At 33.2% G+C, this 144,179-nt stretch overlaps 1 protein-coding gene across 1 annotated transcript; it reads right to left on the bottom strand.

Moving 5' to 3' along the window:
* Positions 1–69,125: 69,125 nt before the first annotated feature.
* LOC118185165 (transducin beta-like protein 2) lies at positions 69,126–128,212 on the bottom strand. Its single transcript, XM_035354976.2, has 10 exons — positions 128,025–128,212; positions 105,752–105,952; positions 104,083–104,134; positions 98,327–98,598; positions 97,824–97,910; positions 91,447–91,582; positions 90,831–90,880; positions 87,924–88,112; positions 77,603–77,789; positions 69,126–70,250 (listed from the first exon to the last, which is right to left on the bottom strand). Exons 1-10 carry the CDS (start codon positions 128,152–128,154, stop codon positions 70,220–70,222), a joined length of 1,335 nt encoding a protein of 444 aa, XP_035210867.1. The 5' UTR covers positions 128,155–128,212; the 3' UTR covers positions 69,126–70,219.
* Positions 128,213–144,179: the final 15,967 nt, after the last annotated feature.

Genomic DNA, 144,179 nt, shown 5'->3' with positions numbered 1-144,179 from the left:
GTTGTGGTTCAAATTATCTAAACAATTTTAAACTGTTTCTTTTAAACAGATAAGTAGATACATGCAATATAAATTTAGGTATGATACAGTAAAGCCGGGGATTTTTTTTTTCTTATCATAATTTGTTGAATAATAAACACAAATAAATAATAAAAAAATACAAGCGCAGAGACCGCACCTGCTATAGGTTTTTAAGCGAATGCAGACGTTAGAAATAGATTACATTTCTGTGATAGATTAAGAAATGATAAAGTTGTCATATTATTTAATGGGAGGGATGCATATATTGCTTTAATATAAAAGTTTAAGTTTCTGTTTGAATTTTATTGAATAAGTGATTTACTTTACCCTTTAGCCGTTGTGTAAAAATGTGCGTCACTTGCGCGAAGCCCCATATGATAGCCATCAGGTTCGGCTTCAAGCACAGCTAGCACAGAAGCTGGTTTTCGGAAGGCGCTATCCAAAAGTGACGGTGTTCCGGTGAGGCGACAGATGTAAAATTCTAAAATGCTAAATTTTGCCATAAGGATGTAAATCAGTAAAGCAATTTTTGATCATCGTTCATCCGAATTCTTAAAGCAAATCCTCCAGGTTTTTAAAAATGTCGAAAACTTCTTGACTTTTTATAGAAATAGTGGATTTTAAAACTTTATTTTTAACACTCCAGATTCAAGAGAGGAGTTAAAGCATTCCTATATCCAAAGCCATTAGAATTCGAAGGAAGAAATGAATGCTCGATCATGAACATTTCGACAAATCTTAAAGAAACGCAGAAAAGCATTTTTTTTAAAAAAATCAGTAGGGTTCACATAGATGAAACACTTCAGTGTGAAGAAGTGATTTGAGCAGCATAATATGAGGAGCGTACATTAATTTATAATCGTGTTTGTAACTAGCTTCGTGCAAACATTTACATACAGTTAATAAATAACAGTTTGCATATGCAGTTATCAGCCATCACTCTAATATTAATACTAAAGAGATGACCGTACAACTAATTGCGTATCTTACAGCATCTCATTTCTGCAATGGCAGAAACATTAAAAGAAGTTGCTTCCTTCGTTAGAACGTTATAGAATTCTCCTCTATTAGTATCATATTCTGACTTACATCTCAGGGATATTATTGCGCTACATGGAACATTATCAAATTAAACTTCAAAAGATAGGCTTGAAATTAATGTCAAATTCAAGGACTCTTGTCATCAGCGAATTCGAAAGAAAACGTCATGTACGCGTCCACCATGTTATTATCTTCGTAGCTACACTTTCAGAAAATAAGAGAAGCTATCGAAAGTTTTGCCCAGGAAGAATATTCTATCAAATAGTCAGACCGGGGTGGGAGACAAAATGGTCCTAAAATTGCTACTAGACGACTCTCTTAATAGAGAAGGAATTATACCATCAACCGTGCCCATGAAAGTCAACATTCTTGTAAAAGAAGGACAAACAGACATATGGACAAAGCTAGACTTTGGAGAAAAAATAGTTTTAACAATTCATAAATGAAAAGGAGAATCTACCTCATTTCCTACTCCATCACACAAATTTTCTTTTGAGAAAGAAAATTTCTAGCCAAGCCGTGGAGTCGATGAACATTGGTAGATCGACATGTGTTCGTTTCCAAACGAATGGGTTGGTTGTATGGGCGTTTTCGTGGTTTATTTCCTGTGTAAAGTGGCTACAAGCCAGTTCCTTAAGAAAGCTCTCCACGAAGGTATGCCTTCTCTTAGGCAGATAGCCACGCGTACTTTGCCATAACCAAATAAAACAAATCAAATCTTTTGAGATAGAGACGCCCAGATAAACGTACGTAACAGAAGTGTGACGATGAATGCTTTAATTAGAAACAGAAATTGTGCCAAAAAACCAGGACGTCTAGCAACTCTACACATTTCTGAGCATATAAATCGACCTGCCAATTTTTGTTATTATTGTTTTTAATTCCATTATTATTAACTGCACCGGAAAGGAGTTTTCCTAAGTTTCAATCTCTGAAAACTTTAAGCTTACGATTAAGTCAAGAAAAGTCCTAATTCCTCTGCATTTCTGTTCACGGAAAATCACATTTCGTAAGAATGACAATATGATAGCGTAACGGACGGCCAAGTCTTGAAAAAAGGGTGTAGATTTATGGTAAACTGCGTTTATAATAGACTGCAAATGTTACAAATGTTATGTATTTAATTAACTAAAGGTATACTACGGTTTGAAATATGTTTAATTTATACATGTTTCCAAACAAATTGATCGCCTAGAGCGCCGAAAATATTAATAACTATCAATCCTGAAATAATACTCTTCAAAACGATCTAAATATTTTACTATTTTTAGAACAGAAGGGAGAAATCACCAAATTAATTTAGCGACTATTATAAATAACAGCTAAAATTTTGCCTTATATAATCAGATCTATAAGAGAGAAAAACTAGTTTTAACATCAGTTTGAACGAAGTTGTCATCAACGCACAGATGGAAAATTTCAAAAACTCACAATGAAATGAGAATTAGTCTTCCTGATATTCACCATTTAAGGAAATCGAATCACTGACATTCACCATTTGAGGAACTATTTCAAAATACGTTCCTAAGACACAATTTTGTTTTTTAGAAATAGTCTTTAATATATTGCCACCCAATGCATTTGTCATTCCTTTTAATAACTTAATTATTCTACCCTATCATAATGTTCCATCCCAATTTAGCCAGATGATACGCTACTACTCTCTGATGACAAGACTTATTTTCCTTCGTTGCTTCTCAAGCGACACCCTCTCTCGACTAACCTTGGAACAATGCAACAACTGTCTCGCAACAAGGACAACTGAAATGCTTGTGTCGGTGGTGTTACGTACATTATTATTCGCCGACGGGAGCTTTAAAGCGATGCTCGCACTCGAAAGCGCGAAATGCGAAACTAAATGACGTCACACCATAACTTGGCCCGCAAGTTAATAATAAGTGGCTTTGTCGCAAGATCCGGCCCTTCTGCAGCGCGCTCCGCTTCCAAAAAACAATGGTCTTAAAGAGAGCTGCTAAGCTAATGGCAATAGCACCACTTGAGAGGGTCACCAACGGCTTTGATTCCGAGCTCCGAAGAGGTTTCCATTTCCGATGATATGATGACAAGCTTTTGTATGGTTTATGATTTCCATGGTTTTATTTTCCCTCTTTTCTCTTAAATAAAGAGAAAATATGACATTAATTCTTTTTCTTGGCTTTTTTTTTTTTTCTTTTTTCCCAGCCCTCTTAATTTTTTGCTTTTTTTTAATAGAATGATATAGAACAGTCCAAGTTTAAATTATAGAATTTTAGTCTTTATCGCATTCCATTTGGTATTGTATTTAGGTAAAATTCAGTATGAGAGAATTGCACACTGAAAAATCGTTTAACCACAAATTATTTGAGAATTAATTTGCTAATGTAAAAAGGTAACATTGTAAAGTATTTTCTTTCTCTTTACCGCGTGCATTGGTGCTGTAATTAAGCTGTAAGGTTCAGCTATCAAAATAAATAAATAAATAAAATAAATAAAATAAAATAAAATAAAATAAAATAAAATAAAATAAAAAATAAAAAAATAATAAAAATATATAAATAAATGAATAAATAAATAAAAATCAGGAGCTTTGGAGTTTGAATCCAGGCGAAGACATTCCTCATTTTTCACATTCCTTTCTCCGTATAATACCTAATGCCTCTAATAACATAATGAGGCATGCATAGCATACAGAATACAAGAATAGAAAACTCGACTTTCTGTTATGATATTAAATTGTAGGACAAGGATATCTAGACTTTATGACAGAAGGAACTGCAGTTAAAATTCAGGAAAGTTCAAAAGCCAACATTTTATATTTACACCTTTTTAGCGAAACAATTTTTGACTGGAAAAAAAAAAAAAAAAAGGTTTGAAGTAAATTATTGAGAATTTTGCAGTATTCTTGTAATTAATGTGGTGACGTACAAACAAATACTTGTTGCTGTTTATGCTCTCTATTCAGAAACGTTTATTCTTATGATATGCGAATTTGAAATAAATATACGATCCAACTTAAAATATTTTTTGTTTTCCCAAAACGAAAACAAAGCTTTATCTCTTCTTTCCTCCACACTTCTTCTGCTTATATGTGTTGACTGGTTTTAAAGAAGCAAACTAAAATTAAAAGATTTACTGTCTTATAATGCAAGTACAATATTTCACTTGTGTGAGAAATAAAGGCCAAATTAAAAAAATACAGTCAGCAATACCTTCATATTCAACATATACGCATTTTTCTGGAAATAGTGAAATATGTGATATGAGAGAGTGTTGGGGAGAAGCTGCTATTTGAGAAATAAAAATTGTTTTAAAATAAACTTAGGTAATTTTCGAAGGTTTTCTGTAAAAGATAACTATCTTTTTTTTTTTTTTTTTTTTTTTCCCCAGAATTAGCTTGAGGGTCAACATACTGAGATCAAACTCAGCCTCAAATAACTGAATTACTTCATCAGAAAGGAATTAGATTATCAGCTACATTTTGTTTTATCTTGTACGGTTAAGCCTAATTAATTATTAAACTATTCCTATTTAAAGATCCTGAGCTAAATTCTGATATTCGTACTTAGATAAAAGATTATACAGACAAAAGATGAAAGTTAAAGACACAGATAAAAAGACGCAGACAAAAGATAAAAGTTAATCGAAAGGATTTATTCCAACAGGTCTAATAAACGTAACTAAAGTTTAACAAACGAAACTTAAATTAACCACCGCTATTTGCGAGATCTTAGAAATACAAATATTTAAATATCTACACTACAACAAATAACTTCCATGCCTAAACAACCTGGCTCGACCTACTCCAGCTAACTCTGTATGTTACCAAATTCAAAAAAATTACTCACTAAACTTGATCGGCACACTGATGAATGTTTCAGAAAGTAAACTGATTTGTGAGCATTTCCACAGCTCTCTCTAAACTCTAAATTCGCTCGCTATGGTAAACTCAATTTTATTTACATTCTGGTGATGGTTGATGGAAGAAAAAGATGATACGGGAAGTAATTAACATAAAAAAGAACTAAGAGATAAAACAAACATTTTAATCTAAAAGGATTAAACGTTCGAAGCTTAATTTTTTTTAATAACTTTTGAAATTCCAAAACTCGAATTTTAGAATATTATTCGAAAGTTTTGAACCCTAGTCTAAAAAATGGTTAAATATTTCAACTAAAATCTGCGGAAACAATAGTTGACCACCAACAAAAGCGGTCATTTAAAAAACATTGTTGTAATTTTGGTAGTACTTGAATAATTATTATCACATCACAATGACACTGAATGCTATATTATTTCAGTATGGCATCCAGCGAAATCTGCGGAATTTTAAAGTAATCGATGCCTTATTTCATATGTACTTGCTCGAAATTTTTTAAAATAACTCTTGAATCACCTTGCTAATTCTAAGGTTATCTTTGACCAAAATTATTCCTACTATGTCTAACTGCTTCTAGCAAATCAAGCCATGTTATATATACACTGCGTCGTTCGTATGATTCCCTTTGCTTATTAACTGAACTATCGAGCCACCGTCATTGCATTTTGAACAACTAATTGAAATCCAAATTGCTACTCAAATATTTTTGTCGAATTATGCTGAGAAACTGATTTCAGAATTCAAGACTTTGAATTATGTATTTCATTTATTACACGTTAGTTGTATTTTTTTAACAAATATAGTTGTATTTAAAAAAATGTATTCGTAAATTAGTTTTTCATTAAACTCATATTTTCTACTTTGCTTTCTGTTGTTTGGTTTTTGGTGCTATTGAGAGATCTTGCCCACGGGTGCTTTCCTTGAGCTTTACAAAACAGATGAACAGGGTATGTCAGCCTATGACAGGTGAAAAAAACACACAATGGATAACAAGGTGAACGCTAGTATAAATTCGACAATGATAACTGCTGCATTATATCACTAGAGACTACTTTGTGGCTGCAATTCCATTCAATACTTCATAGTAAATGATGTCCGGGACATTCTATCAAATTTCTATCCCTGTTCTAGTCTTCGACAGCAACATTCCATGCCAAGGTTCCATGCATCCGCCAGGCTGGAGAAAATCACGGCTATATCTGCAGCTATATCTGTAAGTCTAAACAGTATAATATTTCCCAATTTCATAATAGTAATCTTTCTTTGTTCCGTGCAACAGTGTGTATTACTATATGATAAATAGCGAGTGTGTCTATCCCTCATATTGTGCAAGCTCATGATTTTAATGACTAAAATAATTGCATATACAATATTAATTAAAATAAAAGATCTTAATATATATATATATATATATTAAATCTTGCAGTGTCTCCCAAATGAATTTTCGCCATTCTGTGAGGAATAATGCTTGATTGCTATCGAAGACGGCAGAAGAAAAGCCTCAGACCCGCCCTTCTGATTAGTATTGTTAGAATGAGAAAATAAAATGTTAAACATTATTAAATTCATCCTGCATTGTTCAGTGGCGTGCAATTTTCTGCCTAATACCGTTGCTAAGTGGATCTCTAGTTCCTGAACAGTACACTGGTGAATTTGTTTTATTTAAAACACTTTAAGTGTATACTACATATACTATATAATTATATACTACGCTATGTCAAAGAGCTATCATTTTCTAGAAATTTGAAATCCCTTTATATAAAAAGATTATAGACAAAAAAGAGAATCAAACATTAATACGAAAACACACACACACACACACACACACAAATTCTATAGAAAAGGAAATTAGGAAGTGCCTGTGGGAACAAAACTGCGCAATGAAATGGAATTGAAATTCACTTTTTTTTTCCCTTCCATTAATCTACAAGTATTGCTTTGGAATACATTATTCATAACATAACAAGACTATTAATTCTTAAAATTCATATCATTTTGAATAGTTACCAACCATAAAACGTAACAAATATGACGAAAAAGAAAATACGTCAACACTGAATCTTAGGAAAATGATAAAACATCCAGGAAGTTAGTATTATATGAGAAAATAATGATAGTGATTAGAACTCGGTGAATATATAAATGAATCTATTTTGAATAATTTACGCAACATCAAACATACTTATTTTAGGAAATTAAGAATCTGAAAATCATCCGATTAAATAAATATATTTGTGCGCTGAAGAATCATCCAAAAATTTCATTCAACGATTTCTGAGTGATGCTTCTTGGAAAATAAATTATCTTTGCTCAGATAACTCTTTACAAATGGAAACTTCTAAGCACGACATTCGAAACTTTCTATTCTTTCCTTTCTCAACATGTTTATGGCGATTGAATTTTGGGGAATTAGGTGGTATTCTTTCGGTAAATATTCCTGTTTTTCTAAAATTTTCATCAGTAAAAAATTAACGAGCATTTTGTGGCATTCAAAACGTCTAGTGCATAAACTTTCCATCTTTCGCGTCAAGTTAACAAACGCTAATAAAGAATTAATGATTTCCGCAACTTAAATTAACAATTCCGTGAGCAGTTGTTTCCTACCCACATGGTATAAGAAATTTAATTTATTTTCAAAATTTTATAACTGTACATTATTCATCAGAGTCATAAATTTAAATATGGTCATGAACTATTATATATATAACAGTTTACAAACAGTCAACATATCTGCAGCATAATGTTTTCAATATTACGCTAGTGAACAATGTACTGTTTTACTTAGTAATTTTAATGCTTATTTTATTTATTGGTAATAATATAGCTGACTTTGATGTACGCGGTTTGAAGAGGTAAAATTAAATGATATGAAGACTATTTTTTCAATAAATGTATTGCAAAATTCTTGAAAATTTATTGTAATGAGAAAAACTCATTGACAAATTATGTAACCAAGAAAATCTTTATATAATTGTAAAATAAGTATATAAATCAAATTTATAACCTTAATTTGCAAATCTCAAGCCTCCGTTTTAATTTGGAAAATTTCCTTTTCTGTCCTAAAAATAGTAATTGTTTATAATAAATTTCTCAACAGCGCCATTTCTAAATTAATCCACGTCATATGGTTTTTACATAACTCTACTTATATAAACGCTTCAACCAATAATTTTAGAAAGTTAAAACCAGCCAATCAAAATAAAGCTAAACCAGAACTAAATCACTCCGAATCTATTTTTCATGTTGGACATATAGCAATCTTTCTCTCGCTTAGCTCCTGCCGGCCTTCTAACACATTTCTTGCTTCGCAGTCAGCTATTTTGGAGCACATTTCAGTTCTAATGTGGTTTAAGGACAGGCGCACTTACTGCGTTAATTTATTTGCGTTTACATAAAAAAGGTTTGATCAAGAATATAAAGTGCTCTATCTTATCACGACTGCATTAAGTTCTTAATAAATCGGCTATCATCGTCAACAACTACGCCACCAAAAACCGAAATTATTTCATCAAATAATTTGGATATCATCACATAAAACTGTATGTATGTCAAATACACTTTAATCTTTTTTTGTAACAGCTCCTTAAGCTTCCTTTTTAATTTGATTGTTTTCCCATTTTATCCTCAAAGTAGCAGCATGGTTTTAATAAGTTTCTCTGAATTGCATCTTTCCAAAATAAATTCCCCATTACAGTGTTCTTACATAGCGCTCATGACACACGCACTGTCAAGATGCAAAAGGCCTTTCGCTGATAATAATATTACATTTTACAAAACTAAATGTTAATTAATAACAACAAAATAGAACTGCAATTTCGCTGACATCCACATTGAAATATATAAATGGCTTCTCAACTACTTGGTTCTGTTAGCAAAGTGATCCTCTCTTCTCTTTCTTACTTCAAACATATTATAATAAAATTTAATAGAAAGAAAAATCTGAAAGTTTACAGATTTTATATTATCCTCAAATGGATCTTTTTTCCCCCCATTTAAAGACACATACAAGTTTCGAGAGCATTTGGGCTAAAAGTATTTAAAAGCAACATATCTTTAGAATTTTCTCGCGTTCTCGAGATAAAAGTTCTATAGTGTCGTTTTGAAATTGTTGAGTTTTTTAATCAAAAATTCTTAAAGTTTCACAAAATATGAAAAATAGAATAAAACAAATTTCAAATTCGGGGTTCTAGGTGCCCATGTTCAGGTGGATGACTACATTATTCAAAATTTGATGACTCTAGGTACAGTTGTTTTTTCGCAATGCAATAACATACATACATTCATGTAAAGTCTTCATTATTTAGTTTCTTGAAATATAATACAGGCCGATAATATATGATGGCAACAATGCGAAAAGCGATTCGACGCAAAATGCCTTTTCGAGACTAATAACCTTTCTGGTCTAATAAATTAAAAATGATAAAATACGATAAATGAATATAGTATAAGAGTAATAATAATTAAATAAAGTTAGATATGTGTTAACGTATAAAATGAACATATATTAATTAATCATTTGCTGTATAATCTAAAACTAAATATATAAACTTTTATAAAAATTCCAAAAATTTGCCGAACCTATTCAAATATTTGCAGACTTATGTGGCACCACTGGTATTGAGAGAAATGTGAAACTTTGTGAAGGTGAATCGTATCGGCATGATATGAATTTCAGCACATACTGTACAGTTCTAGTACAGATTTATTTATTTATTTACCATCAGAAGAGCAGCTGCACCGCCCTGAGGACTATTCGGCTGTTATGCTCAACCGATGGAATCATCTACAATCTGCTACGCCAAGCCTCGGGACTGGCCTGGTGATCAGCGGCCTTTATTTAAACAATTTTACGGTTGCAGAAATTTTATAAATTTATACTGTAGAGACATTAGATATATTTTTCGTGAAGCCGGAGAGATGAAAAATTAGCAAACGCGGAATCGAACTGCGGACCTCTGGAATACCAGCCCAATGTGCAGAACCACTACACTACGAAGGCACGCTAGGAAAGCGGGAGAAATACTTTATATACTCCCTTTTTAAGGGAAGACTAGGGTTTTAGGGGACCTAGTCGACAAATCCAGGGTGTGGAGAATCATCATCCACAACCCTTTCAGTTCGGGCGCCACTGTAGGGACATTAGGTATATTTTTGGAAGCTGGAGAGATGAAAAATTAGCAAACGCCTTCGCAGGGAATCGAATCGCGGACGTCTGGAATACCGGCCCAGTGTGCAGAACCACTATACCACGAAGGCACGCTAGGAAAGTGGGAGAAGTACCTTATAATACACAATAATTATCCATATTACATTAGTAATGTTAATTGTGTGTTAGATAAGAAGATACTATAAAAGAATATTATTTGCCATATATAAAATAATATAAAATATTGTTACAAATTGAAATACACTCATGTCCATAAATTAAGGATAATGCAAAATCAGGCAAAGGAAGAGTTAGAAGCAAAACAAATTTGACTTATTTGTAAAGCTTATTTATTAAACAAAAGGTAAAGAGCAAAACAAGATGCTATATGTTTGATATTATTAAAAAAATTAGCAATTTTTTCTCCCTGGAGCAAATTACCAAAAAAAAAAAAAAAAAAAAAAAAAAAAAAAAAACCTATTTACAAAAAACCAATATTACATGGTTGGTATGATTGTTAATACATTGTATGTCTCCCAGACGATGCAATACAGTCCGTACAACGCCTAGGCATGCTGAGTATCAAATTATCGATCTGATCTTGCGGGATATTACACCACTCAAAAAGCAATGCTCTCCGAAGTTCCGGTAGACATGTAGGAGGAGGTTGACGGGCTGCAACTCGTTAACTTAAGTTGAGTATGGTATACACTAAAAGTTATATTATAGAGGGTACGAATGAATTACAATATTGAGGCTATAAATAGAAGTCTTTGCAAAAGGTTTATAGTAAAAGTCTAGTATAGTTGAAGATGAATATAAGTTTTCTTGTAATTCTTGAATTTTTTAAAATTTCATATAAATTAAATTTTTTGAGTAATCTTGGATAAAAGGTTAGTCTTGCAAAAATTTCGTTGGTAAATATGAATTTCAGAATGATCTAGGAAGAATTGAGGATGTTCTTGAAAGATTTGAGGATAAGTTTGTGTAAAGATCTATGCGGATGAAAGTCTAGAGAAGAATTGTTGATTAGGAGTCTTGGCTAAAAATCTTGACTGGATGTCTTGGCGAAAAGATTTGAGTGAAAGTCTTTTATGTAAGCCTGAATTTGAGGATGAATTGATGAAGTTTCGCTAAACTTTTAGGATTTTCTTGAATTTTTAGGAATTTCGGTGAATTATTAGGATTCTCTTGAATTTATTAATATTATTGTACTTTAAATGATTTTAAATGCCCTTTATTTAGGAAGATAATTTTTGAAGAAAATCTGAACTAAAAATGAAATTAAAGATGAACTTAAAAGAATTTGGAGATGTTCATGAACAAGAATGATCTTGAGTAGAAGATGGTGATGTATTATTTCACAGAAGTAAAGGTAATTAATATAAGGAAGCAATGCAGGATGGAGTAAAATAGCAATGTAGTATAATGAAGTAAATAATACGTTTTCATGTTGCTTTAAGATAATCTTGATTCCAGGAGATATAATCTATTATATTTTGAAGCTGATTTCTAAGAATATTGTTTTTTAATAATTGCTTAAACCATGGTGGTGCGAAAATTGAAGTACATGCTTTAATATGATCTTTGATGAGATTGCAATTAAAGAGATAGTGGTCTATTGTACCTTCATTACCACAGATGCAGAGATTTGTATGATGTAGTCGAAATCTATGGAAGTATTCTGCAAATGGTCCATGCGCTGTTAAGAAAATGGCAATTGAGCGGTTGGTGGATATTCTTTTATTGCAATGAGTTCTGCCTGGAAGATTGAATTTTTATGGTTGAGACGAATAGTCCAATTCTGAACGTTTGAATTATTGCGGAATGCACAGTAAGCACTGCCTACACCTGATTCTGATTTTGATCCATCACTGTAGATGGTAAATTCATATTTATTTATTTATTTGAGAGTTTGCCAACAGGGATTTTGTATAAAAGTTTGTAGTACGAAGTTCGAGGTTATATTTTAATTGTTCAAATTTATATGCTTTTGTAAGACAGAGGAGAAAATGATCTTTTAAAAATAAAGTATATGCTTTTGTGCTTGAGAATTTAAAGTTGAATCCCAGGCAGAAGCTCGGTATAAAAGTTTTTTTTATGACTGCTGTATACCATATTTTCTGGAATTTTCGACATATGCCCCAGGTGCTGCCTGTTGAAAAGTGGAGAGAAATATGGAGAATTAAACTTTTATTTTTGAGATATTTAAAAAATAGTGCTAGGATTACCGAGAGTCTGTTACTATTCCTAAATATGTGCTGATGTTATGGATTTTAATTTTCTTGTGAGATTCTGATTATTGGCTTTCTTAGGTTATTAATTGAAGTTCTTCTTTTTGGAATGTATAATGCTTTGCATTTTGTGATTAAGAACTTGAGATAGAATTTGTCTGACCAATTACGAAAAGATTTCTAAGGATTGATTGGAGTTGTTTGCTATTGATTTTCGGCTGCATGCATTCACAATAAAGTCATCAGCGTAGGCTTGAATATGGATGTGGTTAATATTGTCGCGTAGTTTTAGAACTTCATTAGCAATGAGGTTCCAGAATGTTGGGCTTAATCCTTGTGGATACCCTTTTGTTAAGTTATAATATACCAGAGTAAGATATTGATTCTAATATTTTATAGTGTAATTCCAGCAGATAGAATCAAAAGCAGATTTTATATCTATGGATATTATTATTGAATGTAGATTATTTGGCTCATTAGTCTTTAAAACTTCTTGCATTTTTTAAAACATAATCCGCTGATATATTCAGGGTAAATCCATATTGATTTTCATGCATGATTCTGTGTTTATTTAAATGGAATGCAAGTCTTGAGAAGATCAGTTTTCCAAGAAGTTTGCCCAACGTAGGAAGAAGGCATATTGGTTTGTTTGATAAAGGTTTCCAGGTGGCTTATTTTTCTTGAGGAGTAATAATATTTCGGCATTTTTTAATATATCATGAAATGTTAAGTTAGCCCAGTATGCATTTATGAAAGATTTAATAATATATTGATTGTTATAAAAAAAAATAAGCTTTAAGATGATGTTGTCAATTGCATCGTGACCTGGGGCTTTTTTGTTGTTTAGTATTTTGGATGATATACTCCATTTCGTCGGTGCTTGGAGGGATAAGGAAGATTTATAGGAGAGCTGTTTGATGCTTCCGTACACGTGGTTTGGTTGAATTCATTTTCGTCTTGAGGGAACAGTTTTGATAAAATTTCTAATGCAGCTTGTGAAGAAGAATTTGATCCAAAAAAGCTGTATATTGATAAAGAAGGAGGAGTGAAAATTTTGTAAGTGCTATTTTGAAGACAGAATCATAGATTTTGGAGCTAGAAGTGCAAAATTTTCTTCAGCTATTAATTTTGCATATTTTAGTATTTCTTTTGTATTGCGCTCTTGCTTTTTGAAATGCTTTTTTGTAATGAGATCTTTTGTCGTCTTCTATACAAGCTTTATATTTTCTTTTGAGAGACCTGACGTTTTACCTTTCTATTGTGAGATTTTGGTTCCAGCATGGAATTTTTAATGTTTTAGTAGATGAGCGTTGTTTATACGAAGAGCTGCAAATCTCTGTTATTTTGTTCAAGAGGCGTGAAACAGAGATGTTAACTTCCGCTTTTAAAGAAACTGTTTCCAATGAGTTAATAATATTGACAGAATTATTTTGCAGTTTAGATATGAATTTATTATGGCCTCCGTATTGGGTTTTGTAGCGATGTTTTGTTTTAAAAGTGAAATCAAACTGTATTTCAAAGGGTATGAAATGGTGGTCGCTTAAGGATTCTTGCACAGATACTGTTCAATTTAAAATTAGTGGTGCTATATTAGGTGCTGCAAGAATTAAATACAGCCAACCTTATGCTGATAATGTGAGGAATCTGAGTCGGCTTTCTGCGTTATTTAAAATTGCCAGGCGTTTTTTTTAATGTATTCTAAGAGTAGGCCACCTCTAGAGTTTTCAGTCCGCACTCCTCATACAACGTTGTGTGCATTGAAGTCGCCTACGATAATACTCGTATGATGCGAATGTGCAAGCAGTTGAATTGAGTCTAGTTCTATAAGTATGTATCCTTTGTAGATCTATTGATGGAAGAGTATATACTGATGCACAAAATAAAGAATGGATAAGACATTAAGATATACTACTTTGATAGTAATTGTATGTAGAGGTGTTTGAACTATTATTGGAGTTAGAGGACCAATGTAAATAATAGTAGATTTTAGCGAATGAGAAAGTTGAGAAAATAGGCCCGATGGAATTTCTAATTTTCTTAAAGAAGAAATATAGGATCCTTAACCAAAAATTATATTTACTTTTTCCTCTTTTGAAAATTGTAGTGCATTCTGTAACGTGGCACGAGCTGTTTGTAAATTTACTTGAAGTATTTTTATTTGTTAATGGGCGTCCATTAATAATATATTCTTGATTTGATTTTGGAAACTTCTAATAAGTACGAAGGACAATGCACATCATTGGCAGCATGGTATATATGGAAGTTAGTGTTGAAATGGTTATTGTTAACTATGCAGTTAATGCAGGTTGGGGTGGAAGCTTGACATTGAGAGACGTGATGATTATCGCCGCAGTAAAGACAGTTGTTAAGGTATGTACAAAATTTGCTGGAATGCGAAAAGTCCTGACAGTTGTTGCAGCGTCGAATTCTGTAATGTTCGGTGATGCGAATGATTTTTCATCCTATAGCTATTGTTTTTAAAATGAGAATTTCAAAATCAGAAGGAGAACTTTCAACTACCCATTTAACTGTTGATTCTGAGCATTCTGATAGTTTAAAAAGTAGGGAGAAAGAATAGCTTAATGTATCTATTATGTATCCCCCCCCATGAAATCCCTTTTCAAAAAATATGTATTCAGTAAAATTTTTCTTCTACTAATAGTACACCAACCACGTACCATTCAACAAATCATCATACTTATTTCGAATCTAACTGTTGTAAAGCTCTCGACTCGCTCAATATCGGGATTATAATCCTTGCTTTTAAGAATCGAAACTGTTGCCCTTACGTGCTAATGTTTCGAAATTAAATGTGGCCATAATATGCATATTGCGTTTTAATCGAGAAATTAAAGGAGTCTGACGCAGAATCTCAAATCTGTATTTTTACCAAAATAAGGCGGAAATTAATAAGGCGGAAATGACTTTATCTGTATAGTGAGCTGTCACGTTGCATAAGTTTCCTCTTGGAAGCCTTGGAAGTGAAATTCTTAATGAAACATTGCCTACTGGGCTATTTATTACAGTTTCTTTGAGGAGTTTGACATCATTATGATTTTCACTGACTACTATGCCTTCTCTTCTAAGTTTTGTTATTTTTGTAATTTTCGCTTTTAAATTAGTGGTAAATAATGATCAAGATCATTCAGGATATTTTTATTGTATTGTTATCTTTTGGGAAAATAATTAATGCTGGTGATTTCTTGCTTGACTTATTTTCATTCGCAGAAGAATAATTATTTGGTTGAATTTTATTTGGAGCTGAATGGGGATGACAGTTTGGTTTTAAGAGCATTGGATTTTGAATTGATAAATCATGATGAGAATTATCAGTTTAGGTTTCGTTTAGATGATAGTTAGTAATTATTTGAGCTGATTTATTTTGCATGCTGACCCTTTCTGTTTGAATTTCAGGAAATTGAATAGTGGGAGTAACAAGATAACAGATTTATCTTGCATAATAATCTTCGCATTATATATTTCTAGGGGATGAATAGCAGGTGTAACTTGTCCAGATTTATCTGAGTAATTCTTATTATCTGTTGATTTCAATGCGGTGTTTCTTACATTAGCCAGAATTTGTTTCATTTTTCTTGAAATATTATGAGAATTTCTTCATTTTAAAAGTTTAAATCCTTTATTGTAGTAAAGTTCGATGGCTTCCGTTTGATTAACGATAAGTTGTTGAGATTCTTCCGGTATATCCATTGTAGATTCCAAATCTATTTTTGAGTTCGTGTCCGAGAGTGTGTTTATAGTACTAATTGAGATTATGAAGCAGCAGAGGTTTAGAAAAGTAATATAGAATAAGATAAAGTTAATCCGAGGGAAATGCACACGTGTATTATATTGAAATTGTAAACAAGAAGATAAATTTATTTCATTTTAACACTTGAATATTATTTAAAATTTTAGTGTTGCCAAATTCAAAATGAATATATTATTTAATAAACAGTGCTTAAGATGATACTTTTTATGATATTAATATAAATATTAAATTTAGTTTACTTAAAGACTGTATTTTTGCACGAGTTTTGTTAAATTTTAGACATGTGCATTGTCGGCATCCATTTCCAAAGATTCAAAAATTAAAACTAAATACCGAATATTAAGAAAAATATGATAATTTTTTAAATATTAAGTATTTAAAAATTAATGATCTATGAAAAAGTAGAGAAAAATATGCTTAATATTTCCAATATAAAATTATTATGATCTTAAAAATGCTAAAGTAAAAAATTAAAGATTGGGTATTTATTTTGCAGTTGGAACTGTTACAACAATGTACTTTTCTATTATGGTATTAACTTCACAGTGATCAACTTTTGCTAATACTGCGGGATGCCCAGATGCTGCTAGTATTGACTTAAAATGACGATTTGTCATACGCCAAGTCCATAAATACATGGCTAACTGTGTATAGCTGCTTTTATTTTTAACTTATTTAATGCTTTTAGAATTTATCTCCTGAATAGTAGATACGATAATGATATTCGAACAGCTGTGTTATGGTAAACTGTGGTACTTAACAGAATTTCAAAAACTTCCAATTTTTAAAATGAATATATCAACCTTTCCTGCCTTAGAATACGCATTTTTCTTTTATGCAAAACTGTTTTAAAAAAAAGTGCTTCTTTTTTTTTTTTTTTTTTTACACGCCATATACGAAATGTGTTACTTATCACTTTTATGAGCGTTTGTATGTTTAATGTAAAAGATGTTTTTAAAGCCGTATGCGTCATTACGGTTGTGACGTTTAATATTATTTGCTAGCATAAACTGTTATCAGACTTACTTGAAAGTACACTTAGTGAATTCTCGCTGAGACTAGAAGATGAATACCGTAGGGAAATGGTGTAAAAGACCCTTTCATTGAAATCAACTATTTACAGACGGCATAGTCGTTGTGTTTACAAATCCACCATCCACTCGTGGCAATAAAATTACAGATAATGGTAAACTGAACTAAATTTAAAGATAAGCTAGTATTTCAAGATTAAACAAATTAATTTAACCCAGCATGTTCACTCAAAAACCTACAGCGGCGTGATATTAACTTCGGCTGCAAGAATGCGAAGCTGAGATTCAGAATTCAAACAGCTGGTACAAATAACAACTTGCGCGCTCAGTAGCGAAACAAGCTGTGATTAACCTTTTCTCTAGTTCAGTTTAAATACATTCACTCACGTTCACTCAAACTCATTTACATCCTGGCGAGAAAACGCGAGAGAAACAAAACAAAAAAAAAAAAAAAAAAAAAAAAAAAAAAGGCTAACAAATTAAAATAACTATTAGTAAAAATAATATAAAACCTACATGATTACATAATAATAATTCACAAATCACTTAGGTAAAGGGTTTGCGAATGTTTTTCAATTTTGAATTGCTTTTCTTAGAAATTCTTTTACTTATTAAAAATATTATAGAAATTCCTTTATTTCTTAAAAATATTAAAAATTTCTTTTATTTAAAATACATTTTTTAATCTTCAGAAATTGACTGATCGCACGCGAAAAAAAAAAAAAAAAAAAAAGTATCCGGTCTCAAATACGAAAGGCAGAAAATTAATAAAAATTTACACATGGCATTGGACAGAACATCGGATACGAGAGAAAGAGGAGGGGGGAAGACTACTAGCAATTATTTCAGACGAAACCGATTTTAAGGGTATTCATTAGATTTTTAGAGGTTGCGTCAGTTACATCTTACAACTGTAGCGCATAAACGAAGCTAACTGTGAGGGGGCGCTTCGCGTGCGCTCTGAACGAAAAAATAAGGTAAAGGGCCTCATATACACACCCACCAACTTTTATCAAGTTAATAAGCCCGTTTGTCCGTTGCTTGGCACAGAACCGGGTCAGACCATGAACTGGGTGTGTCGGCTTTCTGCAAAATTCCTCGAATAAGGGACGTAGGGCCCCCTCCGTTAAAGAAGGTTCTTCGGACTGGTTCTCTTTCTAGCCGAAACGCGAAGACACTGATAAATGTGTTGTAAATCTTAGTAACATGTATTTTGGTCAAGGAAAAAATATATATTTGACAAATTTGTTTTTGACACTGCAATGAATCACAAGATGATAATCCAGGATATAGAGGGATGAACGTCTAGATCACGGGTGAGGAACCGTTTTAAGTTCGGGAGACAAGAGCAAGACAAATTTGTAATTAACTAAAATATGTTTAGGCGTTGAAAAAAATCGCTTTTAAAATGAAAGGGGCAATACTGGGTGGTCATAAATTACTAAGCGCATTGCAGTAGTGAGTTGTGAATGATAAAGAAAGGCTATATCCGCTTATAATTATAGGAAATTATATTGGAAACAAACATTTGTTTGGATCAACGTGGTAAATTTTAAAGCGATACCGGCTCGTTCAGTGGTATTAAATCATTTCAGTCGACATACCATCTCTCACGATAGGTTCCTCAACATTTCGGGCGTTATTGTTTTCACGACTTCCACACAGTACGTAAACTGCGCCCGGGAACTTGGCTCTAACACTTCTCAGTTCTTAAAGATAAATCATAATTCTAGTCGGAAGGCACCGCCGAGCTAAATAAGATGAGCTCCGGCATTTCTGTTTATGAAACAGAACAATATTTTCAGAAGAAAGTTCTTGAAAGAATTTTTCAGAAGAAAACAATATTTTCAGAAGAAACAATATTTTCAGAAGAAAGTTGATCTTGTAACATTTTATTGCTCCAATAAGTAATCGAGGTTAATTTCTCAATGCGTACCTTTTTCTCCTTGAGAAAGAAACCCATGGATGGAGGTTGATGCGTTCTAGGAAAGAAATCCTCTACCCATATGTCAAAATCTTATTCAGAAAATGCAATAAATTTACAACAGCTTGTTTGCGAACGGGTAAATTTCTTGAGGCCACTCTGGTCGTATCATCGTTATGTTCTAATTCGATACTGGCAGTTTCACTCTCCATAATTTATAGCAGGACGAAGAAGGAGGAACTATCATTTACATTCCTAAATGCCAAGTGACTACGGGCTTATTATAACTAAATGCTAAAGAAAAGTCTCAAGCACGTCCATCACTAATGACTTCCCATGAAAGATCACCTACAGACTTTTCGGACCAGTGTAACAAATATGGAGTGAAATGGTCACTTACAAAGTTCTCATATCAACCCTTGGATAATTATATCAACAGGGGGTTGCGGTTAGAGAGTGTTTAATTCTTATTTGTTACTCGTACCTACATTTCTCCTTTAAAAATTTCTCCCATATTCTAATACGGTTTCTAATAGTCTCTATCCCTTAAAATTTTATGTTCTCTATCTCCTACTTTTGTTCTACTATCTTTTGAAACAGTGCATTTATAGTGGGCTGAAATTAAGATATTCTATAAGATGGGATACGATGTTTTATATTACTTTTTAACTATTTGTTAGTAAAATTATTTTAGCTCCTTAATTTTTACTATCTTTTAAAAGTTTACTAGTTTTAATTATTGATTATTTTATTTATTTATTTTTTATCTTTCCTGATGGCTTGCCATTGGGCTCCTACACTTCTAATTTTAGGAATTAAATCCTGATTTCACAATAAATTCAATATTATTGGATAATTTGCTTCTTAAATATGGCCTTTTGCTAATTCCCCACTTTAAAAAGGGGTGAAAACTTGGGAGTACTATTTACGTGGGACGATTTCTCGATCAGCTCAGTTTCCTGATCCAGTGCTTCCAGATTTTGTTTCATTGGGTTTGGTAAAGATCATGTTTCCACAATGAAAATAATGACACTGTTGAACTTATAAGATATTTCTCCCGCCTTCCTAGCGTGCCTTCGTGGTGTAGTGGTTCTGCACACCGGGACGGTATTCCAGAGGTCAGTGGTTCGATTCCCGGCGAAAGCGATTGCTCATTTTTCATCTTGTCTGCTTCCAAAAAATTCCTAATGTCTCTACAAACTTAAGTAACGAATCACGGAAGTCATTAGAACGATAATGCTGAAAAGATTAGGCTTGGTTTGGTGTATTTGATTATGGCAAAGCACTCGAATTTTATCTGCCTAAGGGAAAGGATGCCTTAGTGGAGGAGTTTTTAAGAAAACTGGCTCATACATACGTTGCACATTGAGAAAAAACCGCAGAAGCGCAGCCCATTCGCCACGATTCGATTTCCGGACCGAACAACCAGTGTTCAGCGAATTTGCCGCTGGTGGGCTTCCCAAAAGGTTGCGAAACACGTGACAAGAATTTGAAAATAACTGGGATGATGAATTGAAATGTTTTAAAAATTTAACATAATTTCAAAAACTGCTTGAAATGCTACATAACTTCATATACAAATACGAATGCAAATTTTCTTTAGTTCATTTACTATTTACCACCCAAAAGCGCTCAACTGTTACGTTTAACTATCTCGGTTTGCGTTCCGTAGGTGTGTATGTAAAACCCATGGTAATAGTGAGCGTTGCTTAAAATAATGATTATCTATTACACAATAAGTATTCAATTTTTTATTACATTTGCCTAAGAAATGATTTACCCAATTTTATACCTAAATACGTAATTGTATGGTATAGAAATCATCTTTTATTGATGTCCATATAGAAATTGGCAGGAATCATAGAAATAATACCTATTGTTGCCATGTAATAAAATTTTAATGTTTAAATAGAACTTGAAAGAAATAGTATTGTTACGAATTTTGTATACATGTAAATAATTTGAGTGAAATTATATGTGAAACTGTAGTAACTTTTGTATAATGTAACATAAAATGCTTGAGACTTCTGGCAGAAAAAATAAGAATACAGTGGCAAGTATATTCAATATTGAATAAATGGCCCTCTCTAAATCGGCAACATATCACCAAGCTAGCGATGGTTTTGGCAAATAATTTTGTCGCCAAATTTGGCGAGAAATTTTCAAAAGTCGCCATACTTGGCTACCATTTTGGTACAGTTTCTGAATAATCATAATTGGTAATGTTATTGAATAACTGCAATTGATCACTATATATAACTGTAACCATATCCGGCCATCGTATGCTTTCCAATAATTTCGAGAAGTAGAAGGTACTCGGTGGTTAAAACTGTATAAGACCGGAGAAAGTATCTCTCAGATCTCAGTTTTTCGGTTCAAAGTCGACTTTTACGCTGCAGGAAGAGGCCTGCGGATCCTACGGCTATAAAGTTTGCCTCACAGCATTATTGTCCTCCTTGCAGAAGCTATCTAATGCTGCTGCGCCCTTTCTGCAGGAAGGCCGGCAGAACGGACTCCTACAAACACTTGATGAAAAAGAAATTCACCAGGCTATTTACGCCAATGCATAAGTCCTCACAGGCTACATAGTCTTGTCCTAATCACCGACTAAGTGAGATCATTGATGGTCCTGTGTTCAGATAGAGATTAAATTTAGGACGTAACAAGCACAATTACAGTATTACAATCTAAGATACATGAGACTGCATTACAAACTTATGACTTCACATTTAAAATACTTATCATATATTATACCCCTTTCAGGCTAACTTCACAGAACGCTATGGAACAATGCATTGAAGGTGCTATTAATATTACTTACTCTATTGAGTGAAGCAATTATGATAATAGAATGGAACAAGGTAATAGTTATAAAGCGAAGTTCAGAGTCGACTACAGAGTGTTAAGATATCTTTGTGCTTAACTTAACTACAGAGTGTTAGATATCTTTTCGCTTCTCTCTTTAAATGCGCTTTGCATTGGATTGTGTTTAAATCTCTTAGTAGTTTGAAGTGTAACTACTGATTGTGCTCTATGAGACTGAGAAGAGCAGTACGAGTACTTTTGTGGGAAGTTTTAGAACTGTAAAGCGTTCCTTTTGGTAAAACTAATTTCATAAAGCTATCATCGGATCTGCGTGCATTCAGTCGATTACCAAACCGTACACACGTAACAGTATCTAAATACTGCAATCCATCTTTTGCTACAGAATTTTGCCATTAAGTCTTATATATTTAATGTAGATGACTACTTAGAAAATAGAACGCGCAAAAATATAAGATACACTATTAAACATATATTAAATTATTTTTCTACGCGACCTGTGGTTTTAAAACATTAGCCTGAGAGCTAGAACTCTAAGAACACAGACTAGAGATAAAACTAAACTAAGAAGTTTATTGACAATAAAAACTTGTAGATATGACTCAAGCTCGGCGAAACTTATCCGTCTCTCTTTGCACTGTTTTATGAATGCAAAATATTTAAATATTTACAGCGCAATAAATAGATTTATCAACTACACAACTCGTTTCCAAATTATTCTTGTCCTCTAATCATAAACATTTTAAAAATGCCCCAAAATAATCATCGAAACCAGCTCAGATAATACTTAAGCGGTTCACGAGAGAAAGTGCCAAACTCTCTCTCTCTAAATTACACACTTCGCTCGCCATTTAAATTTCGAATTCATATCATGGTGAGGCAACGGTAGAAACAAAAGGTACAGAACTAATTATATTATATATTATTTTTTAATAATATATTTAAAAAATATAAAAATAAAAATAATAATAATAATGTCTCCCAGACGGTATAGTGGTTAGGAAAGGCCTCACTGCGATACCGAAGAGCCTCTGAGTTCGAATCCCGGAGAATGAGTGATTGTAACTGTCCGTCCCTTCATAGGAGGCGATGGTGGCCCACCTATTAGGAGCCTCCATAATAAAGAGACCACCTCATCTGCCTTGTATAGATTAATGGAATGGATTACCCTGTAACTGCCACTAGAAAAAAATCTGCACACAATCTGCCATTAGAATATATATATATATATATATATATATATATAATGCACGAATTAAAATAAACCTTAAAAAGTTATCAAACAAAATCCTAAATATTTCACACTTCATGAAAACGTTGCATGTTGAAGATTTCTTGTTCGAAGAAATAGAAATAGAATATAGAAATAGAAACCTATATTGAATAAAGAAGTAGAATATTAGAACCTATATCGCTCGAAGAATCAGAAGATAATATAGTACTAATAAATAGTAATATAATTTTTAATAAAATATTGAGATGATTCGGTACCGAAACGATGTAGCACAGCATTCATAACAGAAATTTATTATCATGTTATGAAAAAGTCTAAATAATTTCTCCACTCTATTTAAATATGTAAATAACTAACGGAAAGGAAAAATTTGCGCAGCGTTTTGCATTTTGATATTTAATAAGAGCATCAATAGTATCCTTTTATTGGAAAGGCAAAGTTCTGAATATTATAGTTATCGCCAGCTTTGCGCAATAAACTATGTAGACAAGACAAATCTGAAGCGACAAAGTCTGATTTCGAAAGAAAGGAAGATAAAACTAGACGCGCTTGTGAAAGTGGAGAGATAACACTTAATCTTTATTTTTGTCGTTCGTCTCTTATGGTGTGAATTCACAAATTACGGATCAGTAAGTTCATCAATGATCTCGTTTACTGAAAAGAGCAGTTAAGTGCTACACTGTTATCGATTTTGATATTATGGTTTCAGGTCTCCAGAATGCTCAGGGAACACTTTTATACTGATAAAAGAAAATGAGTAGAAAAGATAAAGAGTTACTGTCTTAATTTAGTTCAAATCAATTTTTATTTTTTTTAAACTTTTAGAAATGTGTGAGTTAGAAACACTTGACTTTTTTCCGCACTTTTTTAGCTAGATTCATTGATTTTAAAGTTTACTTGTGTTGAATGAAATCTAAATCTCAGATTCTCTTTTAGAACCTATGCAGTCTCTCTCATTCTCTAGCTAATGTTCGGTCCGTCAGCTTTGATTTGTTGTTGTTATCTTGTCTATGAAGTTCATGGCAGAATAGTTACCAAGCAGACTTCAAGGAGGTTGAACTTCTGCTTCCAGCGTTGGTTTATCTACTTTCAGTGTTTTAAAAATAATAGCACCATCTATTCTTCAGAATCCGAAGAAATTTTAGCTCATTAAAATTAATAAAAGAGTAATATTTTAGTTAAGTAGGAGAAATATAAATGTCTTATAATTCTAACTTGTGTCTTGGGTAGAGCGATATAAGTTAAAGAACTTCAACCTCTTCCTTTTCTTTGGTGTTTCTCTTTTCTTACTTTCTCAATAGGTGGCACTACATTTTCAATTTACTTATAGCTAACGAACTACAAAATAATTTGCTGTTTAAAAAGAAAGGTCGCACTGGGAATCTTTCGAAATCGATTGAATTTCATTAAATGAATCAATGCGAAAGTTTGTATTTACTAACTATTGTTTTTATTTGTATATCTCTGAACTGGGAATTCGCAGCTGACTAATTACCCAAAAAGGTTACCTCTGGACTGGCATATTCTGCAGAAAAGCTAACTTATTCGGACTCGAAACAAAGCAAAATCTTACACGTGTCGTTTGCGTTTAATAGGTGGGGAAGCAGAATTCACTAGAGGTCAGGCGCCGTTACACCATACTCACGTATCCGTAACCACATACTTCTGTTGTTGGACAGAATTAGAACTGTGGAGAGCCCCTCTTAAGTCATCTACTTGAATGGTTTATTCTCGTCGAACTTGTCATTTCCTGCACTTCTAGCACTACGCTACGTAGAAATTAAATTTCGTTCGCGACATCAGATCCGCATTTTGATGAATAAAGAAATGTCCCAACTTTAAAAGAGGAAGAGAAATATAAAAAAATATATTCCTGTTCTTAGAGGAAAACAATCTTACTTTGGTCAGTCTTCTGTTTCTAAGAATACCAAACTTTTTTTTTCCCTAAATCAAACAATCGTTCTTTATTTTCCGTTATTGAGTGCCCTTAAAGTCTTCAACGTGACGTCAAAGAATCGGAGAGAAGTTGGTAAATGACATTATAATTGAGTAACTGGAATTTTAGTAATGAGTTATTCATTGATAAAACACTGAATGCAAAAATAGACGATATTTTTAAGCTATTCTTTTCAGTATATGAAAAATTGAGATGCTATTGTTTTCACTTAATGTTCAAGGCCAGAAATGAAGCTGTTGCTATTCTACAAAGATAAAATTTTCATTTATCTTCTGAATTTGAACGGTAATTACTTGTCAGTATTAATCAAAATGAAGCATTAAAAGAGGGGGGGAAATAAATAAAAAATCTGAAAGAGTTCAGATTTTAATGATGACCCAAAAGGATTTGTTAAGGTTTTATACGTTCTCGCACAGCTCGCAATCTATCAGTCTGCTGTTGCACCTACTCCTAGTAACTCATTTCTTTTTGTCGCTTTAGCTTTATTATTAAGCGTCATTTTCTTCTCATCTATGCAATAAACAGTTACACAGCAAAATTACAAAAATTTTAAAAGTAGCGTAACAGCATATGTTTAGTATTCCCGATGCATTGTTTTTCTATTTTTTTTTTTTTTTTTTTTTTTAGACTTTTCTCTGCTTTTCAATGTTAAGTTTAATTAGTAAGTTGGCTTGCAAAACATTCTGTTTTTGGTCTTTTTATTATTAATGTTTTGTATGTTAACATTTTTGTGTATTAAATATCATGTTCTTCTCGCTTACACCACACAAAACTCAGTTCAACAGCAAAATCGCAAAATATTTAAAAACAACATATCTTTAGAATACCCGATATACAGGCTCGCGCGCTGAAGATCAAATGTTTTATTCCGCACAGTGTTACCACTTCTCGCTTTCAAATCACGTGGAGGACAACGATATTCAAAATTTGATGGCTCTAGGTACCGCTATTTTTTCACAGTGTGAGGCACTTACACACATACATGTAGATTCTTCATTATTTAATTTCTTTGCAAATTATACAGGGCAATTATATTTGGTGGCAGCAATCTGAAAAGTGATACAAGAGGTTTATAGTGGGCGGCTCGTTGAATTGAAAAGTTTAAGATTTTAAAGGTCGGAAAAAAAGGGCTCTTTTAAAGTTCAATGTGGTTTATTAGTATAGATTATCAATACTGATGGCCCAGATGGAATAAATATTTTGAAAGATATTAGATAAATATGCATTTACATGAAAATGAGAACGTTGTATACCGTGTGTATGTTTGCAAAATAACAAAAAAAAATGTAATTCTAGATAAAAAAAATACTTAATATTATTGGATAGATTTATCATGAATTAAATGAATTTTTATTTAAACAATCAGGCTCAAAAATAAAAAATAGTATTCCTGACATCTGCATCTATTCCTCTAAATAGTTTAGTTTAATCAATAACAAACAGATTAAATTTGAAAGATAAATATCTTACATCTTGCCGAATGGCAACAGATTGGTTTGAAAAGTGCAGCAATGCAAAATCGCGTTTTAAAACCAATAGCTCTTTTGCGAAAATAATCCATTCATTAATGCTTATACTGTTGCGCTAGTTGATGAAAAACTTTTTTTAATGTACATATGTGTTCCTGTATTATGTATCTCGGCTAAATTTCTTTCTAACTTCTCTATTTATAGCCTGCGTTAAAATTTATCCGCATCGATTTATGTTCACAAAAAGAAATTTAGAAACAACACTTGAGCTTTTCAATTTGAAATGTGTTTTGAATTGAATTCACCATTGAAACATCTGGCAAAAGACCTTGTGTTTGTACCTAGATTAAAGTAATCACATAACTCAAATTCTGAAGAACATTTCTATTTCAAGATAAGTTCCGGAAATTCCTCCGCATTTAGTAAAACTATTCTCAAAGTTCATGAATAAAGATGTCATGATTTTTGTGTCGCTCCATTTTCTCATGAAAATTCTAGGATTGAATCCAAAATATATTCAATAAACAAATTATCTTGCTTTTTAGATATAAATTTTAGGGAGGGAGGCCAGCCAAAAAAAAAAAAAAAAAAAAAAAAAAAAAAAAGACTGGTTTATGAAAGAATTTCTATGGCAGCTGCGTTCTCTTCTTGGAAAATGGACAATAAAATTAAATCAGCTAAGAATTTTAAAAGGATCCCCTTTCAGAAACATTGCAAAATAAATAAGTAAATGAATAAATAAAAATATCTAAAAGGTCGCAGATTTTAATGGTCGCCCAAAAGGCTTTGTTAAGTTTTCCACGCTCTTGCTTAACTCGCAGTCAGCTGTTTCACTCACCTTCTGCTAACCCCATTATTTATTATTTTTTTTCTCTTTAGCTTTATCATCAAACATAGATTTCTTCGCACTTATGTTGCATACAGCCAAACAGCAAAATCTCAAAATTTTTAAAAGCTGCATAGCAGCATATGTTTAGAATTCCCGGTGCAGTGTTAAATGTTGGCAAAAATCAAAACATGCAAATATAAGCAATCCGATACACCACAAAATAAAAAAGATTTGTTAATTTTGAAACCATACAAGCCAGGTTAAATTCTTTTTAAAAAAAATCATAGCATCAAAATCATAAACAGAGCTGTGTGGAGTAGGAATTTTCTGCCGTAGAAGCTAATGGGGAAAATGTTCTGCGGGTTTAACTATAACGAGCACTTCTCTGGTGACCTCCCGTTTCCTCTCCGGTAGACACTTGCTCCACTATGCTACGATATGTTCTTGACGGTTTATTTCTTGAAACAAAACAGCACCGATACTCTCATTGCGCCAAGAATAAATGTTTAGTCGAGCTGAAAATACGTCAGGATAGCCGCAGATATTAAAGTTTACTTCAGTTTGTTAAATGCATCCTCACATTCTTTCGTCCACTAGAACCTTCGCTTCCTCTCTGTCAGTTTGTGAAGGGGTGCAATGCAAGGAAAGTCGCTCATAGATCTCCTATAGTATGTGCAAGGCTACAAGAAACTTCTCAGCTGATGGACAATTTAGGGGTGTTTCCAATCTTTGATTGCTGACATTTTTTCTGGATCTTTGGCAGAGATGACATAAACAAAAACAAAACTTTGTCGAACCATCTATTTTTCAAATTAGAACGATGGAAGAGCCAACGGACTTGCTGAAGGTTTGATAACGTCGTTTTCTTGCATGTCCTTTAGCAATTTTATCTCTTCCTGTTTAGCTATCGGTAGACATCTTGGATGTTGCTTTATTGGTGGATTATCTCCTGTATCAATTCTTTGTTTAATCAAACTGATTCGACGTACGTTAAAAGAGGAGCGGGAGAAAATATCTTGAAATTTTTGAATGGCACGTTCTGTAGCACTTCTTTCTTCATTGCTTAGTTGTGAATTCTGCAATAACTCCGATGTTAGGCTTTCCGAAGACACACACTCTGGAGGACTTTTATTGGTTCGTTTAACACAGGTCACTGGAGTACATGCTGCAACTACTTAGCTTTTCCTAGTAACTTTCGCTTTATCACTTACGTAGGCAACTCTCAACGAAATGACGGTTGTCGATAGGTCGACGACTGCCGAGGCTATTAGTACTCCTTTAGAGCTGTTACAGTTTTCAGCGTACTCCATAATACAGTACCGAAAAATTTCTGTCTTCAGGTAGTAAAAATTCTGCTCTTGCTAATACTGTGATATCGTCTTGAGCTATGATTTGGTAAGAGAATTTAACTCCGTCACCTTTAATTCCGAGCAGAGTTGTGCCCTTAGAGACAGAATGCAGTTCGTTATTTTTAAAGTTCCAAAAAATTGTTTTTCTTAGAAAGTCTAATCCGAGTATGGAAGGTTCTATTATATCTGCCACATATACCGTGTGATGGTAAGAGGCACTTCCAAACGTGATGTTAACATTTAATTTTCCATCGATGTCGATTTTATGCTCGTGCACAGTCTGGAGGGTAATGCAGGGTGGCTGCAGATGAGTTTGCCTTATAATTGTTCTTTTCGGATGACGGTAACATTGGCTCCTGCAAGGAACTCCATTGATATGTGCCATGATGAAGATTCCATTACTGCCGCCACTCATTGCAGAAATCTGAAGCGTTTTAAAATAGGCTTCTCAATATCTGGCAAACTCCGGTTCGCGAGATGGCCACTAATTTTCTTCCTTCAGTATTGATGGGAAGCAGTCTTAAATTTCGTACCCTGGGGTGCTCTGCAGTTTTTTCGTACACGGTCAAAACAGTTCCAGCTATTTAGGGTTCGTTTGCTGTCTCTCTCTTTATCCCTTAGTTGTCGCTGTTCTCGCCAAATTCTATAAATTTGTGAAACTGATCTGCCTGGTGAAATCATTTAGACGAGTAGTCAGTTGATCCGCTGACTCCTTGACATCAGTAGCTCTGATTGGGTGGCGGCGTCGACGGGGTGCTTTCTGGATTACCACGAATTTCATGGCGTACACTTTCTATTACTCCAAATGCAGATGCTAATTCCTGTTACGCATTTTCATATAAAAAAAGAATGACAAGAAACACCGTCTACCAAACATGTCAACAAAACTTTCGAGTGCAGAACTATTTACTTATTATGTGATTCCTGACTAACACTTTCTGAATAAATTGTTTTATTACAAGGAGTACTTTTATGGAATTTATTTTGTAGCAAGCAAGACTTAAAATTACAAGGAAATTAATATTGTTGAGTGTGTACGGGTTCGTAATAGACTGAATGCACACAGGTCCGATGATGTGTTGAGAAAATTTATTTTATAGAAAGTAACACTTCAGCGTTATCCAATGTTAACTAGACTTGCCCTTGTATACTTATATTCTTATGTTTTCGGCAGAGCATCTTCTTTCTAGATTTTCATATTAGATTATGCAGAAAAAAAAAAAAAAAAAAAAAAAAAAAACAATTTCACAAATAATTTCTCTAAAATTATCTATTTAAATACACAATTGGTAACAATATACAGCAGTACCTCCTGCAAGGGACACCTCTATTTAAGGAATAATTCTGTTGGTCCCGGTCCCTTTGAATTAGGCACGTATTTTTACCTCTTAATAAGGGACAAAAAGTTTGGTCCTTTAGGTGTCCCTTATTGGGAGGTACCTACTGTATTAGAAAAAAATTTGAAACTAATTTTATTAATATTTAGTACAAAATCTATGCAAATAAATTTTAAATATACAAGTGTTCGAAAAGAAATAAGAGCAGCTGTACATGGCACAGAAGAGGAACAAGCGAACTGAAATTCCGGATAAATTGAAGGTCTAGAAAAACCCCTTTTCAAAAACAAATTATCAAGAAGGAGTAACATACATGTGATTATCGACCATCTGATAAACATTACACGTCTTCTTTCATCATTTACTTTTGAATAACCCGCACAGAAATCCTAATAAGTGCGCATAAAGATAAGTTTCACCGAACGATGCGATGACGCCGACGTGACACCGCGATGAGTGATGGAGGTGGAAAAAAGGATTAATACTCTGCTCTTTCTCTCTTTTTCTCCCCATCGTAAATTTCGCAGGGTCGGTACTGTTAGGAACGGATAACAGGATGCCAGTTGCTAATGCGTTGTAAAATGATTTCGCATTGAGGTATAATTTCGTCTCTTAAACAACGTCAGGCGGTTTTATGGGCTTTTTTTTTCGCAATAAAAAGTAAGCATATTTGGAGCTAACAGTCGTGGATTTCCCCAATCAATCCCCCAAACTTATTGAAAGATATGCTTTAAGATCTAAAGATTACCGGCTTTAAAAAAGATAAATTTAAAAGAAAGAAAACATACGGAGATTTACTTCTCTATACCATATTTCTGCGGGATCTAATATTTACAACGTTAATGTAACAAGTTGCATTACTAGTTAACAAATGAAGAAGTTCAACGTAAAAATTAGCTCACACAAGCCCCCCCCCCAAAAAAAAATTACTGCAGTCTTGTTGGAGTTAAAGAAAACAATTTTTTCAAATCGTTACAATGATATAGAAGTTGTAGTGCCTTACGAGGTTTTCACATCTAGCCGGAAGAAATTCTCTCCTACCACTGGCTTAAAAGGCAGGCTTCCTAGCCGGTCTCGTTGAAACCGATGTCTGGAGCATGTATGCGAGATATTTTGCGACTCAAGGATAGGGTGACCAGATTTCAAAGTTCAAAATTCGAAAGTAATTTTAAATATCAATCAAAATAAATAATTTTTAAATATATTAAAATAAATAATTTTTATTTTATTTTTAATAGCGATATATAATAATCTTTTAAGAATTAAAGAATAAATCAAAATGCAGTATTCATTTTTAAACAAAATAATAAATTTATAACCCTTGTAAATTAGTTTGATGAAGTAGCTTTATATTTCTCTGAAGCATGAATATTTTTTAGACATTTTGCCCTTTTTGATCTTTTTATAAATGTCCGTGAAAGTTTCATCAAAATTTATTTTGGTGATTAACATATCTTTCAAAGTGTCCACTTTAAGCTGTGTCATCACAAGTACAAAAACTGTTCACAGTGCTAAATACTCGCTCATTTGCAGCATTAGTGCCAGGAAGACAAAAGAAAAACTCTGACAAATTTAAAACTTTTGAACAAGCAGTCTGGTTCTTAATAAAATATGCAGTCATTTCCATCCACCTCTGAGCTGAACACATCTTATTTTTTGACCATTCCATAATTTTTCTTCCGTGATATAGTGTTTAAGGTAAATGTATTCCTCATAGATATCAGTTTCCAATAATTTATGATTTGGTATCATTCTATTAATTAACAAAAAGGCCGTTTCAACTTGACTACAAGAAGGGATTTTATTTAATATCATCCAGCTGTACGTCTCCATCTCCTGAAATACTTTTTTGTCTAAATCAGTAAATATGAAACAATAGCTTCACGAAATTCAGTAACTTCGTATTGTGACACGTCTCCATTCTCTTCAAGTCTTTCTAGAGAATTTTTTAACATTTATTGGAATAAAGTTATCCTCCATCTTGCTCAATATTGAAGCTTTCAGAGCATCCGTTGAAGCAATTACATCAAATAAGACACAGTTCGATTTTCAATTGTTGTAATAACTTCATGAAATACTGAAGCTTAAGCGTCAATAAAATGCGGCTAAACTTCTGCCACTGGATTTTCAAAGAATTTTAAAATAAGCAGGGAACACTTTTCTTGAGACTGAAAATAAGCCTTCACCGGTAAAAACGTTTGCAGTTACCCTTTCAATGGCAAGAAGTAATGATAACCACCTTGATTGCGAATACTCTAGTATCATTGAAAAATCGGTTTCTACGAATGAAACAAAAAATTTTCAATGTTTCTACTCTAACAATATAAGATTTAAAGAATATGTTAGAAATAATCATTTCTATATCAATTGGCAAAATATCAGCTGATGTTCTTATAGTATTATGAATAATATGCCCTAGCTACACATCCGATTTATAACTAAACCATGATTAAGGTTTCGTTTCAGTTTAAAAAAAAACGTTATCTTCTCCACATCTGCCAATGTGATTGGTCGCATCAGTTAAGACTGCAACAAATGAACATTTTTCCAAATCATTGTGCAAAGCTTTTAAAGCGTAAATTGGTATATATACGAGTATATATATGGTTCGCGCACACATGAATTTAGGCTCAAATGCTGCTTGCAGCATCTTGGACGATATGCAAGATGCTGCTCAGCAAATAGTAATATATGTTGCAAATAGTACGATATGCAAAAGTACTGCAGCTAATTCTTCTTCCTAATCACCCATTCTCATCTATTTGAAGAAATTCTTTAATGACGAGCTAGATGCAATTGCCGGCACTTGCCTTCTTTTCAGCATTGGCAACTTCTTTTAATGGGGAGGCACCAAACAGGCAGCCACCGTTACCTTCTATGAGGGGGCAGACAATTTTACATTCATGACTTCTTGGGGATTCGACCCCGGGCCCTTCGGTATCGCAGTCCTCCCAGTCCTATCGTCAGCAGCAATAGAGACATTCTAACACACATGCCTGCATCGCAAAGACCCTCACTCATCTGGGTGCCCGCTCATACAGGAATAGAAGGAAATGAGAGAGCAGATGTTCTCGCAAAGGAAGCAGCGGATTCATCCACTTTGCGAGAAGTCCCGACACTTAGACCAGTCTCGGACCTAAAGAGTCGAACATTCCATCAGCTCCTAATAATATGGCAAGAACGTTGGGATCAAGCCTCCACAGGGAGACGTGTTTACAACCTCATTCCCAAGGTCAAGACAACAATCCAAACTAATAGCAATTACATGACGTATTTCCTCACTGGTCATGGGCCCTTTCTTTCATACCTCTTCCGCTTTGGCTTGAGAGAGAATGGTAACTGTGAATGTGGGGAGGAGGGTCATCCATATCATTTTGTGTTCTCCTGCCCACACACAGCACTTAACAGCCTCAAGCAACCAGGAGCCAGATTCTGGCCAAATTGGTTCCAGAATCTACAAAGTAACAGAGTTGCCCAGCGAAAACTGAAAGCAATAATTGACTGCTGTACTAGCAATTACTCTTCTGACACTGGAGGATAGTAGTGATAAAGGTCTATATAAGCTAGTTCAATACTTCAACAACAAAGTATGTGATATGTATGTACAATATGTAATTTTGTACTTATGCTGTGCTAGGTTCTCATACATAAAGTTCGTACTGTATCTGTACATGTTTATATCTTTTATTTATGGTACCTAATTTATACTAAGGATCACGCGTACCTCAATGGCATGCTTCTTGTAAACTTTAAGTATCATGATAACGTATATGTATGGATGCATATATCAATATGAGTGAGAGTATGTATACTTTTATTTGATTCTTATATCATCTACACAGCCTTTAGACATACATTGAATAATGTGGTTACACAGATTGGACTGTCTTACCACATTCTGCATATGCCTAATATCTTTGTCTGCTTATTATCGAAGTATACAGGGTTTGACTTCCGCAAGGACAAAAGGGGCACATGCCTGGGGCCTTCGGAGTCCTTTGAAAATTAGTTACTAACTGTCCAAACTAGTTGTTATTGAATCAGAGTCATTCCAGAGTGCATGGTTTGTTTTTCAGTTTTTTGCTTTGCCCTCTTAATTTAACGAACATTATGAGTTTTTAATTTTTAATAGAGATCTCAGAACAGGGGAACATGTAACGAGCGTTTTCACATAAACCAATATCATATAAAATAAAACCATTTCAGAAATTTGTTTTAATTTCCCACTCCCCAACTGAAGGTTTTCTATTAGAATACTTGAAATAATTTTTGTATGAATTAATGCTTATTTAATTTTTGAGAAATAAAATATAAAAACTGAATTGCCGCGTAATGGATTATTAAATTAACATTTATAATGAATGAGCAAGATGACATGGATTTTAAACAATTCCAAAATTAATTGTTAAGATGGACAGAACATGAATACCACGGAATATCTCATCAGAAGAAGTTATTTCCTCCACTTTGAAAGAAACTCAATTTTTTAATTCTACATTTTATTCGTGTACTTGATAAAAAATTTATTTGTTATACTTTAGTCATATTTCTATAACTTAGTTTGTAGTAAAACCAGCACGGATGCTTTAGGCTGTTGCTTCCTCGCCCAGATTCTTTCGGGGCGGAGGGTGGAAGATCCTGGTTTGAAACCAATGACTTTAACTTCATACAACGTATACTAAACTTAAAAACAAAAGCAAAACGCACAAATTGTCGAAACGTACATTTTTGTTTAAATAATTTTGAATGAAAAATGTTGAATAATAAGATTATTTCACGAAATACTTTATGTGAAATGTGCTTTTCATCACATATTATTTTTATCAATGGCATATACCATACGTTAAAAAAATTAGAGGTGCACCGGGCATCCTGTTTTGCAAGTTAGGCCCTGGAAATACATCGCTGAAAGAACGTACACATTTCTTGACGTAAAGTGAAAGCAATTTGCTCCACAATTACTAGCGTAGAATTTCTCTTTTAGTGCTTTGGCAACTGAGCTAATATCAAAATATTGTGGTAGACACCGTATCACCGGAATGTAATACAAAAGAAGTGCATGGCAACTGCGGTTAATATTCTAATAAATACTTAATAAAGCAAAGTCTAGGAGTAAGTCCTGTGGCACGCATTTTGAAATAGATCGGCGTTACTGGTATGTTTCAAAGCAAACGGAGATATATGTATTTGTTAGACAGATATAAATGGATGTTAGTAGTATTAGTTAGTAGCAATGAACTTTCATCGCCTCCAGCTAAGATGCCACGGATAGCTTTTCATACGTAAGGAAAAAAAAAAAAAAAAAAACGTAAGCTTTTAGCCGTATATAGTTACAAAGAGGTATAATCTGAATGACACAATAACCAGACTCCAGCTGTTATGTCGGCCAGTCTTTTGTGGGAGGTCCACCAGTCACCGAACGTTGAGATCACTGTATAGGGATGGTTCCACATCAATTCAAAACCCAATGAATAAGTTGCCTTCATATTTGTTTTCTTGGTTTTCCCTATATATAAGGTCAATAACATGTACTTTCGTTTAAAATGCACTTCACTAGCCACCCTTCCTTCAGCAGATAGCCTTCGCGTAATCATATTCAAGGGTAAGAATTCCTATGAGCAAACATGTGTATTACACAGCTGGTAAATAAGCAAATAAAGTGGACGCTATACAACCATACTGAATGCCATCGTTAAAAAATTCCCAAATAACAATAATAAGCATATTTGCAGTTATTGCAGGCAAAGTAATACAATCCCAGGGCGCTAATAATGGTAATGTCTATTATATTCCTATCCAGTACCATTATCGCAATCGTGAAAAGAACTGAATTTCTCTGCATATCGAGAGGCTTCTGGTGAAATTTCCAGAAAGGCTGCAAAAAATTCTATGTCAGTTCCGATTTACAATTCTTCTATGGATAGGTGCGCTTAGATTTGATTACTTAGGAACCTTGCCTGGTTTGCGTAGTTAAGAAAATTTAAGTGAAAGGAAATTACACTCCTCTTTGTGAAAACTATAGCACTGTGAAGGAATCATACGAATAAATTCAAACTTAAAGCAAATATAAAGGAGGGTAGGAAAAGTAAATAATTAAGAATTTCGGAATAATAGTACATGCTTGGAGTAGAAAGCTCCCACTTGTTAGTCATATAAACAGGAGGCTGTGGCGCGGTGTTAAAAGTACAGTAGTACCTCGCGATACGATGTGTTTAAGATACGAAGTGAAATATCGCAAATATTCGTGCTCGCGAAACGATATGTTTTTCGCGATGCGATCCCAATATCTCTTGCCGCTTGAAATTGTTTTGAAGTTGGCGCGCTACGGGCAAACCGCACGCGTCACTAAACAAGCCTCAATACGTCACTATTCAAGCTGTTCTGGTATTGGTCGACGTGACGTCATCTTCCTTTCTCTATAAATCCTGTTCTACTATTGGTCGGCATCACGGCATCGTAGGATACCGAGTCCACACAAAGCGTCGATGTGATATCCTTCTCGAGACCGCGTGGCATTCGTACAGTTCATACGATATTCTTGTGATTGTGTGATCGTAATATTATTTTGTGATAAACTTTATTCGCCATGGGTCCTAAATGTGCTTCTAGTGCTGGTGGTGATAAGGGGAAAAGAAAGTCATCGATAACCATGGAAGTGAAGTTGGAAATTATAAAAAAAAATACGAAAGTGGCATGCGCATCATCGCTATTGCTAATGCATATGGACGAAACCAATCGACAATTAGTACCATTATAAAGAATAAAGAAGCCATTAAAGCCAGCAAGTCTGCAAAGGGCGTTACCACCTTCTCATACAATAGAACTGACCTTAATGACGAGATGGAGACTCTTCTTCTTATTTGGATAAAAGAGAAGGAAATTGCTGGTGATACGATAACACAAGCTGCTATATGCCATAAAGCCACTGCGATCTTTGAAGACCTCGCAAAAGCCCAGAGAGACGAAGGAGGCGAAGGGACATCAACACAAGAGGCCCCAACGTTCAAAGCATCTCATGGGTGGTTTGAACGATTCAAGAAGAGATCGGGGATACATAACGTGGTCAGGCATGGGGAAGCTGCCAGCGCCGATGAAAAAGCAGCGAAAGAATTTATCGAGGCCTTCAAAAAGTTAATCCTCGATGAAGGCTACATCCCTCAACAAGTCTTCAACTGTGATGAAACGGGGCTTTTCTGGAAGAAAATGCCCCGTCGTACATACATCACAGAAGAAGAAAAGAAACTCCCTGGACACAAACCCATGAAGGATAGGCTTACTCTTGCCCTATGTGCAAATGCCAGTGGGGATTTAAAAATAAAACCCCCACTGGTATACCACTCAGAAAATCCTCGTGCCTTCAATGCACATAATGTGTCGAAGGATAAGCTCGCCGTCTTTTGGAGGTCCAACGCCAAAGCCTGGGTCACGAGGCTTTTATTTGTTGAGTGGGTTAATTGCTGCTTCGGACATGCAGTGAAAAATTATTTAGAGGAGAATGGTGTTCCTCTAAAATGCCTCCTTGTGCTCGACAATGCCCCTGCTCATCCTCCTGGCCTTGAAGAACAGATATATCCCGACTTCGACTTCAACAAAGTGCTCTATCTGCCACCGAACACCACTTCCATCCTCCAGCCTATGGACCAGCAAGTCATTGCTAATTTTAAGAAGCTTTACACGAAGCACCTTTCCAAACGATGCTTCGAAGTGACAGAGAGCACGCAACTCACACTCCGTGAGGTTTGGAATAGTCACTACGACATTGTCCATTGCTTAAAAATCATAGAAAAGGCATGGGGTGAGGTCTCAAGGCGCACCTTGAACTCAGCATGGAGGAAACTGTGGGCAGCTGTGGTTGCAGAACGGTGTTTATATATGGGGCGTTGCACGAATTAATTAAATTACATAAGATTACATTGTTCATTATACGATTTTTTTACGATACGATCCCGGTCCAGGAACGGATTAAGATCGTATCGCGAGGTACCACTGTAGTGTTTTGCAATCTTCCATCAATATACATTTCAAGATAAGTTACTAATTCTCATCGACCACATTGGCAAACTGAGCTTTTTGAACGGGGGAAATAATCAGCCTGCAAGTAGAAGGATTCTCCCATCATGAAATTACAGCTCCTATGTACTGTTGAAGTTGACACTAGCACACTCATAGCAGTGCTCCTGTTGTGCCAATTGTCGAGCTGAAGCTGCAGGATCACGTGGATGAGATATTCCTCATAAAGGTTCTTTGAAAGGCGTTGTTACATAGGGCTAAGGAAAACAGGAGAAGTGGCAATGGACCATGAAGTGTTAAGCCATCACGGTATGAGGAACATCTCATCCACGTGATCCTGCAGCTTCAGAGCTCGACAATTGGCCCAACAGGGAGCACTGCTATGAGAGTGCCAGGATCAACAGTTCGCCGATATCTGCTGCACCGTAGATTGCATCATCCTTTGTGCGAGATCCTTCTGTTGCAAAACCATCGACGCCAGTGGCTACAATGGGTTCATTAACACACTCACTCGTGAGCTTACTGACAACAGATCGTCTTTTCCGATGAACACTACTTCGTGTTATTAAATATTTTGAGTAGAATAATGGTCGAGTACATGTTATAGAAGCGTACATTATATAGATGTTATGGGGGGGGGAAATGTTATCTCGCGAAAAGGATTATCTAGCGCCATACGGAACAGTTCCCAAGAGTGAAAGTGTGGAGCGCTAGTGGATATTATGAGCTTTCTCGTCCGGTAAGAATTAAAGGTATTCTCACTAACAACCGCTACCTCACGGAGGACATATTAAAGGCATTTTTGAGGATGTATTTCAATTGACGAATGCCAATTTACACGTTGCTAGAAATGCTCATCTTGTCAGTTACCGCTTCTTTGTTGACTGCTCATTTGGGATTTCGTGGGCGAGCAGCCTACTTGTGACATTTGTCTTACAATTAATACGTATCAACTTTGGCCTCGAATGGAAGTAACATAGAATGCTTTTGTGGTGTTACACATTGAAAACCTGATTCGATTGCACTGCTCTCATTGCAGAACATGGTGGCTTCACCAAATACTGACTTTTGGCATTTATTACACTTGTATTGCTCTGTAAATTAAACCGTTCCTTTGCATCACTACAAGTCGTATGTAGATTAAATTTTATTCAATTCTGATGATTATTATTAATTTTGTAAATAGAAGTATAAGCAATATATGCAGAAACGTCATACAGATATTATCGGATGAGTTAAAATGAAAAGTGAGGGTGAAAGTACGACAATTCCTGCTTTGACTGCTTTTTTAAGAGTTTTATGTAGAAACTGGTGCAAGCGCAAAGAGCGAAAATTTTGAAAACTTCTTCAACTAAAAAATCACCGAAATGATGATGAAATGTTAAATGTGGTTCGTCTTTATTTACCTATCATGTTACATTATTATGGCAACTCTTCAGTCTTTACCGCTGACATCGAAATTTTTTCATATTTCTCTCTATCATAATAATAATTTGCACATGATTTTAAGATTTTTCTTCAATAACATAAACAGCAAAGCAAAAAGCTTAAAGCAAACGTACATACATACGTCTCAGTTAAAATTCGGCTTTTTATCCTGCCACTTGATTAAACAAATGAGGAGCAATTTTTATAGTGGTTAGGGAGACTACTGCGGTACCGAAGGGCCTGGATTCGAATCCCGGAGAAGGCACGGATGTTTATAAATGTTAAGTGTCTTTGAGGCATTGGGGGCACTCTTAAAAATGCGGCGAGCCGAAAGCTCTCTCGAAAGGTTAGTGGTAAGGAAAGGGGTGAGACATACTCGGACCCGTCTCCCCGGTGTGCTCTCCAACAAAATTGGGGAGGGGCGGAGCTGATCGAAGTCGGACTGTCACCTGTATGGTGCTCAAGGCTCTGGCCAACGACAGGCGCAATCTCGCCACGATTAATTTCGTGGGCTTGTTCTGATGTTACTATCAGACAAGTGAGATAAGTCACAACAACATAAAGCCGGTCAGGATTGCTAGTCTGCGCCCGCTTGGATGATCTCCGGAGTCTGGATGTTAATTCCTGAAAGGTTAATTATACTAGGGCAGGATTTCGTCTCTGGTGTTCTGCTTACAAGTGAGATAAGTCACAACAACATAAAGCCGGTCAGGATTGCTAGTCTGCGCCCGCTTGGATGATCTCCGGAGTCTGGATGTTAATTCCTGAAAGGTTAATTATACTAGGGCAGGATTTCGTCTCTGGTGTTCTGCTTACAAGTGAGATAAGTCACAACAACATAAAGCCGGTCAGGATTGCTAGTCTGCGCCCGCTTGGATGATCTCCGGAGTCTGGATGTTAATTCCTGAAAGGTTAATTATACTAGGGCAGGATTTCGTCTCTGGTGTTCTGCTTACAAGTGAGATAAGTCACAACAACATAAAGCCGGTCAGGATTGCTAGTCTGCGCCCGCTTGGATGATCTCCGGAGTCTGGATGTTAATTCCTGAAAGGTTAATTATACTAGGGCAGGATTTCGTCTCTGGTGTTCTGCTTACAAGTGAGATAAGTAACAACAACATAAAGCCGGTCAGGATTGCTAGTTTGTGCCCGCTTGGATGATCTCCGGAGTCTGGATGTTAATTCCTGAAAGGTTAATTATACTAGGGCAGGATTTCGTCTCTGGTGTTCTGCTTACAAGTGAGATAAGTCACAACAACATAAAGCCGGTCAGGATTGCTAGTCTGCGCCCGCTTGGATGATCTCCGGAGTCTGGATGTTAATTCCTGAAAGGTTAATTATAATAGGGCAGGATTTCGTCTCTGGTGTTCTGCTTCCAAATATGAATCTTCAGATTACAGAAGCAAAACAATATTTATGTAAAGTAGTATCATCAGCAAGTTCCAGTTTTATTTGGCTCCCAATTTCGGCGACTGGTATGTGGCAACGGAAATGTAGAAACAGTATTGAGACTAACGACTTCATATTAACAGTACATATCTCGTTGATTGAGACCGTTTACTCAGTCTTTAAAATTATTTACAAGCTTGACCTCCAAATGAGAACACGAACTAAAGTACGTTTTAATTTTTATGTTTATTTTATTCTTAATGACTTGCTCTAGCATTTGAAATTTTCTTGTTTCTCCTCGAAAAAACTGCTCAGCTAGGCATCATTTTGAAAATTATTTTTGGCTTTCGAAAATTGTTTTGTAAATAAGTTGCTTACAAAATTTCATTAAAATTAGAAAATAAAAGTTTATATTATATTGCCTCCCTCTATATGTATATTGTATAAATTATGTACTAAAAACATTGAAGGACTTGCTTGTTTGTGTTGGTAATTGACTGTTACCTTTCAAAATCTTTTTAACTTATAAGTGCAAAACTGATCCCTTTAAATTCTATAATTATGTTGAAGAGGTGGCGCCATCTTTTGCTAAAGGATAAAAATTAAATGACAAATTAAATTCATGTCCCAAACAACAATTTACCTCATTAGAAAGCCAATACGCATCTTACAAATTCTATACCTGGGTATTTTACACTCCGAACACCACAGCATACGCGGTTGTTTACTAATTTTTTTAATAGTTAATTTGTTTTAACTATTTTTACGTCTGGCTAGTTTTATCGGATTGTAATGAAAAAAATGAATCACGCAATTCTGTCCAAAACTAAATATTTATATGGCCTTAAATTTTTTTTTTTACTGATTATAATAATACTGAAAATGTTCTTAAATATCAGTTGGGTGTATTAAATTAATAGCATTTTATATTATATCAATAAGACACATTATTAAAAAGCAAATATTTAAACTATTAAGAAGACGTTTATTGCTTTTAAATTGCTCAACACACTGTGTAATTATTATTTAACAAGAGAGATCCTATGACAGAGTGAATGGCAACACTATAGAAACTGCTTCTTTCCAGACCGCGTACAAGCAAAATTAAAAATCTTATGTTTGGTTCAATCGCCACACTTGTTAAATTGCGTGGATATAATGCAAATTAGCGTAACGTAACGTAACATAAAATTTTTGAAGATCGCTGAAAACTGATAGCTTGACTTAGTTTTAAATTCGGCAGAACAGGTTGACAGCATGCAGCAATTTTCCTTTAAAAAGTCCTCTATGAAAGCATCCCACGAAATAGCAGTAAGCCTTCGAGCCTATCCTTATCAAAATTTTTCTAATTGTCAATTAAAAAGATATTTTAAATCAAAATAATTCAGAGCGTTTCATTTCTATTATGAAAAAAATTCTAATATTAAAAGTGCCGATGCTGTAAGAGAGGCCGTAATTTACAGTAAATAAAAATACATAAAGCTGAAATAATTAAAACAAATACATCTTTATATTATATAAGCGGCTAAAGTGTGTGTCGCCGATAGTTTATTGTTGCCACTCGGAAAAATGAGCGCGGAAATTAACGTTTCCACAGTTTTTAATTAAAATCTCGGCCAAGTCGTGCGAAGATGAGAACGGTATCGATGGATTCGGAGAATTTTTTGGAATCCGAGAATACGCGTCTCGAATTTCAATTCGGGACCGTCCCGTAGATATTCGAGAAAAAAGAATTTGGAACGTAGCCAAATCCCTCTAACAGGGAAAACCCAAGAAAGAAAGTGGAGAATGTAGGGAAAACGTAGGGTAAAATTAGTTTTTAATTAATATATCGGCTAATTAAAGTCCCAAGAAGACGCGAATGGTCAAAATAGCGTGCCACGGACCTGCGAAACCCAACGCTTTGCTTCGCTAAACCCGGGAGCCAGCCGTTTCGGAGGAGATGATGTCACTTCACTCCATATATATATGCGGCTTAAGTGTCTGTTTGTCGCCGATAGTTAATTGGTTGCTTGCGTAACTGTACTAGCCAATGGGGGTAAAGTTGCCACGGCACAGGGCTGCCGTTTCATTTGAGACGTAGACAATTTCCTGTAAAACTTGCCTTTGCTATGACCATCCATACGCGTCTCGAATTTCAACTCGGCGCCGTTCCGTAGATATTCGAGAAAAAAGAATTTGGCACGTAGCCAAATCCCTCTAATAGGGAAAACCCAAGAAAGAAAGTGGAAAATGTAGGGGAAAATTAGTTTATAATTAATATCTCGGCTAATTAAAGTCCCAAAAAGAAGCGAATGGTGAAAAGAAAAGAAGAAAATGGCGTGTCACGGACCTGCGAAATCCAACGGTGTGCTTCGCTAAGCCCGGGAGCCAGCCGTTTCGGAGGAGATTATGTTACTTCACTCCATATATATATGCGGCTTAAGTGTCTGTTTGTCGCCGATAGTTAATAGGTTGCTTGCGTAACTGTACTAGCCAATGGGCTGAAGTTGCCACGGCACAGAGTTGCCCTTTCAATTGAGACGTAGACAATTTCCTGTAAAACTCGCCTTTGCTATGACCATCCATAAGAAATCTTTGGCATGTGAATTAACATTTCATTATTTAAATCACCTTTATTGATTAAGCTAGCGGTGGCTCTTAAGAAATGTACCGCCAGTGGTATCCTTCATTGCACTCTACTCTAAGCAGTTAAGCAAGTAGAAGGGGGTACCCCGTGGGGCAGTAAGCAAAGAGGCGTCCGCGCGGCCTGTCCTGGGTAATTCAGTTTAACTTAGCAGACACCTTTGCACAAATCATTTTAATTACAATTTATAATATCTAGAACAGCGGTAATTTCGTATGACCGCCGGGCGTTCTAGTCTTGTATATATGCGGATGCGTCTTAAGTGTTTGTCGCCGATAGTTTATTGGTTAAGACCCAATAACACGCCGAATAAATACTAATTCAGAAGTCAAACAACAAAAATCAGCGTTAATTTACAAAATTTTCACAGGACTAGTTTCGATGGTTTTACCGAACCATCATCTTCAGCTGCAAAACCGCAAATGAACAAGATAGGAAATAATGTTTAGATAAGATAAGAAAGCTTGGACAAGAATAAGCAAGTGGCGCCATCTGTTGGCGAAACCAGAACTAAAACATAATTTCTCTAAAAGCCGAAGGCAAATTTGGATTGGAATTAGGATCGTTAACTAGAACAGAAAGATTTTTATGAATGTGAAATGCCTCTAGAAAATCCAGTTCTCCAATGGAAGATGTTTTTTGAATAATTTTGGCAGCAGAAAAATTGAAAGTGTGATTTTCGGACCAACAATGTTGAGCAACAGAAGACTTCTGTGTTTCCTTTTTTCTAACATATGCCTCATGTTCTTTGACGCGAAATTTTAAGGCTCTCTTAGTTTGGCCAATGTAAATTAAACCGCACTGGCAAGGAATCCTATAAATACCCCAGGAATTCATATCCGGAATGGGGTCCTTGAGTATAGAAGTTGGAATTTTATTGATAGGAGAGTAAACAACCCGAAAGTTAAATTTCTGCAAAATATGTGCAACTTTATAGCTAATTGATGGAAAGAAGGGAATGACAACAGAATTTTTATAATCTCCTAAAATAAGAGTGTGGCTTTTAGTGTGTTGAGATGAGAATTTTTTAACTGCTTGATTAATAATGTTGGGTGAAAAGCCCCTGTCAATAGCTATTGCTTTTAAATAATTTAGTTCTTCATCAAGGGCTAGTTTGGAGGAGCAAACTTGAAGAGCACGGAAAACATAGGAATAAAATGAAGCTAACTTTTGTTTAGTCGGATGACATGATTTAAAGTGTGGTGGAAGGCAAACCGATGAAGGTTTACGGTAAACTGTAGTACTGAAGTTGGATGTGTTACGTGTGACCAGAATGTCGAGAAACGGAAGAGAATTGCAAGTCTCAAGTTCAAAAGTGAACTGAATGGCAGGATCAATAGAATTCATTGTTGAAAGAACTCTAAATCATCTTTATTACCTTCAAACAGGGTAAAAGTATCGTCTACGTAGCGGAACCATGCCGACAAATGTTTGTAATGTTTTGGCTTCTAGAAGCCCCAAACAGGCTTACATTTTGCTTTCTTTTTTGCACGTGGTGTGGCCGCCATTTTGTGATTGTAGGAGTTTCGGTAAGTACATTTTTGCAATTTTCAAGTTATGTTTATGTTTTGTACATTTGGATATTGTGCTTTGCTTGTCTGATTTCATGCATTTTGCTTACAAACATTTTGTTTTCTATTCATTTCAGTGAGGGATTTTTCTGCTATTTTGTGTGTACTTTATTATTGCTCAGTTAATTTAGTTTGATTTTCTGCATTGTTTATCATGCCTTCATCCGTTAATCGTTTCACTAAATTACGCCTGAAACGGCAAAAATTCCTGAATCATCTTGACTTTTTACTTAAATGTAAATGTAAAAAATTGATCCCCAATTTTATTCAAATCAAATCTAATCAAAAACCTTCGAGTCGCGTTTCAAGAATTCTGTTAAATTGCAAACTTGCCTTACTTCGGTCCGTGATAAGGGATACACGTCAACAATTGTCCAAAATTGAACATGAACTCTATAAGCTTGATCTGGAACTCGCTAAATCATATCCAAAATTCACTGCCCTTGAACAAAAGTCTTGGTCTAGAACGGAGAATGCAGTTAACCGTCATAAAAACACCCTTCCAGTTAAATTCGAAAAACTTCTTTTACAGTCTTCCAGTTCAAGTAGTTCAAAAAATCTTCCCATTGTAAACATCAAGCCAATAGTTAATATTTCTAATGTTAGTCTTTCAGAAGAACAAGAGAGAATTCTAAAATATAATTTTAACTTCTCACAAACCTGTAAACCCTCGATTCCAAAGATTTTGGCTCCTATCGAAAAAGCTTTCAAGTTCAGTAAAGTTTCAGATTCACAGAAAGAAATGATTAGACATCTTATCGCTCATAATGTGAAATTCAATAATAAACCTTTGAAACCAAATCTAACTGCGAGAGAAAGAGCTACAATGCGCGAGATTCATTCTAACCCGGATATTGTCGTTTCAAAGGTCGACAAAGGTGGCCAGATAGTCGTCATGGATAAGAACACTTACATCGATGGTGTCACTAAACTCTTAAACGAAGGACCATATAATCCGATCCCTAAAGATCCTTCACCTTCGGACTTATCCAAAATAAAAACTGCGATCAAATCTTCGCAAATCATTTCAAGCAACTTAAAACATTCGCTTATCCCATCTGTTGCGAATTGTGCCAGATTATATGCTCTTCCCAAAATTCATAAAAGTGGTATTCCTTTCCGCCCTATTGTATCAAATTTAGGTACTGCCTCGTATCCATTAGCTAAATATTTAGTTTCTAGATTTTCCACTCTATTAGACAATAACATTTACACCATAAAAAATTCAATAGAGTTTGTAAAAAAGGTTAAAAACATTTCTCCTCGTAATTTACTCATGGTTTCTTTTGATGTAAAATCATTATTCACCAATGTCCCAGTGGAGGGTGCATTAAGATGTCTAGAAACCAGACTTCGCGAATTTCATTTCTCTTGCATCGAATTGATGAGCTAATTTCTCTCACTCAACTCTGTTTGAAACAAACACATTTTGTTTTCCAAAATAAATATTACAAGCAAACTGAGGGATTAGCCATGGGAAGCCCCCTCAGTCCCATCATGGCTGATATCTACATGCATTATTATAAATCAAAATTGTTTGAAACTTTAAACTTCCCGGCATGGTTCCGCTACGTAGACGATACTTTTACCCTGTTTGAAGGTAATAAAGATGATTTAAATAGAGTTCTTTCAACAATGAATTCTATTGATCCTGCCATTCAGTTCACTTTTGAACTTGAGACTTGCAATTCTCTTCCGTTTCTCGACATTCTGGTCACACGTAACACATCCAACTTCAGTACTACAGTTTACCGTAAACCTTCATCGGTTTGCCTTCCACCACACTTTAAATCATGTCATCCGACTAAACAAAAGTTAGCTTCATTTTATTCCTATGTTTTCCGTGCTCTTCAAGTTTGCTCCTCCAAACTAGCCCTTGATGAAGAACTAAATTATTTAAAAGCAATAGCTATTGACAGGGGCTTTTCACCCAACATTATTAATCAAGCAGTTAAAAAATTCTCATCTCAACACACTAAAAGCCACACTCTTATTTTAGGAGATTATAAAAATTCTGTTGTCATTCCCTTCTTTCCATCAATTAGCTATAAAGTTGCACATATTTTGCAGAAATTTAACTTTCGGGTTGTTTACTCTCCCATCAATAAAATTCCAACTTCTATACTCAAGGACCCCATTCCGGATATGAATTCCTGGGGTATTTATAGGATTCCTTGCCAGTGCGGTTTAATTTACATTGGCCAAACTAAGAGAGCCTTAAAATTTCGCGTCAAAGAACATGAGGCATATGTTAGAAAAAAGGAAACACAGAAGTCTTCTGTTGCTCAACATTGTTGGTCCGAAAATCACACTTTCAATTTTTCTGCTGCCAAAATTATTCAAAAAACATCTTTCATTGGAGAACTGGATTTTCTAGAGGCATTTCACATTCATAAAAATCTTTCTGTTCTAGTTAACGATCCTAATTCCAATCCAAATTTGCCTTCGGCTTTTAGAGAAATTATGTTTTAGTTCTGGTTTCGCCAACAGATGGCGCCACTTGCTTATTCTTGTCCAGGCTTTCTTATCTTATCTAAACATTATTTCCTATCTTGTTCATTTGCGGTTTTGCAGCTGAAGATGATGGTTCGGTAAAACCATCGAAACTAGTCCTGTGAAAATTTTGTAAATTAACGCTGATTTTTGTTGTTTGACTTCTGAATTAGAGTTTATTGGTTGCTTGCGTAACTGTACTAGCTAATGGTTTCTCATACATTTGGTTTTCAAATCCAAGTTCAGAATTTTCTTTTATTGTTGCCTAAACTATATATGAAATACAATGTTGCCAATAAATGCATTTTCCTTTAAAATTATTAAATCTGTTTTTGTATTTTAAACTGAATTTTCAGCTGAACGCAAATTGAGAGCGTCAGGGAAAACGTGAACATTTGTTTGCATTGGTAATCATGTTTTTGAAATGGCTTACAACTATAATTATATCTTTATTCCACGGAATCTGTTCACGAGGATATTTGTTATTTAGTATTCTTGCCAGAGTGGGATCAAGTATTTACACTTTGCATTTTAAACAAAAATTCATTTTGTGCAATAAATAAATTAATTCAGTTTGAATTAGCAGACACTTTTGCACAAATCATTTTAATTACAATTTATAATATCTAGAACAGCAGTCATTTCGTATGACCGCCGGGCTTTCTAGTAATAAATAACCGAAATAAATAAATTGTAAAATAAATAACAAAAGAAATGATAACTTGATTAGCAGTAAAATTAACTAAGGAAATGTTAAATAAAATAAAAATAATTAAAACTTGATACACAATAATAAATACCGTAATTAAATTAAGCTAAATTTAATTTCAGAAAATAAATAATATTAAAACCAAGAGAAAAAGAAGAATTTGAATAAACATAAGAAAGAAAATCTGAAAAAAATTAAGATTTTACTGTCACATCAGAGGATTTATTATGATTGTGCATGCTCTCGCTCAATATCGCAGGTTACCATGCTGCTCTAGGACTCACTTCTGCGAACACCTTAAAAAAGGGCATGCCAGGACCTATGAGTCAGTTCTTCAAGCAGCGATAGTTCCGTGCAATCCGACGTAGCCGAAATGGAAAGCATCAGCCGAAGACACCACTTGCAGGATGCATTGGAAGGCATATTGCAAGCATATACTGTCGGAATATTGCAAGCTAGTGGAAGACAACCCGCTGTTACGAAAGAGCTGAATATGTTTAGTATTATTAATAAGTTGTCGAATTGTTACCAAAGGGATCTAAACTTCTGTAGAAGACGTGGGTTTAGAAGCCGAAAGATTACCACAGCGCCAGACGATCGTTTTCTGTTACTAAGTACAAGACGCCGTAGATCACTAATAGCGCGACAGCTGGCATCACATCTATCTGCTGCTGCAGGATGGTCCATATCCCGCCAAACTGAGCCACGTCGACTGCATGAAGGTGGACTGTAGGCCCGACGACCTGTGATTCGTGTTCCTTTGTCCACATCGCATGTCGGAGCGCGTTTGAATTGGACCCTTGAACACCGAAGTTGGACACCAAAGTAGTGGAGTCACGTACTCTTTACGGATGAGTGTCGATTTAACATCCAGAAACAGTCCCGAAGGTCAGTGATATGGCAAGAGCCAGGGACACGCTCGTCGAAAGAAACCATTACAGAGAAGGAGGCTTACTTGCATGAGCTGGGATAGAGAAACGAACGGCCGCACCGACATCTACGTAATTCCTGCGGGTTCCATCGCGAGGAAATTTTACAACCTCTTGTGAGTACTTTTATCACTGCAATGGTTACTGATGCGATATTTATGAACGATAACGCCCGCCCGCATAGATCTCAAATGGTGCGGTTATCTGGAGAGTGAAAACCATTCTATATCTGCCGTGGCCGGATAGATCACCGGACCCGAATCCCGTACAGCATGTGTGGGACATGTTGGAAAGAGGTCATCGTGTGCCGGTGGCATCTTTCACGAGCTCCGACATCCATTACTACCAGAATGGAGGCTACTGCCACAACACACGATCAACGACACTATTGCCAACTTGCCTTGCTGTTTGTCGTCAAGCAAGCATTTCACCTAGAGGGTATCACACCCGTCATTAGCGCAAAGTTACGATTGTCCATTCTCTCGATCCATTTGGTCTTTTGCGATGTTGATGGTCGTAATAGATGTTTTTTATGTATGTCTTTGCTCTTTTGTTTACTATGTGTTCTAGTTATGCCACATCAACTCTTGGATCATTTTCACGCATATCCATTAAATAGTTTGTTTTATTCCGTGTTTTGCCTTTGCTGCTAACTTTTTGAGGAGTATATTTTTATATAAACGAATCAGATCAAAAAGTAGAAATGTTTTTTAGGAACTGCTTTATTGCTTTTCGATCATTTCGTTTGCTACTCAGTAATGGAAAGACAGAATTTGAAATTTAAATATCTTAAGCTCTACTGAATGGCAACACGCTGGTGCGTGAAGATAATACGTATTCTGTTATTATCGTGTTATTCAAATAGCCCAATCTGTGGATTAAAATTGAAAGATATTTAAATTTTGCCGAATAATTACATGCCAAAAAGCAAGTCGGGAGCGCTGGAGACAAAAGTGTCTTATTCGAACAGTGTTGTCACTTCTCATTTTCAAATCGGTAAGTTTGTCAGACAAAAATTCGTTATGAAATAAATAAATCTGAAAACATTCAGATTTTACATTACGCCCAAAAGGCTGGTACTGTTCGGTTTCGAGGGCCGTAAAAAAATTGCAGCGAAAATGTACGCGCAAAAGCGCTAAATCTAGCAAACGCGCCCATTTAACAGCGCGCCAAATCTAGCGTACGCGCTGATTTCAGATTGCGTAAGTTTATATACTTCTATATTGCTTAAGAGGCCATTGAAATACTAGTTTAATTTTTAAATCCTTTTTTGACATCCTATGGATTTAACCAGGTATCCATTCAGTTATGTTTAGCAATTTTTATATAAATTATAATAATGATCTGAAATAGTTATTTACTCTTATGCTTCTATTCAGTCATGTTTAGCCTTTTTCATATAAATTATAATAATAAAAAAGTATTATATGAAATTAACCTTTCATCTAAATTAAAAAATCAATCTCAATTAAAATATTAATCTTAATCAATTAACTATTTACTACTATACTTACTTTCTTGCCTCAATTATTTTTGGCAGCATTGGCATCAACAATAGTTTGGCGATTTTTTACGGTTGTCGAAACCGAATAGTACCGGGCTTTTTTTTTTAACGGTTTGTGTGTTACCTTTACTTCCTTGACTTTGACCATCAATATATTTTCACTTAAAAAGTCAAAGGAGCACCCAATTCTAGGTAAAAGTATATTTACGGAACATTCAACTACTCAGGTTACCACCATAAATGAAACAACTTCGTGATAATGCAAGGGGTACCCTTCAGTCCACTCTACTCGATAATTGAACGTGAGAGTATTTTACTTTTAGCCTTTTTATATCGTTTGGCGATATATACCGCCAAATTTGATGATTAATCGCTGATAAAACCGACAAATACCAAAGTTATTCCTTATATTCAGGCCAATACAGTATGACAGCAAAAATCATTCAATTTTAATTCTCCTTAACCGAAGAACGGTAAATTAAATTAGCTTGAAATGGTAAACCCAGATACTAGTTAATTCATTTTTTGAATTTATATTTTAAAAATACATATTTCAAGAAGCAACAAATGATCGCGTTATATTTGTGTTAAAAATAATGATCTTAGTCTAGAAGACAACTTTTAAACTACTGTGCTCATTGTGTCTAAAATGCGCATTGCACTAGGATTTCCGTGAAAACAAATCTAAATATTTTTCATGCGAGTTTTTGCAATTCTGTGAGGAATGGTGCCTTTTTTTTTTTTTTTCCATCGAAGTCGGTGGTAGAATAGTCATAAACCTATTTAATTCTAAATATATTAAGGAGAGGAAATCAAAAATGCGTACACAAAAGAAAACAAGCTTCTTTCGTTTATAGAAGAAAAGCTTGACTTTTTAGGTCCAGTGATTATGATTATGCGAGCTAGGAAAACTATTCCACGTGTTAAAAATCAACACATCTTCCTTCTCCAGGTCTTTCAGAGCAGACCACTTGTGCTGTGAACTAAGTTCACATTTGTTTTTCTTCAGTGTTTATATATCAGCGCTAGACGTTCAAATTCCGAGTTCCATAATTCTTTGTTTTTTAAATTCAGCAATTGGATTTCAAAGTGTCAATGTCAATATTAAGACTGACACCGTACCTTTGAAAAAGTTCAAGAAACTGTTCTCAAATGTGATAGGTGTTCTTGCTCTGAAGAGGAGGCGATTAAGACGTCATCAAAATAAGGTACACAAAAGTTTAGGCCGTTTAACACCTGATTCATGAAGCGTTGGAACATTTGAGCAGCATTGCATAAGCCGAAAGTCATGACCGGAAACTCGAATAGTCCGAAAGGTTTCCGCAGTTTTTGGAATATCAGCTTGGTTAACGGGCACTTGGTGATACGCCCGCTCAAGATCAAGGCTTGTAAAAATAGCTTTTCCCTCTAAAACTTGCATATAGTCTTCAATGTGCGGGACTGGGTAACGATCAGGAATTGTAGCTGCATTTAACCCGCGATAATCGCCACTTACATTTCGTTTCCGACCTAGATGGAGCGGACTGAACTTTTTTAAGGACGGCAAATTCCCTGTTTCATCATGTATTGAAATTTCTTTTTGGCGGCTTGAAGCTTGTCTGGAGGTAAGCGTCTTGGTTTAGCGGCAATTGGAGGTTCGGTAGTTTCAATATAATGTAGTACATCGTGCTTGGGTTCGGAAATATCCATAACTGCGCACGTGATTGTAGGGAATTCTCTGAGAAGTTGATGCCATGGGGAGTTACCCGAAATCAATTTAATGCTCAAATCTTGACTATTGCGAATTACTCCCGGATAAGTTAAGTTGGTTGTGAAATCTATCAAACGGCGATTCTTAAGACCGACAAGCAAAGAAAATTTTTGTAAAAAGTCCGAAACAATAATAGGACTTCAAACAGTAGCAATAATGAATGGCCATTGGAAGTTGCGGCGCAATCCTAAATCAACAGATATCAGGCGTTCACCAAAAGTTTGAATAGGAGTTCCATTTGCTACATAAAGTTGTAACTTGGTAAGGCGTTTTTGTTCGTGAAAATGTGGTGGAACGACAGAAACATCAGCCCCGGTGTCTACAAGAAACGTTAAGCCCGAATTCTTTTCGATGACGAAAAGGCGTGCTAAATTCCAGCCGCTGTCGTTCACGACTTCGAGCAACGGCCCTTCTCGTTTCCCTATTCGTTATAACGATACGGTAGGCGGCATTTGTTTGCCTTGTTTCCAAATTTGTGGTGGTAAACACAAATACCCTGAGGGCTTTCATAACGTTTCCTCAGTGGGCTACGACGTGTATTTCGACCACGTGATGTGGAGCGGTTGCGCTGAAAAGGTTCCGCTTGGATGGCTACTAACTGAGCAACTTGTTTGGACAAATCATCAGTTTGAGCCTGTAACGCCACAATACCTGGACCAGGAGCCTGCACTGCGTGTATTTGCGCTGGAATGGCCAGCTCGTGAATTTTACCAGAAATTTTGGGAAGATTTTTAAGTGGTTCGCTACTGGCCGCTAAAATGGTTTGCATGTTAGATGGGAGTCTATTCATCCATAATATTTTAAGAATGTTATCCGTTAGGTTACCGGCGGCGAAGTCTGACATTTTAGACAGCAATTGAGAAGGCCTCATATCACCCAACCGTAAATCGTGCAACAGCTGCTTGATTTTAACTATCTTAGATTCTACATAAACAGAAATTAATATATTTTTTTTAAAGATTTGTATTTGTCCGTCGCCGGTGGATTCAAAATTATTTCACGGGCTGATTGCAGTACCTCTGATTCAAACGCGGCGATCGCTGTATAAAATTGAATAATTTGACTTAATTTAAACTGCGCATCCAATTGAATGAACCATAACTATGGATCTCGGCGACAAAAAGGCGGTGGCTTAACTACCACTCGCGCCAATTGTGAAGCAGCATCTTTGTCAACCACTTTAGATCGATCAAATATGCACAATAATAATATATGTATAGAATATACACAATAATAACACGTATAGAAAAATAATCAATATGTATATAGTGACACAGTTTTTTGATACTTGAAATCATATCCGCTGAAATTATGACATAAATATGTTGACTCCCCGGAATGCGGCACAACGCTTGAAATGACAGGTGAAATGTCTTACTTGCACTGGATAACTTACTGCTTCTCAGAATTTTGACATATAATATAAACTCCATATTCGTGCAACATTGAAGGTTGCTATTCGTAATAAATACGGGTCACCAATTATGATAGAGCAATTTTTGAGACAGATCGTTAAATAATTATAACAATTGAATAAAATAAATATTATTTTGTTTTTTGGTTGCTATGGGTTACCAGACTGGCAGAGTTGAGTTGCAGTAGGCAAGTTCCCACATATCTGTATATTAAACTTTTAATTGTTTAAAAACTGTACTTTTTAAAAACACTTATATAAATATGTAAAATAAATAACACCTTTTTAACTAATTCTAGATCATCGTATGTCTGATTTTTCCGCCGACATAGATGCATTTCCAAATCCAAAGCTAGTGTAATTAGGTAGTGATTATCCTTAATATATTTTTTAGAATTTTATGGCAGATTCAGCCTTTTATTATTATTTGCATTATTTCTTATTACGAATATATTCTATACATTGTATTACTGAAAGTTTTTTTTGTGGAGGGGGCGCCAGTTATGCTGCTACGCCACTGGACCTAGGCTGATATAATCTGGTTGGGTTTACTGTATACTTTATTCATCTATTTTTATAAATTTTGACGTTTTTATTGACCTACTCACTTGAAAAGTAAATGCTTCGAAACAAATTACTTCCTTTCCTAATCTTATATTAACAAACTCTACGAAAATCACAGTTATGTACAAATGTGGGCTACCGTTAAAAGAGCGGCATGCGAAGAGGTGGAAAGGAGAAGAGGAAAAAGGCGAGACTCGTAAATAATATTCGCTTAATCAAAAAGGTCAAGGTGGTGGTGAGTAAAATGTCAACTTAGCAACCATCATCAAGTAGGCTACTTGAAATTACGGCATTTCAGGGTCATTTTCGTTTTTCGGCCATTGTTCAATTACTTCGTAGAATCGTGCGTAAACTGTGTTCGGGAGTTCTCAAGCAAAAAAAAATAAATAAATAAAAATAAAAATAAAAAAATAAAAATAAGATAATTCTCCTGATGGAATCTTAAAATTATTTTTTGGATATCTGAATATCTAGAAACGTTAATGAATTTTTATTTAGAAAGCCTGAAAGCTTAAATTTGATGGCATAAGGCTTTGTTTAATTCCGTTAATTATTTAATAGAATGCACAATTTCACGCTAACGTGAACACTGATAAGTTGGTTAAATTTTCATATAAAAGAAGTATACTATATTCGAGAAGATCGTTATTGGTGAGGGGGGGGACATACCGTGGACTTGGAGCGCTCAATTAAAATGCTGTTTTGAAAAAAAAAAAAAAAAAAAAAAATTCAGAAGGAATACTTATAGTAGGGCTTCTAGTGATTTGCCGGTATTCGACGTGGTTAGGTCAGTGGTCAGTGGTCGGTGGTCGGCAAACCGTGGCTTTTTGACTCCTTGGAGTATGGCTTTTCCACATGCGGGAGCGCGCATGTAAAAGCAAGAAAATCTTGAAAATACAGCTCAAAATCTGTCAAATTTTAGAGAAGCATGAAAACGTATCCGCCAGTGTTAATTTTTTTAGTCGAAAGGGGTCCCTCAGGGACTATTGTTTTCGTTTTGCGATTTTGCGTTGAAACACTATAAACGGCTGTTTCACTTTTCAAATTGTTGCCACCAAATATTATCGCTATGTATTATATTCAAAGAAATTAAATAATAAAGAATCTGCATAAATGTATGTATATTTCTAGCACTGTGATAAAACAACGGTACCTAGAGCCATCCAATTTTGAATGACGTAATCCTACTGCGAATATGGGCATTTGGAAGCCCAAATTTGAAATTCGGAATTTGTTTTATTATCGGTTTCAAACTTTAAAGAAATTTTTTATTAACAAACTCAAGGATTTCAAAGCTAGCAACCTTTCAGATTTTTTAGGGGGGGGGTTACCTATTTCGGCGTTGATTGTGCAGATTTAAATTGTGCTGTCGTAGTATCTGTTATATGCCAAATTTTAACTAATGAAATGCTTCGAATTAATATACCGTTCAGTGCCAATTTTAACTTGAATGAGAGACCGAATAATGTAAAAATGAAGTTTAGTTTCAAAATATCAGGATTTTAACTTCTTAGACCTTTCAAATCTGATCTTTTTTCCAGTGTCTGAAACACATTTTCCAAGCAAGTGAATTTAGTCAGCGTAAAATATATAGACGATGTTTGGGTTGCATATAATATGAAAAAACTTCAAATTGTAAATGTCTAAAAACTAAAAACCCAGATATTTTGACAGGAAATTTCATTTTTACGTTATTTGGTGTATCAAGTTAAAACTGCCGTTGTACTGATTCTAGTAAGATTTTTACTGGTGTATTGATTAATTGGCCAATTTATCAGTCACGAGAGACTTACTTACCGTTGTATCATTCATTAAGAAGCGCTTTTTGAGCATACATTTCCAGAAGAAATTTGCAAAGGTATGAAATTGGTGATTAAGATTATTAACTCCATTATAACTAAAGCTCTTAATCATCGCCAGTTTAAAGAATTTTTAGTTGAAATGGAGAGTGAGTACGCAAATTTTCTGCTGCGTAACAAAGGATGTTGGTTATCAAGAGGAAACTTTTTGAAACGTTTCGCGTTCTTATTAACAGAAATTAGAGCATTTATCCATGGAAAGAGTGTTTATTATCCAGAATTCAAGAACGGTCAGTGGATCTAAAAATTTTATTTCATGGTAGACGTTACGTCTCATTTAAATCAACTTCATCAAAAACTACAAGATAAAAAGGAAAGTAATTTTTTTTTTATGTTAAAAAATTATCACTTTTTGCTCAAGATTTTGAAAGAGAAAGTTTGATTCACTTTCCAAACCTGTTGAAATATCACCGAAAAAATAATTCTGATATTGACATTTGCTATTTCAAAACAACAGTTTTAAATATGAGAGAAGTTTTTCGCAACATGTTTCAGGAATTTATAAACAACAAAGTGATGTTAGCTGTATTGTGGAGTGAAAACAGATACAGCGTTGAGAAACCTCTTAATACTACTGTAACCGATTACTGCCTTTAATCCTTCCAAATGCGTGTTTGCCCAACCAAGAGTATCCTTTCTTGGTCATGAAATTTCCGCTGATGGCGTTCGACCCCTTCCAGACAGAGTTACCGCTACCCGCGATATGCCCGAACCATCTACAGTGAAGGACTGAAGAAGATTTCTTGCTATGCTCAATTTTTATCGACGTTTCTTACCTCATGCAGCAACCATACAAACACCTCTAAATTCTTTTTTGGTTGGAAGCACGAAAAACGATAAACGTGTTATAACCTGGATCACAGAATCTCGCGAAGAGTTCCAAATATGCAAAAATGATTTAATTTCGGCAACAAATTTGCAGTATCCTTCCACATCCAAACCATTATCACTCTACTTTTATAAGGTATTCCTCCCACTTTCCTAGCGTGTCTTTGAGGTGTAGTGGTTCTGCACGCTGGGCCGGTACTCCAGATCGATTCCCGGCGAAAACGGTTGCACATTTTTCATCTCTTCTGCTTCAAAAAAATAACTTAATGTCTCTACACGTCGACGCATTAATAACAGGTATAGGAACAGTTTTACAACAGAAAGATCAAGAATTATGGATACCACTTTCATATTTTTCTAAAAACCTCTTACCATCACAAACCAGATACAGCACTTACGATCGCGAATGATTAGGAATTTATGAAGCTGTCAAATATTTTTGACATATGCTAGAGGGACGCGTTTTCATGATCTTCACAGATCACAAACCCTTAACCTATGATTTTCAACAGCGTTCGAATAAAGCTTCTCCTCGTCAAATGAGACACCTAGATTTCATTTCAGAACTATAAACCCTCTTAAAAAGCAAATCTTCCACTAATCTCAATTTGCAGCCTATGCATCTGTCACCTGGAAAATCATTCAGGGTTCATAGCCACATTTTAGTTAAAAAAAATAAGCACCTATAAGCACTTTTCAAGCACATTAAAAAAAAAATATATATAAGCACCTGTCTAATTACATTATACACAACTGCATAACCTTAAAAATTAGACTTGTAATTTAAAATATGAGAAATGCAGTATTTATTAAGAGAGAATAAGCTTTACCTCAACCATGGAAATACTTTTTTTTTTAAAATTTTAAATAAAAGTTCAATTTACAGAACTAGTTTACAATGAGAGAAAAAAAAAAAAAAAAAAAAAACTATGCAGAGCTAAACTATATTAAAAGATTTAATGATGAAATTTCAGTTCAAAATAGAGAAAATAAATAATAATAAGGCATATTTATTGTATTCGCTTGGAACCTAATAATAAATACAATTTATTTTTCCACTCACATTGATATTTAAATAATTTAAATCTAAATTCTGAACATTTTCTAAATTTTCATCGTATATCAGTTTTCCCTTAACAGATATTGCGAACAAAGTAATTTAAGTAAAAAAGAGGAACATTTCTGAAATCAGAAGACAGAAATTTGCTTCATGCAGTCATCCTTTAACAGTAAAAGCTTAACTAAAACGCATACTTGGAAATTGACGAATATTCGGATAGTCGAGCGTAACTTGAAACAGAGGAGCGGAGGAGACTATAGCCGCTCTTTAGATTTTTCCGCTAAATAAATGCTTTTGACATTTCGATATGTGCATCATATAAAAATAAACCAAAGGAACTGAAAAATATTCTGCTTAGCAAGCACAGTAAAACTCTTTTAAGTGTTCATAAACAAATCTCGGACAGAACATCAAAATTAATTATCTCTGCAAAATATCGCAAACGTTATTGCGCAATACGTGCGCCGTAATTCTTCCCTACGTGATATTACGGAATCGGAATCAACAGCTGCCGCTATTAAAGAACTAAATAACTGGGGTGTTTTTCATTCTAATTTTCAACAGACGGCGTTAAATTTCCGAAATAGAATCATTCTTCGCTTGGGTTGGTAGACCGCAGACCTTTTAGTCCTATTCAATCCAGATTGGAAAGTCATAAAAAAAAAAAAAAAAAAAAAAAAAAAAAAAATTCCGTTGCTTTTTTTGCAGTGAACTGTAACAGTTTCAATATTCGAGATTTTGCGGAGAAAGGGGAGAACCTCCCAATCTTCGTACTGTATAATGTATTGGCCAAAAAAATGAAATTATTTTGACTATTCGATTACTTTCCCTTTATTCAAGCCATTCCGAATATTATTCCTTAGAAAGCTAATCTGTGTTAAAACACAACCATTTTTGGAAGTTTACTATACTTCAGCAGTTACTACAACTATGTTATTACAAACATTCCTACATATGCTCATAATATAAGCATAACGATCATAATAAACACGAATATGAACTGGCCAAGCGGAGCGAGAATGCAAATTATTAACATCTTGATAGAAATTCAAACATGTGTAATATTTGGGTGGGAGAAAAAGAATGCCGAATGTACCGGAATTTTCTACTGCTTTTGCAGTTCTTTGACTAATAGACCGACGGGCACCTACCTGTCTGTACTCTTCGTTCACACCAAAGGTTATGTTAATGCAGAGAAAAGGGGAAAAGCTATTTCCGGGAGTATGATTCACCATCTGACATTTCATATTAGGAAGAAAAGTTGTTTATTTAGTTTCGGCTTTGGAACGGGGAAAAATAGCGCGTTCATTAAAAAAAAAAAAAAAAAAAAAAAACACTAAAAGCAAAAAATAAGCTCTAAAATTTAAAAAATAAGGGCTTTGAAGAAAAAGTAAGTACCTATAAGGGCTTTTATATTTTATTTTCAAATATAAGGACTTATAAGCACTTACAAGGACCGCTACGAACCCTGTCATTTTATTGTGATGTTCAGGATTCGAGATTTCGACCTTACGTTCCCTCCGGGTTTCGCCATGCAATTTTTACTCAGTTACATCGTCTGTCACATTCTGGCATCAAAGTTCGAAGAAACTGATACAGCAATGTTTCGTATGGCCTAACATAGCCAACTGGACACGTTCGTGCTTAGAGTGCCAAAGATCTAAAATTGTCAGACACACCACCAGCCAACTTAAAAATTTTAATTTGCCCTCATCTCGCTTCAATCACGTGCACCTCAACTTGACAGGCACTTATATTTGTTAATAATAAAATAATACATGTGTGTGTGATTATGGCAAAGCCTCAAGGGCTATCTGCCTAAGGGGAGGGATGGCTTCGTGGAGGACTTTCTAAGGGAAACTGGCTCGTATACATGTTACTCATGGGGAAAACCACGAAAACGGCCACGCAGCCAGCCCGTTCGTGGGATTCGAACCTCGGACCGAACTACCAGTGTTCAGCGACTTTACTGCTTGTCCACTGATGGGCCTAATAATATAATACATGAATAAATTAATTGCTATGTATACATTTTTCTTACCTTGGATGAAGCAAATTTATCATTTACTTCATTGAAGTCAATCCTTTCAAATTTTTCTCTTTCCAGGCTTAAAAATGCTAGATGACTTAGGGGATCTTGTCCCAGCATTGATTGTAAATATGTGAAAATTTATTTTAATTTGCTGAACAACATTTGATAATGGAATAGTAAGTAGTATTCGAAGTGCGACTCTTAGGTTTGAAAAAACATTTTCTCTATAGATCTGTAGTGGAATTTTAGGTTCCGTTTCTTTTCTACTGCGGAGTAAGGTCATGCAGTCACACTCACTGCTCAAAACAATTAGGGTATATTGTGGGTTCGGTATGAAATAACCATATAATCGATAACCTTTCTGAACAAAAGGAAATAGAAGAGATTATAAAGGAAAATTATAACGTTTACAAAGTTGGGAATATGCAAATTTAGTTTGGGACGTCGAAAACTATGCGTTTTAGATAAGGAGTAAAGAGCGACCTGCAGCTTTCCTTTTGTAATAGGAGATTAAAAACAATTGACATGCGTTGAATGCTTCGTAGCAGTGAACGATGTCTTAGCAAGATGACTTAGTTGAATCGGTACCCAGGAAGACCATCAGTCGTTTACAGGAGAGTCAAATGCAATCCATTGTAGCAGAAGCGTTAGGATTTTATTGTGAAAATTATGGAACTGAATTTTGGAAACTGGATATGTTTGAGAATTTCGGGACCAGGTCGTGTTATCGTTTTAAAATAAAAAGCGGGAGATATACGTGCATTTTGTTTTAAAAAATAAAAATATATCTCTACTTTGGAGAAATAAAGTGGTCAGAAAGAACGTTTTGATTAATGTACTGCAAACATTTTATTACACATTTTATCAGACAAATCAAGAAAATAAATAATTAATTATATTACAACAGTTATTAATTTTAAATATAAAAACTGAAATTTTCCGGAAAATCTTGTTTGGAGACAACCTGGGGCATCATGCACCCCCTCGCTACACCACTGCGTCTATAAGGTTCTCGCCAAGAACCCAAAGTGTAGGAACCCTTTACTATCTCATAATACCAACTCTTTTTTTTTTTTTCCTAAAATAATTTAAAAATATGCAAACACGTAAAAGATTTAATTCTCGAACTAATCTACAATATCATTTAAATTCAGAAGCATAAGCAAATCAAGTGCAAAATCTATCCATGAAAATAAATCTACTAATTTAATAAATTAAAATTAAATTAAACAATTTTTTAAAAAAAGTGCATATGTGAATGATCGTATAGTAGGCAGGAGACAGACTTATCAAGAGGAAGTTGCCTCCAAACCTAACTCTCCAATCATTCAATTCGTGTTTCGTCATTCATGCAGGCAAGGGTAAAAGTCAAAACCAAAAGTAATTCCAATAAAGTGGTACCCTTAGAATTTATTCTCCCTCAATTTTTGAAGTCTAACTTTAAAGTAACAGTTTGGAACCACATATGCAATGTTCTTGTACTTGCTCGCAACATCAATTTTTTTTTTTTTTTTTAAATATACGAGATAAAATTAATGAAAGATTACTATTTCGAGGCCCTGAAAACATGGAGCCTTATGCAGTAATCAGACACTGCACTGACCTAAATTACTACAACACAGACCTTGAGTTAATACTGTTAATAAATCCATTGACTGAATAAGGTCTTGACACTAAATCAACAATCACCAATCTTCTGTACCAATGGATGGAATACAAAAAATTGAAGCAAACTAAAGGCAATTTAACTGCACCACATTATTATGGATATTCATTATATTGATGTTAAGTAACAGAAAATATGGATTAGCACAGAATTATGTTATTTGCTGTGGTTATTTACACAGTGTACTGATTTCCATTACTCATCATTCAAAATAATAATTTACATAAATAAATGTGAGTAAAATGACATTTTATATGCTACACCTTTAAGTTTAGAAATTTTCCTTATTCAAACAGTTTTCAAAAGTTCTCATCTATCTATCACAGGTGACTTCTAAGCTGTTACTTGTGAATTAAATTAACGAAGATCTTGCATCACTGGCATATCTTTCAGATATATTCTCAAAACCACATGAATTATATCTCTATCTACATGGTTTTTTTTTTACTGTTCTCATTGCCATGAGAAAATAAAAAGTACAAAGAGAAAAATTGGTTAATAGGTTGGTTATGTAAAGCAAAGAAAATTTTCACCATTTCCAAATTTAGAATCTTTTTAAAACAGAAAATGATATCATTGTTGGAAAAGAATTATGCAATGACATATATTTGCAGCTCAAAACTCTAAGGTTACCATTTGAAACTTACTTTCTAAGTGATAATTATAATAAATTTTCATGGGTTTTTGGTCTTTTCCAATTCAATATTGAAAATAGCATACTGTGCTTGAATAAAAGAAAACAGTTAACTGAACTCACAAATTACACTGGACTTAAAATGAAATTTCAAGCAGATGTCATGGTTCATTACTGGACCTACCTGTGAAAATGGAATACCGTGCACAATGGAGCTTTAAAAATTTCAGTTAAGTTTGCTTCTGCATATCTGCGAGAAAAAGTTTTTATCAATAACACAAATAAAGTACCAAAATTGATTTGCTGTACGTGCCCATCTCATACTTCAACTCATAAATTAATTCAGTTTCAGTAGTTTGTTTTTACTTTAACAGCATGCATCAAACATTTTCATTTTTAGCTAAAAAGATAAAGAATACCGAAACCCTAATGGCTTTGAATTACTAAAAATGAATATGATTTTTTATTAATTTAATTATTTAAGACAAATATAAAATTAATTGAAATTTAATTTTGCGTATTTTAAAAGTATAAGTACACTGATAGTAAAAAATTATTTTCAAATGAGAGAAAAGTAAGGTGATCTACAGAACATTCTAATTTATAAAAGTGGTCTCTCCTTGGAAAAACTTTGAGAAATGCTAATAAGATCATATACAAAGATAAGTATTTTTATGAAAATAATTTCAACCTAGTTGGTGATAGAAATGTTTACATTAAACATAACCTTTTACATGGGACCTGTAATGCAAAAATTCCAGTTAGAAATTTAAATGCATATTACACTTTAATGTGTTTAATAAATAAATTACATATTGCACTTTAATGCAAAAGTTCTTTATATTTACATATAAAACCCAATTAGATGCAAAAAATTAATTCTTCCACGGCAACAGCAACAAATTTAATAAAACATGTTACATCCAATCATGAATCATAAACTGCCTAAATAGGCAACTTTTGTTTTGTAGCCTGTATTTATATCACCCATGATGAAAATACAAAAACTTCATGCAGTCTATTTAATAAGAACCATTTCATGGCTAACAAGAAAATAAAGTAATGCAAGGGCTGGTGACATCTGCATAATAAATACAGAAACTTCCAATTTATCAGAGTAATACCAGGAACAACATCCATAGTCAACTCGTAATCATAATCTGAGGATAATTAGAAAACAAAAGAAAAATAACTAACATTATAATTGGCAGAAAAACACAGTTCACAACTTACCTGTGTTTTCTTGTAATTTAATCAAGAAATAAGTACAACTGATTATGTAAATTCCATCACTATTGAAATATTTTTTAGTAAACTAAAACAATGTCATTGACTTCAAAACTTGCATAAAAAATCAGTCACCCACTCATTTTCTTTTCTTTTTTGTATTTTCCATAGATAGTTTTGTTTCGTGCTGATAATTTTTCCACCATTACACAATTAACAAACTTAACTTTTCCTTTAGTTATGGGCCTGATTAATTTAACCCCAGTCAAATAAGAGTTTATTGTATTGACAAAAGAAAAACTGCAAGTTATTCCTTAAAAACATATCTATCATCAAAATATCCCAGTTACAGTGAAAATTATGGACCCATATACCTACATAGCAGTACATTAAACTCCATTTCATAAGAGTAACATATTACACTATTGCAGTAGTTAATGTAGGAATACCCCCCCCCCCAATCTCAGTTTGTTAAATTAGTTCCCTGTGATTTACTAGTCTTGAAAAATGTTAAAAGAAACATGCTATTTACCATTTATGAAACTTCTGCCAAACAAGAACAAGTTTAATTTAGTGACACATAGCAGTCCAAAGGTACCCAGTATAGATTTTCCATGATAACTGAAAACACAAGCACAAATATCACTTAGATCAATGAAGTATTGCTTAAGCAATGCTTTTAAAAATTGCATGATTTTCATCATTCTATCACCCCTTGAAATCTTCTGCTCCTTAAGGTTGTTTATTGTGCTCATTAACATCTGTATTGACAAGGCTTCTCTTCTGGAGGTATGCATCAGGTTCCTACTTAAAACCCCATAGTGGATAACAAGAAATCAAATAGTCCCTCTTCCTATCCTTAATCAATTCAGAAGGCCCACCATTCCAAGACTAAATTGAAGGTAGCAAGGCTTTGGGCCAGTGTTTGAGTCCATAAAATAAGACTAATTTATCAAACTTTCTCATTCTACCTTATGTAGGGTATGAATGTGTAATCCCACAGTTGCTTTAATTAACAGGGAGAAGGGGTACATAAATTGGTTCTTACGTACAGTAGACTTGTATTTTTGAAATTTATACTGAAACAAACTTCAAATTTTCCCACTCTCTCTATTTTAAGACTTGCTTGTAACAAAATAAATACCATCAAAATATTTTTTGCAATAAAATAATTTACTCTAAAAGTGAATTTTTAAATTTAATAGTTAAAAATACTTTACTTTTGCATCTTTGTATACCATCTATTTTTTTCTTGCATACCACCAATGGTATGTGTTGTGAAACACTGCTCTAAAGTTTTGTTCAGGTGCTTTAGAAGACAATGTTTCTTAACGTATTTTTTTTATTTTAATAAAAAATATATAACAACAATTATCATTTGCATTTAAAAATTATTACTTGTTTAGCAAAATATATTAATAGTTCCATATCTGAAATGAGCATTGCAAGACGATACAAATCAACAAGTTCTGTTCGAAATTTAACTAATAATTTTAAAGATTAGAAAATTATTCAAAATATTTTTTTAAATCATTGATATAAAATGTTCAATTACCTTCGTTAAAATGATGGAAATTGCATGGAAGTGTTCAAAATGCACTGAGAGCTGGGCCATACTTAAAATACAAAGCTAATACAAAGAATCTAAATAAATAAAAGCTAATACAAAGAATCGAGATTTATCCTTTGAAAAAACAAACAAATTCAAAATTTAGCATTATAAAACTTGCAGCAGATTTAGGAGAACGGCTTACAGTAAAAGTTAATACCAAAATGGGTTTGTAAGAGTCACTGGGTCACACTTTCTTATAATGGGGACCAGCAAGAAGAAAATTCTTAGTCAACAAGAAAACAATGAAAATGTGCTTGGTGTTTGTAAAATCAATAATAAGAAAGATTAATCACATTGGAGTAATGTTCCATTTGCAAATGAATATACTTGGGCCTAATGCACAAGTTGCTGCAAAGTGAAAGTTGAATGAAGAAATAAACCAGAAAAACCTATTGACTACAGTTAAGCATGAAGGTGAAAGCATAATAGTTTGGGTATATTTTGCTGCCTCTGGAATGGGGAATTTATTTTTTACAGAAAAAGAGCATGGATCTATATTGATCCATGTTCTTATACAAATATTCTTAATGAACCTGAAAGCATCTGCAAGAAAACTTGGAATGCAAATTAAGAGTACATTCAAGTTCTACAGGGATAACAATCTTAAATATTCCCTGAACATTTACTTGTGATTATTATAAAACTGTCCTGAAGTTATAACAAGTCTTTTGGTTTCTTCAGATTTTAATACTATCAAACATGTAAAGAATGAGTTGGAGAACAGAATAAGCAAACATGACACTTCTTTGAAAGCTCTATTAAAAGCAATTCTTACGTAGGAATGAAACAAAATGAAACATGCTTACTCGAAAGAAAAAAAATTAAAATCCATGCCAATGCACATGAAAAGAGTTAATTTTAGCTAAATGATATCTAACGAAGTATTGGATGTCCTGTTACTTTCATGCTTTTATTAAATATAAGCTGCTTGCTTAAAGTATCCGAATACATATACAAGTTCATTTTCAGAATTTTCCAGATACGCTTTTTTTTTTTTAAACCAAAAACGTTTTGAATAACTTTTTTAAAAATGAGGAACAATATTATGCATGAAAGAGAAGTCATTTTGCTAATGTTTAGTGATTGATATTTTGAAATAAAACTCAAAAACATAAGCATCTGAAAACAAATGTGAGCCACTGTATTTACTTTCTTCTTGGCCATTCTCAACAAACAAAAATTCTCACTAAACTGTGCAATTTAGTGCCAATAATAAATAAGTATAACCTCAAAAAGCACTCATAAGAACTTTTGTTGTATGTAATTCTGATTAATCCTCGATTTTATTTTTGTACAGAAACAAAAAAAGATTAAAATCTGGGACTTGCTTTCTACAAAACTAACACTAAGTACTTTCAAAGTTACAGGATCCTGCCATAAAAAAAATAATGTGCATTAATAAACGCAATATTTAACTTTATCTGGAAGTGGGTGAACCGTGGCGCAATTACGAAATGTGATACGAAAAATTATGACAAGTGAATATCCATTTAAAAAGGAAACTTTTTTAATAAAGTTGACTATTATAATGTACAGGGGTTGGACAAAAATATGGAAACACCTTTAAAAAAACATCTTTCTTTGCTTAATATGGTTTAGGAAACCCGTTGGCATCCAAAACAGCTTGCAGTCTTCTCGGAATGGATAAATACAGTTCCTGTGTGTTTGCCAAGGGAATATTATACCATTCTTCCTGCAAAACGGTGGCAAGTTCAGATAACGATGTTGGCGGTGGATAACGAGAACGCACTTTCCGTTCCAATGTAGACCACAAAGGTTTGATAATATTCAGGTCTGGTGACTGTGGTGGCCATGGGAGATGGGACAACTCATCCTCGTGCTCAGAAAACCAGTCCTGGACAATGTGAGCTGTGTGAACAGGGGCTTTGTCATCTTGGAAGACACCATCACCATCGGGGAACAAAGTTTGTACCATGGGATGAACTTGATCGGCCAAAATGTTCACATAAGTCTTGGCAGTCATGTGCCCTGACACAGTTATCATGGGGCTAGCAGAGAACCACGATATGGCTGCCCAAACCATAACAGGACTCCCGCCATGTTTCACTCTTGGCAACAAGCAGTCTGTATTATAGGCTTGAGATGGCGTTCTCCAGACGTAAACTCGACCAGAAGTGGGAAACAATGTGAAAGAAGACTCGTCAGACCATATTACTCGCTTCCACTGCTCTATAGTCCAGGCTTTATGACTTACACATCACCTTTTCCTGTTACGGGCATTAGCATTACTGATGAGTGGCTTCTCAATTGCAGCACGGCCAGCAATTCCCTGTTTATGAAGCTCCCTTCTAATTGTTTTGGTACTCACAGGGTTCGGTAACACAACATTCATTTCAGCAGTAACTTTTGCAGCTGTGGTCTTCTTATTTTTCGTCACAATTGCCCTTAATGATCGTCTGTCACGATCACTCAGGACACACTTTCGTCTGCGGTGTGATTTAGCAGATGATGTTTATCCGCTTTTCAAATATGCGGAATAAATCTTCGATACAGTACCTACCTCTTGAAACACTAAACACCTCGGCTACCTTGCTTACAGAAGCACCTACCATACGTGCTCCAACAATTTGCCCATGTTCGAAGTCTGTTAACTCTGACATAATGCAATGACAACCTCACATAACAGTACTCCGACAACTGAACTGTTTAGCACATTTACGAAGTTGTATAGGTGGCGTCAGTAGTCAAAAACGGCAGTGCCACCTACATATTTCATTAAAATCAATCTTTCTTTTCAAACATGCATTTCACAAGGTGTTTCCATATTTTTGTCCATCCACTGTACGTTACATGAATATAATTATACATAGTATTAAGTATTATCTGCTATTTCACATAATTATTGTAGGCTTTGAAACTTATAACCCAGGTACAAGAAAACAAAGATACAGAGGTAAAAATGGAATGAATATTTCTTAACCTTATGAAATGTTCTCCTAATATGTCTAAATTAATATGGACATTCAAAATATCAACACTGTATGTCTATTTGGTAAAGTACTTCATAGCTCATTTCAGATGAAACAAAGTATTCACTAAAAATTAAAGAATAGCATTTATTAATGATTTTTAATTTATGTAAGATAACGCTGTTGAACTTTTTTAATGAAACAAAATAAATCATTATTTTGTGAAATTTCATACTGAATAAGATTACATGCCAAAGAATCAGGTTGCCTAAATAAGCAAATTCTGTAGTACAAAGTCCGTAATCCAGACTCGTCGGGACTTCGGTGATTCCGGATTAGGGGTTTTTCCGGATTATAGATCATCACTATAAATTTAGTAAGATGGCATGCAGAAATTATACAATTAAAAATATGAAACCGTAATTTATGAAATAAAGAGCAATTATGATATAAAGGATATCAAATTTTACAAAAAAAAAAAAAAAAAAAAACCACTTAATATTTATTTGTTTACTTTATTAAACATTTCTTTACAAGCATGCATGCGTAGAGCATACATTACGCGCGCACACACTCTTTACGTGCATGCATAAAGCATACAAAAAAAAAGTTTGTGGCCTTTGAGGTCTGGATTTTATATCATTCCGGATTATGGACTTTGTACTGTATATAAATTAATATTAAAGCCAAAAGAATTATTTTGATTAATAAACATTTGAAAATAACTGATTAATATTTTATAATATCAACTGACTTATACATGAAATCAATTTGTGTATAAAAAAAAAAAAAAAAAAAAACATGTGCAATGGAGGACTAACTTGCATAATAAAAGTCCAGATTGTTTTTAAAGAAACCACATAACCAGTAGTTATTTGACATACACCTTTATTGGAAAAAATTATTTTCAAATATTTTTTTTAATCAAAAAATCAAAGCAAAATGGGAAATATGCACACAACACGGCAAAATTTACGATAAAGTCAACAATTTGCTTAAAAAAGTAGGGGAAAATATATACGAACAAGTTACTTTTTAAACTTTTGCAGTGCCAATAATAATAGTTTAAGGTTTTTAAATTAAAAAAAGTGCTTTAAAAATGTATACTGCATTAATTTTATAACTGGCAAAGATTTGATCAAAGACTAGAGAGACAGATTTAACACTTTAGTGTATTAAAACATTTACCACAGTCGAGCACAACACACAATTACAAAAAAAAGTTTCATTATGGTTTGAAATAACTCTTTAAAAAAATGGATAAATGGAATATACAAAATTAAATCAAAATTTCACATGCTTCCCATCAAATTTTAAAGTTGTATAATTTAGTATAGCAATTAGACCAAGTTTTAACTTAATCAGATCAATCAAGTTTTAATTTATAGTACACGTTATACATAAAAAGGCGCAAGGTTTCTAATTTTTTCTACACCATGTAAATTTGAAGATTCAATTTTCTCCCAATTCCAAGATTCAATTTCACCTATCAAATATTTTAATTCTGTATGAAAAAGCAATTAAAGCCACAGTATTTATTAAATCTCAGCAATTATTTATGATTTTTCTAAGCAATTACTTAAATTACTTCTAGATAAATCAGTTCTGAGGGTTTTACATTTATTTAATTTTTAAAATAATGTTATAAATCAGATTTTTAAATAAATTTTAGAAATGGCAAGGCAAAAAAGCAATCATATGAAAAAGGAAATAGGAGCTATAGAAATAAACATCGTTTTCACGAAACTGAAGAAAAGCAATTAAACTGAAATACAAAAAATAAACACCTCAAACACTCACTGCCATGTTAAAAATATATATTTTACATTTTTGTACTCTTATTACTTTGGTAAAGGTGAAAAATGGCACAAAACTGGAATGATTTATTAAATAGTTGAGATGTATTTATTTTTAGCTTTAAAATATTTTAACAATGATGATTTGTATAAAAAGTATACAAAAATATTAGTTTTCTCCAAAGTTTCGCAAGATGTCCCTGCAAAAAGAAAAGAAGAGTATTGAAAATATAAGGAACAAAAGTTACAATATAAAATTTACATACAGAATTCAGTTGGAGGAGAATTCATATATCTTTTTATACTGCCGTGTTTATGTTTTCAATGTCATAATTTTTCTATTTTTACATATTTAAAATTTACATACTTTTTCTAAAAATCTACAAAAAGCATGTGATTTTGGGGTATATGAAGGAAAGTTACAGCCAGTTCACAGACATACATTTACATTGATTCAGAATTAAAGAAACTTGAATTTCATACGGAAATTTAGAATATTAACTGCATTTAGACAATAATTCCAAACATAACAAAAAAAAAAAAAAAAAAAAAAGAGAGAGAGAGAGAGAGAGGGTAAGTCAAGGGGAAAATGGTATTTTCTGATTTCCTGTTCCTAATTTTAATATCTGACAGACTAGCCATGTTTTGGACATATTTTAGGGTGCACATGCGAAAATAAAAAAGTTGAGTGAAAATCGATTTACATATTTTATTCGCTGTTTTGCAGAAAGGTATCACACCATCAGTAAAAACGTAAATAGTAAATATGGAGAAGACAGATTTTTGTATTTTCTCTTGAAATTTCTCATTTCTAATAAAACATTTCTTTTTATAAGATTTTATTTAGCTCACTCTTAATCTTTGCCGCTATGGTCAAAAGTTTCTCATCAATTTTGAAACTATTTCCTGACAATCTATCAAGCTCAAATTTTGCATATAAACTCTTTACAGATAGGAGTGCAATACAGCAATTTTTTTTAAAACTTTTTTTTAAATTTCATGCTGAATTGATGTTTTTGGACATATCTTCAGTGATAAAAACTGAAAATCTCAGAATTTTTCTGTTTGCACTATTATATAGAGCAGAGAAAAATCTTTCATATGAAATTGATATTCAATTTGTAATGTAATTTCTGACTTTTTCATGAATTTTCAAAAATTGTTCACTTTTTCAACTATTTGAAGTCTATTATTTTAAAATTTCAACATCTGAAAATATATCTGTCATAAAGTTTAAAAATTTTTGTGGATTATAAAACAAACTCTTTGTCCCCTTTTAAAACAATGATAAAAAGCTATTAATTTTGAAATTTTCTAGAACTTTTTAAAAATGTCCTACACTAGGTCTTCAAGCAGAAAGGGAACTTTCCAATCTTCTTTCGACGTCAAGGGCTTCCTTTCTCTTGACAACTTAGCTTTAAACTTAGCTTTAACAACAAGTTATTACATCATCATATGTCATATTTTCATAAGCTTTTATTTAACAAGCTGATGCATTTTTTCTATACGATCAAAGTTCTGTGGTATGAAGATATAAGATTTCTAATTCATATACTTGGACAGTAACTCACCTTTCAAGGTATTTTGCTAAAACACTTAGATTTATGCAGGAGGTCACTGGCATGCGTGTTTATACACATAGTAGTGTCTCTTATACTAAAACCATAGCAGTTTCTCAAACTTTTACTACCTGTTCTCAAACTGCCATATTTAAAAAACTGACATTCTCATTTTCAAGGATGCACATGCAGAATGAAATAATATTGTTCTAAAAGATTTAATAACAATATATTTAAACTACAGTTTAGGAAAAATTAAACCAGTATCCTATGCATCAAAATGTTACCAGCCCTTTTATAAACACATTATTTATTCATTAAATATTACATTAACATTTGTACATTTAAATACTCTGATTTCTTACTCATTACACATTACATCATCAACAAACAAACAAACAAACGCACACAAAATAAATGAAATTAAAAGAAAAATGAACCTGATAGAAGATGATTTCAATCAATTTCAATCCCACTTCTTCAGGAGAAGGGACATTGAAATTAATTGCAATCTCTCTTCCACAAAAATCCTTGCTTTTCTGTATCCAGAATTAGCCAACGAACCATTTCGATGTATTTTAATCATAACAACTCATCCAAAAATTCTGGCCATTTCCCAAAGCAAGGAAAAAACAAAGTAAATTCTAATTAGATTCTTGTACTTAAAATAAAGAGAATCCTATCAAAAGAATTGAAAGCGTAAGTGAAATAATAAAATACTTCAGTGAGAAATTCAAATCAAAATTGTTACCTTTAAACAAATAACACATAATCCAAAAAATTTTAAATCTAAGTGAAATTACAAAACTTTAGTGAAAAGACTTACCCTAATTTCCGGAAGAAACGCTGCGGCGTTTACGTGTTTAAAATTTAAATTTTCAGCGGGTGCGGCGTTTCTACCCATGCGGCGTTTAGGTGCACTAAAAATAAAATATTTCCTACGATGGTCATTGTACATAGTTTGGATGGCCTTGTCATTGTGCATAGACTGGTGCTATTCCCACACAAAAGACCACTCAGTTGCTTTTTGCGAACGTTATTTTGTTTACATTCTTTCCCTTGAACGGACCTACGTGCCTTATTCACCCTAAACGAGATCTCAGAACAATAACATTCTTCCCCCTTTCAAATCAACATTCTCATCAGTTTGAATAGTCTATCTTCTCTGGTATTCGATGAATCTTCCAGGACCCATCCTCTCCCCACCCCTGCCTTTTCTGCAAATTTTTACTAAAGAACTCCAACCTATTTTCCCTTCAGCATGAACAAATTTTTCTTGGCATTCTGCCAAATACAGATCCCATCAGTTTGAGTACAAGTACTTGTTGAATAGTTTTTAAGTAAGAAGGGAGCGGAAAATTTTTGAAAATGTCTCTAAACGGCACAGAAGCTATACATTTCTTACCTTTAATTTATTTTTGAGTTATGGTTTCATTTCATGCATTTTTCTTAACTGGTATGTCATATATCAGGACTTAGGTTGAGTTTTTGCATCTATATGGCCCACGACGATGTCACGCGCAATTTAATCTATTGCGGCGTTTCTGTGTAATTTAAATTTTTTTCCCGCCATTTTTCTCGAGTGCGGCGTTTACGCTGATGCGGTCTTTCTTCCGGAAATTATGGTAATTTTTAGTCTTTGTGGAAAAGCAGTTCTAAATTTCTTACTTTACGTTTTTACAGAGTTTGTACGCATTTCTGCACAAGGAAATTAAGTACTTTTAAGGACCATTAATGAAAAAAATTAAGGACCTATGAGCAAATGGGAACTGAATAAATTCAATTAAAAATATTATATCTATGCCTGAATGTGAGTAGCTTGCATTATTATTAAACATAACAACATAATTATTAATATTTTGAGAATAAAAATAATTTTATGAAATTTATCAAGTAGCATTAAATATTTTACTCATAATAACTGGACATATCTGAAAGAAGATAAGTGACATTTTAGTTACATTTTACTAACAGTTAGCTTTTTTTTTTTTTTTTTTTTTTTTTTTTTAATGTCTCCTTTTGTCACACACTTGCTCAGTCTGGAGGTTTAGTAAGTAAATTTTATGTCAAGCAGCATAGGTTAAAATGAGCATTAAAATCATAATCAGCATGATTCATAACAAAAGACTGGCTGTTGTCACCGCTCCTGCTCGCCTATAGTAAGACCTGCTAATCAGAACAAACCTGAAAGGCCTGATGTAGGCATAGTTAGCAAGTTTTGAAAATTAGCTGACGACTGTCTGATGCTGTTAGTGTCATAGCTTTGTGTAGAGTTCCAGGGATTGTAACTCAGTTAATATAATTTAAGGTTCTATTAGGCCACTAAAGCAATTAGCGATGATAAGTTGTTTTGTATTAAGTCTCACTAGATGCAAAGTATAAGTTTCACATGAATTTTTATACTTTTGTGTTTTACCTTATGACCACGGTAAAGGTTTAACACGTTGAGCCCGGCGCCAAATTTGTTGTCCTTTCTGTTCAGCCGGCAGCGATCAGCCAGTGGCAGTACTGCCGACTTAAATTATTCATAAATTATACAAAAAGGAAGGAGACGCACATAAAGTCCAAAAGTATTGTTCGAAATGTTATGATGACAATTCAAAACTATTTGGATGCAAGATAGCCAAAAATGTAACCAAAATAGTTGTTTCATATTGTAATATGTGTAAAGCTAAGCCGTATTTTTGTTTAGAATGTTTCAATAAATTTCATTACTACTTTCAAACTACTTTTGATCACACTTCATTGAGACTATACTTATTTTTTAACTTTAATACTGTCGGTCCAGCGGACTGACGCCAGCCAAACGAAAATAACAGAATAATATTTGTTAAAAAACCCTATTAATACCACAATCTCATAAAATTTCACAGTTTAAAATACATGCAATTTATGACATTGATTTTTAAACAATATTAGGATAATTACACATTAAAATCTACAAAACATAAAACTCGACATAATAATTATGCGTCTTTTTAATTTGAAGGCCTGCCCAGACATTTTGGCTAATTTATATCGATTTTCTTCTCCTTAAACATGTTTTCTAACAATTAGAAATTTGTCTCAATATGCAAAACAATGTTCTCATTAGTTTCTGCGTGTTTTATCTCCCAACTGCCAACCTCTCCCCAATGTACTACCTATGAGGGCTTACTTGATCTGGTAAAAGTTAAATAGTCCAACAACCCCCCCCCGACAGATATGAAACAAATTATCACTATGTCTGAAAGTAACTATAAATCAGATAATAAATTTAAATAAAGGTTTAAATAAGCTTCTTATTCAAAAAGAACTTGGAACATATAGGCCTGTTCTTATGCAAACAAAATCATTCAGTTTGTGGTGATATAATTAAACAAGAAGAGTCAAATTCAAACTAAAAATATGGACTAGTGGTCAAAGACTATACAATTTAATTTCAATTTAATCTGATTCAGTAACTCTATTGTCTTAATGAACTCAAGTGTCAGCAACAGTAATGGAAAGACTAACAATTACAAATTATCAGAGCTGATACAACTAATGCAAAGAGCAAGTGGAGGTCAGAAACACACTTGTCTTACACTCCAGAAACCTTCATTTTATCACATTTTTCTGGAATCTTTTAGGATCGAGGGTCTATAAATTTGCCTTAAAATCTTTCTAAACTTTCCAAGCTTCAATGTCTAAAATTCTAAAGAAAAATTACCCCTACCAATTCTGTAACAGCAAAAAGCCAGAAATGTTTTTTAAAAAAATCAGAAGAAAAGAGTGTGAAATCAATTTTATAGAGAAAACTGATGCATTTTCTGAGAATTCTGATCATTCTGAGAAATGGGAAAAATTCTTACCATGAAAAAATTAAAAAGACATTTTTAATTAATTACATAGCTATTTTGCTTTTGCTAAAAACTGTTTTGTAAACTGTGCTTTATAGCATTATTCCTTGCTTATTTTTAGGTACAATATATGGCCAAAATGGAACTTTATAATATGACAAATAAAAATACTTTATTTTAATATTATTTCTTAAATATAGTTCCAATATATTACCATTATTTTAATGAAATTTAACAAAAAAATCGTCAAAAAAATTCCCAGATCTCGGAATTAAAAATTTTCTATAGAAACCAATCTTAAAATCGCCAAAATGTTGATAATCGCCAAATTTAGAACCGTTTAATAAAAGAATTTACATTCCCAAAAATGGAAAGTTCTTTGAGAGCTCTTCATTACAAAAAATGAAATAATTTTGAAATGCTTATGTTTCACTTCTTGTTCAGAAACGAGTATTCCACCATTATTTATATTACAAATAGGAAAAAATTATAACTCATGAACCCATTAAAAAAATAGCCATATTTGTCAGTGAATCGTCAAAAATATTCCTGCAAAATGCTAATTCACACTCGAAATGACAATCATAAAAACAGACAGAAATTTCAGATGATTCAAATTAAGGACCTTCTGTCGCTTTTGGCCAAAATTAAGGACTTTTAAAGACCAAAAATCGATTCCAAAAAACTAAACGACTTTTAAGGACTTTTAAGAACCGTACGAACCCTGTTTTACTGATAATTTTTCAGCAGCTTAATGTGTGAAAATACTAGGCACGATTATATATTTTTTTAAACTGTTAAAAAATTATGGGATATAATTATTATATACATATCAATGAAATAAATCAGGAGCTTCCGTTTGAAATGCAACAGCTTCATTATATTTAAAAAAGAGGAGGAAGAAGGAATCAGTTTTAGCAGATGCTGAAAGTTAATGACATTAAAACAGGGTCTGTCTACTATAAAAGGGCTACCTATTTGGGGAATTTTTACATTGCAATCTACATCACAGTTACATTACATATAGAAAATATCATAGATGATGATGAAAAATTACACTAAGAACCAAAATATCTGATACAAAAGTGCTAATCTTGATTTTATATATTTAGCCTATTAATGTATAAGCATAAAAATGGATATTAATAGCTAAAACACAAATTTCATGCTAGTCCATTACTTCAGAATTGACTGCACATAACAATATACATACTAGAGGAAACTTAAGTACAGTCAAAAGTCGTTAATTCGGACACCCATAATCCGGACCTCAAAGCTAAAAACTTTCTGCGCATGCGCCGTGTCGACACATGCGCATAGGCGTTTACGCGTGCGCGTAAGACCTTTTACAACTGCACATATGCGTGTGCGCAAGTGCAGAATACGTTTTCGCTTGCGCATTTTATGTATAACGGCCGGTATAAGCTAAAATTATCTAATTATCTATTTCAGTTAATGTTGATGATTGCGTTGTTCCTTAATCTTCGAATTGTCGAATTGGATCCGGCTTATTATTTTTTGCAGACTGTAAGAGCAATACTATAACAATAAACTTGAACTTTCGATTATGTCAAATAGAATTTCCGATTCTGGAGCTCCCAAAGGATCGTACAAAACGAAAGTATGTTTCGATGTCCATCAAACAAAAAGTGGAATTGATGCAAAAAATGGATAAAGACATGAAGAAGGTGACAGAGAGGTTAGTGAAAACGAAAAAATTTCGATTGACAAGTTAGTCGGTATTCTCGGCACAGCAATTAACAGGACTTGAACAGCGGAACTTTGTAACTGAACAAGAAATTATGTCTGTTTATAGAATTAAAGAGAAAGTATTATCACATAAAACGAAGCAACTTAAACAACTTGCATTGAAAGAAATGTTTAATAAAGTAAACAAATAAATATTAAGCTTTTTTTTTTTGTAAATTTTGATACCCTTTAGATCATAATTGTTCTTTATTTCATAAATTACGGTTTCATATTTTTAATTTTAGAATTTCTGCATGCCATCTTACGAGATTTAAACTGATGATCTATAATCCGGAAAAATCGATAATCCGGAATCGACGAAGTCCCGACGAGTCCGGATTAACGACTTTTGACTGTATCTCATTTTTATACTACACAAAACAAAGTCTGTATGTTATGTCACATAAGAAAGTTAAAACTTACTTAGCTTCTTCTATCTGACTTTGCAGACGTTCTTTCATTGTAGCATTTGTTGCATTTTTCTTTGCTTCTTCATAACCTAAAATTTTATTCTTATAGCCAGGTATATTATGAAATATCCTTATATGCTTTCCTGCTGCTACAATTAAATATTGCCCATCAGGAGAAAACAGTAAAGCTCGTATAGGATCTGAAAAATTTAGATACATAACAGAAGTCATTTAGATACATAATAAGAGAGTGTATAAATATTGAAATAAAGATTTTATGAAATAAATTTACTGTAAATTATTAAATAATGATGCAATGTTTAGATTAGGAAAATTAAGGTATTGAGTGATATATCACACCGAAGAGCCATTACATAATGACCACCCTGTTAACAACATGTAATACCACCTTTAGCCCTCAAAATTGGTCTGCAATGATGTTCATGTAGTGCAGAGATGTTAGGGATTATTCTATGGGGATTATGGGTACTAATGTGCTCCATGAAAACATTACCCACACCATAATATCCTGTCACCGGCTTTCTCTCCGTCCAAACTCTTCATCCGGGAGTCAGGGTTTCGTTTGGAAATCGGCGTATTGGCACACGCCCGTCAATGTGATGGACCAGAAAACACAATCCGTCGGACCATGCAACTTTCTTCCATTCTTCTAATGGCCAATTTCGATGTTTCTTGGCCCATTGTAGACATAGCTGGCAATGATGTGCTGTCAGTGAAGGGACATGCTTCACCCTCTGGCTGTGTAGAGCCATACACAACAATGTGCACTGCATAGTGTGTTGAGAAACACTGTTAGGGTTGCCACTGTTGTAGCTCTTCAGTCACAGCAAGCAATGCGTAGCAATCTCTGCTCTTTGGAATCAATGCGCTGTCGATGACATACTGCTGGCTGGCGACATGTCATTTTACCATCCATACACCACTTTCGACATGTGCTTACAACTGCACGTGAACAGGACACTAAACGTGCCATTTCTGATACTGATGTTCCCAGCTGCCCAGCCATATCGATTTGTCCTTTATCGAATTCTGATAAATCAGCTGCTTTTCCCATTACGCTAATTGCACTATGTTTGGAAAGACAATGCATAGTCACTTTATATATGCCATCAGCCACGCACACACAGTGGTTTTGTTCCTGGGCAAGTCCATTTTTATAGATGGAGGGTGATCATAATGTAATGGCTCTTCTGTGTATATAGTGAACAAATTGTGTTACCCATACAATTTAATACCCTGAAAAAATATCACTGATATTCTAATGAGTTTTTACTTTCATAAGAAATGTTTGGTAAAGAAAATCATAATTTCGATTCTGTGCTATGTTTGACATACTACAATGTACGAGTATAAATGTAATACTTCACCTAAATATCAGAATGTAAATGCTGCTTTTTAACTTAAGCTACTCCCTTCATCTTTAATTCTTTCAATTATATAAATTGAGACACACAGGACACAAATTTCATGTTTCTGAACATATGCATGCCTTACTCTTGATGCAAATTTTCTCAGTCTACCTTTCTTGGTACTCACTTGTCATTTTAAATGTAAAGCTGTACCCATTGCTATGAGGTAAATCATAAAATACAATCATTCAGAAATTTCACATAGCCACATTATATTCCTTCTCACCCTTCCTCCCCAAATGGCTGGACAGTTCTTTTCAATCATTCACCAGGAAAGACCAGGGTTTATACATATTTCTGCACAAGAAATTAAGTACTTTTAATGAACATCAGTGAAAAAAAGTTAAGGACCTATCAGCAAACTGGAACTGAATAAATTAAAGCAATTATCTATGCTCTAACTTTACTTTTATAACACCATTCTAAGAATAAAATAGGTCTGCAAGTAGAATACAATATTGTCACTAAACATAATCTAATAGTCAAAAAAATTATAAAACAAATTCATGAATAAAATCAGCTTCATGAAATTTATCAAGTAGTTAATATTAAATTACAAACTTCCTTGAAACATTTATTTTTTATATTTCTTTAAAATAGTTCTAAATAAAGAGGATTAGTGACATTTTATTTAAGTTTTCTAAAAGTTAGCTTTATGATGATTCTTTCTTTCATGACTTTGTTGTATCATGTACGCACTCAGTCCAGATGTTTATGCAGATTTTATGTCAAGCAACAGATTAAATGTAGAAGTAAAATCATAATCAACATGATTCAAAACAGAAGTTTGGCTGTGCTTGCCAAGAGAAACAGCAGCTGATCAGAACAAGTATGAGTGTCTGATTAATTTAGAAGTCAAACAACAAAAATCAGCGTTATATTCTCAAATTTTCACAGGTTTAGTTTCGACGGTTTTACCAAACCATCTTGCAGCTGAGGAAGGGTTCGGAAAAACCGTCGAACTTTTGACTTCTAAATTAATAATGGTTCGAAGTGTTATTGTGTCTTAATTATGAGTGTTTGATGTTGTCATGGTTGCTAAGTGTTAATAGTTAGTTTCACTTTGTCTGTCTGACACAGTTAGTGTGTAGCTGCATGTAAAAGTTGCTGAAATTGTAACCCAATTAATATACTCTTAAGTTTGAATAAGCTGCTGAAGCACCGGAGGTGATACGTCACAGTAGCTTTAAGGAATGAAGTTTTATGTTAGTTTTTACATTTTTGCACTGAATCTTGCATCCACAGTTAACAAGTTACAACTAATTAAATTAGGCAGTTAGATACCCTGCAGATTTGTAACTGCGATTTACATGACCACTATTTAATTTTTTTTTATTTAAAAAATATTCATTAAAAAACATTATTAAAATGCCAATCTTAGAAAAATTTTATAATTTGAAATAACAGGTAATCCACGTATACCTTCCGACATTAATTCTAGAACATTATTAGGATTTAAAAGCTACAAAACATTGTACAGCCATTAGCCTTTTTTTTTTTTCTTTTGAAGTAAAAGAGGTGAAAAATAAGCAATATCTTCGCCAAGACTCGAATCTGGACCTCTCGAATATGCGTTGTGCTACTGTTACACCATGAAGGAAGGAGGAAGAAAGTACCTTATATACTTTCCCTTTTAAAGGGCAACAGGAGATTAGGGGACCTAATTGCCAAATCCTGGTGTTGATGAATTATTGTCCACCACCTTTTAGTATGGGCACCAATGCAGAGTCATTGGTTTTTTGAAGCAGGATATGTGAAAAATGAGCAATGCCCTCACCAGGACTTGAACCTGGACCTCTAGAATATGTGCTGAGTGTGCTACCGTTAACCACGAAGGCATGCTAAAAAGAGGTAGAAAACACCCTATAACATATATGTTTTGCAGCAACACTCAACAAAATAATATGTTTCCTTTTAATCTGAAAATTTTCCAGATTTTTTTGCTAATTTATATCAAATCCTTTTTATTTTTATTTTTTTTTTAGAATCTTTTCCAAGTGCATTTATTTTAATAAACAAATCACTGTTATCATTAACCTCTCCTTCATATCATAATTTGTAAAGGCTTCAACAATATACCTTTGAAAACAACTTTTCTCTTCATATAATCAATTTCTTATTCAATAAGTTTCCTATTCATTTTAAAATGTTGAGATTTAATTCAAGATTTCTGTTACTCTAAAAAAATGCATGAATTTAGAATGCTTAGAAGAAACCGTTAATTTTATTTCTTGAATAAGAGTATTAAGAATAAATTTGAAATGACATGATCAGGGTCAAAGTTAATGTGGCAGAATTTATGATTTACTGAAGCACCAAGAAATTAAATGTAGGGTTGACAAGAATTTAGGACAGGCACTGGGCAGCAAAATTTATGAGTGGCACAAATTTTAGAACACACAGAGATTGCACTATGCCATAAAATGACAAGTATGTACAGCACACAGAACATAAAAGATTAATCTTTATCAGTTTACCTTTTTACGGATACCTGCCCCAAGGATAAAAGTTTAAAACCATTTTTTCAATTTCCATGCTTGTGTTTAGTGAAAAGAAGAGGAAACAAATGGAAAATAAACACATGTTAAGAGAAAGACTTCTTTATTCCCGCCCCCCCCCCCCCCATTTAGTCTTCCACATGGAGGTAGGAAAGGGAGGAGGGGCCATTCCGCGCTAGAAGTGAAGCACTGCTTTGAAGCTTGGGTCACCAGACGGGGTGTTTTTTGTTTACATTCAGAAGCTCGCTTGACAAAATTCTGATAGTATTTCGACACACGACAGTTCCATAGAAATCGAAAAAGGGACACTCTCGCATGAAAGAAACATTCATAGTGTGATGGATAATAGCAATTTGTATAGTTTACTGACATTTACGCAAAAATCACATCTTGGTTATTTTTCGATAACTAACAACAGCGATTTTGATTATGAATTTGTTTAATAAAATTCTAAGCTGTTGCACTAAAAAAATATAGATTTTAAGAAAATTGCTAAAAGAGATCTGCCAAAATTTATTTTCTAGAAGATTTGAAAAGTTTGAAACTTGACGGCTAAATGTAAATATAAAATTATGTATGTTAAAATATTTGTAATTAGGCACATAGGTCAGATTAAGTTTTTATTAAATAGAGTAACACATGCAAAGGCTATCTGCCTAAGGAGAGAGATGCCATCGTGGGGGAATTTTGAAGAAAAACTGACCTTTGAGTGGGTATTAAAAATAATACTTATAATTTTCATTCAAATTATATTCATATATATTTTTTATGCAAAACTTTCGGGTGTATGCTAAATTAGTGTAAATTACTTTACACGAAAAATATAGTGAATGCACAGAAATTAAAGATTTGCACATGCCGGAAATGATAAATAGGAAATATGTATGGGTATTTATGCATGTGCTTGCAAAAAGCATGTATCTGCCTTTGACAAAATACTTAAATATTCATTGAATTATTTATAAATGTATTTGAAATGAAGAATTTATTCACTTATAAACAACTGTGATAGTACTGTGAAGAAATCTAATGATTAAATATCTAATTTATAATGATTATAAATGTTATCTAAATATATAATAACCTTAATATTGAATTGTAAACATAAATTGAAATCCTGTTGACAAATACGTTATAAAACTATTTAAGCAAGAATTGTTCGTATTGGAAAGCAATCTGTTAAAATGTATTGTAAAGCAAATGCTATGAAATGCGCACTTAAGAACGTAATAAAGAGTTTTGGAATATGTATTGTTGAAATGAAGGGTAAAAAAAAAATCTGATAAGTATAATTAAAAGAATTATCCCTTTTACATTTTATAATAACTCAGTTACAAGTTTTAAATAATACTTAAAAAAAAAAAAAAAAAAAAAAAAAAAAAAAACTTATTTTATTCCCTTTCAGAAATGTTCAGAGAAAGTCAAATACTATTTTCCTAATAATTCTCTAATTTAAAATGAACCGAATAGAGCATTAATTATAAATTGACTTACATTTTTTGATTTAAAAGAAGCCAAAAAATCATGTCATATTTAAGAAAGTATTTTAGGAAGAAGCTCTATAAATAGAAAAGAAATAATGCATAATTTTAATATTAATAATACAATAAACTTTGATCTTAATTTTTGTACCTTAACCGAATAAAATCGAATTACCTTAATTTTTTTTTCTAATGTAATTAACGAAAACTTGTGAAAATATTTCATTCAAATTAAACCATTCTGAGAAAACTGTCCTGTGAAAAGTATAGCATTTAATTCCGTTCAGAATGAAATGTTATTTAAAAATATGTTGTTTTCACATACTTAGGACTCTGAAGTGTTGTAGAAAAAGAAAATATATACATTTATATGTATATTTGCGATGTAATTACAAAATATTTACACCCGAACGCATCAAATCCCATAGAACTCAATGGTAAATGACCCAATGTTTTGGTCACCACGTAGGGATCGCCGGTGCTTCAGAGCAGGGTACGGAGAAACTTGTTTAGGGCGACTCCTTCTTACTTCCTACCTCCATGGTCTTCCAAGAATTCTTTGTAACTTTCTTAAAACACATCTATTACGTGTTAATACCATGAAGACATTTTTCCTGAATTTTCTGGAATCTATAATTTTTAGTTTTATATTTTATAAATCTTGCCTTGAAATCTAACCTTTCTAGGTGCAATAAACCTTTCTGGGGGGGGGGGAGAGATCTGCTAAATCTGTAAGAGCAAAAAGGCAGAAGATTTTTAGGGTGGGGGAAATTAGAAAATAAAAGTATGAAGTGAATTTTATGCAGAAAACTGATAAACACTTAAATATTTTGAAACAATTACTCAGAAAAAAATTTTTATCATGAAAGAAGATAAATGAAATTAATTTTGATATAACTAAAGTAGTTTTCTTTTCTTGCTTTTGCTAAAAAGTGTTTGGAAACTGTATTTTACAGCATTTATTATCTTGTTAATTTTTCACAATCAAAATCTTGCTAAGTCGTCAAAATGGAAAGTAATATTTTAAGATATGGCAGGGGAAAATAAAAATGTTTTATTTTAATGCTGTTTCTTAAATATAATTTCAATATATTATTATTTTTAATAATATTTATCAATGTTATATTTGTAAAAAAGAATAAAAAATGTCAAAAAACATACAAATCACTAAATAAAAATTTTGTACATAACCGACCTTAAATTTTCTGACCCAGAATGTTGATTAATTGCCAAATTTAGTGCCACAAAATAAAAAAAATTAAAAGTTATTTTTGATGTAATATTTTATAAACTCTTCATCTGTCCTCCACAACCCCCCAACAGGAATAATTTTTTAAATGTTTATGTTTTGAGCGAGGTAGGGCTTCGTTCCCAAAAACTCAAGTTTTGCACTGTTAATATCAGAAATACGAATGAATGCGAAGAATAAACCCCCAAATGCATGTTTGTCAGTTAATTATAAAAAAATATTCCTCCAAAATGTTGATTGACACTCAAAACAGCAGTCGTAGGGGAAAAAAAGACAGAAATGTCAGATAAGTAAAATTACGGAACTTTCCAATTTTGGCCAAAATTCATTTTAGGAAAACATTTTAAAGACCAAAAACTATTTGCAAAAATCCTAAGGACTTCTAAGGAGCATAAACCAAACCCATTAACGATTTAGTCATCACTGACAGTATTACTCAGAATGACCCACAGAGGATGACTGATCTGACATCCTTGTATTCAAGTTAGCAGCGAGCCTCAGCTTAACCCCCATACCATTCAAAACAGCGTGTTCTGCATTGTTTCGATTGACTACCATGACCAGTGTTCTTTAGGTTTGAACAATTACTGTGCTGTGATTTGTGAAGTGTTTGCACACAAGAAAAGATGCAACAGAAACAACTCATTATACAAGAAAAATTGTATAAAGGTTTTTGGCATGAAGTTTCAGTATAGTATGTCTGAAGTTCCCATGTGCTTTTTTCAAGAGTTTTGTTGCACACTCGTGTAAATATTAAAAAAATAAATAAAATAGAAACAGGCTTTGATTTCAATGAGGTGTTACTGGTACATCGCAAAAACTATGTAAAACAATTGAAAACTACCTAAAATAGTTTACACATGTTACTTTCATAGTAAAAAATATCCTAATAAATGATACTAAAATTTAAATATTTAAAAGGCTTCTTTCCTGGTAACAACTGCCTTTTATATTCATTGCATCAAAAGTATAACCACACATAGCCCTTTTTTTTTTTTTAAAGCTGCGAAGTATTTAAGATTAGATTTATTCCGCAGTAAATCATGTCATTTCATGGATATAGAAACTGGATGTTACACACAGTCTGCTGAGTGCTTATGGGATAATACAAAATGGCAATAAACATTAAAGAGACACTGCCTGCCAACATTTAGACTTTTATTTAACTGAACTTGTGGTGTTAGATGAATTTAAAGGAGAAACGTTCTCTGCTATGCTATTTAGGTTTATATGATTCTTCTTGTAGTGCTATATTTATTAACTATTGTTATCTTTTCTGTAGTTCTGCATACTAACTTAGTCATTAAGATGCAATAAATGTAACTATTTGAACTATCTTTTTTTACGCTTTTTTCTTTCAAAAGAAATCAGGGGCAAAAATAGAAAAAAGGGGGGAAGTTGAGTGTAAAATGTTGTAGGGTTGACCTTTTAGTACTGAGCCAAAGGTGTGGGAAAAGAAATAGCCAAAATATGCTGACATATAACCAAAAATGCACTGTATGATTTTCAGATTTTTGTTGCCAGTCACACACAGGTATATGTGGTAGCCAGTTACAAGCTACTGTGTGGTAAGGCACTATGTTTCCAAAGTTCTGTAGTTTTAAATCAAAGCGCATTTTCTTTTTATTACATTGTCATTGCTGATCTGGAGTGAACTTGATTGAAGGAGATGTTTAAATATGGCCTTTACTGCTCACAATGCATAAATTATAGTGTGTGAGCACCATAATTTTTGTTTCAGTGGAATGTTAAGAATGAAGAATCCAAAAGTTCATTTTCATCACATTATGCTTTAATTTTAAAAAAGGAAATTAATGCTTGTCAGACTGCTCATGAAATTTGTGCCATGTATGGAAAAAGTGCGATTTCTGATAACACAGACAAAAACTTACAGAGTATGGCTCAGATATTTTATGTTGTCCCCCCTTCCCACTACATTCAATAGAGCTTCTACTTTACATTCACTAGAGCTTGCACTCTCAGCTTCCATCTCTTCATGTCAATCTAAAATTATCTGAATAGCCTGCAGTTCACTTCTTTGGAGACTGTCAATGCAGACAAAAGAATTTTGTAGCTACCTGAGAGATGGCAAAAAGGCATAGAATACAATTATGCTCATGTGATTCAATAAAATTTCATATGTTTGTTGTTTGTGTACTGCTTCATTTGTTTTTAACATAAAAAAAGCACAAAACTTTTTGTATGACACCCGTCTGCTTCTAGTGAATTCTTGTACACTTATCCTGGCAGCAAATGTGTTAATTGAAACGTACCAGTTATTCACTGTTTATCATTATGGTGTAAGATCTAACCTTGTAGGGTATTTCCTTATTTTGCATAGCAAATTTATTTTAAGTTTGGTACCTATTCTAGACTTCCCCTCATATTCTTTCGTTAGGATATAAATTTAAAGTTAAGTGCTTATTTAAACAGGTGAATATCTGAGTTTTTCAGAACGTGTTTTTGCTAGTCAAGCGCATGTTTCGTTGTTATTTCGCTGTTACGGTAGTAAGCCTCTTGGCCTTATCAGATTTAGTATCACGCCGGTTAGGTTCCTGTGAGTCCACCTCTTAGGCGTAACTAAAGTGCTATCTAGCACTATTTATTTTAGGTTTGACTTACATTATATTCCACATTTAGTTTTCACTGCAAGTTGACAGTGATTTTGTAATGCATGAAGACCGTGCCTTTCTGTAAACTATTTTGAATTGATAAAGGGTTATTTTTACCCTTCATCTGAGTCAGTAGTTTTATTCATGCCTATGCGAGAATAAGCCTGGTCATTATAGAGTCTATCGTAGTGTATGTGGAATAAAAGTGGTGTAGTGGCCTGCATGCTGGGCGTGTATTCCAGAAGTCTGTGGTTCAATTCGTTTTGAAGGCACATCTCCTGCTTTAAAAAAAAGACCTAATGTCTCTTCAACCTTCTTAGCTATCATACAGTTAGAGTGATCTACGAGGAGACCTGGTGACTTCTTGCACAGGTGGGAATAATATCAACACAGAAGAAAGGTAAAACAAACATTTATTATTTGCCCAAACTCTTAACACAAATGCACGTGTTTCATGCTAACACTGACTACTTGCAATGGGAACTGAAGAATAATTTAACAATAAACTCAAATATAAGTAGTAGTGCTGGTCTAATAATTTAGTTTAAGGCTAACTGGGTTGACTCAACAACCTACCTGGCGACAGACTTCTTAACAGCCAAAAGGCATATCAGGAACTCAGTTTAACAGCAGCAAGGACAAAACAGTAATGTGCACTGGCTAGCCAAACCCATTATATTATCAAAGAGCTACATAATTCTTTTCTCACAAAACATTACTACAATCTAAAAAAAGGAAGATAATAAAGCCAAACAGAAGTGATGTTTTTATTTAATAGCAAATGAGTTAAACTAGGTAACTGACATATTTAGTACTTAAAATCAAGAAATTCTTGATAGAGAACAACATGTCTCATCATTAGAAACTTTTCTTTCTTAATACAATAAATATTATGCAAAAAGGTTTACATTTTATTTATGGTAGTAAATTTACTAATTTAGTAGTAAGTAAATTTCATATTTCATATAATTTTCATTATAAAATTCTTATTCACAAATTTAGTACTAAAACTACAAGAAAAATATTATATTAAATAAAAATGAATATCATTAATAATATAGCACCTGAATGAATTTCTTCTAGTTTCACTTGAAAATCTCCAGTCACAGCAGAATATATATAGAGATCAGATGAAGTTATAGGTGCTAGAGCGATGGTCCTACCATCTGGTGACAATGCTGTTATGCACTTAGCATTTATGCCATGGTTACATGTTTTTAAAAGATAAGGCTCTTGTCCTTTACTATACTCAACTAGGGAAAAATAAATAAAATCAAAGAAAAAATTAAAAATCATTTAACCATTTTTAAATAAAATGCTTTAAAAGAATTTCAGTAAACTATTAAATCAAATAATAAAATACCCTCACAAATAGAATTTTTTATAAATTTTATTAGTACCATAATTTCCGGAAGAAACGTTGCGGCGTTTACGTGTTTAAAACTTAAATTTTTAGCAGGTGCGGCGTTTAGGTGAACTAAAAATAAAATATTTCCTATGATGGTCATTGTACATAGTTTGGATGGCTTTGTCATTATACACAGACTGGTGTTGTTCCCACACAAAAGACTACTCAGTTGCTTTTTGTGAACGTTAATTTGTTTACATTCTTTCCTTTGAACGAACCTACATGCCTTATTCACCCTCTACATGCCTTATTCTCAGAACATGCCTTATTCTCAGAACAATAACATTCTTCCCCCTTTCAAATCAACATTTTCATCAGTTTGAATAGTCTCTCTCCTCTGCCACTGGATGAATCTTCCAGGACCTGCCTTTTCTGCAAATTTTTACTAAAGAACTCCGACCTATTTCCCCTTCAGCATGAAAAATTTTTTCTTGGCATTCTGCCAAATACAGATCCCATCAGTTTGAGTACAAGTACTTGTTGAATAGTTTTTAAGTAAGAAGGGAGTGAAAAATGTTTGAAAATGGCACCTAAACAGCACAGAAGCTATACTGCTGGTTTTAAGCTTAATGTAATTTCACGTGCTGAACAAATTGGAAATAGAGCAGCAGCTCGAGATTTGAAGTGGACGAGAGATGCATTCGACATTGGAGAACTGATAAAAGACTTCTTAAAAATATGCCACAACAGAAACGAGACAAAAGAACTGGTACTGTAAGATGGCCGAATCTAGATGACGACCTTGCAAACTGGATAAAGGAGCAACGAGGAAAGGGAATGGCAATTTCGACTGTAAAAATTTGCTTACAAGGAAAATTTATAGAAAAACAAATGAACATAGATGATTTCAAAGGAGGGCCTAGTTGTAGCAGATTTATGAAAAGAAAAAATATTTCTGTGTGTACTAGAACAACAGTCGGGCAACAATTACCAATGGACTGGCAGGATAAAAAGGCATCTTTCCTAAAATATGTGACAGATATTATTGACAAAAAAAAAAAAAAAAACTTCGGACACAGATAATAAATATGGATGAAACACCGTTAGCTTTCGACTCTCCTGCAAACAGAGCTGTTGATGAAACTGGTGCAAATAATGTATCTGTGCATACGACGGGGCATGAAAGAACGTCATTTACATGCGTGTTAGCTTGTGCCGCAAACGGTGACAAGCTAAAGCCGATGATCATTTTTAAATGAAAGACTATTTCGAAGGGAGATTTTTCTAATGACGTAATTATTTGTGCGAACGAGAACAGCTGGATGTGCAAAATGATGCATGAGTGGCTACAAAACGTTTGGCAGTGTCATATGGGATCTTTCTTCCAACCAAAAGGGTTATTGATAATGGATTCCATGCGTGCTCATTTACTCGAGTCAGTGAAAACCAGATGTCAAAAATTGTTGATGACAGAAGCAATGATTCCTGGTGGTTTGACAAAAATCTTACAACCATTAGATTTGTCAGGTAATAAATCCTTCAAAGCTAAAGTCCAAAAGCGGTAGGAGTGTTGGATGAGTGAAGGATTGCATACGTATACCAAAAACGGTAAAACGCGTAGAGCATCTTATGAAGAAGTTGCAAAGCAGGTAGGAAGTGCGTGGAAATCGGTAAAAACATTGTCAATAATAGCAGGGTTCAAAGAAGCTGAAATTATATCCTTAGATAAAGAGACTGTAAACCAAGAGGATGAATGTGACGATCTGGAAGACTTAGATCAGGATTTACTAAATCTTTTTAATTCAGATAGTGAATAATCAGATTTGATGGCTTCATATGATGCTGTAATTTGCTGTAATTCCTTTTGTAAGTAAAATTTAAAATTTCCTTTTGTCATCCAAATTTAATATTTCGTTGTTGCAAAATTTTTTTTGAGTATTACAAATATGGACTTCTTTAGTGGATAAATATAAGTATATACGTGAAGTAAATATATTTTCAACATTTCTTACCTTTAATTTATTTTTGAGTTATGGTTTCATTTCATGCATTTTTCTTAACTGACATGTCATATATCAGGACTTAGGTTGAGATTTTGCATCTATACAGCCCACGATGATGTCACGCGCAATTTAATCTATTGCGGCGTTTCTGTGTAAATTTAATTTTTTTCCGCCATTTTTCTCGAGTGCGGCGTTTACGCTGATGCGGCCTTTCTTCCAGAAATTACAGTATATCACCAAAGGAAATTAGACATTAGAATTATATAGATTTTAATAACAAATAATTAAAGTTGTTACAGGTACATAGAATGTCTTTTATAAACGTAGAAATAACTAAAATATGAAGCATTTAATTTAAACAAGATAAAGTTTATAATTGAGACTTAAATTTGAAATCCTGAGGTCTAATTAATACACATAACTAATAATTACATAAATGAAAGAAAATTGAAATGAAATAGTAAAAGTCATTAATCATCTCTTACAGAATGATCCAATAATTAATATGCATGTTTAAAAATATTGCTTACAATTAAACAACAATCACAAAATATTTAAAAAATATATATGCAATTAAAATTATTGTTCAGAAATTTCTATACCAATCTGTTATTACTCACTATTCGTGTCCCACAATTTCCATGTGCCATCCTTTGAAAATGTCACCATCCTAATTATAAATAAATAAGTAAAAACTAGTATCTTTCTAGAACTCAAACCTTAATGACAGAATAAAGCAGGTTTAAATTTTCAGCTTTATAATATATACCTATCAAAGCGAAATGAAAAAATTATAAAAGTAGACTAAGAATAAAATGATTTTCATATAAAAAAAATCAAAGAAGCATATTTAAAAATTGAGAATATCATTTCAATAAATTTACTACTTTCTCATTTAATGCAGTTGTAAATATCAAACATATGTTTTACTCAGAATTAAAAAAAAAAAAAAAAAAAAGAATGAGCCCTACATTATTATTATTATTAAAAAATAGTTTTCCATTTAAAACATCTTTTACTTATACAAATATTTTATTAAGTAATAAAGCCATCCTTTGTACAAATCCAGTTTTATTTCTTTACAGTGAATTGTTTAGAAATTTTAATGCTTAACATGCAATACTCAGTAATCATGCAGTCAAATAAAATTTTTTTTTAAAATTCAATAGGTACTTTACAGTTTTTCATAATTGAAAAGTATGCTTAGTTCAATTTTAAAGATAAAAATAAACTTACCTAGATGAATCATTGGAAAAACTAAAATGATGAATTCCTGATGTATGCCCTTTTAATTCAAAAGCTCTTTTTACTTCTTTAAATTCTCCAGTTTTTGTAAAGCATACTTCCCATACTCTAACATCAGGTGTAAAACCTATAACCAGAATTTTGTATTAGTATTTAGATACTTCATATAAATATATAACATTTTGCTAACATATAAAATACACTACAACAGTGGTGTCCAACCAGTTTTGTTTTAATGGCTACTTTTAAATTTCTGCTGTGCCTCGCAGCATCTGGCGTTTCATGTTTGGAAAATAACTTCATGAAAATTCTTGTGCTTCCAAATAATAATTAATACAAACCTACCCCCCCAAAAAGGGGGGAGAAAATCCACTAATAAAAGGGAAATGTAGTGAAGGTACAAGCTAATTTTATTTCAAATTAGAAAATAAAGAAAAGCACATACTAATAAACTAATTACCAACAAAAGAAAGTGCATCTGTTAAATTGTCAAATAATTCATTTAGTATTGCATTAAGTCATTAACTTTCTATTAATGACGTACTTTTGAATATTAATGTTTTCTGACAAACTATTAAAATTAGGCATATATTCTAATATAAAGCATGCCAGCACCATGTTGTTTTTCACACGCTCTGGAGTTAATATATTTTTGTATTTGCTTTTTATTATTTTAAGTTGTGAAGAAGCCTACTCAAAGAGACCCAAAACATGTTTTCATTGTTAAAGCACACCAAAGTAATGTTTCTGTATTTAGTACGCTCCATTAGTTTAAAAGCTACTTTACTTTAGTTTTCTGTGCTTTTAAGTGTTATAGCAGTGTGAGGAGTAATAATCTCTAATTCAGCCTCCAATTTGTTAATAAAATAAGATTTTTTTATTGACAGAGTCATATCTGTTATGTCTAATTCCAACAAAGGATTCTGTGTTAACAATAAAATGGGTTCCATAGAAAAGATATCTTAGAATTTTCTTTTGAATTATACGTAACAGAAGGTTTTCAACATGCTTAGATATATCATACTTCATAATAAATTCCGGATCTAGAATGAGAGTAAATGGAAAATATTGATAGTCTTTCTCCAATACATTGTTCTTTCACAAATCAATTTTAGCCAGAAAAGTAGATATTCAGCCCTTCATTTCTGACACACGTTTTCTTCTTCCTTGAAACATCGTTTTGTAGTGATATCACTTAAAAATGCCAAATCAACAAAGCCACTCCATGTCATAATTGTCTTTGGATACGAAAAGTTTTAATCTTTGACAGCATTCCAAAAAAAATCGTATTGAAACTTTCTTCAATTCGGCCATCTTTACCTTGCATAGTAAATTGTATCATCATGCTCGCTAGCAAAACTAAAAACAGTTGATGATTCAAAGGCCATCTCCAATAAAATTTACAGTGCATACAATAACAGTGATTACATGACTGAGATTGGGCTCTTTAGATTTTCTTGATGAATAATGTAGCAGTATGAATTAAAATATGGAAAATGTATCATCCTGTTTATATCAGAAAACACCATTCTCATGAACATAAGATGTTGCAGTGGATTTATCAAACAGCGGGAAAAATAAACACATTTTTCCAAATGATATATATATCATTTGTATATAGATGTCGTTCACCATACTGTCCACTCGCTGTGCTAATGTGTTTAGTGAGAGAGGCACATCAGCTAATCTTTAGAATATGGTAACAGGTAGTTTGGCGACATTTTGATAAAGCGATAAAGGTTACTAGCTAGGACTTTAGCAATAATCTGAGAAGTACACAGTTTGAATCACATTATTTTGTCTCAGAGAAATGAGAGATTGTGAGACATGTAATGTGACATTTTCCGGAAAATTCCAATCGTGATTTTAACTAATAAGCACTTAGAAACAATTTTGCTGCTAAAGTGCAGAATTGCCCACTTATTTGTTTGGCGCTTTTCACAAGAGTAAGAAGAATTGGGTTTTTGTCAATTTTCTTTGACTTTTTAAGTGAAAATAGGTCGATGTGTAAAGTCAAGAGTGTGCACAATGCCATTTTTGTGCGATTCTGGGATGTTTTTTTAAGTGAAAATAGGTCGATGTGTACATAGATAAAGTCAAGAGTGTGCACAATGCCATTTTTGTGCAATTCTGGGATGTTTTTTAAGTGAAAATGGGTCGATGTGTACATGGATACAATGTATGTGCAATTCTTAAAAACACGGCAAGCAGTTTGCGATTCTGCACTTTCTCCCAATTTCGTACCTAATCTTCGTCATGATTAAGCATTTTTGTTCCATAAAAGTTCTAGTATAAGCGTAATTCAGCTAGCAGATTGTTAGAAAAAATGTTGAGGAAAAAAAAAAAAAAAAAAAAGCCTTTACTTCGTGAAAACAAAACTAGCAGGTTGCTGTAGCAGGGTTGGTTGCCAAATGTTTGCCAAAAAATCGCCAAGTTACCATTATGTAAAGATTCACCGGCACATCTTTTATAGTTCTGATTATTTCATTTTTGTTTTTAAATTCATGAAATAAAGACTGAAATTACCACATAGTTAGTTTTCTTCACAATGGGCCCACCTGAATGTGTATTTTTATGTGATGAAAGAATACAACTTAATTTGAAGGATGCTCCTGTGTGATTCTTTGCTTCATTTTTTAGGATAAAAAGACCACTTTGTTCAGCTTTTAGAGATTTTAATGACTGAACTCCATGTCTATGAAAAGCAGACCTGTTGGATATTTACTGTTTAAAATCTTATAAATGGTTTTATGAAGGCATTCTTTACATTTGATTGTTTTGGTATTGCTGCTGAAGTATTGCATTATAAATAAATTGCTTTTTCACCAGCATTTTCAAAAAAACAGTTCTTCCCATTTCGAGGTTTAAGTGGTAAGTTTTTTTTTGTTTTGATGGTCCTGGGCATGCCACTCATGTTGGTAAGCACACCATAAAATATACAAAAATACTAAAGTGTTATTTTAAAACTTGACAAAAACAGCAAAGTTTGGGTGCCACTACTGTTAACTTTTGTCAGCTTATTTCAACTCAACTGATGATCATTGACCACAAGGATGATTTATTGTTGTGCAGATGTGCAGCCAGCAACAAACAGGGCGTGTTAAAGCAGGCACTCTAATTCGCTGCACAGATAAAACTACAGATATGAGACAAAGTGAAGGTGATAACACACAACTAAGTGAACACAAATGTAGTGTCCCTGTATCTGACCTGTAATTGCATGTTTTTTACATTAGGATTAGAGCAAAGTTTTCTTCTCATGGTGATCCTGTGATTGTGGTTGGTGGGTGGCTAAGGATAGGATTGTGGTCTACCAGGTGCCTGCAAGCCACTGGTTGTATATCACTGCACTAGAGTATGTGACATGTGTTTCTGGCAGTACATTTCAGGAGGAAAGAAAAAAAGTATTTTGAAAAAATTATATCATACAATCACTAAAACAAAATCTGGCATGAAATAATCATATATATACAAGAAAATACAGGATAACAAAACCAATTAATTTTAACCTTTATCTCTATTTTTAGACATACAAAAATTATCTCTTAAAAGTGCACCAGCAGAGAAACTTTTTTAACAAATAAAATCTCTTAATGAAACACATCTTCAAACTTCTTTAATTAGTAACTGCATTTGAAACTTGCTTAGTATTTTATCTGGTGTCGTTTGATTAAAGCAGCAATCTGTCATGTGAACCAAATCTAACCTGCCACTTGTTTTTAATCTGGCCCATGGAATGATTATGCTTTTTGCATGGAAAATGCATTAAATTATATGCTATAATGCAGAGCTGATAACTGAGTTGAAAAATTATGAATAATGACTGCAAGTGGTGTGGTTATTTATCATTTAAAAAAATATTTAATAATCTTAATGAGTCCAGCTAGTGTAATTTCATAAAAATATTGACTATTTCTAATTAGATATCTCACGAATCATATTTCTAATTAGATATCATCTTTTAATACATATTTATTTAAATAAACCACATTAAAAAGCAGAAAAAATATTCTTAAGAACTATACTTACTGCTTTGAAATCAGTTTATTATAACCTTCTAGATTAAATTTGAAAGTCTATTAGGCTGTACGAATGGCAACATGCTGACAGTAAGTAAAAGTATTTCATTTACAGTTGCAGCAACACAGTGCTTTCATAGACCTGAATTTGCTAATTAAAATTGAAAGACCTTACATTTTTCCGCATGGCAACAGTTCACTCGCTGGAGAGAAAATGTTTTATTTCAAACAGTGTTGCCACTGCTCACTTTCAAACAGTGGAGTTTGTGATAAAAAATTCATTTCAAAATTAGAGCAGAGGACTATGTTATTCATAATTTGATGGCTCTAGGTACTGTCAGGTTTTGGCAAAGTTAATAACATACATATGTATGTGTGTATATATATATATATATATATATATATGAAGATCCTTCATTATTTCTTTAAAAATAATACAGGGCAATAATATTTGATGGCAACAATTTGAAAAGTGATATGCTTTTATGGTGAACTTATGCAAAGTCCCGTTTTGAAACTAACAGTTTCTTTTAGACTAAAAATGTTTTAGTGAGAGATATTCATAAAGTCTGTTACATACAATTTTAATTACATTTAGAGGTTTATCACAGGTGTATAAAATAACATTAAAAGTACCAGAAATTGGATAGATGAAAAGTTTGTTCGTCATAAGCCCAGTTTGCTATTGCACAATTTGATTACAGATTAACAATACAATTAGACCAATGCTTTTGTTAAATTGTGACAATTCAGTGTACATACTAAAACTTACGAATTCATATATATATATATACATACATATATGTGTGTGTGTGTGTATTGATTGATATATACATACATATATATGAGGGTTGGAACTTTAATAGTGGCAACACAGCTGAAAAAACGCTACGCAACAAAACCAAAGAATATCGCGTATACCACACGTAAACTACATACCTACCTTACCTCTCAGCAAAAAGACTCGTCCTGCCTACGTCACGCGCATGTGGAGTGACGTGAAGAATGGGTCAGTATGTTTTCAAAACAAGAACAACGATGTTGGATAAAAATTGAATGTGCCAGAGGTCGTACAGCACGACAGTGTCATCAAGAGGCTTGCGGGGAATCTGCATTGCCTTACAGAACCGTAGCAAGATGGGTGAAAGCACTCAATGAAGGATGCCAAAATGTGGCAGATATGCTGCGACCAGGTCGTCTGAGTGTCAGCGATGCAGACGTGCAAGCTGTTGCCGCACTAATGGACAGTGATCGTCGCCAAACGATTCGCCAGCTGGCCGGACAAACAGGATTAGCGCATACGACTGTGCTGCACATTTTGAAGGAACGCCTGTCCATGAGAAAAATTGCTTCACGATGGGTTCCACATCAGTTGACGGAAATGCAGAAATGGCTACGATACGATGCTGCCCAAACTCACCTGGAGCGGTATGAGTGCAAAGGAGATGCTTTTTTATGCTGTATCATTACGCTGGATGAGACTTGGGCCCGATCGTAGCAGCCAGAACTGAAACGGCAATCAAACGAATGGCATCATCACAGGTCACCACGACGTTCGAAATTTCGTCAGAACCCCAGCAATGTGAAAGTTATGGTGATTCTCCTGTACGAAAGTGATTGTGTCATCCTAATGCATACCGTTCCCCCACAGCAGACCGTCGCTGCGCAGTACTACTGCTCAGTTTTGGAGCACAATCTCTGACCAGCTTTGAGAAAAAAAACAGCGACACTTTCTGCAGAATGCTCCTCTCATTTTGCATGACAATGCTCGGCTACATGCAGCGCAAGCTGACTGATTTGTTCAAGCGATGGGGCTGGGAAGTGCTTTACCATCCACCATACTCCCCAGATCTAAGCCCTTGTGACTATGACGTAATTCTTAAGATGAAGGAACCACTTCGTGGCACTCGCTTCCAAACTGTTCCTGAGATTCTTGCGGCAGTAGACCGGTCCATTCAAACTATCAACAAAACAGGCGCTGCTACAGGTATTCTGCGACTTCCACATCGTTGGAAACGGGTTGTACACAATGCTGGTGACTATATTGTAGGACTGTAAAAAATGGTGACATGAATCACTTTTGTATTCCTTGTAAATAAATAGTTGCCACTATTAAAGTTCCAACCCTCATATATATACTCTGACACAATATTATGTTGCTCAAACTGAAATTTATGACCAACTACACATTTGAACAGACACGTAGAAGAGCAAAAGCCATTTTCCAAGCAAACATCTGATCTAATTTTTATACAGATAAATTAAATGAACAGTTTCAAGGTTACTTTATTCCTAAAAATATGAACCAATCAAATTTAAAAATAATAATGATAATAATAATTCACAAACCTGAAGATGCTATAAACCTTCCACATGGAGAAACACAAGCGTAATAGTTGTTGATGTGCAATGTGTCAACTGTAGCAAGTATTTGTCCTAGAAATTAGTAAATAGATACTAAAATTAAATTTTGTCTTTCTTAAAAAATATGATTTCAAAAAACATTGTACATTAAAAGAATTTACACCAGTAATGCCCAACCATTTAATTGAAAACATTAAAAAATTTCACTGTGGGAGAAACACATTCAGTTCCAAAATCTTATGCATAGGAAATAATACCAAAGCATAAATGTTAGAAGGATTTTATATAATAAATAAAAAGTACTGCCATTTATAACCTTGAATTCTAATATTTAGCTATAGAGAATATTTAACATGTATTTTAAATTTTGTTTCATAGACACTGCATAATGTATGCTTAGACATGTTTACAAACAAGTGTATAGACAATGTTTTACAGAAAGCACATACTGCAAAAATTTATCATATTGAAACATTTATAAATTTTACCTTTTAAATCCCATACAATAATTGTTGTGTCAGATGAGCAGCTCATAATGAAATGGCCATTACATGCAATGCCAATATTTATAATATCTGCATTATGTGCTTCTGGAAACTTTAATATTGGCTCAATATTTCCAAGGGTACCATCACTTTTTTTCCCAACTTTGTAAACTTGAATAGTATTAGCAGATGCTGCTGAAATTATGAATGCTTTGCTGTCAGGACTCCATTTAATACGAGTAGCATGATCATATTCAACATTGGCTCGGACAGATCTATAATGAAATAGGAGAGGAAATTCCTTAATTTTTAAACATAAAAATGCTAATTAAACAAACATATGCAAATAAATACCTGTTATTTTAAATTCATTATTAATAAAATTTAAAGTATTAATTTAATTTCCTGAAAAAGTACAATTTGAAAATGCTTGATTAATATTTAATGTTGCACAATAAAAATACTTTCCACATATAACTTGAAAATCATGACAATACTCAGAGATATTGAATTTTGACATTACAGTACCACTGAGCTCTAATATACCCAACAATACTGCTGAATTAGGGCCAAGGTAGAGACGTTTTTTAGGTGGTTTACAAGTTAAAGCAATTTATCTTTTCCATAAAATTTTGAATATTTTTAGAAATTCATCACTAAGTTGAAATTGGCTTGGGCTAAAAAATGTTTTGCTTAAAGTATTTAGCTAAAATGATACTCAAACAGCAACAATACATGCTGTTTACTCCAAAATCGCAAAATATTAGTGCTAGCTCGAGTATTTTTTAGCTTTTCTGACTCAATTCTTGACACGTTATGATATATTAACAGCAATACTGTCAAACAAAAATCCAGAAATACCCGAAGGCTTTATAAAACAATAAAATTATTTTAATAAAAACCATGTGCACTATTTCTACAATCCCACCTTGAAAAAAAGGGGCAAGGGCAATTTATAATATAAGCACTTTTACTGCCGAAATAAATCACTTGCAATTCTCATAACAAATGACTGATGTTACTTAATTTTGCTTTGCTTCTTCACAGGCATTTTGCCATTACAAGACAACATGAACATTTTTACTCAAAAAGAAAAATGAAGTTTATGTTGCAAAAAGTTAGTCTAGTAACTGTTGATTGACTACCAAAAACACATGGACATGACTCATGATTATACACATCAATTACTAAGTATCAATGGCAAAGACGCTACGGCTATGTTCTCGTTATCGTAACATTTTCTTTCTGTTAAATCTCATAACTGTCACCCATGGAATCACTGCTTAAGAAATGAATTTTTTTTTACAACAGAAACAACATGTATAACAGAACAATAAATGAATAATTTAGAGATTAAAAAGGCTGCTGTTGTATGCTAAGAAGCACACAACAGCTTCAGCAGTTATAAACACAGCCATCACACTTGGCCAGATACAAATCAAAATGTAATTAAAAGATTTTCGTAAAAGAATGATATGGTTAAAATAAAATTATACACTGCTTTTGAGTACTGCCTTGTTATCAGTTATAAAACTTGCTTTTTTACGCTTATCATGTTACCAAACTATAAAAATTATTTGCTCTTTCAGTTATAGCAAAACACACTACTTCACCTACCTGAGAGGAGCAATGGTATTAATCCATTCTGATTGTTAAACACGAGGAAAACCATAAAAAGCCCATGCAGCCAACCTGTTCAGCTGTCAGAAATGTAATCCAAGAAGAATTATCGCATTTCAAGGCTAGATATTCAGCAATTACAAGATACAGCAAAATACAAGATTAACATGGAAATGCAAAATAACATTTTATTTCTTGCTTAAATGACAAGTGAAATATCTCACATACAAATTTTAAACTGAAGGGCTTAGTATACACATTAATTAACAACTGTGACAGAAAACTTGCATATTTTATTGGCATCTTATATATATGCTCAGATTACTATTTTAATACAAATTATTATACAATTCCTTTACAACATTAGCATAATCTTCATTTAAAAAATTTTCTTGTGAAAATAACCTGTTTTACTTGTGTCATGTGGTTTAAATAAATAATATTTAAAAAACAAAACTTGCTTTAAAAGACCAAATTTGTATGCATCCCTCATCCAAGAAACAAGAAAACTAAATGAGCAAGAATTTGTTATGTTTGTTACAGCATTCTGATGCAAACATAAAGAAGTTCTAGTAATACAGAACTTCTCGATGTTTGCTCATTTGTATGATGTACGATTGTTTTTCTTGCAGTCTAAAATATAAGAGCAAAATTCTACAGTGAAAAAAAAAAGTTACATTAAACTAATAGTTATAATTTAGCAGTAAAATTCTATCTTTCTGTCTTCAAATGTACTTAAGCCCACCATCGGCTAAGTGGTAAAAACAGCTGAATACTAGTAGCTGAGTCTGGGTTTCGAATTCCTGCAAATGAACTGGCTACATGGGCATTTTCATGGTTTTCCTCGAACTTGAGATACTGGTATGGAATGTTTAAATACATCATATTCATAATATGGTAACAAGCCAAGTTCTCAAAATCTTTTATGCATACTTAATAAACTTACTTGGTACATACCTGCTCTTGACTGTAACCCTAAAATGCTTATCTTTATAAAGAAATTTTTTATTTTTACAAATTACAAGATTTTCCTTCATCTTACAAAAACAAAGTGGAAATTTTCTTTTTAAAGAAGCTACCATAGTCAGCTGCCAAAAATGGCAAACTTAATCTCACAGTCTGTAATGTGCGAATTTCAAATGCCACTAGAGGCACTTTAACAAGAAATGTTCCTGTAAAATATTTAGTAAACTGAAATGGTCTAAAGCAAAGATACATTTACTTAGGGCTCCAGCATTCTCAGACCTTCAGAAACACAAAAGGATAACCTTGCACCCATAAATCCTCTACTGCCCCTCACCGCTATTCAAAAGTCACTTTTACTTTTTTCTGCAGCTAAAATTATTCACAAAATGTTTTCTACCGGTGAATTTGATTTTGTGGAGGCATTTTGTATTCATAAAAATCTTTTCGCTCTGGTTAATGATCTCAATTTTAATTCCCCTTTGCCATCAAAACTTTTTAAGAATTTCTTTCTCAGCTGCTTTTCATTCTACAGATGGCATTATAAGTTTTGTTTTCTATTATTTCAGGTCTGGCAAACTAAGGCCCACAGGCTGCATGCAGCTCATTGAACATATATGTGGGGCTTGTAAGCAATAATCCTACTTCTTTCAATATATTACTTTTTCTGTCTTTTAATGCTTCTATGAAAATAAACTAAACTTCAAAAATAGATTTTCAGTTTATCAGCTTTTAATCAATTTTATAACTTTTAGTTTTATTCAAATCCATACAAGAATTTCATAAATCCTCCTTTATTAGCAAAATCTGATGATTTTCAAAACACTGAAAAATGTTTTGTGATAGTTTGTGATCCAATTTTAATGGATGAGCCTACAGTCTACAAACTTGAGATTAGAACTCTTCTGTATCAATTTGAGTGACCTGCACAGTCAAGAAATCTCTAAATTTTACAAAAATCTGTATCTGGACAAATTTAACAAACTTAAGGATTCTGCCTAGGAAATGTTGGTTACTTTGGGTCAATCTACACAAGTCAACAAACACTTTCTACCAATAATTTTGATAAAAACAATCAAACATTACCAATAATCATTTACAAGCAATTTTAAGAATCTTTATTAGAAAAAATACAATATCAGAAGCATCATAAGTCTCCTTAAACACATAGTTGTTTTCTTCATCATTTGCAGCTGAAGAAGATTTTGTTAAACTATAACACTACAAATTTACTTGTTTTTGAAGATTCCTGTAGCTTATTCAGCATATGTAATGAAGTTTCAGTTTTCAGTATTGTGAAGACAGCTAGTACACTAGAAGGTTTAGACTAACAGAAATGTAAGAATGTTAAGATGAGTAATGAATGATTCTGTTGTGGGAGATGCATGACACTATGGTAAATACAGTCAAAAGTCGTTAATTTGGACACCCATAATCCGGACCTCAAAGCTAAAATCTTTCTGCGCATGCGCGGCATTGACGCATGCTCATACGCATTTTATGCGTGCGCGCAAGACATTTACGACTGCGCATATGCGTCTGCGCAAGCGCAGAATACGTTTTCGCATTCGCGTTTAATGTATAACGGACGGTATAAGCTAAAATTATCTAATTATCTATTTCAGTTAATGTTGATGATTGCGTCGTTCCTTAATCTTCGAATTAGATCCGGCTTATTATTTTTTGCAGACTGTAAGAGCAATTTTATAAAAGTAAGCCTGAACTTTCGATTATGTCAAATAGAATTTCCGATGCTGGAGCTCCCAAAGGATCTAGAAAACGAAAGTATGTTTCGATGTCCATTAAACAAAAAACGAATTGCTACAAAAAATGGATAAAGGTATATCCTTTGTTTATCTAACCGTTCCGAAATCTGTTAATCAAAAGTAAACAAATAAATATTAAGCTTCTTTTTTTGTAAATTTTGATACCCTTTAGATCATAATTGCTCATTATTTTATAAATTATGGTTTCATATTTTTAATTTTATAACTTCTGCATGCCATCTTACCAGATTTAAACTGATGATCTATAATCCGGAATCGCCGAAGTCCCGACGAGTCCGGATTAAAGACTTTTGACTGTATAAGGTAAGTTTGCCATTTTTAGGCAAAACATCTATAGTATCTGTCTGCTTCTTCATATGACAAATTCGGGCTTGGGCTATATGCTCCAACTGATGTAAAAGACAGGAAAATGAAAATATGCTTGACATCTCAGATCAATATACTATATATATTTTTTCTCCTACTCTACAGTTCAAGGGCAATCAACTTCTGCAAAACTGTTCTAATCTATTTCACAACTAAAGTCATACTTCTCTTTTATCATCCATGAAACAAACGTGGATCATTACTTCTATAATGGCATTTTGTCATCTTCCCCCCCCCCTCCAAATGATTTCCATAGACTGAAAAAGATTCGAGGTTCAGACTTGGTGCGTGAAGGTGCAGTTGCCCCTCGCTCCCTATTTTTTTACTTTGATGCTTTCTTTGCATTTTAGTCTACATGTTAATTGTTTGATCAGATAGCCTGGCTCAGTAAAAGTAGGTGGACAGTGTAACTGATTCAAAATCCGGTTATGACCACGTGCAGAGCTGATAACAACCACGTGTTTCTGCGACTCCTTTGCCGATGCTTTATTTTTCTTCTTTTTTCCCCTTTCTAGTATTTTCATTCTCCCGATGAGGAGGGACCTTCAGCTGCCCTCGAAATCGATTGAGTGTTTTAATATATGTACGCCAAATACAAGGTTGTTATTGCGATTTTGACTGAAAAAGATGTTAAAGTGGATCTTTCATAAAAGTAAAGTGAGAGTTACTTGTAAATATTGCTTCATTCATGTTTACAGAAACTTCTATAATGGCAAGTTATACGTCTCAACAGCATAAGAAACATTTTATAATAATGTGATTTAATAACGCTTTTATTCTGTATCGCCATACCTTATCAACAGTTACCCCACGAGATTTGCAAGTGTTAAAATTTGCAAATTTGATAATGTTGCAATTAATTTTTTATGTAAAAAGTCAATCTCAAAAATAAACAGCTTGGTCACTCTGAACACATACCAACCAATATCTAATTTTCATCTGTTACTAAATTTTTAAAAAGATCGCAAAAAAAATTATTACTGACTAACAATTATAAATCCTTATAACAGTAATATAAAATACCTGTGATTTTTTTCAGCAAAGGTTTTCACACTCCATAACATCACAGAACGATCTGAAACAAAACAGAAATTGAATAAGTGTGCATTGACAAACTGGAATTGGAAACAATAATTAGTCAATAGATAACTAAAAGTCAGTGTTTAATTTCTAAACTTAGAAAGGAAAAATTTAAGATGTGCAATGTTGCTGTGAAGCACATAGTAAGTGTTACATCAAATATTTAGGAAAATATTCTATATAAAAACAATAGTTATTTCACATAATATACAATTAATATTTATTTCAAATTATCTTTGTAAACTATTTAAGGTAGGGGAACCCCCCATACACACACAAGAACATGCAAGAAGACACATGTAAGAAATTCAGAATATTTTGAACTTCAGATAGCTTTTTGAACAAACTCTTCCTAAAAAGCTCCTAAAAGCTCTGGATCATAGGTGTTATTGTTAGCTTGAATTACATTTTTAAGACTTTATAAAGTAATCCATGTTAAGGAGAACTTGTAAGCACTCGCAAAACAGCAGTCAATGTCAAAAATCTATACGTCTACATATAGTATACTATCAAAAGAAGCTTATTATGGGTGAAACAAGTAACATTAATCATAACAGAAGATGCTAATGAGAAAAACCTGTATAAAGAACAAAATAAAGGCCTATAATTGGAATAAGATTCATTTTAGTACTTTCTACTCTACACATATCATAAAACAATTTGCAAAAATCACAGAATAGGTTAGTTTATATGCAACTAATATTAAGAGAGTCACTAATATTATACATTACAATTTATATTTACTGGTTTTAATATCTTCCCACTAAGCCTACAAACAGATAAGGGTTTGGCCTCTAAACTGAAAGGCCATCTAGTAAGTTGTATCTTCTTAGTGTAATTCCAAAATGACCTTCCCAGTTTGCACCTTGACTTCTTTTCTTCTAACATAGATAATAACATATAATATATATATACCTCTTTAACTGTCTGGACACATGTCTGTGTACTTAAAAATATCATAATTCATATTTTTAACATACATAAATATAGTTTAGCTGCCAAAAGGACTAAATTACAGATACTAAAATAGATTCCTTACAGTTGAATTTCTATATTTTAAACTATTCATAAATGCCAGAATTTAATATTCCTAAAAAATAGTTCATATTTCATCTCATTTATCATCATTGAGTTTTCAGTCATCTGAAAAGTTCCTAGGAAATGGGAATACTGCATCCATATTGGTGGGTATTACCAAATAAAATTATATCAGTTTTATTTCACCAAAGTATAATGTGTCATTAGTAATTTATATCTGTTAATTACCTAATTAAGTGAAGAACTGTGATTGTCTATTTAAATAAATAATCTGTTGCTTCAAACCTCTACTAGAATAATCAATACCAAAATATGTGAACAACAATCAAATAAAAGCTTACTATTTATCATTGCAAACAGTTCAAATTTTGCTTTTATTTTTAAAATTATCCAGCATATACCATTTATTTAAAATTATGGTAAGACTCAGGTCAATAAAAAGGGTACATAACAGAACTGTACACATAAAATCAATCTTATCTTATTTAGCTATAATTATAGAATTAACCAAACAATAAATTTCATTATTATGCATATCAAATAAACAGCACAATAACTACTATGAAAAACTTACCATCAGCACATGATCCCAACTGTTTACCGTTAGAGCTAAAATCTAAGTCCAAAATTTGTCCACTGTGACCTTTTAAACTACATAACAACCATGGATGAGAATATGTATCTTTAACTTCTTTTCGCTTTATTGGTGCTGCTTTCTTTCCCTTTAATGCATTTTTTGAGGTTGGTTCAAATTCTTCTTCTTTGGGATCCTCTTCTGTTATAAATATAGCTTTTAAGATATGTCGTACAATTTAAAAGTATGAAACATAATATTTATTAATACAGAACTGTTTTATTTTATAAGAAAACCTATTTATGCTATTAATGAAAGCGCATGAAGTTATTTAAAATTAACAAATTTAAACTTCAGCAACTTGAAATGATTAATAATTTAAATGACTTTAATGAATTTAAAATTTTTAAATATATGTATTTAAACTATGAAAGTTATTTAAAATTAAGTAAGATTAAAGAAATTATCTGTAGTAAATAAACCTTGTCTTAGTTCAATATAAGTATAGTTATGCAGCAACTGACATAAAAACTACTTTTTTAAGCTAAAACGCACACACATAACACGCATTCCTATAAATCTCTATTGAACAACAGCATGCATATCAGTACTGGAAAAGAATATTACTTCTGACAAATATAAAAACACAGAAATGTACGGAAGGAACATAAGCAGAATGTGAAGGAATATAAACAGAATGGACATAATCAAAAGCAACTTAATTATAAACTCAAATGATCAAAATTTTCAACTATTTAATTTTTTATAAGACTGTCTCTAGTCAGAGAATACAATATAAACATAATTTTAATGTAAAAGAATTTACTTACTTTCATTGCAAATCTGTTTGAACAATTTATAGAACTTTTGGAAATCTATAAATATTTAATCTGTTAACAGAAAAAGAAAGCAACTTCTTTTGCTTTGTTTCTCAATTAACATATTATGTAAAGAATTTTTGGTGCATTGCTCACACAAAAACAGAACTGTACACACAAAAACAAGCTTAAAATGGTTAATATATTTTAATAAATTTATATACTTTCTAATCCTATATAATTATATATTTCCTTTCTAAAGCAGCTTTTAAAAAGCTTGATATAATGTAGAATCCTGACCATCATTGGTAACTAATTAAAACAAAAACCAACTCAGATAATCAAAAATTGAGTTAACAAAGACTAAATTTTAAAGCATACTAATTTTTCTTTCACCACAGCTTTATGAAACAGTTTGTCTGAAATTAAAAATAATAATAATAATAATAAATAAGTGCACAAGTATTTTAACAAACCCTTTCACTATTGGATAAAATTATTATTATTTTAAGTTAAAATAATCTTATGAGGTTTTATTTTGTGACAAAAATAGTCACGAAGCAACTTGATTAAACAAACTCCATCAAATCAATTGCACAATTTTTTATTGCATTTTTAAGAGACATTATTTTTTTCACGTCTCTCACTTTTTCTTGTGTGTGTGCATGATTATTCTATAACACAATCCCCTGCCGTGTATAATCACGCTAGTTTTTCATGAACAAAAATATCCATAGGAGAGCCTTGATGACTCTCCTATGGATATTTTTGTTACATGATTATTATGGATACTTTCATTCAGAGGAAATATCCACAGAAGAATAATCAAGATCATTTCTGAATACAAGAGCTTTGACCAAGGCTTCAGTGCCCACTAGCAGCCAGTAAAATTGCTGAACACTTAGTAGTTTGATCCGGGTACAAAACTTGGCAAATGAACTGACTCCATAAGAGTTTTGATGACTTTTCTCCATACGTAATGTGAATACGAAGCAAATTTCCTAAAAAGTCCTTCCTGAAGGCATTCCTTCCTTCAGGCAGTAGCCCTGATGCTTTGCCATACTTAAAATAAGCAAAACCAAAACCTCAACACATTTTCTGTTTCCATTCCATTCATACTTTTATTGTTCGGTGGCTCTATGCTATAAATGATTTCTTCGTCATTAAAAAAACTGCCTTGCTGTTTTATCTTCATGTACAAAGTAAAGGACTTATTGTAATTGCGAAAAACTTCCAGTACCATATTTCAAAAAAACATCGATTTTTCACCTCTCTTGAATCCACCTGAACAATTTTTTGCATGACATCTGTATGTACAGACAGAATAAAGGAGTCTTTTTTCAAAAACGGATTGTTATAGTGATTCAGAAAGGGCTTTTTTTGTGTCATCTGAACATACTTATGTATCTCGCACAACTAAAAAATCATTAGCCTCCCTTTTTTGGTTGAACCGAATATATATATATATATTTGGTTGAACCGAATATATATATATATATATCATTAAAGACATAAAGTAAGAAATTTAGAACTAATTTTTTCCAAAGACCAAAAATTGAAATTCATAATTAATAAATTTCAAATAAAAGCGAGGACGTTTGTGGAAGAAAGATTTCACTGTTCCCCTTCCTGACGAAGTGACATTGAAGTTGATTGAATTCTTCTTCTGTTATGTTCATTTTTCTTTAAATTTTATTAATTTTTTTAAATGGGGTTTTGCTTGTTTGAATAGCATTTTTTAAATTATTTGTTGCATTTAAAGAAATATTTGAAATTTATTAATTATGAATTTCAATTTTTGGTCTTTGTGAAAAATTAGTTCTAAATTTCTTACTTTATATCTTTAATGATAATTTTTCAGCAGCTTAATGTGCAAAAATACTATGCATGCTTATATTTTATTTTTAAAAAAACATAACCATTGCTTTGTAATTATGAGATGTACAGTGGGTAAAAAAAGTATTTGCACACCTACATTTTTGTTTGCAATTCATAAAAAGAAGCATTGAGAAATAAAAAAATTGTATTGCCAAATCAGAATAAGTTTAATCATCCAAAACAAACAGAAAAATTACAATAATATAAATAACAATGCTTTTTTGTAAAAAAATTAAAATATCTCATATCAAAAAAGTATTTGCACACCTGCATGAATACAAAAGAAATAAAATATATAAGCAAATTTCAAATAACTAATATTTAGTATGCATTCCTTTAGCATCTATTACTGCTTGTAATCTTGCTGGCATTGATTTAATTAAATTTTCTGTAACAATAGGGTCAGTATTCGACCATTCTCCAATAAGAGGTTGTTTAAGGGCAGATTTGCTTGAAATTTTCCTTTTTCTTATTTTTAAATCCAAAGAATTCCACAAATTTTCCAAAGGATTTAAGTCTGGTGATTGTGGTGGAGTGGCAATTTTTCTGGGTACATTATAAAGCAACCACATTCGTGTTATACAGGCAGTGTGATTGGGATCGTTGTCTTGCTGAAAATAGTACGAATTACTGATACCCAATTTTATTGCACTTAGTGGTAAGTTATCTCGCAACACATCAATATAGGTTCGAGCTGTCATATTCCCATCAATGAAACACAAGTTACCAACTCCTTTGCTAGCCATGCACCCCCAAATCATACCAGAACCTCCTCCATGTTTAACTGTAGGTAACACATTTTTGGTATGAAAAGCAGTACAAGGTTTTCTCCAAACTAATTTCCTGCCATCTTATTTAAAGATATTGAACTTACTCTTGTCGGAGAATATGACATTTTTCCAAAAATCAATTGGCATATTGATATATTCCTTAGCGAATTCAAGTCTCTTCAGTCTATTTCATTCAGTTATGAGAGGTTTTTTCCTTGGAGATCTCCCATAAATATGTGCATCGTGCAGGACATTTCGAACACTTTGCGCACAGATTTGAACTCCAGATGTTGAAGCGACATCATTGGCTAAAGTAATTGCACTAACAAATGGATTTTTCGATGCTTCTCTTATGAATTTTCGCTTTATTCGCAGTGAAAGTTTCTTTGGGCGTCCAGAGCGCAAGTTATTTGATGTAGATCCTCTTTGTTTATGACGTTTTATAATATACCGAACAGTAGAGAAGCAACCATTTACTTTTTTACCTATTTCTCGATAATTTAGGCCATTTCCACGTAGAGAAACAATTTTTTCTCGCAACGAAATCGGCAGTTCAGATTTCTTAGGTGCCATTACAATTTGAAATCGACAATCAACTGATAACGTTTCGACAACACCTCCTTTTATAGTCGTCTTACGTATGTTATTTACTGCGGGATGACTGTCAAATAGTAGCATAAAAATGCAAATTTGATAAAGTTGAGTTGAGTGTGCAAATACTTTTTTGACATAAGCTATTTTAATATTGTTGCAAAAAATGTTTTTTATTAATATTATTGTATTTTTTGTAATTAATTTAAATGAATAAGCTTATTCTATTTTTTAAATGCCAATTTTTGTATTTCTTAATGCATTTTGTTATAAATTGTGAACAAAAATGTATGTGTGCAAATACTTTTTGTACCCACTGTATATGTATACGCATATACATACAGCCACTCTCTTACCCAGCTCAACAGTTTGCTTTTTTAGTCTTATATATTGGTAAACTGTGTATTTTTTGCTATAAAATAACATAATTATGTTGCTCCTTCATTCTGGTTAAGGTTTTTATGCCTTTAGTTAATCTCTATGCAATAGTTGTAGAATTATCAACAATTTAAAGGTGTAAGTTGCGCTAGAAGCCTAATTTGGTAGCCATTTGTTTACATTTTAAACTCTTAGTAGTGGAGTGAATGAAGTCAGTTGGTGCACCAATTTCAGAGTCATTTTGCACAAAGAGCCCATAAGTAAATTTTGTGCACTGAAAATTTTTTTTTTTTCTGCTCGTTGGCTGAATTGCTTATTTTTGCTAAAAGCTCTAATTTCAAAAATTGTTTATTTAACTGTTTTACACTGTATTAAATGTTTTTTTTTATTTTACAATTTTTAATGAAGATGTTTCCAGGTTTTTTTTTTTTTTTTTTTTTTAATTTTTGCCTTGTCATGAAGTGAGAACCGAATTGATTGAATGAGAAATATATTTCTAATTAAATATGAGGAAATAAAGTACTCAAAATATGTGTATAATTTAATGGGCAAAGTCATGGTGTTGAGAATCAAATCTTTTTTTCCAACATTTATACATTCTGAAACATCATCCTTTTATCCTCTTAAACAAATCTATGAATTAACTGTAAGTCAAGAGTGTTGGTTCTACCTTTAAACTGCATTTAACTATAATGAAGAATAGAAAGGCCGTTAAATGACCCATCACTGATAAGGAAGATCAATCACTGATGACAAATTGCATAGATGTTACTGACTTTTACTATTCCTTTTTTAATATTTTTTCCCTAATGGTTTCCTTAAACTGTTTGCCAGCTCAGTTAACAGACAGTTGGGTTGATAAAGGCCCACTTAATAGAGGTTCTACTGTATTTGAAAACTTTTTGCTCCTCATATACTAATTTTGTTAACCATGTATTGAGTGATCTGGGAACCTAAAGTGATTCCAAAGCTAAAGTGATTCCAGCACTTTAGCTGGAATGGTTAAAAACTTCAGCTTTTGCAGAACCTGCCATTTGGTTGCTATTCTTCACCAGATTCAGCAGCATCTGAGAAGGTTTATATGCATATTATGTATGGAACTGCAAATAGCAAGATTTTACCAGCAGCAATATCCAAACAAGATGTATGAATTTTTTATGATAAATACATATGAAGCAGTACAAAAACATGAAAATTCTACTGATTTTTTGTTGCTGAAAAATTTTTGTCATAAAAATAGCAAAAATGCTTTTTTGCTATTTTTATGACAGCTGAAAAATTCCTTTTTAAAAAAAGACTTTTGGTTTATTCATGAAGAAGTTACTTAGGTTGCTCTTGACAGTCTTCAAAAAGGTGAACTTCAAGCTATTCAGAGAAATTTAAAGTCCGAGGGGGCAAGGTCTAACGAATACAAAAAGAGGAAATATTTATCAAAATGTGGAGCTAAGCACTGCCATGATGGAAGACAACACAACAGCAAGTGATCAGTTCTGGGTGCTTTGCCTTGATTTCTGCTTTTAAAACTGTCATTTGGGAACAGTAATTTTCTGAATTTATTGTTAGATTCGATGGCAAAAGTTAATTGATTACAATTTCTTCATAATCACACTATCCATAAAACATTGCTTTTTTGGGATGTAGTTCCCCTCTTTCAGTGTTGCTAAAAGAGGTTCTATTAGCTTATTCCATGATCTTTTTCTCATAATATTATTGTATAATATCAATTTTCATCTCCAGTAATGAGCCCTTTCATAAAAGGAGCTTCTTTATTTCTTTTCAGCAGAGAATCATACGTCAAAACTTTGGCAAGCATATTTTGCTCTAAATAATAAATATAATATAAGGGTAAAGTATGGGGTACCCATATATTATAGCATTTCACACACAGTATTTTCTTCAAATGATCATGTGCTCTACTTTTTAAAATATCTCAAGATTTGGTAGTCCCTGAACAGTCTAATTTGGATTTAAGTGATAACTCTTTTTGATAGGTGTTTGTTTACAAAGGATGGTTGTCCACTACACGCATAATCTTTGTGGCTGTAATTTCCACTCTCAAATCAACTCTGAACTGTATCATCAGAAACAGCACTTTGTCCACGTGTAGCACAAATTTTACAAGTAGTTTGACTAATATATTTCTTTAAAAAAAGAAAAAAAAAAAAAAAAGCAGTAGAAAAAATATTAGCAGTTTGACTAGTATTTGTCCTTCAGCTGAAAAATTCCTTTTTTAAAAAAGACATTACTGTTTAGTCATAAAAAGTTATTCAGGTTGTGTTTGACAGTCTCTGAAAAATTGAACTCTCGGCTATTCAGAGAAATCTGAAGTCACCCAAACAGATGAAAATTCGAGGAGGCTTGAAATCTGAATAAATGAAATGCTTAGAAAAAAGCTCTTCTAAAGATAAAAATATAAAATTAAAAGGTCTTTCTATTTTCAAAACCAAAGTTAACTACCGTCAAGCAGTGTACTAAATTTGAATGATGTTTTTTGACATCTCTTTCAATATACATACACAGAGTCTAAGATAACTAATAATTACAACTATAAATAGAGACAGAACTTTCCAAAAGAAACAACTTTCACCATAAAATGTGGGGTCAGAAGGCGAACGGGAGCTATGAAAGGGCACTTTAGCTGGAATGGTTAAAAACTTCAGCTTTTGCAGAACCTGCCATTTGGTTGCTATTCTTCACCAGATTCAGCAGCATCTGAGAAGGTTTATATGCATATTATGTATGGAACTGCAAATAGCAAGGTTTTACCAGCAGCAATATCCAAACAAGATGTTGTCCGATCAGAGAATGAGCAAGTCTTGGAGATGGGCTCATTTTGCAGCCAAAGAGTCAAGACAAGTCAGCGAAGAACGATAAAACTGTATACAGACAATCAGTCAGAATAAAGCACTCAAACAACAGCTGGTGAACAAGGTGTCAATCATTTGACGGCAAGGAGTGTACTATGTGACAAAAGGAATGAAATGGATTTTCCACTACGTATAACATTTACATGTCCCTTCAACACAACATACTGCATCTACTGTTTGCAGCATCTGTTCTCTTTACAGATAAAGCTAAATTCACATGTGATGGCATATTTAATACGTACAACATTTATGTGTGGCCACAGTAAATTTGCATGCTAAACATTCGAGATACTGGCAGTAAAGGTTCTCTGTGAATGTATGAGCAAGGATTATCCACAATCACTTAAACGATCTTTTGCCAGACCACTTAGATGGACAGAAGTATCTTACTTTCCTTCAGCAGATACTGCCTGATTTACTAAAAATGTTTCAGCATATGTTCCACCATAACATAGCTACAGCACATTTCTTCAGGATTGTGCAAAACTACCTAGATATTGCTTTTCTGAACAAATGGATTAGCTGTGGTTGGCCTATCTCTTGCCCTCCCAGATCTCTCAATCTGTTCTGACTGTATTTTTATCCCTCTGGAGACTTAAAAAGCATCATTTATGAGATGCACATTGAGCCACCAAAGGACCAGTGTCCATCGCGGTTCAACACATTCGTGAAATGACAGGAATCTTCCATGTGCATGATTCACTCCTTCGCTAATGTGATACCTATACTGCAGCTGGTGGTTGCTCATTTGAGCATTTGTTGTAAAGTTTTCAATAATAAACATTCTTTTCCTTTACTTATTCATCCTCATTGTGTTCTCTATTTTCACCAAGCAGGTGCTCTCTCGTGACTCGTTTAATTTCCAAACCCACACTCTATAAAAGCTGTTTACATCTATCATTCCTCAGAGTTGTGGCCATTAGTTTTGTTACACCATGTACACCCCGTTGAACTTTTGTTTTAGATAGGAGTTTTTCCATAAGTTTCCAGGTTTTTCAAAATTGCAAGCTCCAACTGAATCAGAAAAGTGAAATCCATATGTTCAACTCTCTTGACACTGGCCATTCTGATCCTGAAATTATCCTTAAGTCAATTGCAATGATAAATATTCAAAAAGTAGTACAAACGGCAACCCTAAACCCTAATGGTTTGTTCAATAAAAATGCAATGTTGCTAGATTGATGAAATTTCACAACTTGGCGTCAAGGCCCATAATCTCCAGTCCAGCCAAATTATGTTCTGCTACTGAATTGTTTAAGACATTCATTGAACAGAATAAACTGAACACAAACATACTTTATCATACACTATAATTCAAATTCTGGTACTTTTCCGTTTTGCCGGCGCAAGCGATAAAGTCGCCAATAATGGTACAACCGATGCCAAACGGAATATTCTCGCTGGTAACCTTTTAAGCCTCATTTTCAAAACAAGTCGCAGCTTTTTCTTATCAGATTGATTGTTTCTTTCAATACTGGCATATCATTACATAGAATTTTTATCAGATAGTTCAGTTTTATGTCTAAGGCCATTTTCGGGAATTAAGTCAATTAGGATGCAATCACAGCGCTTACCCGAAGCCGAAAATATAGAAAAGGTAAAGTCAAGGTTTAAATTCATCAATTCTAACGAGAATGAATTAGCGAAGTAAAGCACTGCAGTTTTAAATAATTTCTGAGTAAGCTATTCGTACGCATTGAAATATTTCTTGCATTTAAACTTGTGTTCTAAATTAAGATTTAACTTGAAATTAATGTAGATAATTACTGAGAGCATTAGATTTTTGTAGAGTAGTTTACGTGAGATGAGATCGCTTGGGGTCACGTGATATAAACCGGCGAATCAGGATGTTGAACCATGAAAGCGTAGTAAATTCTTAAATTAATGTCTTTTTACAAATTTATTGCCTTTATTTATTGGCTTTTTATAAAATTTTAAGCGATATTAAAATGTTTACGCCTTCAAAAAAAGAATTCTTAGAACTAACATTTTTTTAATATTTTTTATGTGTGTACTGTATGTTGTCGCCAATAAAGTCTGCTTGGCAAGATTTGCGCCGGCGAAACGGAAAAGTACCCAAATTCTAATTGTATAGCTTTTGGTTTCTCTTAATTTGTCAATATAATATCTCATATCATACATCCACATATCTCGTATCACACATTCAGCACAATAATAATCATTAAAATGCTGCTAAGTCATCTCATTAATATAATAAAAATTAGACAGTAAACAAATATTACATCTTAAATGTACCAAACCTAACCACTTCTGTCAGTAAACAGATACAGCAAAATAATGAAATTCAAATGCAAGAAAAATTCGGGAAAGGGTTAACCCAGGAAAGTGCAGAATCACCCACTTCTCAGCACGTTTTTAAAAATTGCGCGTACTTGGTATCCATGTACATATCGACCTTTGGTTGATCTTTACAATATGGTAACTGGTAGTTTGGGGACATTTTGGAGGCGATAAAGGTTACTACCTGGGACTTTGGTAATAATGTCAGCAATACTCAGTTCCGATTACGCATTATTTTGTGTGAGGGAAATGACAGATCATGGGATATGTCATGTGATATTAATGGACAAAATACGGTTCTTTAATCGGAAAAGGGGGGAAATCGGGAAAAAATCTGGAAATTTTGTATTTGGCTTTATTCTGTGTTGTGTGAAACAGTGTTCGTGAATTTTTGGATCCCATGGCCGTAACTAAAGTGAATTCGAAATGGGTATTTATGTATGTATTAATTTAATGTATGTGCTCATTTATATTTTAAGTAGTGTTTTTGAATTTAATTATATTTTAATTAAATGATAGTTATTTTGTGAATTTTATGTTCATAGGAATTTGGTATACGTTTTAGTTGAAGTAAACGTGCATGGAAATAATTTAAATATCTGACAATAAGTATTTGTAATGGTTGCGGTATGAATTCGTTGGTGACGTGTATAATGTAATAGATGATTTAGAGGTAAAAGTTTTTGGATATTTTATTTATTTTATATGTGGAAATGTTCATATTTGGAAAGGGTAAATACTTTTTCGCGATCAGGTAATTTCATATATGTTCTTTTTACCGGGTTTAAAGATTCAGAAAATTGTCATGTATTTTCGCGAAATTTTTCTAATTTATGAGAAAAAGCAGTGTACATGGATATAGTGAAGAGTGTGCGCAATGCCATTTTTGTGCAATTCTGGGATGTTTTTTTAAGTAAAAATAAGTCGACATGTACATGGTTTAGTGATATTTTAATTAAATGATAGTTATTTTGTGAATTTTATGTTAGTAGGAATTTGGTATACGTTTAAGTTGAAGTAAACGTGCATGGAAATAATTTAAATATTTGATACTAAGTATTTCTAATGCTTGCGGTATCAATTCGTTGGTGACGTGTATAATGTAATAGATGATTTAGAGGTAAAAGTTTTTGGATATTTTATTTATTTTATATGTGGAAATGTTCGTATTTGGAAAGGGTAAATACTTTTTCGCGATCAGGTAATTTCATATATGTTCTTTAAAGATTGAGAAAATTGTCATGTATTTTCGTGAAATTTTTCTAATTTATGAGAAAAAAGCAGTGTACATGGATATAGTGAAGAGTGTGCGCAATGCCCTTTTTGTGCAATTCTGGGATTTTTTTTTTAAGTAAAAATAAGTCGGCGTGTACATGGTTTATGTGTATGTGTTATTTTGAAAAACGCGTAAGGAGTATGGTATTGCGCACTTTTTCCCAATTTTGCAGTGAATATTTGTCATGATTAAGCAGTTTTGTTAGATAAAATTTCTAGCATAAGTGTAATTCGGCTAGTAGATTGTTGGAATAAGTGTTCAGTAGATAAAAAGAAAAGAAACATGTCTTTACTTCGTGAAGACAAAATGGCGGCGGGAAAAAAAATAGAGGGTTGCTGTAGGAGAGTTGGTCGCCAAATTTGGTTTAGTGATATTTTAATTAAATGATAGTTATTTTGTGAATTTTATGTTTGTAGGAATTTGGTACACGTTTAAGTTGAAGTAAACGTGCATGGAAATAATTTAAATATTTGATACTAAGTATTTGTAATGCTTACGGTATGAATTCGTTGGTGACGTGTATAATGTAATAGATGATTTAGAGGTAAAAGTTTTTGGATATTTTATTTATTTTATATGTGGAAATGTTCATATTTGGAAAGGGTAAATACTTTTTCGCGATCAGGTAATTTCATATATGTTCTTTTTACCGGGTTTAAAGATTCAGAAAATTGTTATGCATTTTCGTGAAATTTTTGTAATTTATGAGAAAAAGCAGTGTACATGGATATAGTGAAGAGTGTGCGCAATGCCATTTTTGTGCAATTCTGGGATGTTTTTTTAAGTAAAAATAAGTCGACATGTACATGGTTTAGTGATATTTTAATTAAATGATAGTTATTTTGTGAATTTTATGTTAGTAGGAATTTGGTATACGTTTAAGTTGAAGTAAACGTGCATGGAAATAATTTAAATATTTGATACTAAGTATTTGTAATGCTTGCGGTATCAATTCGTTGGTGACGTGTATAATGTAATAGATGATTTAGAGGTAAAAGTTTTTGGATATTTTATTTATTTTATATGTGGAAATGTTCGTATTTGGAAAGGGTAAATACTTTTTCGCGATCAGGTAATTTCATATATGTTCTTTAAAGATTGAGAAAATTGTCATGTATTTTCGTGAAATTTTTCTAATTTATGAGAAAACAGCAGTGTACATGGATATAGTGAAGAGTGTGCGCAATGCCCTTTTTGTGCAATTCTGGGATTTTTTTTTTAAGTAAAAATAAGTCGGCGTGTACATGGTTTATGTGTATGTGTTATTTTGAAAAACGCGTAAGGAGTATGGTATTGCGCACTTTTTCCCAATTTTGCAGTGAATATTTGTCATGATTAAGCAGTTTTGTTAGATAAAATTTCTAGCATAAGTGTAATTCGGCTAGTAGATTGTTGGAATAAGTGTTCAGTAGATAAAAAGAAAAGAAACATGTCTTTACTTCGTGAAGACAAAATGGCGGCGGGAAAAAAAAATAGAGGGTTGCTGTAGGAGAATTGGTCGCCAAATTTGGTTTAGTGATATTTTAATTAAATGATAGTTATTTTGTGAATTTTATGTTTGTAGGAATTTGGTACACGTTTAAGTTGAAGTAAACGTGCATGGAAATAATTTAAATATTTGATACTAAGTATTTGTAATGCTTGCGGTATCAATTCGTTGGTGACGTGTATAATGTAATAGATGATTTAGAGGTAAAAGTTTTTGGATATTTTATTTATTTTATATGTGGAAATGTTCGTATTTGGAAAGGGTAAATACTTTTTCGCGATCAGGTAATTTCATATATGTTCTTTAAAGATTGAGAAAATTGTCATGTATTTTCGTGAAATTTTTCTAATTTATGAGAAAAAAGCAGTGTACATGGATATAGTGAAGAGTGTGGGCAATGCCCTTTTTGTGCAATTCTGGGATTTTTTTTTTAAGTAAAAATAAGTCGGCGTGTACATGGTTTATGTGTATGTGTTATTTTGAAAAACGCGTAAGGAGTATGGTATTGCGCACTTTTTCCCAATTTTGCAGTGAATATTTGTCATGATTAAGCAGTTTTGTTAGATAAAATTTCTAGCATAAGTGTAATTCGGCTAGTAGATTGTTGGAATAAGTGTTCAGTAGATAAAAAGAAAAGAAACATGTCTTTACTTCGTGAAGACAAAATGGCGGCGGGAAAAAAAATAGAGGGTTGCTGTAGGAGAGTTGGTCGCCAAATTTGGTTTAGTGATATTTTAATTAAATGATAGTTATTTTGTGAATTTTATGTTTGTAGGAATTTGGTACACGTTTAAGTTGAAGTAAACGTGCATGGAAATAATTTAAATATTTGATACTAAGTATTTGTAATGCTTACGGTATGAATTCGTTGGTGACGTGTATAATGTAATAGATGATTTAGAGGTAAAAGTTTTTGGATATTTTATTTATTTTATATGTGGAAATGTTCATATTTGGAAAGGGTAAATACTTTTTCGCGATCAGGTAATTTCATATATGTTCTTTTTACCGGGTTTAAAGATTCAGAAAATTGTCATGTATTTTCGCGAAATTTTTCTAATTTATGAGAAAAAGCAGTGTACATGGATATAGTGAAGAGTGTGCGCAATGCCATTTTTGTGCAATTCTGGGATGTTTTTTTAAGTAAAAATAAGTCGACATGTACATGGTTTAGTGATATTTTAATTAAATGATAGTTATTTTGTGAATTTTATGTTAGTAGGAATTTGGTATACGTTTAAGTTGAAGTAAACGTGCATGGAAATAATTTAAATATTTGATACTAAGTATTTCTAATGCTTGCGGTATCAATTCGTTGGTGACGTGTATAATGTAATAGATGATTTAGAGGTAAAAGTTTGGATATTTTATTTATTTTATATGTGGAAATGTTCGTATTTGGAAAGGGTAAATACTTTTTCGCGATCAGGTAATTTCATATATGTTCTTTAAAGATTGAGAAAATTGTCATGTATTTTCGTGAAATTTTTCTAATTTATGAGAAAAAAGCAGTGTACATGGATATAGTGAAGAGTGTGCGCAATGCCCTTTTTGTGCAATTCTGGGATTTTTTTTTTAAGTAAAAATAAGTCGGCGTGTACATGGTTTATGTGTATGTGTTATTTTGAAAAACGCGTAAGGAGTATGGTATTGCGCACTTTTTCCCAATTTTGCAGTGAATATTTGTCATGATTAAGCAGTTTTGTTAGATAAAATTTCTAGCATAAGTGTAATTCGGCTAGTAGATTGTTGGAATAAGTGTTCAGTAGATAAAAAGAAAAGAAACATGTCTTTACTTCGTGAAGACAAAATGGCGGCGGGAAAAAAAATAGAGGGTTGCTGTAGGAGAGTTGGTCGCCAAATTTGGTTTAGTGATATTTTAATTAAATGATAGTTATTTTGTGAATTTTATGTTTGTAGGAATTTGGTACACGTTTAAGTTGAAGTAAACGTGCATGGAAATAATTTAAATATTTGATACTAAGTATTTGTAATGCTTACGGTATGAATTCGTTGGTGACGTGTATAATGTAATAGATGATTTAGAGGTAAAAGTTTTTGGATATTTTATTTATTTTATATGTGGAAATGTTCATATTTGGAAAGGGTAAATACTTTTTCGCGATCAGGTAATTTCATATATGTTCTTTTTACCGGGTTTAAAGATTCAGAAAATTGTTATGCATTTTCGTGAAATTTTTGTAATTTATGAGAAAAAGCAGTGTACATGGATATAGTGAAGAGTGTGCGCAATGCCATTTTTGTGCAATTCTGGGATGTTTTTTTAAGTAAAAATAAGTCGACATGTACATGGTTTAGTGATATTTTAATTAAATGATAGTTATTTTGTGAATTTTATGTTAGTAGGAATTTGGTATACGTTTAAGTTGAAGTAAACGTGCATGGAAATAATTTAAATATTTGATACTAAGTATTTGTAATGCTTGCGGTATCAATTCGTTGGTGACGTGTATAATGTAATAGATGATTTAGAGGTAAAAGTTTTTGGATATTTTATTTATTTTATATGTGGAAATGTTCGTATTTGGAAAGGGTAAATACTTTTTCGCGATCAGGTAATTTCATATATGTTCTTTAAAGATTGAGAAAATTGTCATGTATTTTCGTGAAATTTTTCTAATTTATGAGAAAAAAGCAGTGTACATGGATATAGTGAAGAGTGTGGGCAATGCCCTTTTTGTGCAATTCTGGGATTTTTTTTTTAAGTAAAAATAAGTCGGCGTGTACATGGTTTATGTGTATGTGTTATTTTGAAAAACGCGTAAGGAGTATGGTATTGCGCACTTTTTCCCAATTTTGCAGTGAATATTTGTCATGATTAAGCAGTTTTGTTAGATAAAATTTCTAGCATAAGTGTAATTCGGCTAGTAGATTGTTGGAATAAGTGTTCAGTAGATAAAAAGAAAAGAAACATGTCTTTACTTCGTGAAGACAAAATGGCGGCGGGAAAAAAAATAGAGGGTTGCTGTAGGAGAGTTGGTCGCCAAATTTGGTTTAGTGATATTTTAATTAAATGATAGTTATTTTGTGAATTTTATGTTTGTAGGAATTTGGTACACGTTTAAGTTGAAGTAAACGTGCATGGAAATAATTTAAATATTTGATACTAAGTATTTGTAATGCTTACGGTATGAATTCGTTGGTGACGTGTATAATGTAATAGATGATTTAGAGGTAAAAGTTTTTGGATATTTTATTTATTTTATATGTGGAAATGTTCATATTTGGAAAGGGTAAATACTTTTTCGCGATCAGGTAATTTCATATATGTTCTTTTTACCGGGTTTAAAGATTCAGAAAATTGTTATGCATTTTCGTGAAATTTTTGTAATTTATGAGAAAAAGCAGTGTACATGGATATAGTGAAGAGTGTGCGCAATGCCATTTTTGTGCAATTCTGGGATGTTTTTTTAAGTAAAAATAAGTCGACATGTACATGGTTTAGTGATATTTTAATTAAATGATAGTTACTTTGTGAATTTTATGTTAGTAGGAATTTGGTATACGTTTAAGTTGAAGTAAACGTGCATGGAAATAATTTAAATATTTGATACTAAGTATTTGTAATGCTTGCGGTATCAATTCGTTGGTGACGTGTATAATGTAATAGATGATTTAGAGGTAAAAGTTTTTGGATATTTTATTTATTTTATATGTGGAAATGTTCGTATTTGGAAAGGGTAAATACTTTTTCGCGATCAGGTAATTTCATATATGTTCTTTAAAGATTGAGAAAATTGTCATGTATTTTCGTGAAATTTTTCTAATTTATGAGAAAACAGCAGTGTACATGGATATAGTGAAGAGTGTGCGCAATGCCCTTTTTGTGCAATTCTGGGATTTTTTTTTTAAGTAAAAATAAGTCGGCGTGTACATGGTTTATGTGTATGTGTTATTTTGAAAAACGCGTAAGGAGTATGGTATTGCGCACTTTTTCCCAATTTTGCAGTGAATATTTGTCATGATTAAGCAGTTTTGTTAGATAAAATTTCTAGCATAAGTGTAATTCGGCTAGTAGATTGTTGGAATAAGTGTTCAGTAGATAAAAAGAAAAGAAACATGTCTTTACTTCGTGAAGACAAAATGGCGGCGGGAAAAAAAAAATAGAGGGTTGCTGTAGGAGAGTTGGTCGCCAAATTTGGTTTAGTGATATTTTAATTAAATGATAGTTATTTTGTGAATTTTATGTTTGTAGGAATTTGGTACACGTTTAAGTTGAAGTAAACGTGCATGGAAATAATTTAAATATTTGATACTAAGTATTTGTAATGCTTGCGGTATCAATTCGTTGGTGACGTGTATAATGTAATAGATGATTTAGAGGTAAAAGTTTTTGGATATTTTATTTATTTTATATGTGGAAATGTTCGTATTTGGAAAGGGTAAATACTTTTTCGCGATCAGGTAATTTCATATATGTTCTTTAAAGATTGAGAAAATTGTCATGTATTTTCGTGAAATTTTTCTAATTTATGAGAAAAAAGCAGTGTACATGGATATAGTGAAGAGTGTGGGCAATGCCCTTTTTGTGCAATTCTGGGATTTTTTTTTTAAGTAAAAATAAGTCGGCGTGTACATGGTTTATGTGTATGTGTTATTTTGAAAAACGCGTAAGGAGTATGGTATTGCGCACTTTTTCCCAATTTTGCAGTGAATATTTGTCATGATTAAGCAGTTTTGTTAGATAAAATTTCTAGCATAAGTGTAATTCGGCTAGTAGATTGTTGGAATAAGTGTTCAGTAGATAAAAAGAAAAGAAACATGTCTTTACTTCGTGAAGACAAAATGGCGGCGGGAAAAAAAATAGAGGGTTGCTGTAGGAGAGTTGGTCGCCAAATTTGGTTTAGTGATATTTTAATTAAATGATAGTTATTTTGTGAATTTTATGTTTGTAGGAATTTGGTACACGTTTAAGTTGAAGTAAACGTGCATGGAAATAATTTAAATATTTGATACTAAGTATTTGTAATGCTTACGGTATGAATTCGTTGGTGACGTGTATAATGTAATACATGATTTAGAGGTAAAAGTTTTTGGATATTTTATTTATTTTATATGTGGAAATGTTCATATTTGGAAAGGGTAAATACTTTTTCGCGATCAGGTAATTTCATATATGTTCTTTTTACCGGGTTTAAAGATTCAGAAAATTGTTATGCATTTTCGTGAAATTTTTGTAATTTATGAGAAAAAAGCAGCGTACATGGATATAGTGAAGAGTGTGCGCAATGCCATTTTTGTGCAATTCTGGGATTTTTTTTTTAAGTAAAAATAAGTCGGCGTGTACATGGTTTATGTGTATGTGTTATTTTGAAAAACGCGTAAGGAGTATGGTATTGCGCACTTTTTCCCAATTTTGCAGTGAATATTTGTCATGATTAAGCAGTTTTGTTAGATAAAATTTCTAGCATAAGTGTAATTCGGCTAGTAGATTGTTGGAATAAGTGTTCAGTAGATAAAAAGAAAAGAAACATGTCTTTACTTCGTGAAGACAAAATGGCGGCGGGAAAAAAAAATAGAGGGTTGCTGTAGGAGAGTTGGTCGCCAAATTTGGTTTAGTGATATTTTAATTAAATGATAGTTATTTTGTGAATTTTATGTTTGTAGGAATTTGGTACACGTTTAAGTTGAAGTAAACGTGCATGGAAATAATTTAAATATTTGATACTAAGTATTTGTAATGCTTGCGGTATGAATTCGTTGGTGACGTGTATAATGTAATAGATGATTTAGAGGTAAAAGTTTTTGGATATTTTATTTATTTTATATGTGGAAATGTTCATATTTGGAAAGGGTAAATACTTTTCGTGATCAGGTAATTTCATATATGTTCTTTTTACCGGGTTTAAAGATTCAGAAAATTGTTATGCATTTTCGTGAAATTTTTGTAATTTATGAGAAAAAAGCAGCGTACATGGATATAGTGAAGAGTGTGCGCAATGCCATTTTTGTGCAATTCTGGGATGTTTTTTTAAGTAAAAATAAGTCGGCGTGTACATGGTTTATGTGTATGTGTTATTTTGAAAAACGCGTAAGGAGTATGGTATTGCGCACTTTTTCCCAATTTTGCAGTGAATATTTGTCATGATTAAGCAGTTTTGTTAGATAAAATTTCTATCATAAGTGTAATTCGGCTAGTAGATTGTTGGAATAAGTGTTCAGTAGATAAAAAGAAAAGAAACATGTCTTTACTTCGTGAAGACAAAATGGCGGCGGGAAAAAAAAATAGAGGGTTGCTGTAGGAGAGTTGGTCGCCAAATTTGGTTTAGTGATATTTTAAATTAATGATAGTTATTTTGTGAATTTTATGTTTGTAGGAATTTGGTACACGTTTAAGTTGAAGTAAACGTGCATGGAAATAATTTAAATATTTGATACTAAGTATTTGTAATGCTTGCGGTATGAATTCGTTGGTGACGTGTATAATGTAATAGATGATTTAGAGGTAAAAGTTTTTGGATATTTTATTTATTTTATATGTGGAAATGTTCATATTTGGAAATGGTAAATACTTTTTCGCGATCAGGTAATTTCATATATGTTCTTTTTACCGGGTTTAAAGATTCAGAAAATTGTTATGCATTTTCGTGAAATTTTTGTAATTTATGAGAAAAAGCAGTGTACATGGATATAGTGAAGAGTGTGCGCAATGCCATTTTTGTGCAATTCTGGGATGTTTTTTTAAGTAAAAATAAGTCGACATGTACATGGTTTAGTGATATTTTAATTAAATGATAGTTATTTTGTGAATTTTATGTTAGTAGGAATTTGGTATACGTTTAAGTTGAAGTAAACGTGCATGGAAATAATTTAAATATTTGATACTAAGTATTTGTAATGCTTGCGGTATCAATTCGTTGGTGACGTGTATAATGTAATAGATGATTTAGAGGTAAAAGTTTTTGGATATTTTATTTATTTTATATGTGGAAATGTTCGTATTTGGAAAGGGTAAATACTTTTTCGCGATCAGGTAATTTCATATATGTTCTTTAAAGATTGAGAAAATTGTCATGTATTTTCGTGAAAGTTTTCTAATTTATGAGAAAACAGCAGTGTACATGGATATAGTGAAGAGTGTGCGCAATGCCCTTTTTGTGCAATTCTGGGATTTTTTTTTTAAGTAAAAATAAGTCGGCGTGTACATGGTTTATGTGTATGTGTTATTTTGAAAAACGCGTAAGGAGTATGGTATTGCGCACTTTTTCCCAATTTTGCAGTGAATATTTGTCATGATTAAGCAGTTTTGTTAGATAAAATTTCTAGCATAAGTGTAATTCGGCTAGTAGATTGTTGGAATAAGTGTTCAGTAGATAAAAAGAAAAGAAACATGTCTTTACTTCGTGAAGACAAAATGGCGGCGGGAAAAAAAAATAGAGGGTTGCTGTAGGAGAGTTGGTCGCCAAATTTGGTTTAGTGATATTTTAATTAAATGATAGTTATTTTGTGAATTTTATGTTTGTAGGAATTTGGTACACGTTTAAGTTGAAGTAAACGTGCATGGAAATAATTTAAATATTTGATACTAAGTATTTGTAATGCTTACGGTATGAATTCGTTGGTGACGTGTATAATGTAATAGATGATTTAGAGGTAAAAGTTTTTGGATATTTTATTTATTTTATATGTGGAAATGTTCATATTTGGAAAGGGTAAATACTTTTTCGCGATCAGGTAATTTCATATATGTTCTTTTTACCGGGTTTAAAGATTCAGAAAATTGTTATGCATTTTCGTGAAATTTTTGTAATTTATGAGAAAAAGCAGTGTACATGGATATAGTGAAGAGTGTGCGCAATGCCATTTTTGTGCAATTCTGGGATGTTTTTTTAAGTAAAAATAAGTCGACATGTACATGGTTTAGTGATATTTTAATTAAATGATAGTTATTTTGTGAATTTTATGTTAGTAGGAATTTGGAATACGTTTAAGTTGAAGTAAACGTGCATGGAAATAATTTAAATATTTGATACTAAGTATTTGTAATGCTTGCGGTATCAATTCGTTGGTGACGTGTATAATGTAATAGATGATTTAGAGGTAAAAGTTTTTGGATATTTTATTTATTTTATATGTGGAAATGTTCGTATTTGGAAAGGGTAAATACTTTTTCGCGATCAGGTAATTTCATATATGTTCTTTAAAGATTGAGAAAATTGTCATGTATTTTCGTGAAATTTTTCTAATTTATGAGAAAAAAGCAGTGTACATGGATATAGTGAAGAGTGTGCGCAATGCCCTTTTTGTGCAATTCTGGGATTTTTTTTTTAAGTAAAAATAAGTCGGCGTGTACATGGTTTATGTGTATGTGTTATTTTGAAAAACGCGTAAGGAGTATGGTATTGCGCACTTTTTCCCAATTTTGCAGTGAATATTTGTCATGATTAAGCAGTTTTGTTAGATAAAATTTCTAGCATAAGTGTAATTCGGCTAGTAGATTGTTGGAATAAGTGTTCAGTAGATAAAAAGAAAAGAAACATGTCTTTACTTCGTGAAGACAAAATGGCGGCGGGAAAAAAAAAATAGAGGGTTGCTGTAGGAGAGTTGGTCGCCAAATTTGGTTTAGTGATATTTTAATTAAATGATAGTTATTTTGTGAATTTTATGTTTGTAGGAATTTGGTACACGTTTAAGTTGAAGTAAACGTGCATGGAAATAATTTAAATATTTGATACTAAGTATTTGTAATGCTTGCGGTATGAATTCGTTGGTGACGTGTATAATGTAATAGATGATTTAGAGGTAAAAGTTTTTGGATATTTTATTTATTTTATATGTGGAAATGTTCATATTTGGAAAGGGTAAATACTTTTCGTGATCAGGTAATTTCATATATGTTCTTTTTACCGGGTTTAAAGATTCAGAAAATTGTCATGTATTTTCGTGAAATTTTTCTAATTTATGAGAAAAAAGCAGCGTACATGGATATAGTGAAGAGTGTGCGCAATGCCATTTTTGTGCAATTCTGGGATGTTTTTTTAAGTAAAAATAAGTCGGCGTGTACATGGTTTATGTGTATGTGTTATTTTGAAAAACGCGTAAGGAGTATGGTATTGTGCACTTTTTCCAAATTTTGCAGTGAATATTTGTCATGATTAAGCAGTTTTTTTAGATAAAATTTCTAGCATAAGTGTAATTTCGGCTAGTAGATTGTTGGAAGAAGTGTTCAGTAGATAAAAAGAAAAGAAACATGTCTTTACTTCGTGAAGACAAAATGGCGGCGGGAAAAAAAAATAGAGGGTTGCTGTAGAAGAGTTGGTCGCCAAATTTTCGCCGAAAAAACGCCAAGTTACCATAATGTAAAGATCAACCAAAAACATTCCAGAATTGCACAAAAATGGCATTGCGCACTCCCTTTATCCATGTAGACATGAACCTATTTTCACTTAAAAACTCAGAGAAAATTGACAAAAATTCAATTCTTCTTACTATTGTAAAAAAGCGCCAAACAAATAAGTGGGCGATTCTGCACTTTACCGGAAAAATTAGAGAAATCTAAACAGAATTGTAGGTACCTAATACTTTTGAAAACTACAAATCTTAAAAATATTTTCGCAAACAAACAAAATAAATTACGGATTTTTATAAATATATTTCTAATGCGATTACAGCGGCAAAATTTTGGTTATCTCTTTTGGGACATTTTTTTACAAGCATTATTAAATGCTCAGCTTAGGCATATTTTAAAACCGTTTGAATTTTTGAATATTAAAATACCACAAAAAGACGTTTGACTACCTTGGCAATAGCAATGCAATACAAGGTTAAAGTTTCTGATCATATTAGTTATACAGCTATGATTATTAACTAGAGATCCGATACTAGTTTCGTTTTAAGGAGAAAAACAAAAGTAACTCTAGAACATTTCATGACTAAATACAAACCCTTGCATGGTTCAGCATCAATTTCCAGCTTTTCAGGCTGTTTTGACTGACGAATGTACCATAAGTATGCAAAGAATATTGAAGCTAAGCCCAAAACAAACGGAATGCATTCGTAAACTAAATCTTCCATGACTAGCTAACTACTTGTTTCGGCGACGCTAACGGTGTGTCCATGTGAGCAAGTCACAAACATTGGAGTTGAGCTATTTTGAGTTTTACTAAGATGAATTTAATTCCTAAAATTATAATCTAAATTTGAAATCTAATCTGAGGCAGAAAATTGTATTTTTTAACCTTGGTAATAAAATTCTATTTTTTATCACACTCAAAAGAAATTATTGATATGTGCTCTTATTTTTATAGCATCAATGAGTTACTTCAGGTAGACAGGAGCCAGTAGAAACAACACCGACTCTACCGGGATACGTAAGGAGAAAATTGTGTAATAGATTTTTTTTAATAAATACAGACATTTCTTGATTGCCATTCACAACTATAGAATAATCAGTTGATGGCCCAGGACTAAAAACAATATGAATAAAGCAAACAGTTGAGGTATCTGGTACAGTGTGGCAAACTGCTGCTATTCCATAGCGATCAATACATGACAAAATATCATTAGAACAATTAATTTTCAAATCATTATTATACATTTCATATTCTTTAAGGCTTTCACGCAAAGCTTTCCGTAAATTATGGCACTCGCGGGCAGTTTTTTTTTTTTTTTTGCATCGGGATCTTCTCGTACAATAGTGCTACCTTTTGAACTGTATACAGATGGATAGTCTTTAAATATCGATGGCACTGTATTTTCTTTTAATCTACGCACATGAAGTGGAGCAGACATTAAAATTCCATTTTTAGGATCAAATGCTGAAGCTTCAACTTTAAAATCATTTTCCTTGAAATGTAATTCACAAACCTTATGAGAAAATAAATAAAAAAAAAAAAAATTTAAAAAAAAAAAAAATACTTATGTTAATAGAAGCTTAAAAATCAGAGGGTTCATTCTGAGCATTTGTAATAAAGAATATTCATTTCTCAGATAGAACCAGAGAATATCTGCAGTGATTAAAGCTCTATTTCAACACTTTATTTTTGCATATCCTGGTTTGTGTAACGAAATATTATCATTTAAAAATTTCAGAATGAACACCTTTCTATGTAATTAGAATCCACACTGTTAATTAATAACTCTACTTTACTTACTTTTGAACTCTTTTTGGGTGAAAAGTCTTTCCGTTGGATTGCAGAAAGCCACTCTATCTTCAAATCTTCATTTTTAGGAAAGGAGAATACAGACAATTTTGGTCCTGTTGGGTAGTTTCCCTTACATAATGGTACACAGCATCTATCCGGCATTTCAGTAACTGAAATGTTTCATATTTAAATCAATATATAAAAAGGAGCAAATAGTGTATAGTTAATGGCATGTAAAATTTAAGAATAAGCTGTGTTAGCTTGTATTATAACATCAAATTTATACAGGAAAAAATATAAATAAATAAAATCATAAAAAATCTTTTATTCTGAAACAGATCAGGTTATATCATATAATTATGCAAAGCCCATTTGTTCTAGGCTGATGCAACATTATTAAGAAAGAAATTATACATAGCACACCCCCATAGCACAAAAACATCCTTGTGATATCCCGAGGATGTTGCTCGCGGGATATGCGCACATCCTCAGGACATCCAGTTATATCCCGCGAACCTCCTAAACACCTCCTCCCGAGTGCTTAATGTCACATCCCAGGATATCCTCAGGAAATCCTAACTAAGTGCTATCGACAGCGTGCTGGATGTTATTAGGATATGAACTTCTACTTACTACATCCTCAGGACATCCCGGTATATCCCACTAACCTTCTAAACAGATCCCATTATATCCTAAAAACATCCTATCTATGTCCCATCGACAGCGTATGGGATGTTATTAGGATTTAAAGTCCTACTTACTACATCCTCAGGACATCCCGTAATATCCCAGTTTCCTCCTAAACTCATCCTCCTGAGTGCTTAATGTCACATCCCAGTATATCCTTAGGACATCCTATCTAGGTCCCACTGACAGCGTATGGGATGTTATCAGGATTTGAAATACTAGTTACAATATCCCTTTAACCTCTTAAATACATACTCTCAACTGCTTAGTGTCACATCCCAGTATATATACAGAGGAAACTTGTCTCCTTGTCCTTGAGCCTTGTCTCTACAGAAATAACACATTTGTACTAGAACATATGCCTAAAAACATTGATATAATTAGAAAAATATAAATTTGCAGAAGTAAAGTAATGCATTCTTACCTCTCTAAAAAGCATCCAACCTTAAAACCATAAAAAATAAAAGTATTCCGGTTCAGCGTTCGCACAACGTAAGAAGCTTCAGCAAAGAGCCACTTCATGCGTTCCGAAGTTTGTTATGACCAGTAGTCGTGACGTCACAGGAATTTTCGGACCGGGCGCTTAGGCTTGAAGTAGAGGGCCGATGCTATTCGCACCAGCGGTGCGATTAGCCGCTTGAGTTATTCGCACCAACATTAACCACGCATGCGTATTGAGTTGTCGGATCATTAATTTGAACCCAATCTAAAAGAACGGATTCTACTTACGCGAACTGCCTAAGTGTAATAGTGAATCTTTTTTTTAAAATAGGCAGGTTACTTACTACCTTGGCGTAGTTTATCATTTTGTAAGCGTTGGCGACTTTCAAAAGATTAGAGAGAAAAATGGGTTACTTTTCTTATATATATAAAAAGAAAGAACACATTTCCTTTTATTAAAGTACTAGAAAGCCCGGCGGTCATACGAAATGACCACTGTTCTAGATATTATAAATTGCAATTAAAAGGATTTGTGCAAATGTGTCTGCTAATTTAAACTGAATTACCCACGGCAGGCGGCGAGGACGCACCTTTGCTTACTGCCTCACGGGGTTTCCCCCTTCTACTTCCTTAATTGCTTAAAGTAGAGTACAATGAAGGAAACCACTGGCGGTACATTTCTTAAGAGCCCACCAATTATTTCATTATTTCAATCAATAAAGGTGATTTAAATAACGAAATGTTAATTCACATTTCAAAGATCTCTTGGTACACAACATTTCTTGTGTAGATTTTTCCATCATTTTTAAGCTCGCCTTGCAGAAGACCATCCAATATTTTTAATATTACGTCCGTTCTTTCACGAACTCTTGAACAGGCAACATAAAGTTAACCATGTCTAAATGCAGGCTCAGGTAAAAAAATATGCCAACACGCTTAAGCGTTTGGCCCTGAGACTTATGGATGGTCATAGCAAAGGCAAGTTTTACAGGAAATTGTCTACGTCTCAAATGTAACGGCAACCCTGTGCCGTGGCAACTTTACCCCCATTGGCTAGTACAGTTACGCAAGCAACCAATTAACTATCGGCGACAAACAGACACTTAAGCCGCATATATATATGGAGTGAAGTAACATAATCTCCTCCGAAACGGCTGGCTCCCGGGCTTAGCGAAGCACACCGTTGGATTTCGCAGGTCCGTGACACGGAATTTTCTTCGTTTCTTTTCACCATTCGCTTCTTTTTGGGACTTTAATTAGCCGAGATATTAATTATAAACTAATTTTCCCCTACTTTTTCTACTTTCTTTCTTGGGTTTTCCCTATTAGAGGGATTTGGCTACGTGCCAAATTCTTTTTTCTCCAATATCTACGGAACGGCGCCGAGTTGAAATTCGAGACGCGTATCCTCGGATTCCAAAAATCCTTCGAATCCATCGATACCATTCTCATCTTCGTACGACTTTAATCGGTTGAGGTATTAATTAAAAACTGCGGAAACGTTAATTTCCGCGCTCATGTTTCCGAGTGGCAACAATAAACTATCGGCGACACACACTTTAGCCGCTTATATATATAAAAGATATATAAAAAGGGCAGGTTTTTATGTTCGCAATGTTCACCGTTTTCCTGAACGGTTGGAATAGTTTAAATGACTGATCTGGGAGGGGGGAATCTTGTTTACATTTTTTGTATTTCTTAGAATGCATTTAGCTTCAAAGATGTGTTTTGCACAATCAAGACTTTAATTCATTCTTCTTTGAAAATTTTCATCTGAGAAAAGGTAATAAAAATTAGACAGAGGATTTCTGTGTAGAAAATATAGACATGAAATAAGTTAAAAGCGATTAAATCAACTATTAAATGAACAATTAATCATATAATACCGAATATTAAGAATTTTGTATGGCTGTTTATTTTTTTTTATGGAAATACTTGACATTTTCAGGACACAAAGTATTTCAAAGAACTATTAGTACAAACACATTAATAAATTAAATTTGAATAAATAATGAGATGTGATATTTAAAAGACAGAAGAGATTTAGATTTAAGATTTTGCACACACAAATGATTTATCAGATTTTATTTCATAAATAACTTTGATTTTGAAATATGGCATTTGAACCTATAAACACGTGTGGATAATGAAAAAGTGTTGAATATATAAAAACATTATAATTTACAGTAAGTTTTCTTATTGAATAATAAATTAAATAAAAGAATTTAAGTAAGTTCTGTAGCCTTTTTGTCAATACATTAAAGATTTTTTAACTAATTATACGTCCTCGCTTGTAATTAGAACCATCATTAAATCCCTATTTTATCTAATCCTTTCTTGAACATTATCATGCATATAGATTGACCTCGTTTTTGTAACCGATAATTATTACTTGCAAATTATTCTCTTGCTGGTGAACTATTTAATAGTTAAGACCCTAACTCACCAACAGAACGGGTTTTACAATCCTTTCTATTGCTGAGTTAGAGTTAACGACCTTCGCTCTCGCTACCGCCTGTCTTACAGAAATCGGCGTAAAATGCTGGTACCTGAGCTGATTGTGCGCATGCGCGAACGTAGTGGTGTGAATAACCTCTTAGCTATTCGCACCAAATAGCCACTGCGGAAGTGGAGTCGGTGTTGGTACAAAGCAGGAAGTAAAAAAAACAGCTTTTCATTATATCTTCGAGTAATCTTTTTAACTTAGACTGAGCATACTTACCATTTTTTGAAGGAACAGTACAATTTTTTCGACATCTTCCGCTGCTGAGGATTTGCATACAAGCATTATTTGAGTAAATTAAAAAATATCTATCCCAAAACTGAAGACTTATAGTCCCGTCTCATTAGTGCTATCCGTATGCATTGCGTATGCGATTCTTCAACCACCGAACGACATCATTTTGATTGACTTCTGCGACGTGGTGATGAGAGACGGAAAATATGGTGTTAAACCATCATATTTAATTCATTATTGGTGCATGACTGGAGTGCAGAGTCATCAAGATCTACATCCATCAAGAAACTGGATAATTGTTCACATGTCTGAAAGAAATTTTTAATGCTGATTAAAAGCTGCTGCAAGAAGAACTGAGAACTCGTAAAGAGCACAAAATTTGTTTTTCGGGAATAACATCTCTAAAAAAATATCACCACTAACAGCAAGAAGTAGAGTTGTCGATTTGGTGAGTAGAAATTGAGCAGAGTGACAAGTTATAAAAACTGAAAGGCAGCATGAATAACTAGAGCGACACAGCAATCAATAAAATACGATATAAGAAAATATAGCACACAAAAAGTTAAATAATACGGACATTTTAGCTATTGACTTCTAACCTCATTCTTTCTACTTGATGCTTAAGAACAGTGCTTCAAAATTGAAAATTCTCCGAACTTCTCTTTACTTTATTAATGATTTAAAAAATGCCAGGAAAGGTAGTAGAAATGCTCTCGATACTACCGCAAAAGAAACCCCAAAACGTTTGGACTTTTCTTTATCAAAGTTCTGAACTTTTCGGTTGTTGTTCTGAACTTGTTAGTATTGAAGAAAATCTCTTCTCAAACATGATTATGACGCTCTGTAGTGATAGTCTTATTTAAAATAGTAAAATTTTGCAAACCATCAATGCAACCAGTAAAGCTTTAATCTGTTGCTACAGAATGGTTAAAGATGTGTAATTATTGAAAAGTCTAAAATTTTTTATTAATGAAAACCTAATTTCAAGGAAATCGAATCAGAAATTAAAGAACTTACAGGCAGATAAACTACATAAAGAAAATCGCAAACGAACATGTACAGAAAATCCAAAGGAATTTTTTTATGTAAGATACTCAATGTAGCGCCCAGACGAGAAAGGGGTTAGTGACTTTAACTGCCTCACCAAAGAACCACGGTCGAATACCAAGAGAGTCCGTGCCCTCATAGGAAGCAACAGTTGCCCACCTGTTAGGTGCCTCCATAATAAAGAGACCACCGCTTTCTGCCTTAGTCGAAGCCAGTGCCTATAAACGGCTAGAGCCCGCCACTGAAAAAAAAATTCAACCTAACATGCGATCATTTAATAGGGAAGCTGAACAGATGCGGAAAAAATCTATGAAAATGTCATATGTAATTTTAGTTTTTTTCGAATGTACATGATGTGTCGAAGAAAAGTAAAAATGCTTTAATAATTTGATAGAAAGATGATATTGATTCAAATAATTTTAAAGATAAATTGGGACAGCTTTTAAACTTTTTAGATGAACAAGACAAGTGATCAGGTAATAATTTATACAAAAAAGCATTTTTCGAAATGTGGAAATTATTTTGAAAATATTTTTAACCATGCCAGTTTCAAACATATCGGAAGAATGCTCATTTTCTTGCATAAAAGGAGTAAAAAATTTACACGAGTAATTTAGTGTCAGAGGGAAGACTAAATGATATGGCCTTTTTTTTATATATAAAATGAATGATTTGCTTAAAATTACCGATTGCGATGAGATGTTAAATAAGTTTAGAAAGCGAGAAGTTAAAAAAAAAAAAAATTATCCCGTTTGTTATTTTAATTTCCAGTAATTGTTATTTTCCCACTTGTTTACTTTTATTTTCAGTAAAATTCTATGATTTTTTTAATCAAATTTCTGATTGTTACTATTATTATATCTATACTATGCTTTTACATATTGTAAGACTTTAGTTATTTAAAATTCGAGTTTACGTTATTTTCGTTTCCAATATAAATGAAACACAACTAACGCACCAGAAAAACTGTTACAAAGAGAGATAATCAATTTACAAATTGATGTAAATTTTATTCAAAAATGCGATGATCCAGATTTGATTAATATTTTATTCGAACTTATCAAAAAATATATAAGCTCAATTACGAATTTTTGCACTAACATAATTGCTTTGTTTAGAAATACATTTATATGTGAAAATTTTATTTTTGCAGTTAATTAATCATAAAAATATCCTGATTCACAGATGAGCATCTGCAATCCGTATCGAAGAACTCTCCAAGGCTGTAAACATTATCAGAATCAAAACGCCATTAAGTCAAGAAATAAAGAAGTTTACAATTATTTACAAACAAACATATGTATTTTTATTTATTGGTCCAAAAAATGTTTAAAATAAGGGAATGAAATTAGGCTGTCATTATTTATTCTCAAGTTTTGTCCTACTTGGCAAAGTTATTCTGAAAGCTTAGAAAGTTTTCATAATTTGTTTTAGTTTAAATTAGAATAAATTATTTAATGACTAATTAAACCTGTTAGAATTATTTGAAAGCAATGTCAGTCTATCAGTTTAATATTTAACTGTCAATATGTTTGAATTACAAAGAGCAACTAACAAAAATGTTTAGTAGGTACCAAACGTCAAATTTCAGACGGAAAATAAATATAAATTTGTGTTTTTATGACATTATTATTATTGTTCATGTTATATTTTAATAAATGTTTAGTGAATATAAAATTGATTTTAAATACTTTTTTTACTTTGGTGTTATTTTATTTTCATTTTGTAAAAAAAAAAAAAGAGAGAGAGAAAGAGAAAAAAAAAAAAAAAAGGGAAAGAAGGAAAGAAAGAAGAAAAAAAGAAAAGAGAAGGAAAAGGTTGTGGGGTTTATATTTATTTTAACTAACATTTATTTTAAGTTTAAACTATCTTTCCTGTCAAGCCTTACTTACCCCTGGAATTGCCAATGCCAGAGTATGTAAATTTTAGGAGAACGCGCAAAGTATTCAAATTGTCAGCGGAAGTAATTTGAGTTAAATAGAAGAGAAACAAGTTCGTAAGTGTGCTTTCTTGCTTCACGAGCGTGAAGGTGGCTAGGTAGAAACTGAAGAACCGCGCGTTTCGGCCTGTGTGCTTGCCTCGGCAGATAGTTGAATCTTTCAACTTAATATTCAGAAGTTTGCTGAAATATCAGCGGTATCTTAGAACGCGGTTAGGTTAGTTACGTTTAGAGAGCCTCGTTGGTAGTAACTTGTTATTATTCATTTTCAGTTTCTTATTTTTATTTTACCGCCGGGTCGTCGTAGTTTGTGAGCGTCAAGTGCACGCATCTGTAACTTCTAAAGTAGAATAAAAAGGGAGCTAAACCCTTCTTAAGAGTTTTGTGTACTTTCCAGTTCATCGCAGACACTATTATTGTTGCGTGTAGGTTGGGGCCGCGCAACACCACATTGGCGCCCGAACACTTGTTGAACTGAAATGGCCGAAAACTGGATGGAAGCTTCTGGACAAGTCCAACAACAAGAAATGGCAAGCCAATTGGAAGGATTTGGATACCTGGTCCAGACGATGAGAGCATCAATCAAGCCAAACGTCAATTTCGACGGAAAAAATTCGGTGGCGATATTTCTAGAAGGCCTCGAAATTCACTTCCAGCTCTACCCTGTGCCTGAAAGACAAAAAGTTGCCATTGCCACATCTGCACTAAGAGGACAGGCCTCGCTATGGTGGAAGAATATAGGTAAATTTTTATTAGAGGAATTCGGAGGCCACACATATACCTTTGAAAATTTAAAAAATCATTTTTAAAGGCCTTCCCCATAGTGAAAGACCGAGTAAAGCTAGAAGCCGAACTGTATAGTTTTTATCAACGGAATATAGAAGAGTTGACGGACTTTATTCTGCGAAAAATTAAGCTGACGGATATGCTGTATGGGAAGAAACCCGACGCGGAGATTAGTGAAATAATCTTACCAAGATTGCTACCTGCTGTTCAAGATTACTTCGAAATTAGAAACCCAAGCACATTGCAGGAACTCTTCGAGTTGGCGGTCAAGTTCCAAAATCGCAGAATAGCGGAAAAAGCTAGAGGGGCATCGTATTCTCAAGGTCTCCGTAGACAATCTTCAAATGAGCAGACCAGAAACGCAAATCGCTCTTATGGGGAAAACAGCTATCAAGCTAACTCATCGAAGCTCGAAGGTCAAGGCCAAAAAAGGAAATTTAAAAACAACCGTCCGCGTACCCAGAAGGCAGAAGTTGAAAGGAAAGCTTTAAACGAGTAGAGGGGCCTGTAAAAGCGAGGGTCCAGACCTCGGAAGTTTCGAAAAAACCCTCAAAAAGATACTTAAATACGGTTGTCGTAAAAAACTTACAGTTACCGATTATACAAGTCCTGGTTGGCGATGTACCAGTAGAAGCCCTCATCGATACAGGAGCAGAAGGTAATTTTATGAGTAATACTTTTTTTAAGAAGAATTTTAATAGGTTACGATTATTTAAAAATAAAACACAGAAATCATAGCAGCGCAAGGACAAACTTGTCAATGTATTGGCAAATTATCATTACAGATACAGGTTAAAGACGAAAGACTTAAAGTATTAATTTTTGTAGTAAAAAATTTGCAAAGTCCACTTATTTTAGGTATGGAGTTTTTAAAAGCCGCGAAGGCCAAACTGAATTTTCAGGAAAGTTCTATTGTGCTGGAGATGGATCGGAGAGTGGTGAAACCAGTGGAACAACCGCAAGTCGACCTTAGCCATTTGAATGACCATAAAAGTCAAGCCATCCAGCAAGTGGTGAGTACTTTCTCGAATTTGTTTTCAGAACGGCCTGGTAACTGTCAAATTGTTACCCATGATATACAGTTAACTGCCGACAAACCCTGTAGGACTAAACCTTACCGCTATGATAAACAGAAAGAACAAATCATCGAAGAACACATTCAGGAAATGTTAAAAAACCAAATAATAACGCTCATAAATAGTGAGTACGCGAGTCCAGTCGTACTATGTAGGAAAAAGAATGAGTTTCCTCCTTCGGATAAAAGGGCTCGGAGGTTTGCTGTCGATTACAGAAAGCTTAATAGTGTTACTAAATTCCCAGTTTACCCTTTGCCGGTTATAGAGGAAATTATTAGAAAGATTAAGTCCACGAGATACATGACTACGTTGGAATTAACGTCTGGCTACTATCAAATAGCTATGAGACCCGAAGACATACATAATACCGCGTTTATAACAAAATCGAGCACTTATGCAGTTCTGTTCTGTGGGAGTGAGCAGAAAAGTCGTATTTTATTTCATTATTAACCAAATGCTAGTTATTCTGCTATATATGCAATGAAAAAAGTGGTCACATGAAAATGACCACTTTTCTAAGATGTCCATATCTAAAAGTGACCAACATTTGGGAGAACCAAAATACATAGCGAGCTGAACACCAACCAAGGCGACCACTTTCATCAAAAATGAAAAAATAATCGGAATGGTTCATGATCATTTTAGAAAGATTTTACTGCATTTTGCGAATATTGCATAAATAGGATTGGGAATGCATTTTGAATAAAATTTTTTGTATCATGAGCCTACACTGAAGTGTTGTATCATGAGCATACAACGAAGCCTACACTACAGTGATTTTAAAGTGTCTTATTATATGTATAGACGTTGAATAAAGTAGCACCCATTAGAAAATTTTCTACCGCTTAGACTAGAACTACACAAGAACAGCTTAAAATAAACAAACTATAGTCAAACATTTTTTTAAAAAGCCTGAATTTGCACGAATCTCATATACAAGTGATTATCCAGGTATTGCTAGTTAAAAAAATAAAATGTATATAGTTTTATTTAAAAATTTTCAATTTATTCAAGAATACAACCTTTATTACAGCAACATGTTATAACTGACATATAAAGACTGAAATATGCGCAGCAGGGTAGAAGTTAGCTGGTACCCCTTGTAAGGTATTCACTATTTAAAATGTGACCAAACCTTTGGTAGACGTTAAGCGAATTGCCGCTGTCTGAAATAAAACAGAGACGTAGGAAAGGTGTATAAGACCCTTTATTTTAAAGTAAAGTAGATTAACACAACTTTGGCGGAGACTCCGCCCAAAGTTGAGTCTAACATTCTAGGGGAATTTTGAAGGAACTGATGCTTCTTTAGATTAGAAGAGAAACACGCTAATGTGACAATCAAAACCGTGAAAAACAACCTTATATTTAGCGTAGTCTATAATAAAACACTCAATCGATTTCGAGGGCAGCTAAAGGTCCCTCCTCATCAGGAGAAAGAAATACATAGAAAGAAGAAAATAGGAATCACAGAAACACGTGGTGCTTATCAGCACTGCACGTCGTTATAACTAGATTTTTAATCAGAGTTGCACTGGCCGCCTACTTTTACTGAGCCAGGCTGTCTGATCAAGCATAAAGAAATATTAGCGAAGTTAAAATAGGGAGCGAGGGGCAAATGCACATTACGCTCAAAATCTGAACTTCAAATAATGGAAAGCAACCACTGAACGGATTTTTATACCCTCTGGTAGTACCAAGTGCGAGGAGGTAACGCCATCTATCGGCAAAAATAATTGAATTAAGACAGTAGAATTTTAAAGGCATTAGGAAGGACTGGATTGGACTTCAAATCATTAACTAAACTTTCTAAATCTTTGTGAATGTGAAAAGCCTCAAGAAAATCCAATTCGCCTATGGAAGAAGCCTTTTGGATGATTTTTGCAGACCCAAAATCAAAATTATGGTTAAAAGTCCAGCTATGATACGCTATTGAAGACTTGTTAATTTCCCCTTTTTTGACATAAGATTCATGTTCCTTGATACGAAACTTCAACGCTCTTTTTGTTTGGCCAATATATCTTAAACCACACTGACATGATATACTATAAATTCCCCAAGAATTCAAGACAGAAACGCAATCTTTTAGAATCGAAGGGTGAATTTTATTAATAGGGGAGAAACCGACTTGAAAATTGAATTTCTGGAGAATCCGTGCAATTTTATAGCTAACAGAAGGATAAAATGGAAGCACGACAAGATCATTGATATTATTTCTAACAGTGGAATGTCTTCTTTGATGGGAATCTGAAAATTTTTTGACGGCTTTATCAATAATCACGGGAGAAAATCCACGGTCAATCGCAACTGCTCTCAAATAATTAAGTTCATTGGTAAGCAAAGATTCAGAGGAACAAACTTTTAGCACGCGGAAAACATAATAGTAAAAAGAAGCCATTTTTTGCTTAACAGGGTGGCATGACTTGGCATGGGGTGGTAAACAAACTGCAAAGGGTTTACGGTACACAGTGGTGCTAAAATCGGTTTCATTGCGGATTATAAGAATATCGAGGAAGGGGAGGGAATTGTTGGATTCAATTTCAAGAGTGAATTGGATGGCTGGATCAATTGAATTCATAATAGATAGAATCTCGGATAAATCCTCTTTATAACCGTCAAAAAGTGCGAAAGTGTCGTCAACATACCGAATCCAAAGACGAAAAGATAATTTATCAAATAATTTCATCTCAAAATAGTGCATATAAATGTCAGCAAGTACCGGACTGAGAGGATTACCCATAGCCAATCCTTCAACTTGACGAAAATATGCATTTTGGAAAACAAAGTGGGTTTGACTTAGAAAAACTTTAGTAAGCGAATCCAACTCATTAATTTCAGTATGTGTGAAGTGAAATTCCCGAAGCCTAGTTTCAAGACAATTTAGTGCTCCTTCGACCGGAACATTAGTAAACAATGATTTGACATCAAATGAAACCATAATGGAACGAAGTGGGGAAATATTTTTAAGTTTATCAATGACTTTAACAGAATTTTTTACAGTGTGAATATTGTTATCAAGTAGAGGAGAAAATCTGGAAACTAAATATTTGGCCAAAGGATATGAAGCAGTACCTATGTTGGAAACAATTGGTCGAAAAGGAATACCGGTTTTGTGGACTTTTGGAAGAGCATAAAGTCTAGCGCAATTAGTAATAGGCGGAATAAGTGATTTCTTCAACTGAGTTGGCAGAATGTGGGAAGATTTAATAGCACTTTTTACTTTCATGAGGTCCGAAGTTGAAGGATCTTTAGGGATCGAGCAGTATGGGCCTTCATTTATCAATTTAGAGACTCCAGTAATATATGTGTGTTTGTCCATAACAACGATCTGTCCGCCCTTATCAGCTTTAGAGATAATGATATTAGTATCAGAATTAATTTCACGTAAGATCTCATTTTCCTTTTTGCTAAGATTAGAACCCAAAGATTTATTGTTAAAATTAACGTTATGAGTAATTAGGTGGCGGATTGTATCCTTCTGCGTTTCCGAAATTTTGGAGAATTTAAAGGCTTTCTCTATAGGGGCGATGATTTGAGGAATTGAAGGTTTAGATGTCTTTGAAAAGTTGAAATTATATTTTAATACTTTTAACTGATCCTCCGAAAGATTCCTATTGGAGATATTAACGATGGAGTTAACGTTTACAGTGGGAAGATCAGCTAGATAATTGGGACTATCCGACTGGTGTGTGAGTTTTTGGAATTTAGAAATGAGCACATTTTTATGCCGTTGACAAACGGTATCGGTTCTAGACCAGGATGTATGTTCAAATGAGGAAAAATTTTCAGTGGAATTAGCAATTTTTAAATGGAGGTAATATAATTCAAATTCAATTTTAGATAAACGTTTGCGTGTGTCCCTTATAATGTGACGAAGAAGTGCCAATTTGAATTTATGCAAAATTTTTTAAACGTGAACGGAAGCTTTAAGGCTACATTTCACATGTATAAATTTGGGAATGAAATTTTGATGTTTGCATTTAAGTAGAAACTGTAGATGATTCAAGAATTTCGTACGCTTAAGGCGTAACTTACAAAATCGGTTCCTGTCAGTGGACATATTGTGAAAAGGGCACAAGCAAGAAACAAGTGAACAAAAGAAATGTAATTCCGAAAGTCCAAACAAGTAATTACTTATAACACGAAAAAAACACCAATAAATAATGAAGACAATTTTCATCAACAAATGACAAAAACATTCCAAAAGGAGAGAAACATCCAATACTGAAAAACCAATAGCCACGTGGAAAGAAACAACGAAAGTCAAAATCGTGCACGTGGTAAACCGAAAAAATATAGAATTACCTCGAAAATGCCGGTTGATAGCATAAACCAAATCCGAAAAAATGATGGCCACGTGGAAAGAAGTAAATAAAATGGTGCACGTGGTAAAACAATAAACAGTAAAATATTCTCGAAAATGCCGGTTGATAGCACAAACTAGATTAGAAGAGAAACACGCTAATGTGGCAATCAAAACCGTGAAAAACAACCTTATATTTAGCGTAGTCTATAATAAAACACTCAATCGATTTCGAGGGCAGCTAAAGGTCCCTCCTCATCAGGAGAAAGAAATACATAGAAAGAAGAAAATAGGAATCACAGAAACACGTGGTGCTTATCAGCACTGCACGTCGTTATAACTAGATTTTTAATCAGAGTTGCACTGGCCGCCTACTTTTACTGGTGTTTTTTTCTCGATGAATTTAATTATTTGAGAGCAGTTGCGATTGACCGTGGATTTTCTCCCGTGATTATTGATAAAGCCGTCAAAAAATTTTCAGATTCCCATCAAAGAAGACATTCCACTGTTAGAAATAATATCAATGACCTTGTCGTGCTTCCATTTTATCCTTCTGTTAGCTATAAAATTGCACGGATTCTCCAGAAATTCAATTTTCAAGTCGGTTTCTCCCCTATTAATAAAATTCACCCTTCGATTCTAAAAGATTGCGTTTCTGTCTTGAATTCTTGGGGAATTTATAGTATATCATGTCAGTGTGGTTTAAGATATATTGGCCAAACAAAAGAGCGTTGAAGTTTCGTATCAAGGAACATGAATCTTATGTCAAAAAAGGGGAAATTAACAAGTCTTCAATAGCGTATCATAGCTGGACTTTTAACCATAATTTTGATTTTGGGTCTGCAAAAATCATCCAAAAGGCTTCTTCCATAGGCGAATTGGATTTTCTTGAGGCTTTTCACATTCACAAAGATTTAGAAAGTTTAGTTAATGATTTGAAGTCCAATCCAGTCCTTCCTAATGCCTTTAAAATTCTACTGTCTTAATTCAATTATTTTTGCCGATAGATGGCGTTACCTCCTCGCACTTGGTACTACCAGAGGGTGTAAAAATCCGTTCAGTGGTTGCTTTCCATTATTTGAAGTTCAGATTTTGAGCGTAATGTGCATTTGCCCCTCGCTCCCTATTTTAACTTCGCTAATATTTCTTTATGCTTGATCAGACAGCCTGGCTCAGTAAAAGTAGGCGGCCAGTGCAACTCTGATTAAAAATCTAGTTATAACGACGTGCAGTGCTGATAAGCACCACGTGTTTCTGTGATTCCTATTTTCTTCTTTCTATGTATTTCTTTCTCCTGATGAGGAGGGACCTTTAGCTGCCCTCGAAATCGATTGAGTGTTTTATTATAGACTACGCTAAATATAAGGTTGTTTTTCACGGTTTTGATTGATGCTTCTATATTTAATAAACAAGCAGTATTCGACCCATTTCGTAAAAACGTTTTCGTCGATTTCTACTATTTTGTTAGGCCCTCCGATTTTACCAGAAGAATGAATACGTTTAAGAACGTTATGAATAAACTTACAACAAGAAATTGTTCCAATTTATTGCTGTTTTCTCGGACATATTCAGCTGGTCATACTGTGTCAGTAGGACTTTGAAAGTAATCTACATTTTGCTAATCTGTAGTAGGCAAGTTTATCCATAGTTTAATTCCGATTTTTATGAAACTTTCCACACTCGAAACAAGAGGTAGGTCACTGTCTACATAAGATTTCTCAAAAACTAGCCCATGAGCTCCGCACTTTTTATATACATACATTTTACCCTAATTTAACGAACATTTGATTAAAAACTTAGCAATTTAAAAAATTTGAATTGCCACTCTGCAAAGCGTAAGTTATACGTTGTTGCGTTCTACGGGTTCGTAGATTTGGAGTGATTGACGACAACACTTGATGAAGAAACAAAACACAATTTATTCGTCAGTATTACACAGAAG

Source organism: Stegodyphus dumicola, chromosome 4, assembly GCF_044657685.1.
Source record: "Stegodyphus dumicola isolate Sdum_Otavi_A_Nest chromosome 4, ASM4465768v1".
In the NCBI taxonomy this organism is placed as follows: domain Eukaryota; kingdom Metazoa; phylum Arthropoda; class Arachnida; order Araneae; family Eresidae; genus Stegodyphus; species Stegodyphus dumicola.
The sequence above is the reverse complement of the archived record's forward strand: the minus strand, read 5'-3'. Positions and strand labels throughout refer to the sequence as shown.

Bases quoted from the DNA above. Each gene is read 5' to 3' on its own strand.
- LOC118185165 (XM_035354976.2), bottom strand. From the start codon at position 128,154: ATGGAAGATTTAGTTTACGAATGCATTCCGTTTGTTTTGGGCTTAGCT. The intron at 77,790-87,923 runs GTGCTATATTAT...TAAATTTTTCAG, and splicing joins ACTAGAAGAAATTCATTCAG to ATCCTATACGAGCTTTACTG. The intron at 70,251-77,602 runs GTAAGTTTTAAC...TTCTTTTTGCAG, and splicing joins AGTCAGATAGAAGAAGCTAA to GGACATCTTGCGAAACTTTG.